The sequence below is a fragment of the Sorex araneus genome, chromosome 2 (genome assembly GCF_027595985.1).
Source record: "Sorex araneus isolate mSorAra2 chromosome 2, mSorAra2.pri, whole genome shotgun sequence".
Taxonomy (NCBI): domain Eukaryota; kingdom Metazoa; phylum Chordata; class Mammalia; order Eulipotyphla; family Soricidae; genus Sorex; species Sorex araneus.
In genome coordinates this window covers 246,270,168-246,372,827 of record NC_073303.1, presented here as the reverse complement: position 1 = coordinate 246,372,827, position 102,660 = coordinate 246,270,168, and the positions used below count along the sequence as shown (strand labels likewise).

Here is a 102,660-nt window from a genome sequence, read left to right as displayed (position 1 = left end):
TTATATTTCCAACTACATTAGCACGAAAAGTTCTCAAAAACTCAATGGTGGACACTGAATACTCACCTTGAGTATTTATGACCTTGAGTCATAAATTAAAATGATAACATTTGGCACTGACAGGAAGTTCCTACCTTCATGTTGCTTTGATTTTCACATTTTTTGGCATACCTTATCACCCAAGGTGTAAGCTCTTCCCCCTGACCTTGAGTGTTGCATGAATCTGCTTCATGTCCTGCTGTTGAAGTCAGAACTTCTTTTGTTTGGGGGGGTCACATCCGGAGATACACAGGGTCACTCTTGGCTTTACACTCAGAAATTAATCCTGGCAGTGCTTGAGGGACCATATAGGATGCTGGGAATGGAATCTGAGTCAGCCGAGTGCAAGGCAAATGCCCTCCCCTCTCTACTGTCACTCCTGCCCAGAACTGATGCTACCTTAATATGAGACTAACATCTAAGGACAGTAGAGACAAGGACCAGGAAAATCTCTCCATGGTTGGAAGCCTGTCTTATGAGCCGGGGGAGAAGGCAACAGGAATAGAGAAGGGATCACTATGTCAATGAGGGTTGTATGATCGCTTGGGATGGCAGATGTGTGCTGAAAGTAGATAAAGGACCAAACATGATGGCCTCTCAGTATCTATATTGCAAACCATAATGCCCAAAAGTCGAGAGAGTGCAAGAAGAAAACTATCTGCCATAGAAAAAAGGGAGGGATGAGAAGGGTGGGTGCATGTCTGTTAGTCACGCTCATTGATTTTCCCCAAAGGTGTCTCTGCCCCGTGGACCCACACAATGTCACAAGCACCGTAGAATTCCTCCTCCTGGGCCTCTCCGATGATCCCCGAATACAGCCCCTCCTTTTCGGTTTGTTCCTGTCCATGTACCTGGTCACCATCACCGGGAACCTGCTCATCATCCTGGCCGTCTGCTCAAGCTCCCACCTGCACACGCCCATGTACTTCTTCCTCTCCATCCTGTCCACAGCGGACATTGGCTTCACCTCCACCACGATACCAAAAATGATTTGGGACATCCACACTCAGAGCAGGACCATCTCCCATACCGGCTGCCTGGTGCAATTGTCCTTGTTTAATCTTTTTGGCTGTATGGACAGTGCCATTTTAACCGTGATGGCATATGATCGCTTTGTGGCCATCTGCCACCCCCTGCACTACCCCATCATCATGAACCCCCGCCTCTGCAGCTGGCTGCTCCTGGCATCTGCTTTTATGAGCCTGCTGGACTCCCAGGCACATTGTCTGATGATGTCACAGCTTACCTTTTGCACCCACGTGGAAATTCCTCATTTCTTCTGTTACCCCCCTCAACTTCTCAGGCTGTCCTGTGGGGACACGTTCACTGATAACCTATTAATGTATTTTTTCAGTGCGATCTTTGGTGGGGCGCCAGTCTCAGGGATCCTGTACTCTTATTCCAGAATCGTGTCCTCTGTTTTGAGAGTCTCATCCACAGGTGGTAGGTCCAAAGCCTTCTCCACCTGTGGCTCTCACCTGTCCGTTGTTTGTTTATTTTATGGGACAGGCATTGGGGTGTACCTCACCTCAGCTGTCTCCCATTCTCCCAGGAAGGGGGTAGTGACCTCTGTAGTGTATTCAATGGTGGTCCCCATGCTAAACCCCTTCATCTACAGCCTGAGAAACAAAGACATCAAGAGGGCCTTCCAGAAGCTTCTCAATAGAACAACACAATCTTAAACTTTATGTTACCTTTATCATAGAATAAAAAACGTTGTTATCGAGTTGGAGCGATAGTACAGTGGGTAGGCATTTGCCTTGCATGTGCTGACCTGGGTTCGATTCCCAGCGTCCTGTATGGTCCCCCAAACACTGCCAGGAGTGACTCCTGAGTGCATAGCCAGGATTAACTCCTGAGCATTGATGGGTGTGACCCAAAAAGAAAAAAAAAGCTGTTATAATATCAACCATCATATATCAGCAAATTGGATGCCCTGTTGACACCATTTTGTAACAGGTTCTCATATCACTTAGTTTACCTGTCTGGAAACTGGCGAGGGGGAAGCTTATTTTGTCTCTTCTTGTGTAAGAATATGAATGTTCTAGAATCATATAACCCCAATAACCCCTCATAACACATTACCCCTATAATGTTATGTATCTGTCACCTATGACCCAGAAATCACGTAGGAAAGCAGACTTGCCTCCCTTCTTTTAATTAACTGAATCCCCATGAGATACACAGTTACCAAGTTGTTCATAAGTGGGTTTCAGTCATACTGTGTTCCATCACCCTTTCCTTCACTACTGTACAGTTCCCTCCACCAATGTCCCCATTTTCCCTCCCCGAAGCCTGCATCCACGACAAGCATTTCCCGCCCCCCCCCAGTCCCAGCCCACTGCCTATCTCCCCCTATTTTTGGGCATTCTGGTTAGCAATACAGGTGCTAAAAGATTATCATGTTTGGGCCGGAGTGATAGCACAACAGGTAGGGTGTTTTACTTGCACGCAGCCGACCCGGGTTCAATCCGTGGCATCCCATATGGTCCCCCAATCACCACCAGGAGTAATCCTGAGGACAGAGCCAGGAGTAATCCCGGAGTATTGCTGGGTGTGACCAAAAAAAAATCAAAAGAAAAAATATTATTATGTTTGTCCCTTTACCTCCTTTCAGCACTCAGTTCTTGTTCAGAGTGATCATTTCCAACTATCATTGTCGTAGTGGTCCCTTCTCCATCCTAACTGCCCTCTTCCACCACCTCTTGTAGCAAGCATCCAACCATGGACCATTCCGGCTTTGGGCCCAAAATCGCCTTTTAAGAAATATAAATATGATGGGCTCGATTCCCAGCATCCCATATGGTCCCCCTGGGCGTGACTGACAAAAACAAAGAAAAAGAAATATCAATATCCGAGTGCACATTTTTGTTACCACTTTCGTGTTCAAGAAACCTCGGCTTTGATTTCATCTAAGGCTATCTCTGTGGTGGCAGATAATGTATTTCAATTTTTTTCTTTTTCTTTTTGCATCCCAGGAACCGACCCAGGGCTTCACACATGAAAGCAAATACTCTGCTGCCAAACTCCATCCACAGCCCCCAGATCTTCATTCTTAGCTTCACATAGGGAGTTTCTGGGTTCTGTTTGCCTTGACTATTCTCTGGGGTTACAACAAATGGTTCCTGTGGAACTATAGGGGGGTGGAATTAAACCTGGGGCTCTTGAGGGCAAAGCAGGAGCTGATGCCCTTTGAACTGTCTCTCAGTCCCATCTTCTCTAAAGATGACTTCATGGAGCGTGCTGAATGTAGACTATAGACTGAACACAATGGCCTCTCAACACCTTTATTGCAAACCACAACACCTAATTAGAGAGAGAGAACAAAAGGGAATACCCTGCCACAGTGGCAGGGTGGTGTGGGGAGATGGGATTGGGGGGGTGGGAGGGATGCTGGGTATATTTGTGGTAGAGATGGGCACTGGTGAAGGGATGTGTTCTCGAACTTTGTATGAGGAAACATGAGCACGAAAATGTATAAGTCTGTAACTGTACCCTCACTGTGACTCACTAATAAATAAATTTAAAAAATAAACTAAATTTGCTGCCATGGAGAACATAGGACCCATAATCTCTCCTGGTCTAGCTGGAGAAAGACCAACAAAAGGAAATAACTGGGCAGCAGTCTCAATGTGACAAATAAATTCATCCTATTAATTTAAATAAATAAATAAAGATGACTTCGTGGGCAATGCAGAAGAGAAACATGTCTATTAATATCCAAGGACAGAAACAACAGGGACCAGGGGCTGGAGCGATAGCACAGTGGATAGGGCATTTGCCTTGCATGCGGCCGACCTGGGTTAGATTCCCAGCATCACATATGCTCCCCTGAGCACCTCCAGGAGTAATTCCTGAGTGTATGCGCCAGGAGCAATCCCTGAGTGCATGAGCCAGGCATAACCCCTGTTCATCACTGGGTGTAACCAAAAAATAAAAGAGAGAGAGAGAAAATTTTAAATTTTTTTAAAAAAGACAGTCCAGGAGGACTGTTCCATAATTGGGAACTTGCCATAAGTGTGGGGGAGAGGGTGGCACAGGGCAGTTAGTATGGAGAAGGGACCAGTATGACAATAATAGTTGGAAGTGATCACTATACAAGAACTGAGTGCTGAAAGTAGGTAAACGGATATGTATCACCAGCCATAATGCCCCAAAGGATATTGATAGAGGAGGAGGAGGAGGAGGAGGAGGAGGAGGAAGAGGAGGAGGAGGAGGAGAATGGGCAGGGAGGTAGGGGAACTGGGGACTCTGGTGAAGGAATGGGTGCCTGAACATTGTATGAGTAGATCTCAATTAGAAACAACTTTATAACTTTGTATCTTGCGGTGATTTTATTAAAAATAAATATTTTTTAAAAATTGGAGACCGGGGGGCTGGAGTGATAGCACAGCGGGTAGGGCGTTTGCCTTGCACGCGGCCGACCCGGGTTCGATTCCCAGCATCCCATATGGTCCCCTGAGCACCGCCAGGGGTAATTCCTGAGTGCAGAGCCAGGAGTGACCCTTGTGCATCGCCAGGTGTGACCCAAAAAAAGCAAAAAAAAAAAAAAAATTGGAGACCGGAGGGTAAAGAGAAAGTAAAGTGAAATTTATCAGCTACACAGGTGGGGTGGGAGGCAGCGGGACTGGGGGGGTAGGGGGAGGTTTACTGTGGTTCTTGGTGGTGGAATATGTGCACTGATGACGGGATGGGTGTTCGAGCATTGTGTAACTGAGACTTAAGCCTGAAAGCTTTGTAACTTTCCACATGGTGATTCAATTAAAAAAAAAGAGAGAGAGAGACCAGAGGGGAGTGGTTTAATGCAAGAAAAAGTGCTAAATGGTTTTCTGCCGCCGCGCGAGATCGATCCCGGAGGCAACTGAACCACTTTGGACAGGAGCAGCGCCCCCAAAATGCCTCCAAACTGTGTGCTCGGAGCTACTGGCCCAGGCGCTGCCAGCGAGTGATGCAATTACCAAAAGAATTTTCCCTGGACTTCATATAGAAATCCAAAACCGCACGGCTGCTATCGCAGCCGAGCGACCTAATATCTCTTGATTGTCAGCAACGTGTAAATGTTCCTTTTTAGCAGGGCTTACCGTGGGGGGAAACTCCAAACAATAGTACTGAGTTTTTTGTTGAAGGATAAAAGATTGTAGCGATAGAATTTTAGGCAGAATTTTCCCTGGACTTTATATAGAAACCCAAAGCCGCGAGTCCGCTGCCATGGCTGCGCAACCTAATGTCATCTAATCATCAGCAATATGAAATGGTTCCTTTGTAATGGGTTGGACTTTGGGGGGACCATAATAGGGTTAAAGTTTGTAGTGACGTGTAATTTCTGGCTGTACTTTCCCTGGACTTTATACAGAAATTCAAAGCCGCGAGGCCGCTGCCATGGCCGCGCGACTTAATGTCATTTAATCATCACCAATATGAAATGGTCCCTTTTTAAAGGGTCGGACTTTGGTGGGAAATCCTAACAAGAATAGTAAGTCTTTTGCTGAAATATTGAAGGCAATCAAAGTGGTAGCCATCTCTATAGACTGAACTAAGCCATATCCCCACGCCGGCTGAGAAGAAATATCCTTCTTTCTCGGGAAGAAACACTGCGTGGCATTAACCATAGTATGATGTCCATTAAGCTGACACGGACCTGGTGGCGTGGGAATGGGATACAAGGAAATAAATTATTATGTACTTGGAACAGCGGGACGCTGGTGGAATCTCGAGCCGGGGCCAATACCAGCGTATTACTTTTGGTTCCAGAAACTGCTTGCAGACATTCTACCAGACTATCAACTAAGCCAGAGCCCCACGCCGGCTGATGACAGGAAATAACCATCTTTTTCGGTTTTTTTTCCCTTTGTCAGGCAGCGTGGTAATTACTAAACAGGCGTGAACTCGGTGGCACGGGACGAGGGGGGGAAAAAATAGAAAAGTTATGTAACAAACAGCGGGACTTAATATCTCTACATTCTCAGCAATGGAGAACTATCAAATGCTTCCTTGACAGTAGGACTGTCTTTTCTTTTTTGGGGGGAAACCCTAGCAACAATAGTGAGTTATGTGTTGAAGCATGGAATGTAACCAAGATAAAGCGTAAACGAAGTGAAACTTATCACTTACAAGGGCGGGGACAGGGGGGCGGGAGGGGGCGGGAGGTATAATGGGGTGGTTGGTGATGGAATATGGGCACTGGTGAAGGGAAGGGCATTTGAGTATTGTATAACTGATATAATCCTGAGAACTATGTAACCCTCCACATAGTGATTCAATAAAATTTAAATAAAAAAAAGAAAAAGTGCTAAATGGAGAGAACACCGAACGAAGAATATTGAATTTGATTATCAGATTTAAAAAGAGATTTTTAGACAAACAAAAATATGTCAAAGTCCATAAGCCAGAATCTCAAAATTTTGTTTCTGTTTTGGGGCCACATCTGGCAATGCTCAGAGGTTACTCCTTGGGTCTGCACTCAGGATAATTCCTATTACTCCTGGTGGTGCTCAGGGGACCCTATGGGATGCCAGGGATCAAACTCAGATCAGCTGAGGACAAGGCAAGCGTCCTCCCTACTGTACTATCACTCCAGACCTCAGAAATTAAATTAAATTAATTAAAATAATTAAATTAGAATAAATCATTTGAAAGTAAACTACATCTTATAGTTGGTCTCACCATTTCTGTTATCATAACTGAGGTAGTAGAGGATGCAAATAAAATTAGAACATTCCAGGGGAGAAAAATCATAGAAATATATATTGGAATTGGACCCCAGAAGCCAAGGGTACAGGTGAATTCTCTCTGAGAAAAAAAAAGGTCCACCAAGATCTGAAGGTTAAAAGTAGGTAAGGGATATTCTTGATAATCTTTCAGTATCTATATTGCAAACCATGATGCACAAAAGGAGAGAGAGAGAGAGAGAGAGAGAGAGATAAAGAAGAGAGAGAGAAAGAGAAGAAAAGCACCTGCCATAAAGGCATTGGGGGGGTGGGGAGTGGGGGTTTGGGGGGACCTGGGGACACTGGTGCTGGGAAATGCACACTGGTGGAGGGATGGGTGTTGGAACACTGTATGACTGAAATCCAATTATGAACAGCATTGTAAGGGTCTATCTCACAGTGATTCCATTAAAAAGTTAAAAAAAAATGAGAGCCTTCTTCCATGCCTTCTAGTTGTGTTTAATTTCCATACTTTCTTCCTCTGTTCCTATTAGGAGGCCCTCAGAGATTGGGCTAACAAGAAACAGGGCTTCTCACTATTCCTCCTGTGTGTCAATCCCTCAGGGCCATGCAGGAGAAATAAGGACTCAGCCCCACAGCCTGCAGCGTTTTTCTCAGTGAGGCTCCTACCTGAGTCCCTGTTCACCATCACCATCACCTGTGCAGGTGCCTGACTTCGCCTTCCTCCCCGTCCCAAGCACGGAGTCTCAGCTCCCATCACTCACAAGGGAGGAGAGAGCCGGGGGCCCCAGCTCCAAGCATGAGCCAGCAGAGACCCAGCAGAGGCCAGTGAGTGGTGAGGGGGAAGGGGAAGGGGAGGGGAGGCTGGTCCTGACTCATGACTCCTCACCCAGACAAGTGGGACATGGAGGCAGATCTTCCCTGATCACCCACAAGTGTTCATGGAATTGGTGATACGCATCCTAGTAATGGGGGAAAGTGCCAATAATATCACAAAGACTCCCGTTAAGACCCTCATGACAGTCATTTTGGTTTGGTTTGGTTTGGTTTGGTTTGGTTTGGTTTGGTTTGGTTTGGTTTGGTTTGGTTTGGTTTGGTTTGGTTTGGTTTGGTTTGATTTGGTTTAGTGTGGTATGGTGCTCAGGACTTACTTCCCAACTCTGCGTGCAGAAAACTCATGGCAGGTCTTAGGAGATCCTATGGGACGCCAGTGATTGAACCCAAGTTGGCCATGTGCAAGGCTGGTGCCCTCTCCACTGTGTTATCACTCCCAGCCCTCCCAGTAGACGGGCTGGCGTTGGTTTTAAATGCTCATCTGCGTCATGGCTCAGGAGATGGTGTGTTGTGCCCGAGTTTCAGATCCCCAGTAGTGGAGAGATCAGATCATGCAAAAGCAAAGGAACTTCATTGCTAGCTCGAGTCTCCTCCAAGTCGCATCCAACACAGTGAAGCCCTGACGAGGACCCCGACGCCGGACAACAAGCGGTTTATATAGGGCTCACTGTTAAGAAGCGATTTAGTACTGGTCTATTTTTAGCATCGGCCCTATTGCACCAGCAATCAGCAATTAGACAATCGTTTCCAGTAACAGAAATAGTGTCTAAGGAGGGGACAGTGACCCCTCACGACTGGCCAGACCCCACTGCCCAGCTCCTTATCTTGGCAAATGACTCAACTGGGAGTTTACCAGAAACTGCAAGTCCTGCTTCGGGGAGACAGAAATTGAGGCCTCGCTGAGACTTCCTGCTAGCTGCAGCCTGTCCTGGCGTCTGTTTCGCCCTCACAGCAGACAGCATTGTCATTTCCATTTGCTCATTTGACAAGTTGGGGACAAACCAGAGCATTACGTGTTTTCACTGAGTTAACGTGGGTTTGGGAGACGGTCTACATTTTGATGTTTTGTAGGACCAATCTTGACATGGGACCATTTAGAATTTTTTTATTTTTGCTTTTTGGGTCACACCCGGCGATGCACAGGGGTTACTCCTGGCTCTGCACTCAGAAATTACTCCTGGTGGTGCTCAGGGGACCATATGGGATGCTGGGATTTGAACCCGGATCGGCTGTATGCAAGGCAAACGCCCTCCTTGCTGTACTATCGCTCCAGCCCCCAATTTAGAATTTTTGCTTTATCCTAAGTTTGAAAATAGGGGCTGGAGTGATAGCACAGCGGGTAGGGCATTTGCCTTGCACGCGGCCGACCCAGGTTCAAATCCCAGCATCCATATGATCCCCTGAGCTCCGCCAGGAGTAATTCCTGAGTGCATGAGCCAGGAGTAACCCCTGCACATCTCCGGGTGTGACCAAAAAAGCAAAAAAAAATTGAAAATTAAAAATAGGTAAAAATTGGAACTGAACAGACACCCAGAGTTGTGTCCTGCTAGCTCCGCTTTCCCTTCTGTCACTCGGGTCCGTCTGGATGTACTGCTAAGAAAACTAAATGACTGGCGTGTATTTCAGTCCCCTGCGCTGGCAAGGTGCTGGGCTTGGAGTAAGCACAAACACGAAATCTTTATCGAAAAACTCTGTTGAGGTTCCAGAGCACTAGGACAGAGGGTGGAGTGTTTGCCTTGCACATGTTTGATCCCCAGCACCCCATAAAAGCCCCCTGAGCCCACTAGGAGTGACCCCTGAGCTTGGAGCCAAGAGGAAGTCCTGAGTACCACCAGGTGTGGTCGAAACACACACTAAGAAAATCAAAATACAAACTATTGAATTTTTATTAATTTCCATGAGTTCACAGAACACCCAGGCTTCCTCATAATGTATCTCTCCTGGGGCTGGAGTGATAGCACAACGGGTTGGGTGTTTGCCTTGCACACGGCCGACCCGGCTTTGATTTTCAGCATCCCATATGGTTCCCCGAGCACTTCCAGGAGTGATTCCTGAATACAGAGCCAGGAGCTACCCTTGTGCGTCGCCGGATGTGACCCAAAATGCAAAAAAAAAAAAAAAGTATCTGTGATTCTCTCCAATTTTTTGTGGTTTGTTTTTGAACCCTATTGAGTGTTGCTCAGGTCTTACTCCCAGCTCTGCACTCAAGAATCACTCCTGACAGTTTTCAGGGCCATGTGGACTCCAGAGATCAGATCCCGGTTGGCCACATGCATGGCGACCACCCTACCCACTGTACTCTCTCTCCAGCCCTGATTTTCTCCATTTTTCACATGTCATCTAATGCAAACCGGTCTGAATAATATCCTCCTGTCTCTCCAGCCTTCTAGAGGGACATTTAGTGTCCCTGAGAGGGGGGTTGTGTAAAGCTTCAATTTGCAGCTGAATCTGACGACAGCAGTTGATAACACAGGAAGCTGGTATCTGGAATTGGCATCTGGAAGTGGGGTTGGCACAGAGTACCGAGAAAGATCGGGTGTTTGTCTGGGGAGATAATTTTTCAGGGAGTTTGTGGCAGTGTTGAGCTAAAGGGCAGGACACGCAGGTGAGTGAGGCATTATTGATTGGTTTGGAGACAAGGTTTACACATTGGGTGACCAGAATATTATCCACGCTTACACATTGGGTGATCAGAAATGGCAGAATAGTGCTCTGCAAAATAAAGAAAACAGCAGGAGATGGGGAAGAGGAAGGTTTTTGTCCCCCAGTACAAGACTTGGGGTAGCTGAGTGCTCATTGTCCATTGTGATCTTTTGACAGCTAAGAATGATGCTTCAATGGGCTATTAAAGTCCAATAACAGTTCCAATGATAAAGGTGAGTGTGTATATTAGCCCTTCATTTTTAAGAAGATTTTATCATTTTTTTCCATTGTAAAAATTCTTTCTGTAGATTTGGAGTTCCCAGGGAAGAAGTTAGTCTATCTCTAGTTAAGTATTAAGGGTCTTCTTCCCTATCTTTTCTATTTCCTTTATTGTGTATTTACATTTTTGTCCCTGGATAAATCTTAAAGGAAATTCTCTCTGAATTGCACCAGTTCATATATTTCTTACCCATGAACTTCAATAAAATTATTTTGTGTTGGGGCTGGAGCAATAGCACAGCGGGTAGGGCCTTGTAACCGGCCCACCCGGGTTCAATTCCCAGCATCCCATATGGTCCCCTGAACACCGCCAGGGGTGACTCCTGAGTGCAGAGCCAGGAGTGACCCCTGTGCATCGCCGGGTGTGACCCAAAAAAAAAAGAAAAGAAATTATTTTGTGTTAGTTACCTACTGTGTGATAACGGTTTTTAGCTGGTGTGTAGCACAGTGGGTAGGGCATTTGCCTTGCTTGCAGGTGACCAGGGCTCGATTCCTCCGCCCCCCTTGAGAGCCCGGCAAGCTATCGAGAGTATCCCACCTGCACGGCAGAGCCTGGCAAGCTCCCTGTGGTGTATTCAATATGCCAAAAACAGCAACAACAAGTCTCACAATGGATGCGGTTACTGGTGCCCGCTCAAGCAAATCAATGAACAACAGGACGACAGTACAGTGTACAGTGCAGTGCTTAGCTGGTGTGGGTCATCTGTGCTTCAAGATGGTTTGGCCAAAATCTTTTCCCGTGTGACACAAATGCTGTTTGTGTTGGCTATTTCTGTGCTGCTCTGAATCTGGAATGCTGTTGGGGCAAAGGCAAGAGCAGCAGCAGTAGATTAGGTTTGTGAATATGTTGCGGACAAGGCAAGCGCCCTCCCCACTGTACTATCGCTCTAGCCCTCAGAAATTCCACTTCAAAGTCTGGAAATCTAGAATAAAGCATTTGAAAGTAAGCTACAGTGGCTGGAGCGATAGTACAGTGGGTTGGGTGTTTGTCTTGCGTATGGCCAACTCAGGTTCGATTCCCAACATCCCATAGGGTCCCCCGAGCACCACCAGGAGTGATTCCTGAGTACAAACCAGGAGTAACCCCTGAGCATCGCCAGGTGTGACCAAAAAAAAACAATATATATATATACACATATATATATATATATATATATCACGAAAATCCCGTTAATCACCGATTTCTTGGTCGGGCTCAGTAACCTTTCATTTTGTCCTTTCCTTGAGATCTTAGAAGGCTATCTCGACTCAGCCCTCCCAATGATGTCGCTCTGGGGGCTCTTTCAGCGTCAGGGGAATGAGATCCAGCTTGTTACTGGATTTAGCATATGAATACACCATGGGAAGCTTGCAAGGCTTTTCCATGTGAGGAGGAAACTCTCAGAAGATTGCCAGTTTCTCCCATGATAGGCGCTACTGGGAGCTTGCTTTTAAGTCTCTCGCTGGATGTTGGCCATTGATGGGATTACACACACCTGGGTTCCTCTGCCGGTACCTTCATGCGTGAGGCCTGTCCGAACGTGTGGAGAGGGGCCTCCAGCATAGCTGTAGCTAGGTTCCAGTGGTCTTCGGCTGTCAGGAGCTCTGCTCAGGGTGGGGAAGGAAGCTGGAGCCCATCCCCTCTGAGGGGTCCCTGGGGAAGACAGCCAGGCCTGCGGGCAAGAGACTCTCCTATATATATATTTATATATATATGTATATATATATATATATATGCTACATCTTCTAGTTAGTCTCACCATTTCTGTTATCATAACTAAGGTAGTTGAGGATGCAAATAAAATTAGAACATTCTAGGGAGAAAAATGATAGAAATATATTTTGGAATTGGACCTCAGAAGCAGACCCCGTAATGCAGACCGGCACAGGTGACACACTTTCTCACTCTCACTCTCTTTCCCTCTTTCTCTCTTCCATTCCCTTTGTTCGCTTTTTTCTTTTTGCCTTTTTGGGTCACACCCGGCCATGCACAGGAGTTACTCCTGGCTCTGCATTCAGGAATTACTCCTAGCAGTGCTCAGAGGACCATATGGGATGCTGGGATTCGAACCCAGGTCGGCTGCGTGTAAGGCAAACGCCCTCCCCGCTGTGCTATAGCTCCAGTCCCCCCTCCTTTGTTCACTTTGTACATCTTTCTTAATTCCCACTTTATTCTCCCCCCTTCCCTTCCCTAATGACCACTCTTTCATGAGGGAACACCCAGTAATCCAACAGACCGTTATTAACACACACTTGTCCCAGAGGATCCACAGGGCACCAAACTGGTTGATCCACAAAACCAACAAGAATTAAGTTATTTCCCCTGGTACCAGTATTAGTGTTTATTCTAAGAGCTCCAGCTTCATTCTAAGACTTCAGTCTTGAAATAACATCACATGAGACTGACACCCAAAGACAGTAGATACAAGGGCCAGGGGGATTGCCCCATAGCTGGAAGACTGCTTCATGAGCCAAGGGGAGAAGGCAGATGGAATAGAGAAGGGATCACTAAGAAAATGATGGCTGGAGGAATCATTCGGGACGGGAGATGTGTGCCGAAAGTAGATAATGAACCAAACATGATGACCTCTCAGTGTCTGTGTTGCAAGCCATAATGCCCCAAAGTAGAGAGAGTATGGGGAATATTGTCTGCCATAGAGGCAGGGGGAGGGTGGGAAATGGGGGGGTATGCCTGGGATATTGGTGGTGGGGAATGTGCACTGGTGGAGGGATGGGTGTTTGATCATTGTGAGATTGTAACCCAAACATGAAAGCTTGCAACTATCTCATGGTGATTCAATAAAATTTTAAATTAAAAAAAAAAAATACTTCAGTCTTGATCTAGATGAATAACCAGACCGGGACCATGTCAAATAAATCCCCAATACTATACTCAGGCATCTAAGACACACAATGATTTGACCTGTGTGAATCAGGACCCTGCTGTGTGAAGAAAGTCTGTCATGGGGCTGGAGAGATAGCACAGCGGGTAGGACGTTTGTCTTGCTCGCAGCTGACCCGGGTTCGAATCCCAGCATCCCTGAGCACCGCTAGGAGTAATTCCTGAGTGCAGAGCCAGGAGTGACCCTGGTGCATCGCCTGGTGTGATCCAAAAAAAAAAAAGTCTGTCACAACCAAGAAAGAGAGCTAAACATCTGGGGGATTCAACTGTAATTACTGTATTGGTGAATTGCTTAAATCCAAAATACACACAGTGCCAGGGATCTGTACGTCTACTAATCACTCCCACTTATTTTCCCCCAAGGTGTCTCTGCTCCGTGAGCCCACAAAATGTCACCTGAGCCGTGGAATTTCTCCTCCTGGGGCTCTCAGACGATCTTCAAGTCCAGCCTCTCTTTTTTGGCCTTTTCCTATTCGTGTACCTGGTTGGCATCACGGGGAACCTGCTCATCATCCTGATTGTCAGCTTTGACCCCCATCTGCACACGCCCATGTACTTCTTCCTCTCCATCCTGTCCATGGCTGACATTGGCTTTATCTCCTCCACGGTGCCAAAGATGATTTGGGACATTCACACTCAGAGCAGAGCCATCTCTCATGCCGGCTGCCAGGCACAGGTGTCTCTTTGTGTTCTTTTTGGCTGTTTGGACAGTTTGCTCCTCACAGCGATGGCATATGATCGCTTTGTGGCCATCTGTCACCCCCTGCACTACTCCGTCATCATGAACCCCCGCCTCTGTAACTTGCTAGCTATGGCGTCTGTTTGCATCAGTCTGTTGGACTCACAGTTACACAACTTGACGGTGCCACAGCTCACCTTTTGCAGCCACGTGGAAATTCCTCTCTTCTTCTGTGACTTCCCTCTACTCCTCAGCCTTGCCTGTGGAGATACATCCACCCATAACCTACTCATGTATTTTATCACTGCAATCTTTGGTGGTGTACCGGCCTCAGCAATTTTTTACTCTTACACAAGAATCGTGTCCTCTGTTTTGAAGGTCTCATCCACAGGGGGGAGGTCCAAAGCCTTCCTCACCTGTGGCTCTCACCTGTCCGTTGTTTGCTTATTTTATGGAACAGGCATTGGGGTGTACCTCAGTTCAATAATCTCCCATTCTCCCGGAAAGGGGGCAGTGACCTCAGTGATGTACACAACTGTTGTCCCCATGCTCAATCCCTTCATCTACAGCCTGAAAAACAAGGACATCAAGCAGGCCTTCCAGAAGCTTCTCAGTAAAGCAGTCTAATTTCAGCTCCTGATTTTAGTAAAGCATTAGAAATGATTGCAAAGTTAATATTGACAACTACATTTCCTCCTCCATCCCACGCATTTTACTCAAATACTTATTTTTACATTTCCCCACCTTCCGATCCCATAAGTGCCAAGTTTGCTTCCTTGAACTCTTAGTAACAGTGAGAAAGGGGCTGGAGCGATAGCACAGTGGGTGGGGCATTTGCCTTATACAAGACTGACCCAGATTAGATTCCCACCATCCCATATGCTCCCCGAGCACCGCCAAGGCTGATTACCTGAGAGCCAGGAGCAAATTCTGAGCATCGCTAGATATGCCCCCTGAGAAAAACAGTACGTTATGGATTCTAATTCATGAGTGTGGGGGCTACACAAAATTACTAGGGCCACCAGGACTACACCCAGTGTTGCTCAAGACACCTGGGACTGAACTTGACTTTTTTTTTTTGGCTATATGGATCATACTCAGAGACACTCAGGGGTTATTTCTGGCTCTACACTCAAGAATTACTCTTGGTGGTGTACAAGGGACCCTATGGGATGCCAGGGATTGAACTCAGGTGACTCGGGTGAGGCTGACACCCAAGGACAGTAGAGACAGGGCCAGGAATATTGCTCCATGGTTGGTAGCCTGCCTCATGAGTTGGGGGGGAAGACAGTTGGAATAGATTAGGGATAACTAAGTCAATGAGGGTTGGAGGGATTGCTCTGGATGGGAGATGTGTGCCGAAAGTAGATAGAGGACCATACGTGATGGCCTCTCCTTGCAGATCTGTATTGCAAACCATAATGCCCAAAAGTAGAGAGAGAATATGGGTGAAATTGTCTGCCACAGAGGCAGGAGGAGGAGTGAGATGCGTGGGCAGGGATAGTGGTGACATTGGCGGTAGAAACTGTGCACTGGTAGGGGGATGGGTGTTCGACCCTTGTATGACTGAAACTCAAACATGAAAGCTTTGTAACATTCCCACAGTGATTCAATAAAAAAATAAAATATAGCCTTTCAGCGGCTGCACGAGCTCGACCCCGGAGGCAACTGAACTAATTTGGACAAGAGCAGCTCCCGGAGAGGCCTCCAGACGGTGATGGGAGCCTCTGGCCCATGCTCTCCAGGCTTCTCCATCGTATGAGCACCGCAAAAGGGAAGTAAAAGCTTGCAGGGATGCAATTACTGGCAGAATTTTCCCTAGACTTCATACCAAAAAACCAAAACCACGAGGCCGCGATAGCTTGCAGGGATGCAATTACTGGCAGAATTTTCCCTGGACTTCATACAAAAAAACCAAAACCGCGTGGCCGCAACAGCAGCCGCACCACCTAATATCTATTAATTGTCAGCAATGTGAAACGGTTCCTTTTTAGCAGGTCTGACTGTGGGGGGAAACTCCAAATAATAATACTGAGTTTTTTTGTTGAAATATTGAAGGTAACCAAAGTAGCAGCCACTTCTCTAGACTGTGAACTAAGCCATAAACCCACGCCGGCCAAGGAGAGGAAATATCCTCCTTTCTCGGTTCTTTTCCCTTTTCTGGGAGAAACGCGGTGTGGCGTCCGCCATATTATGAAGTCTATTAAGCAGGCATGAACTTAGAGGTGTGGGAATCGGAGGGGAAAAAAAAAATATGTACTTGGAACAGCGGGACACTTGGGCAGTCTCAGGCCAATACCAGCGCATGCTCCGCCGAGATTCGACCCGGGAGGCCACACTCTTGTGTGGCCGCGTTGCTGCAGATCAACCAGAATCTGGAGGAACTACTTTTGGTTCCAGAAACTGCTTGCAGCCATGTCTCTAGACTGTGAGCTAAGCCATAGCGCCACGCCGGCCAAGGACGGGGAATATCCTTTTTTCTCGTCTGGCGGTGTGGTGTCAGCCATAATATGAGGACTATTTATTAAGCAGGCATGAACTTGGTGGCGCGGGAAGGAGGGGAAAAAATTCTATGTACTTGAAACAGTGGGACTTCATATCTCTCCAGTCTCAGCAATGGAAAACTAATTATCAAATGCTTCATTGGCAGTAGGGCTGTCTTTCTTGGGGGAAAACTCCAACAATAGTTAGTTTTGTGTTGAATTATGGAATGTGATCAAGGTAAAGAGAAAATGAAGTGAAATTTATCAATTTCGCAGGTGGGGATGGGGGTTGGGGGGCGGGGGTTGGGAGGTAGAATGAGGTCTTTGGTGGCAGAATATGGGCACTGGTTAAGGGAAGGGTGTTTGAGTATTGTGTAACTGAGACATAAGCCTGAGAACTTTGTAACTTTCCACATGGTGATTCAATAAAATAAATTAAAAATAAAATAAAATATATACAACTAGTAAAAAAATGGGGGCTCGAGAAATAGTACAGCAGCCATAAGGCACTTGTCTTGCATGTGGCTGAGTCAGGAACGAGAGCACAGCAGGTAGGGTGTTTGCCTTGCACGCAGCCAACCCAGGTTCGATTCCTCTCTCGGAGAGCCTGGACAGCTACCGAGAGAATCCCGCCCGCACGGCAGAGCCCAGCAAGCTCCCCGTGGCGTATTCGATATGCCAAAAACAGTAATAAGTCTCACAATGGAGACATTACTGGTGCCCGCTCGAGCAAATTGATGAACAACGGGATGACAGTGACAGTGATCCCACAGCATCCCTCGAGCCCACCAGGAGGGATCGCCTGAACACAGTCAGTAGTAAGACCTGTGTGGTCCCCCAACCCCCCCATAAAAGAAGGAAGGTGAAAGGAAAGGGGAGAGGAATGGAGACTGCAGGGAGAGTGGGGAAGGAAACGGAGGGGAGGGGCAGGGAGGGGAGGGGAAGAGAAGTCCCACAAGACAGAAGCGAGGTTGAGTGACCAGAGTCTCCACTACTCATGACTGCATCTAATGGGGGGGGGGGGGTGGGCCTGTGGGACTGAACCCTTAGCTGTGGGGTCTGTGTTGACTTCGAGAAACGCACCAGAACCCAGTTCACTGGGGAGACTGTCTGGTTTCTGCTGAGAAACCCCCCAAGTGGGTCAGTGCTGAGAAACCCTCCCCCACCTCCAGCTGCCCTTGGTGTGGTAATTGTGCACGTGCCAGGCCAGACCACAGACGCTGTCACACACACACACACACACACACACACACACACGATGTGTGTCTCCACATCACAGGGGGCAGTTCCAGCAGGAGAACCAGGACCCAGATGCGGCAAGAGGGCTCCCCAAGGGGCACTGGATCCTCACGGACCCCAGCAGTGCGCGTCTCGGCCCAGCCCCTGGTCCTTGGAATTCTTCCTTCCGGGTCTACAGAGAAATTAGGGATCAGAGAGCGAGCATTGTGGAGTGCAAGTCTTCGCTAACTTTCCGACACGCTGGCTTCCTCCTGGCTGAAGCTACCACAATCCAGGGCTGTTGTTCAGAAAGCCAAAGCCACCCAGCCCACCCCCCAAAGGGCTCCTGTGATTATGATGTGATATCCCTCTACACCTATAAAGTTGCTGGGGCCACCGACTCAGCAAATGGTGCATGGGGGTGAGACAGTGAAGGAGGAGGGCGGGTCGTGCCTTGCATGCACCCGACACAGGTTTTATTACCAGCACCCTGTAGGGTCCCCCGCGCGCCCCTCCCACGCACCACCTAGAGTCATTCCTGAGTACAGAGCCAGGAGTAAGCTCTGAGTGTCACCGGTTGTAGCCCAACAATAAAAATGATCATTAATAATCATAATAAAGCAGGAATCGCTGTTTTTGCCTGCGATTTTGCTGTTGTTCCCATACTAACAAATCTGGCTCAAAAGTGTTGCTGTGAGTGTGGAAATAGCTTTTTCTTTGGATTTTTCTAAGAAAACAAAAGACTATGAAGATAATGAACGATAAAAAAAAACATGACAGAATGTTATAATCTATGTGATTATTGTAGTAATCTGAAATTTATACTCAATAATTATATGTAGCACTGTAGCTCTGTCATCCATTGTTCATTGATTTGCTCGAGCGGGCACCAGTAACGTCTCCATTGTGAGACTTGTTGTTACTGTTTTTGGCAGATCGAATACGCCATGGGTAGCTTGCAAGCAGGCTCTGCTGTGCGGGTGGGATACTCTCGGTAGCTTGCCGGGCTCTCTGAGACAGAGGAATTGAACCCGGGTCGGCATGTGCAAGGCAAATGTCCTACCCACTGTGCTATAACTCCAGTCCTATAATTATATAACATATAATATAGTTATTATATAATGTATATATCTGTAAGTATATATTTATATAATGTTCATATCATGTTTATATCTAGAATTATATAAATGACATACCCATGAAATATATCAGTAATCACATGGAATTGTAAATGGGAATCCTGCCATGTATATTATGCTTTCATCTACCGAGAGTATCCCACCCGCAAAGCAGAGCCTGGCAAGCTCCCCGTGGCGTATTCAATATGCCAAGAACAGTAACAAGTCTCACAATGGAGACGTTACTGGTGCCCGCTCGAGCAAATCGATGAGCAACGGGATAACAGTGCTACAGTGCTATCCTTAGCAATTTTTATGACCTATATAAAGTATGATTATGTGAGATGCATTTTGTAATCATCACATGTAATACATGCGAGTCAACAGCTATCTATAATTACTATGTCACACACAATTATTCTATTATACAATGTCACTTCTGGTTGCTACTTGGATTATATGAATAATGTGAATAATTATGTGATCATGGGGCTGGAGCGATAACACAGCGGGGAGGGCGTTTACCTTGCACGTGGCTGACCCGGGTTCAATTCCCAGCATCCCATATGGTCCCATGAGCACAGCCAGGAGTAATTCCTGAGTGCATGAGCCAGGAGGAACCCCTGTGCATCACCGGGTGTGACCCAAAAAAAGAAAAAAATAATTATGTGAACATAACAGCTACCAAATTTCCGGAGAGAATCGGCTCCAGGCAGGATGTAGAACAGGGGAGAAACCCATTGTGGGGGGGCCCCGGGAACAGCCAGGCTGCCCCCCACTCTGCAGGCAAGAGGAAAGCCAAGCACTGGCTGCCAGGTCTGGAGCTGCACCCCCTCCCAGCGCTAAAATGCACCCAAGCCCTGCCCCGGGCCAGCCTGGGGCGCTGGACACAGGCACAACACGACGCGAGTCCATTCCCAAGGAGGTTTATTTCCCATAAAAATCCACCCCCCACCCAGCCCACGAAAGGGACGCCTCCACATCACACATCCCCTGACCGGAAGGAGCCGCTCACTGCCTCCAGGGGACCCCTTCGAGGGGTTCAGAGCCCACCCAGAGCGAGGCCCCCCGCCACACACACTCCCGCCGGCCAAGGCCCTGGCCCGCCACACCTCGCACCTCGCCCCAAACTTCCACTCCCACCCAGCTGGGCCTCCCGCCTCGTGGTGGGCTTAGAAAGCGGCCCAGAGGGGCGGCACCCAGAGACCTGGGCCCCGGGGCTCTTGGTTGACTTCATGTCAAGAACCCAATTCCGGGCGGCTGGAGGCAGGACTTGTATGAGGGTCTCAAAAAGATGCTTGACAGCGGCTGTGGCCCAGCCCGCCTGGACACAGCGGCACTTGGCCCAAGCCGTGCCACAGCCGTGGACACGGCCGCTCCCGAGGTCCGTTTATTGCAGAGGCTGCTGTGGGGGGCGAGGGGGCCTCTGGTTCCACTGTGATGTCGTGGCCCGGGCGGGCAGGTTAGGATGTGGAGACCAGAGTCCAGGCTGGAATCTCGGGGGCTCCCCGGACCAGGCTACTGGAGTGGGGGGAACTGCCTTCCCACCCCCTCCCGAAGTTCCAGCCGCCCAGGACTTACTGCATTTTGTGGGGACGGGAGGAGTCCGCAGGGCTGAGGGAACCGGGAACGGAAGGGGACTTGAGGGATGGGAGATTGGGGGGGGGGGGGCGACAGAACAAGCCGCCCACTGGGCCCTGCTACCTCCCAGCCCAGGGCTGACACCTCCCAGACGCTGGCCCCGAGCTCACACTCGGGAACCAGCAGAGACGTTAAGTGCAGCCGCCAGCCCCCTCCCCGAGGCCCCTGCTTCCTGACGGGGGCCGCAGCGTGGGGGACCGGAAGACAGTGGCTGCACCCACCCAGAAACCCAGACCAGGTGGGCACGACTGGCCCCCACCCCAGCAAGGCTGGAAGTACCCTTCTGGGTACTGAAGGTCACTGGGTACTCCGGGCCAGCAGGTAAGGCCTGACACACCCCATTCATGGCCCCCTTCGAAGTCTGAGAAACATCTGCCAAGTCCACTGCTGTCCAGGACCTCGAGGTCGCCACCCTGAGGTCACTGGTTGGGCGTCAGCGGCGCTGGCTGGGAACCCAGAGACGGCGCCTTTGGGCAGGAGCCACACACTGGGCAGTGGGCCGTTCCCGGCAGGCTCGCTGCCTTCTCCTGCCAAGCCTCCAGTCAGGGGCGCGTCTGGGAGAGTCTGGTCTCGCCAGGAAGGGTGGCTTCGCCGGCCAAGTCCGTCCTTGCCTCCTTCGAAAGGGGCCGGCTGCAGAGTTCCAACAAGCCCCGGGCATTCCTTCACCTGAACGACTGTCAAAACTACGTGTGGTGGGGGAGGAGAGGGGGAGGAGCAATAGGACAGCAAGTAGGGCATTTGCCTTGCACCCGGCCGACCTGGGTTCGATCCCCGGCATTCCCTCGGGTTTCCCCACACACACACCCCGCCCCGAGCACTGCCAGGAGTGATTCTTGAGTACAGAGGCAGGAGGAACCCCTGAGGATTGCCGGGTGTGACCCAAAAGGCCAAACCAAACACGAAAAACGCTCGGAGATTGGATAGCCCAGATTTGGCCGATCCGTCCCTCTTCAGGGCCAGCTCTCCGGGACAAGTTCGTCTCTCTGTCTCCACCACCGCCACGAGGGCACCAGGGTGGCGTCCAGGCAGCTGATGTCTGGGACACGGACAGGTTTGGAGAGGAGGGGCCTGGGCCGGTGTCGGCCCGGAGAACAGTCTCTTTTGACAAGGGGTGGGCGCTGGTTTTGGAGCCGGTCGCCGAGGTGGACAAGCAGTGACCGTGCCTTGTGCTAGGGACCCCGACAATCCCAGAGAGAGTGAGTGTGGGGAGGGGGTGCGGGGTGGGAGACGGGGGTGGGGGGGTGGGCATCCTCGCCAGATGCCCAGGGCACCATTCTGGGGGCAAAGGCACCAAGGACAGATCCAGAGCCTCCCCCGGGAAGCTGACTCTGAGCCACGTCAGGCCGCAGGGAAGAGGCGGGTCACCAAGTGGGAGCTTACGAGGTGGAGGTGGAGACCTCAGATTCTGGGGGGGGGGGCGTGGGGGAGAGGGGGCAGGAGGCAGGTGCTGGGCAGGGGTCTCCAACGACAGAGGCCCACTCTGGCCGCTCGCTCTTCTCAGCCAGGTGCCCTCTGAGGCCCGAGGATGGTGCCGGGCTGGGAGTCCAGCCCCTTTCCGGAATGTTCTACCGCTGCCATTTGAAACCCCATTTTCGAGCAGCTTAAAAAGAAAAGGATGCGGGTTTCAGAGATGGACAGAGGGTACAGGGCCCCCTGATGACCGGGACGAGGCAGGAATGAGATCTGGAGCCAGCGGGTATCTGACAAGAGGTTTCTCGGCGTCTGGAATCTTCTCTCCCGTTTTCTGTTCTCCCGTCACCTTAGGACATGCTGAGGAGGGAAAAAATGCAGGACGCGTGGTTTAGAGGTTTCCGAGGTGGGCAACCCGAGTCCCGACCCGTGGGGACTCTTGGATAATCTAGCTTGACTCTCTGGGGAGGCAGTGTACCGAGAAGGCACGAGAAGGGTCCCTGTGCTTTTTAAGGCTGCCCCCGGTTCCGGTGTGGTTCTGAGGTCCCTTGGAATCTCGGCAGAGACTTTACAAGATGTGGTCTCACACAGCTGGGAGAGGAGTTCAAAGCCCCACCTAACCATCCAACCACTATCATCCACCCACCGCCCACCACCTGCCCCTCCTATCCATTCACCCATCCCCCACCCATCCAGCCTTCTAGCCACCCGCCATCCACTCACCTGTGTACACCCATCAATCATTTCCCCATCCACCCACCTCCCCATCCACCCATTATCCATCCATTCCTCTATCCACCCACCAGTCAGCCAGCCATCTATCCATCCATCACCCACCCTCCCATGCCTCCACACGCTGTCTTCTGTATCTTAGGTTACACTGCATGTATAGTTCATCTCCTTCACAGGAGATTCTCAGGAGGGTCCTGATTACATTGTTTGCCATATTTGTGCTTTGCACTTTTTTTTTCTTTTTGGGTCACACCCAGCTATGCTCAGAGGTTACTCCTGGCTCTGCACTCAGGAATTACTCCTGGCAGTGCTTGGGGGACACTAGGGACACCAGGGATCGAACCCGGGTCGACCGCATGCAAGGCAAACGCCTTCCCCGCTGGGCTGTCACTCCAGCCCCTCTGCTTGGCACTCTAGGTGGATGGTTCCCTTTGGATATAAGCTCATCTCCAGAGGGTCTGAGTTGAGATCGGTTCTGTTTTTGGGGTTTTTTTTTAGAGGGGGTGGTGGGGTCATTTCAGAGCTTCATGCAGAAGGGCCAGAGTGATGGCACAGTGGGGAGGGCACTTGCCGTGCTCGTAGCCGACCCTGGTTCGATCCCTGGCATCCCACAGGGTCCCCAGAGCACTACCAGGAGTAACCCCTGAGCACCGCTGGGTGTAGCCCACAGACAAACTGTACTGGAGAGCTGGACTGTCTTTAGGATCTGGTGGGGGCGGGGGTAGGCGGGGAGTGGTACACCAAAGATGACTTTTTCCTTACACACCCAGGGATGCTCAGGGTTACTCCTGGCTCTGCACTCAGAGTGCAGCAGAGTTCGGGAGACCAGGAGGAATGCGGCGGATTGAGCCGGGTCAGGTGCGTGCAAGGCCAGCGCCCTCCCCGCTGTCCCATCTCAGCAGCCCACGGGAAGACTGGTTTTTGTTTGTTTCTGTATTTCTTTTTGGGTCACACCCAGCGATGCACAGGGGTTACTCCTGGCTCTGCACTCAGGAATTACCCCTGGCGGTGCTCAGGGGACCCTATGGGATGCTGGGAATCAAACCCGGGTCGGCCGCTTGCAAGGCAAACACCCTACCCGCTGTGCTATTGCTCCAGCCCCTGGTTTTTGTTTTTTGGGTTTTTTTGGGTTTTTTTTTCCAGTTTATCCGCTGGTGTGTCCTGAACCACAGCTGGGCTGGCAGGAAAGGCTGTGCACAGATGGGGACGCCTGTAGGTGAGAGCTGTCCCCTCTGACCCCCTGGGGTGAGCTCCTGGTGGGGGTCTATTTTTAGGAGGTGGTCACAGCAAGTGGTCCAAGCTAACAACAGGATGGGTGCAGGGGCGGGGTGGGATGCGTGGACTGTCACCCCAAATCCTGGAGATGTGCGGGGTGATGACCAACCACGTGGGTGCCCCCATGCCCGTGCGGCTGATTCCCCGAGAGGTGCCCATCACCCAGGGCCCTGGTGAGCACGGGGACACCGGGCATGCCGGGATCAGGACTGTGTGGGCAGGAGAACACCCGGCCCCAAGCTCGCAGCCTTCCCCACTGCGCGTTCCCACCCGCCCCTCCCGGCCAAAGCCTGGCCCCAGGGTAGCGTGTGGACGTGTGGGCGTGGCTTTTCCCCGGGGTGGGCCTGGGCAGCTGGGCCCCCTTAATGCTGAATCTGACATCCAGGTGTCTGGGGGCTGGGGGAGGCGGGGGTTGGCTCTGGGACCTTCTGACGCCCCCTCCACCCCCTGCTGGGCTCATGCAGGACGCCACCCCCACGGAGGCCCCGCCAGCAGCCGCTGCGTCCACTCGGCCCGACACCCGCCGCCCACCCGCAAAGCCACGAACCATCGGGCTCCTGCTGTGGGGCAGACGCCAGGACGGGAGGGCAGGAAGGCCGCCAGGCTCGCTCCGCTCCGCACACCCACCTCGTCTCCGCCTCTTCGGTGGCGGGCGCGGACCTGGAGAGGAGGGAAGAATCCAGGCGTGAGCCCCGGGAACCTAGCGGGGGCTGCAACGGTCTTGGGGGCTGCAGCGAGAGCACAGCGGGGAGGGCGTCTGCCTTGCAGGCGGCCGGCCCGGGTTCGACTCCCAGCATCCCGTAGGGTCCCCCGACCACCGCCAGGAGTAATTGCTGAGCGCATGAGCCAGGAGTAACCCCTGTGCATCCTGGGTGTGACCCAAAAACCCAAAAAAAGAAAAAAAAATCACTTCTGGGCTGGAGCGATAGCACAGCAGGTAGGGCGTCTGCCTTGCACACAGCCGACCCAGGTTCGATTCCCAGCATCCCACAGGGTCCCCGGAGTGCCGCCAGGAGTAATTCCTGAGTGCAGAGCCAGGAGTGACCACTGTACATTGCTAGGTGTGGCTCAAAATACAAAATGATGATGATGATGATGATGATGATGATGATGATGATGATGATGATGATAAACTGCCTTGGTGTCTAGGAAAGCAATGGGACGCCCGGCTTGGGGCGGGGCCATGGGGAGGGAGCTCCCTAATGGACACTGGCCAGAAGCTTCTTGTCCTGGCTCAATCCGTGGCTGACAGAAAATGCCATCTGGTGGGGCCAGAGTGACAGCACAGCCAGGAAATCGCTGGCCATTCACCCAGCTGATCCCTGGCAGCCCCTAAGGTCCCAAGCCCTGCCAGGAGTGATCCCTGAGTGCAGAGCCAGGAGTCAGGAGTCAGCCCTGAGCACCGCCGGATGTGGCCCAAAACACACACACACACACACACACACACACACACACACACACACACACACACACAAGACCAGGCAGAAGGGCAGGGCAGGGGCGGCTGCTTTTTTTTTTTTTTTGGCTTTTTGGGTCACACCTGGCAGTGCACAAGAGTTACTCCTCGCTCTGCATTCAGGAATTACCCCTGGCGGTGCTCAGGGGACCATATGGGATGCCGGGAATCAAACTCAGTTCAGCCGCGTGCAAGGCAGATGCCCTACTACCCTCTGTACTATCGCTCCAGCCCCCAGGGGGCGGCTGCTTTAAAGATACCAGAAGTCCTTCAGGGGCAAAGGAATGTTCTAGAACCACCGTTGAAGCCAGCCCAGGACACAGGGACGCCTCTCTTCCAGAAAGGCTGGTCCATTTAGATCTGATGAGAACTTCCCCTCTGTGTCATAAAAAGTGGATAAAAATCGGTACTTGGAGCATCCCTGGTCTGGCTTTCCTGGCACCAGACACTCTGCATGTGACATGGGGGACATGAGGGCGTTTAAGAGACGACACGGTGACCTCTAGCTCTGTCCCCTGATACAGCACCTGCTGGGGACGGGGAGCCCAGTGACAGCTCAGGGCCTTGGTCTTGCACAAGGCCAGCCTGGATTTGATTCCCAGCATCCTACAGGGACCCCACCCCCGAGCCCAAAGCTAACGGCCCTGAGCTGCCACTGCTAAGCGTCCCTGTGTGTAGATTAAAATGTCAGGCAGAGAAATACTGTCACTGTCACTGTCTTCCCGTTGCTCATCGATTTGCTCGAGCGGGCACCAGTAACGTCTCCATCTTGAGAGTTGATGTTACTGTTTTTGGCATTTCAAATACGCCACGGGGAGCTTGCCAGGCTCTGCCGTGCAGGTGAGATACTCTCACCTTGCCAGGCTCTCCGAGAGGGGCGGAGGAATCGAACTCGGGTCGGCCGTGAAATTTGCAGGACATTATAAAAAATGTAGCATGAGACTAATATCCCAGGACAGTAGAAACGAGAGCCAGGAGGGACCACTGTGACCCTAAGAGTCAGAAATGACCACTCAGGAGAAGATAAACCTGATAACCTGACCGTATCTATACTGCAAACTATAACGTCTAAAGGAGAGACAGACAAAGTGTCTGTCATAGCCACAGAGGAAGACTATGGGCGGGGGGAGCTCGGAGGGGAGCTAGGGTCACTGGTGGTAGGAATGGACACTGGTGAAGGAACAAGTGTTGAGATATTGTACGACAACCTCAATCATGAACAACTTTGCAACTGCAGCTCACGGTGATTCAATTGAAACGTGTGTGTATGTGTGTCTATACAGATAAATTCAAGGAAAATAAAAATTTTAGGGGGGCTATTTTCGTCACACCCGTGATACACAGGGGTTACTCCTGGCTCTGCACTCAGGAATTACTCCTGGCAGTGCTCAGGGAACCCAATGGGATGCCAGGATCAAACCCGGGTCGGCCACGTGCAAAGCAAACGCCCTCCCCGCCGGACTATCACCTCGGCCCCATCAATGAAAATTTCTTAAACAAACAAAATGCCAGGCATGTGAAGTTATGATCCATGCGTGTCCTACTTTTGCCTCTGGTGACACAGGATAGCCCAGGCATTAGAGAAATATCACTGTATTACTGTATCACTGTCATCCCATTGTTCATCAATTTATTCAAGCGGATGCCAGTAATGTCTCCATTCATCCCAACCCTGAGTTTTTTGGGTTTTTTTTTTTTTTTTTGCTTTTTGGGTCACACCGGCGATGCTCAGGGGTTACTCCTGGCTCTGCACTCAGAAATTACTCCTGGCGGTGCTCAGGGGACCCTATGGGATGCTGGGAATCAAACCCGGGTCGTCTGCATGCAAGGCAAACACCCTACCCGTTGTGCTATCACTCAGCCCCAAGTTTGGTTTTTTTATGTGGGTTTTTTTTTTTTGCTTTTTGGGGTCACACCTGGCGACGTACGGGGGTTACTTTGGGCTTTACACTCAGGAATTACTCCTCCAGCCCTGAGATTTTAGCAGCCTCTCCTTACTCTTTTTTCCCAACCATTGGAGGCTCTTTTCAGGGTCAGGGGAATGAGACCTGTTATTTGTTACTGTATTTGGCATATCGAATACGCCACGGGGAGCTTGCCAGGCTCTTCCACACGGGTGGGATACTCTCGGTAGCTTGCCGGGCTAATATTATGTGAAATAATATTCAACAATATTTCTCAAATAGTCGTATTAGTGTACAACATCAGAAATCCTGAAACAATTTTAGTCATTCATCCTCCATTGCATTTGCAGTGCTAAGACAATAGAATACTGTGTTTTTGTTTTTTGTTTTTGGGTCACACCCGGCGATGCACAGGGGTTACTCCTGGCTCATGCACTCAGAAATTACTCCTGGCGGTGCTCGGGGGACCATATGAGATGCTGGGAATCGAACCTGGGTCGGCCGCGTGCCAGGCAAACGCCCTACCCTCTGTGCTATATCGCTCCAGCCCCTAGAATACTGTGAAATAAATTTGCTTCTAGGCTCCAGGCTGGAAAGATGTCCAAATGCCAACTGTATAGGTATGATCAAGTTTGGCCTAGAGAGAAACAATGCAGTGATTTAGGGCATCTGCCTGGTAAACATACGGTCATGAGTTCGATTCTCCGGGGTTGCTCTATGTGCCGAGCGCACTGTTTGAGCCTAGCGACGCCGCTGTCTCTGAGATCCAGAGTCACAAGCAAAATCTGGGCCCCCCCCACTCCAGCAGCCAGGGGTGTGTAAGCACTACAAAGTGTGTGCACAATTATTCCTACAACTGAAGGCTCCGTGGGAGAGCGCGGGCCTGAGGTGCTGGTCAGCCCCCCACAGCCCCCACCAGCAAAGGCCCTGCCCGTCCGTCTCGGGGGAGAGCTACAACAGCTACTGCCAGGTCACCAGGTCCCCCTTTCTTCTTCTCCGGGACGGAGGCCACCACGTCTGGGTCCGCCAGGGTCAATCCGGGGTACACAGAAGCTGTTGCCACCCGAGGGCTTATGCCAGGTCTTCGCCGGCCCTTAGCCACCACCTGGCCTCGGCCCCTTGCTCACTCTCAGCCGGGAGGGACTCGGACCCAGGAACTCACCCGTCATCATCTTCTGCTGCCACCGCCGCTGGCTCTGGTCTCTCGAGAAGCCGGGGCGGGATGAAATCCGGCGGGGGCCGTGCGCTGTGGACAAGGAGGGGACCGGCAATGAGAGGACAGAAAGATGGCCACAGCGGGGAGGGTGCTGGCCCTGCCCGAGGCCGACCCCAGTTCCATCCCCGGCACCCCAGACGGTTCCCCAAGCCCAGCCAGGAGTGATTTCTGAGCACAGAGCCAGGAGTCGGCCCCGGAGCACCACCCACCGGGTAGTAGACCAAAAAAACAAAAGCGAAAGAAAAGAAAAATAGAACAATGAGGCAGGGGCCACTGGAAAGACGAGGATTCAGAACAGAAGCGGGTGAAGGAGAGAGAGGGGAGTGTAGAAATGGGAAAACCCGGGGCTGGAGCGATAGCACAGCAGGGAGGGCGTTTGCCTTGCACGCGCCCAACCCAGGTTCGATTCCCAGCATCCCATATGGTCCCCTGAGCACCGCCAGGAGTAATTCCTGAGTGTAGAACCAGGAGTAACCGCTGTGCATCACCGGGTGTGACCCAAAATAAAAAGAAAAAAAAAAAAAAAGAAATGGGAAAACCCATCCAGGTCCCCCGGGGTAGGGGGGGAAGGGGAAGGGGGGAGGGGGCCTACAGGGCAGCCATGAGGAATCAAGTAACACTCTCAGAAGATCATACAGAAGTTTAAGGTCCATCCACAAAGAACAGAAAAAGGAACAGAAATAATACAGCACAGCTTCCAGGAAAAAATTACTGTTGGGATTTCTGAGAGGAAAGAGAATGAGAGTAACTGTAGGCTGAAAAAAAAAAAGTCAGGGCCAGAGGCTGGAGCGACAGTACAGCAGGTAGGGCATCTGCCTCGGACCAACCCAGGTTCGGATACCCGGCATCCCCCGGAGGCCGCCCGAGCACTGCCAGGAGTAATTCCTGAGTAGCCCCTGATGCAAAAAGCCAAAGGAAATGGGAATGGAGCGATAGCACAGCGGGTAGGGCTTTTGCCTTGCACACGTCCAACCTAGGTTCGATTCCCAGACTCCCATAGGGTCCCCTGAGCACCACCAGGGGTAATTCCTGAGTGCAGAGCCAGGAGTAACCCCTGTGCATTGCCAGGTGTGACCCAAAAAGAAGGAAAAAAAAGGCCAAAGGAAAACAAAAGTTCTAGATGTGCCTGGTCCCCTCCTCGAAGCCAATGAGAATGACAGACAGGTCTGTCGAGGGGACAGAGCAACAGTACAGTGGGGAGGGCATCTGCCTTGCATGTGGTCAACACAAGTTCAATCCCCAGCACCCACAGCGTCCCCTGAGCACCACCTAGAGTGATCCCTGGGTGCAGAGCCAGAAGTAACCCCTGAGCATCGCCAGCCGGGGCCCCAAAACACAGCCAGGAGAAAATAAAGCAAAAAAGGGGCAAGGAGGGGGAGAAAAACAGAGGCAGGGCTCCCCTCCTCCTTCCAGAGCCCGGTTCTCTGGGGTGAGAGGAAGCCCCTTAGCCAATGTGGGTCACCTGCTGGACCTGGGCCCTGACTGACCACCAAGTCCACCCAGGCCAGCCGGGCACCAGGCGAGGGTGCCAACACTTTTTACCCGTGGGAAGTCCCAAGTCTTTCCTGGGTGCGCTGTGTGAGCTTGGGCAAGTGGACGCCCTCTCTGAGTCTCCTAGACTCAGCCACGCTCCCCCCTGCTCTGAAGGGGAAAGGGCGAGGGAAGAGGGGCTGGTGGAGGGCTTGTCCCGAGGGTCTCTGAGCCACAGTGCTCTCAGGCCTGTGCCGCCAGCAAGGGAAGAATGTCTGGGTCAGACGGGGGAGTGTCCGGATGAAGGGTGCTCGGGCTCGCCTGGCCCCCTCGAAGGACACATATGACTCCGTCATTTCTGCCAGGACCCTCAGGGAGCCGCTGCACGGCTCCTGTCTTTCCTGAGACCCCCTCTCTCGTGGGGAGCCGAGAGGGGGGCCCCGGGTCCGACGCAAGCCCTCAGGAGCAGAGCGGGAGTGAGGGGCAGGGACACGAGCCCCCGAGTGCCCCATCGAGGCTGGACGCTCACCTCTCCCTCCGGGCTCTCAGTCTCTCCTCGTCGAACCTGCAAGAGACAACGCTGCTGAGCCAGAGCCGCCCTCCAGCTCCCCACTCAGGAGGGGGGACGTGTCACTCGCTGTGGGCTGCGGGCCGGGAAGCAACCTGGTGTGAGTGCATGTGTGTGTGCATGTGTGTGTGCATGATGTGTGCGTGTGTGATGTATGTGCATGTGTGTGCACGTGTGACGTGTGCGTGTGTGATATATGTGCATTATATGTGTGTAGCATGTGTGTGATGTGTGTGCATGTGTGTGAACATGTGTGTACATGTGACATGTATGTATGTGATATATGTGCATGCATGTGTGCACATGCATGCATGGATTTATACCTGTGTCTGTGGTCTGTGTGTGCATGTATGCACCTGTACATGTGTCTATGCACATGTGTGTACAAGTTATGCATGTAGATGTAACATGCATGTGTATGCACCTGTACATGTATGTCTGTGTATGTGTGTGCATATGTGCCCATGTATGTGCAATGTATATGCATGTGTGTACATATGCCCCTGTACATGTCATGTGCATGTGATGTGTATGCACATGTGCATGTGTGTATTGGGTATGCATGTGTGCAGATATGCATGTACCTGCATGCACTTGTGATGCATGTGAATGTAAGTACATGTGTGTGTGCATGAGTATGCACCTGTACATGTGTCTGTCCATGTGTGTATGCAGGGCAAGTGCACACACGCACATGTGTGCTTGTGTGTGGTGGGGGAGGGCCCTGCATCTGCTTCACTAGTCTCCAGCCCACCCCGGACCGGGCAATTCCCTCCTTGGTCTCTCCTGGTGTTTGGTGCCACAGACACGACTCGGCAGACAGTTTGGGCTGGTCAATTCATCTGCATGGGACGATCATTAGAAGCTCACAGACTGGGGGGCTGGGGGAGCCCATGTCCCTCTACCAAGGATCCCCAGTTTGGGCCAAAGAGTAGATGTGTTTGGCCCCGGGTGGTCCGTGAACCACTGGGTTTGTGTCGATAAACTTTCTTGGGTGTCCAGTGAAGAGTCACCACCAGTGAAGCTGGTGGTGCTCGGCCAGCCCTGCTCTGTTCTGTCTGTCTGTCTGACCCAGACATCTGCCCGCCGAGGGGGCGCGGGGCGGGGCACTCACTGCAGCACACAGTCCGGGATCTGCACGTGCTCCATGGGGATCAGCCGCTCCAGGTCCTCCAGGCTGTGCACGTACTGGATCTTGTTGATGAACTTGACGCTGGCGAGAAGAGCAGGCCGGCCTGACCCCCAGCCCCCAGGCCCCTCGCCTCGCTCCCCCTTGGTTGTCTGTGTTTATCAGGGGGTCGCCAGATTCCAAAAAACGGCACGTTCACTCCACATTCTTTTTTTTTTTTTTAGTTATTGGGCCACACCCAGCAATGCTCTGGGGTCACTCCTGGCTCTGTGCTCAGGCATCACTCCTGGTGGTGCTTGGGGGACCATATAGGATGCCAGGGATTGAACCCAGGTCAGCGGGGCACAGGGCAAACCCCCTACCCATTGTGCTTGCTCCAGTCCTTCAACCCACAGCCTTTGGGGATGAACCGTGAGTCCGTCCCCACCCAGATTCTGGCTGTCTGGTCTCACCAAGGGTCTTTAAAACCAGACACGGGGATCCGGAGACATAGCACAGCGGGGAGGGTGCAAGCCCCGTTTTCCCAGAGGGTCCCCCAAGCCTCACCGGGAATGACCCCTGAGCACAGAGCCAAGAGGAAGCCCTGAGCGTCAACAGATGTGGCCCCAAACCAAAATACTAAGCAACAACAACAACAAAAAAATGGGGCTGGAGCGATAGCACAGGGGGGAGGGCCTTTGTCTTGCACTCAGCCAACCTGGGTTCAATTCCCAGCATCCCATAGGGTCCCCCAAGCACGCCAGGAGTAATTCCTGAGTGCAGAGCCAGGAGTGACCCCTGTGCATTGCCGGGTGTGACCCAAAAAAACAAAACACAAAAAAAAACTAAGTAAATTAAAAAAATAAAACCAGGGGCCGGAGCGATAATACAGCAGGTAGGGCACTTGCTTTGCACACGGCTGACCTGGGTTTGATCCCGGCCTCTTCCTTAGCATCCCCTGAGCACCGCCTGGTGGTGGCCCAAATACAAAACGAATCAAAGTTTTAAAGTTTAAGAAAAAGGAGGGCTGGAGTGATAGCACAGCGGGTAGGGCATTTGCCTTGCACACGGCCGACGGGGGTTCGATTCCCACCATTCCATATGGTCCCCTGGGCAAAGCCAGGAGTAATTCCTGAGTGCATAAGCCAGGAGTAACCCTTGTGCATTGCCGGGTGTGACCCAAAAAGAAAAAAAAATTAAATGTAAGGAATTTTGGGGGCTGGAGCAATATCACAGCGGGTAGGGCGTTTGCCTTGTACACGGCCGACTCGGGTTCAATTCCCAGCATCCCATATGGTCCCCTGAGCACCGCCAGGAGTAATTCCTGAGTGCAGAGCCAGGAGTAACCCCTGTGCATCGCCGGGTATGACCCAAAAAGAATAAATAAATAAATAAATAAATAAATAAATAAATAAATAAATAAATAGAAAGACAAACCACGTGAAAATAAAAAATTCCACAAAAAAAAATTAAGAAAAAGGTACCAGGGTCCCAAAGTAACACTGGGGTGTCCCAGGAACCCTGGGCAAGGCTAGTCCCAGGAACACGGAGTCCTCGGCCCGTCCTGTAGAATCACCAGCCAGCCGAGAGCCCCGAGCACTGCCTGGGAGCCCCACACAGAAGAACACGGCCGGGTCCCCCAGCATCTGCCGGGCGCGGCGACACCCGCTCACCTGATGAAGGGCCGAGACACGGCCAGCACGGTGCGAATGAACCAGGACGGGTGCACGATGATCAGGGACTTGAGGTTTTTCCGCAACCTGCGAGGGAGCAGAGGCGCGGGGCAGGGTTTGGGGGCGGCCGGGGTGGTGTGGGCGGACCCAGACACCTGTCCCGCTGCCACAGACCCCCCTTCCCCGGAGGGCAGAGGGAGGCGGAAACCACAGGGGGCCGAGGGGGCAAACCAGAGTGACTGACGGGTGTGTAGACGCCCGGCGCCAATGTGGGGTGGGGGGGTCACAGGACCAGAGACAGGAGCCAGATACGGGGACCCCTCCCCTCCCATAAACCTAGGGGAGCTGCTGCAGAGAAGGTGGGGACAGCTGGGGGGACTCTGGGGGGAGGGGTGTCTCCTGGCAGAGAAGGTTCTGGAGACAGGGAGGGGCAGGACATGGTGATGATGGAGCGGTTTATGTGACACACATTTGGGGCTTTTTTTGTGGTTTTTTGGTGGGGGAGATGGGGGTGTTGGTCCACACCTAGTGATGCTCAGGGTTACTCTGGACTTGGGACCATACTGAGTGTCTGAGATTCAAACCCGGGTCAGCCAGGTACAAGGCAAGCACCATCCCAGCTCGACTATCACTCGGACCAGTTTGGTTACGTGTGTGCGAGTGTGTGTGTGTGTGTGCGTGTGTGCGCGAGTGTGTTGGGGGGGAGGGTGGGTTTGTGTGGGTGGGTGTTTGTGTGTGTGGGTGCACGAGTGTAGGATAACATTGGTCTGGTCTGTCCCTTCTCTGCCACGAGGAGCTGAGGTTTGCTTAGTAACACCCGTCACAGTGCTGCTGAAGCTCTCCCGTTTTTTGTTTTTTTTTTTTTGCTTTTTGGGTCACACCCGGCGGTGCTCAGAGGTTACTCCTGGCTCTGCACTCACGAATCAGTTCTGGCAGTGCTCAGGGGACCCTATGGGATGCTGGGGATCGAACCCGGGTCAGCCACATGCAAGGCAAGCGCCCTCCCCGCTGTGCTATCGCTCCAGCCCCTTAGCTTCTCCTTTGTGCTCTGCGTCCCCCCTCTGTTAATCACTCATTTCCCCCAACCAGGACCTATGACTTGAAAGTCAAATTCTCCAGAGATCTCTGGACTTGTATTTGTAAGTGAAATGCTGCTTTTCTCTACCAATGTCCTTTTTGTAAAGACACGGGCAGAGAATTCATGCTTTTGTAACACCGTTTGCAGTTAATTGACTCTAAGTAATATTTGCTCCTGGGCTTGTTTACTCAACTTTAGCCTCCACTGCCCTTAGTTCCTAGCACCCCAAAACTAGGGTCCCGACGAAGGGACTGGATGGCCCCAGGTAAGCTATAAGCTACCCTGGCATCGAAACGGGACAGGCCAAGCACCACAAAACTGAAATAAGTAACGAGCTACACTCAGATGCAGAGGTGCACACGCGTGCACACGTTTATGCAGATGTGCACGCAGATGTACACAGGCACGTACATGTATATGCAGATGTGCGCGCACACAGTGCAGGCACATACACGCAGATGCACACGTGCACACACATGTATACGCAGATGTGCACGCACACGTGTACACACACACATGATGCAGGCACATGCACCCCCGATCAGGTACTCTTCCTGCGGGAGTCCAACCTGCAGTGTTTCTCTCCTGCTGTTTCTAGGGTGGCCAGAGCCATGTGGGGACAGGCCATGGGGGCCGTTTGGGGAACAGGCCACCCGCTCCCCCGGGGGCAGGGCCTGGGAAGGGTCTGACCTGGGTTCCACCCATTTTGGGAGTCCGAGAAGCTGGGGACCTTCAGGGGCCACTGAGTCCCTGGACAGAGGCAGGGCTGCCTCAATGGACGCCTGGACGCGGGATGCTCACTCGGCAACCCCCCCCATTCCTGTCCCGGGGAGACTCTAAGGGGGTGCCTGGGGTGGAAGCCCAGATCCCCTGGGGTACTCTGGAGGGCTGAGCACCGAACCTGACAACAATTCATGCCAGAACCCCCTCGGTGTGGCCACCACAGGGGTCTCCGGTCTCCTGGAGGCAGTACGGCCCCTGCTAGCGGCTGACTGCATGGAGAGGATCCCTCCCTCCTTCCCTCCCTCCCTCCCTCCCTTCTTCCCTCTCTCCCTCCCTCCCTCCCTCCCTCCCTCACACCACCCCATCACACAGGCATTCTCAGACACACTCAGACACATCCACACAGGGCGGCCACAAGCGCACGCAGACAACACGGACAAACACACACAGCGTGTGCACCGAGTGCCCGCTCACCGCCTGTCAATCATCTGGTAGCACTTCTTGAGCCAGCCGATGCCGGGCATCTTCCGCCTCGGGGTGGCGCCGTTCAGGTAGACGATCATGTAGTCCTCAGCCACCAGGAGCTCCAGGCTGCTGATGACGTACCTGGGGGGGAGGGTGCAGAGACGCAGTGAGGTGAGCTGCACCAAACACGCAAGCTCACGCGCGATGGGAGGGCGCGTGCTCAGATGTCCCGGGGGCTGGTGCCCAGGTGAGCTGCGGCACTGGGTGTGAGCACCTCAGCTGGGAGTACCCAGAGGTCATGCAGAAGCCCTGTAGGCATGCGTGAGAATATAGTGGGCACGTCTGGAGCACGCAGCGAGCATGTGTATGACATGCCATGAGCATGTATATGACATGCCGTTAGCACGTGTGGTACACACTAAAGCACTCCTGTGCCCACTGCCATCAGGTGCAGGGAGGAGGGGGAGAGAGGAGGAGGGGGAGGAAGAGGGGGAGGAGAGGGAGGGGTGGGGGTCGGAGGAGGGCAGGGGTGCGGGGAGGCGGCAGGGTCGTGACTCACAGGAAGAGGTTCTCCATGATGTAGGGGTAGTCTGGGGAGCTGCTGTCGGGCAGGAAGCAGGCGGCGAAGACGATGATGGCGTTCAGGCCTTCCCCGTAGTAGCCTGGGAGAGCAGACGGGCAGGGGGGAGTGGCCGTGGCACAGGGACGAGCCCCCCTCCCCGAGCCCCCATCAGCCCCTGCTCTTTGGGGGAGTCACACCCGACGGTATCAGGGCTGCCTCCTGGCTCTGCACGCAGGCAGCACTCCTGGCAGTGCTGGGAGACCCTAAGGGGGGTCCAGGGATCGAACCCGGGTCGGCCACGTGCAAAGCCATCGCCCTCCCCGCTGTGCTATGGCTCCCGGCCGCGGGCCCTGGTCTCCAGCCAGCGTTTCCCGGCCTGGGTCTGACGCTGTGGGGGGCCTCAGCATCGCCTCCCCCCACGTCTGCCTTGGGGAGGGGGCACCGGCCCCGCCCCCGCGCCCGCCGGGGCACGAGCGTCCCCCCACCACCCAAGCCTGCGGCGGGCCGGGCTCACCTCCGTGGGTGACCACCCGCATGTAGGGGCGGATCATGTGCAGGTCGATGCGGTGCTCCTGCTCCCCGATGATCACCGTCCGCCACAGGCGCCCGTTGGCCGCGCCCCCGTCCTCGGCCGCGCCGTCCCCGAACAGGTCCGCGCTGTCCCCGGGCATGTTCTTGGCGGCGGCCACGGGGGCGTCGTCTGGAGAGCGGGGGGAGGGGCTGAGTCGGGGCGCCGGGGGCCGCCCCCCCTCCCCCAGCCCCCCGCCCCCGGCATCGTCCTCGCCAGACCCCCACGGACACGTCCCCACCAATGGACGGCACCCGACGGGCAGTGGGAGACCTCAGGTCAAGCGTGGCCCCCCGCCCCCGGGACCTGTCGGGGTGCAGGTCGGGGTACCCGAGTGAGCCCCTTTCCGGGAGATGTCTGCCCTGGGGCTGTGGACGTGCGCGGGCTTCAGGGGCCTTCTGGGGGCTCTGTGGGGGTCTCCCAAGCCATGTTTGGGCCTCTGATGCGGCCAGTCAACAAACTCCCCCACCCCCAGCGCTGGGTACTGCCGGGCCTGGCCACACCCCGCCCTCCATTCCCGATACCCCATGCGCGGAGCCAGGAGGAGCCCCCAGCACCAGCAGGGATCGTGACCCCCAAACTAATCCCCGCCTCTCCCCCAAAAGGAATCAGATGCCGGAACCAGAACCAGAACCAGAGGACAGCGGGGCGAGGCTGACCTTGCACACGGCCAGCCCGGGCTTGACTCCCCGGGATCACAGAGGATGGACAGCTGAGCACAGAGCCAGGAGTCAGCCCCGAGCACTGCTGGGTGTGGCCCCCAAACAGACAAAAACTCAAACATGGGGGAGAGTCGTGGGCAGCCACGTTAGGAAAGCCTGGTGGCCTCCAGGCCGAGATCTCTGGGCCCCCGACGGGCTGGGGGCACACTGGGTCCCCTGCTCTGCCGAAGGGTCACGCTCCACCCACCCACATCCGGTCACTGCCAAAGAAATGGCCCAGGGGGCTGGAGCGATAGCACAGCGGGGAGGGCATTTGCCTGGCACGCGGCCGACCCGGCTTCGATTCCCAGCATCCCATAGGGTCCCCCGAGCACTGCCAGGAGTCATTCCTGAGTGGAGAGCCAGGAGTAACCCCTGTGCATCGCCGGGTGTGACCCAGAAAGCAAAAAAAAAAAAAAAGGAAAAAAAAGAAAGAAACGGCCCTGCGTTGGGGCTGATCTCAGGGAGGCCTGAGAGACGCCTGCAGCCGACCATCCCGGCTCCAAATCCCTGAAGCCAACAGCCGCACGTGCAGCCACACAGCACCTCTGAAGTTCCCAGAGCTGCCAGCCCAGGGGGAACGGGAGAATGTGACGGGAACACTGAGTGGAAGCTCTCTGAGCGCAGTGAGCAAAAACACCAACGCGGAAGGCCCCAGCTCGAAGCCACCAGCTCGGGAAGTCCTCAGGCCAGGACCTCAGCATCATCCTCTGGAGAGGTATTTGGGAGTAAACAAACAAAGTAAACTCAGGGCCGGAGCTATAGTACAGCCGGTAGGGCGTTTGCCTTGCATGGCGCTGACCCGGGTTCAATCCCCAGCATCCCACAGGGTCCCCCGAGTACTGCCAGGAGTCATTCCTGAGCACGGAGCCAGGAGGAACCCCTGAGCATCGCCGGGTGTGACCGAAAAAGCAAAAGATAATAATAATAATGATAACAAAATTTAGGGGCTGGAGTGATAGTACAGCGGGGAGGGCGTTTGCCTGGCACGCGGCCGACCCGGGTTCGATTCCCAGAATCCCATAGGGTCCCCTGAGCACCGCCAGGGGTCATTCCTGAGTGCATAAGCCAGGAGTGACCCCTGAGCATCGCCAGGTGTGACCCAAAAAGAAAAAAAAAAGCCAAATGGAGCCTGGAGTCTGGGAGCCCCCCCCCAACAGGCCCGTGCACCTCCCCCTCAGCCCCTCCACAACACACACACGCACACACACACACACACACACACACACACACCTTCCCACTCCAGGTCATTCCCGTTGCCTAGGAACTCCAGCGAGTCCGTCTCATCGGGGGTCTCGATGTCGTCCACGTTGATGTCGAGGTCGTCGGGGGTGTCCAGGAAGTCGTCGGACAGCAGGGACCCCTCGCTCTGGTCCAGGGAGAGGTTGATTTCCGGGGCCACCAGCGTCTTGCGTTTGCGGTGAGCCCCGCCGAAGTTCAGAGTGCCGGGAGGGGCTGCGGGGGGCAGAGCCCGGGAGCTGGTCACCCCAACACCCTCCCTCACCGCTGGACCTTCCCGACTGTGCCACCCCCTCCCCAGACACACCCCCCACACTTGGAGCTGTGCCATCTCCTGCCCCTGGCACCAGGCGGCTCTGGGGGTGCGGGGTGGGGGGTCAGGCCGAGGTCTCAGAGTTATGACACCCCCGGGACCAGAAAGAACCCCAGACGGCGTGTCCAGCTCCAGACGCCAACGGTCCCCCCCCACACCGAGCATCACGCAGTCCCCTGACACTACCAGGAGCGAGTCCCCAAGGTCTGAGCCACAGCGTTTGAGAACCGTCAATAGAACCTGAAAACCCCCCCAGGATGCCAAAACGATGGCTCATCTGTAATTAAATGAGCCCATCTCCTACTTTGGCATCCCTGAGTTTCTCTGGCTTGGGGGGCTCTGGGAACACTGCCTGCCCCCCCCCCCCGAGGCTTACAGAGTCCCTTCATCCATGCATGAGCCTCTTGCATTTGGCAGGGGGTGGACTACACTGAGCAGAAGGGGCAACAGAACAGAGAGGCCGAGTAACTGACTCAAGGCCACACAGCAACAGGGTCGCCCCTTCCCCTGCAGCCCCGGAACAGAACCCCCCCCCCCCACCCAGCTCACCTTCCCTGATGTCCCACCCCCAATCTCAGACTTCCGCAACTCGGCACACCCGGGAACTTACAGGCTGCGTCTCCCCCGGGGCTGCCAAGCGAGTCCATCCCCGTGTCTTCAGGGAGGGGCCTTCGGGTCCAGCCAGGAGCAGACGCGGGCATCCCCAGTCCAGCCGGAAGCGGGCAGCGGTCACAAAAAATGACAAAAGCTCGTTAGTTCAGGGGAAGCCTTGGGACCATACGTGGTGCCAGAGACTAAACTAGTCGCAAGCACCTAGAATTAATTTTTTGCTTTTGTATTTTGGGCCACACACACTGACCCTGTGATGCGAGGGGCAGGACCCCTGGCACCCGGAGCTAGCTGTGTGTGTGCACACGCGTGCGCATGTGTGTGTGTGTGTGTGTGCGTGTGTGTGTGCGTGCACACAAGGCTCAACCCTTAACAACACGTTAGTGATCTCTAATAGAAGGGCTTATTGACCCCTGGGTGAAATACAGCAATCTTCACACTCTCTCCTCTAAGGAAACTTTTTTTGTAGCATTTTCTGCAGTGAAACTTTTTTTGTAGCATTTTCGGCGGTTTTTCATCACAAGCCTTTATTCCTGGCTCTGCATTGGTGGGGGGGGGGGGTCACGCCTGCGGGGCTCGGAGTACCCTATGGGGTGGCAGGATCAAATGTGGGTCGGCACCAGGACAAAGATATTTAGAAGTGGTGACTCTGGATAAGAAGTGCGCGCTGGAAACAGGTAAAGGAACAGACATCATAACCTCTCAGTACCTGTACTGCAAGCCAGCATGCCCCAAAAGGTGTGGGGGAGAGACAGAGACAGAGAGAGAGAGAGTGAAGGAGGGGGGAGAGAGGGAGGGAAAGTGCCTGCCATAGAGAAAGGCTGGGGGAGGGTGGGGGAGGGTGGGGGAGGGAAACTGGGGACACTGGTGGTGGGAAGTGCACACTGGTGGAAGGATGGGTGTCAGGACACTGTAAGACTGAAACCGACCATGACCAGCTTTCTAACTCTGTATCTCACTGTGACTCAATAAAAAATAATAATTTTTTAAGAGCATGGGTCCTACCTGATCTAGCCACTAAAATATTATTTTTTTTGCAGCCACATGGTGGTGCTCTGGGCTGGCTCCCGGCTCTGTACTCTGGGCTGGCTCCTGGCTCTGTGCTCAGGGCTGGCTCCTGGCTCTGGGCTGGCTCCTGGCTCTGTGCTCAGGGCTGGCTCCTGGCTCTGGGCTGACTCCTGGCTCTATGCTCAGGGCTGACTCCCCGCTCTGTGCTCAAGGCTGACTCCCAGCTCTGTGCTCTGGGCTGGCTCCTGGCTCTGTGCTCAGGGCTGGCTCCCAGCTCTGTGCTCTGGGCTGACTCCCGGCTCTGTGCTCAGGGCTGACTCCCAGCTCTGTGCTCTGGGCTGGCTCCCGGCTCTGTGCTCAGGGCTGATTCCCAGCTCTGTGCTCAGGGCTGACTCCTGGTGGTGCACAGGGGGACCCTCTGGAGTGCTGGGGATGGCCCGGGTTGGCCGCGGGCGAGGCAAGAGCCCTCCCTGCGGTGCTGTCTCTGCGGCCCCCTGAAGTATTTTAAGTTCCCTCCCAGGCTTCGCTCCCCCCAACCGCCGGCCCTCTGTCCCCGCTCCCTGTCACTCCAGCACTAGCAGGAACCCTCCCCGGGCCCCAAACACGCTCCCCCTCGGCTCCACATGTGCCACACTACAAGACAGGAGAACTGATGGGACGAGAGAGTGGGGTGAGGACATGTCCAGGGCCCAGTTCACAGCAAAGGAAACTGAGGCTGGGCCAGGCAAGTCCCACACTTGGAAAAGTTCCCATCCAAGCACTAAGCAAGTCCGGCCCTGCTTAGCTTCCGAGATCAGGCACATTCAGGGTGTGTGTGTGTGTGTGTGTGTCTGTGTGTCTGTGTCTGTGTGTGTCTGTGTGTGTCTATGTGAATGTGTATCTGTGTGTCTGTGTCTGTGTCTGAGTGTCTGTGTGTCTGTGTGTTTGTCTGTGTCTGAGTGCCTGTGTGTCTGTGTGTTTGTCTGTGTCTGAGTGTCTGTGTGTCTGTGTGTCAGGGTGGGTGGGTGTGTGCATGTGTTTGTGTGTCTGTGTCTGTGTCTGTGTGTCTGTGTGTGTATCTGTGTGTCTGTGTGTCTGTGTCTGAGTGTCTGTGTGTCTGTGTATGTATCTGTATGTCTGTGTGTCTGTGTCTGAGTGTCTGTGTGTCTGTGTGTCAGGGTGGGTGGGTGGGTGGGTGTGTGAATGGGTGTGTGTGTGTGTGTGTGTGCGCGCGCGCGCGCCCGCACACGCACATAAGGCTCAACCCTTAACAACATGTTAGTGATCTCTTATAAAAGGGCTTAATGGTCCCTGAGTGAAATACAACAATCTTTACACTCTTTCCTCTAAGGAAACTTTTTTGCAGCATTTTCAGCGGTTTTTCCTAACAAATAATACAAAATAAATTATTTCGGTTCTGCTTTGGGACACGGGTTGGGGTTCAGGATGGATGGAAACATCCGAAATATGCTGGTGGGAAGATGCAATGGCGGTAGGATTGCTGTTTGAATATTAAATGTAATCAAATGTTCTGAACTACTTTATAAATTTTTTTCTTCTTTTTGGGTCACACCCGGTGATGCTCAGGGGTTACTCCTGGCTCATGCACTCAGGAATTACTCCTGGCAGTGCTCGGGAGCCCATATGGGATGCTGGGAATCGAACCCAGGTCGGCCGCATGCAAGGCAAGCGCCCTACCCGCTGTGCTTTATCATTCCAGTCCCTAAATTTTTTTTAAAAAATTAAAAATTTTTGTCGTCCGTGTGCAAGGCAAAAACACCCTACCCACTGTGCTATCGCTCCAACATTAATATAGCATTAATAATGTGCTACATAGAGATATATATTCTTGCCCCTCTCCCCACAATGCTTGAAGTTCTCTTTAAGTGGAACAAGGAACAAAATCTTTAACAACTGTCATTATCATTACTGATATATACCCCATTCCAACTGATACGTGGATATCAGTAATGTTTCTTAATTAAACTCATAGTTATTCTCTGCTGCCCCCTAGTGTCCAGCTCACAGCAGGGCACAGGCCCCAGGGGAGAGGAAGCGCCAGCCCTGACCCTTACAGACTAAGGGGGTCCCAGCACACACAGGGGCCCAATTCAGACACCCACTCCCCCTCTGCTCTGTGATTTCCACTTCCCAGGGGCCTCTGACATCGGGTTTGGCCCCGGTGGACCGTGGGGAATCAGAGCAGAAGGAAAGGGCCAGTGTTTGATCCGTTGGACTGCCTGTTCTCCCAGACTGACACGGGCACAGGACCTGAGGCCCCAAAAATAAAGATAGAAAAGAGCAGACCGGGGCTGGAGAGATAGCACAGCGGGTAGGGCGTTTGCCTTGCACGTGGCTGACCCGGGTTCAAATCCCAGCATCCCATATGGTCCCCTGAGCACAGCCAGGGGTAATTCCTGAGTGCAGAGCCAGGAGTAACCCCTGTGCATCGCCAGGTGTGACCCAAAAAGCAAAAAAAAAAAAAAAAAAAGAGCAGACCAACTCCTTTGGGAGGATTTTTCAATAGTTTTGTTTTTATTTTTTTTTTCTGATTTTTGGGTCACACCTGGAGATGCACAGGGATTACTCCTGGATCTGCACTCAGGAATTACTCCTGGCGATGCTCGGGGGACCCTATGGGATGCTGGGAATCGAACCCGGCCACATGCAAGGCAAACGCCCTCCCTGCTGTGCTATCACTCCAGCCCCTAAGAGGTTTTTTTTTTTAACCACTTTTTTTTTCCTTTTTTGGGTCCTACCCAGAGATGCTCAGGGATGTCTCCTGCTCTGCACTCAGGAATGACTCCTGGCCATGCTTGGGGGACGTGGGATGCCGAGGATCGAACCCAGGTCAGTCGCCCGCAAGGCAAATGACCTGCCCACTATGCTGTCGCTCCGACCCCTTGTGGGATATTAAAGCATAAGGACAGCAGAAACAAGGGTTGGGCAGACTGGTCCGTGGCTGGAAGCCGGTCTCAGGGCTGGGACGAGGGCAGTCGGTCAGAGAAGGGGCCAGTATGGCGGTGATGGCTGGACGGGATCACTCTGAGTGGGAGATGTGTGCTGAAAGTGGACAAAGGGCCAAACATGAGGGACTCTCGGTATCAGTATTGCAAACCATCATGCCCAAACGAGAGGCAGGCTGGAGGGGTGAAGGGTACCGTGATACTGGTGGTGGAAAATATATACGCTGGCGGAGGGAAAGGTGTTGGAACACTGTAGGACTGAAACCCAATCACCCAGAAGCTTTAACTGAATCTCATGGTGATTCAAAACTAAATTAACTTAAAAAAATTTTTTAAAGAGGGGCTGGAGCAATAGTACAGCGGGCAGAGCATTTGCCTTGCACACAGCCGACCCGGGTTAGATTCCCAGCATCCCATATGCTCCCCTGAGCACCACCAGGAGTAATTCCTGAGTGCAGAGCCAGGAGGAACCCCTGAGCATCGCCGGATGTGACCCAAAAAGAAAAAAAGGAAAGAAACAAAGAGAAAGAAATGATTATAGGTGATGGAGGAGGAAGAGGAGGGCTTCCTGGAGGAGGTAACTTGACAACAGGCGGCTGGCATCCCGGAGGGCTTCCCAGTAGGCAGTACTTCAGTGCCAAGGCCCAAAAGTGAAACGACAGGACACAGAGATTTTTAGGAAGAGACAAAAAAGCAGACCTTTGAGGGGCGTTTTTGGCAGAATGCAATGGGGGTAGGTCTATGGTACTGCGGCGGGGGGGACACTGCCCCACATTGTCCAGTGTGGACCCCCCCTACCCCCGGCCACAGCAGTCGAGGGTATGGTCCCTAAAACATGTGAGTGATCATCATCCTGGGGAAGGGAAGCATGTGGGAGAGAAGCTTCAAGTGTAAATGACCCCAAACAAACACTCCTACAAAATAGACAAAATCAGGGCTAGAGCGATAGTGCAGCAGGGAGGGCATTTGCCTTGCACACAGCCGGCCCGGGTTCGATCCCCAGCATCCCATAGGGTCCTCCAAGCACCGCCAGGGGGATTCCTGAGTGCAGTGCCAGGAGTAACCCCTGTGCATCGCCAGGTATGACCCAAAAAGCCAAAAAAAGAAACAATAGACAAAATTATGTAGCCAGAAAAGCTGGAGGCAGCACAGTGAGACAGGCATTTGCCTTGCACACAGCAGATCAGGGTTCAATACCCAGCATCCCACAGGGTCCCCTGAGGACCACCAGGAAGGATCCCCGAGCACAGAGAATCCCGGTTCCAGAACTTTGTACAAAGGAAGTGCCGAGAGCAGCCACGTTTCTTCTGGGAGGAGGAAGCAAATGCCAAAAGGGATGACAGCGAGTATTTCCCCCCTCCCCCTGCCCCGCCCAGAGGAAGGTGAGACCGTTGCAGAAAAACCACCAGAAGGTAGCCGGAGAAGCTCCAAGGATCTTTCTCTTTTGGATTTCAGGCCACACTAGCTGCGGTGCTTGTTGTGCGGGAGCAAATGAGCAGAGAGAGAGAGAGAGAGAAAGAGAGAGAGAGAGAGAGAGAGAGAGAGAGAGAGAGAGAGAGAAAGAGAGAGAGAGCGCTCAGGGTAGGAGAGTGAGTTTATTTAGAGTCTCAGCACTGAGGACCCCAAGTCGGAAGAGAAAGAGACTTGGAGCCCCCTTTGCTGAGAGGGTCTCTCTTTTATCCTCCAAAGGTGGGCTACAATCCCCGGACATTCTTATCAGTGAAACAGGGATACAGAGGGAATTGACAAAATTAAGAACAATCAATGCACCACTCCCACATGGTACGGCCCTCAGGTGCTCATAAGGAAAACGGTCAGTGTCAGTATCTCTTGCCCATGTTGGTGCGGCCTTGGGTACCATCTCCCCGGCAAGCCCATCAATCTGCCGGGCCCAGTGTGCTCCCATCAATCTGCTGGGCTTAACTCGGTTGACTGGGTCATAAAAGGATGCTTCTCCCTCCCTTCTCTTATTTCCCTTAGGGGGTCAGTTTCTCAGTCCCCATCACATTTTCTTAATTTTCACTACAGTTTTGTAATTCTCATTACATATGGCTTCTTACTTGTCATTACAGTGCTCGGGGCTGACTCCTGTCTCTGCACTCAGCAATCACACCCGGAGGGCACGGGCAGGGGGACCCCACAGGATGCAGGGATGAAACCCCAAGTCAAATGTGTGCAAAGCAAACGCCCTCCGTGCTGTGTTATTTTCTCTAGTCCCCAGAAAAAGAAAATTATTTTCTGCAGGCAATTCAAGAAACGTAGGTGATTGATGCTTGCTTAGGACAAACAACTGGCAGGAAGGCTTTATTGAGAAGTTCTCCAGGCTGGAGCCATAGCACAGCGGGGAGGGCGTTTGCCTTGCATGCAGCCAACCCGGGTTCGATTCCCAGCATCCCATAGGATCCCCCGAGCATAGTCAGGAGTAATTCCTGAGTGTATGAGCCAGTAGTAACCCCTGTGCATCGCCGGGTGTGACTTAAAAAGAAAGAGAGAGAGAGAGAGAGAGAGAGAGAGAGAGAGAGAGAAGTTCTCATCTGTGGGTTGCAGACTTGCAGGCTGGAACAGGTGTTGGGGGGCGTGGGGGGCGCTCAGGGTTAGCTCCCAGCACTGCGGGAGGCATCACCAGGAATGACCCCCAGGGCTAAACTTTGAGTAGCTCTGAGTAGCCCTGAATAACTCAGGTGGACCCCAGGAATAGCAGTTCTTGTTTAGGGTGAGACAGAAGCTCAAGGAGATGCCTGCCTGCATGCAGAGCCTTAGGGCTGAGCCCTGGCACCACAAAGCAATGATCGCACACACACACACACACACACACACACACACACACGCCGTAACAGCACAGCAGGGAGGGCACTGGCCTTGCCCATGGCAGACCCAGGTTCAGTCCCCAGCACCCACGGGGTCCCCCAAGCCCACCAGAAGTGATTCCTGAGCGCTGAGCCAGGAGTCAGCCCTGAGCACCACCAGATGAGGCCGTCCCAAAAAAAACTTAGACCCCCTAGCACCTCGAGGTAAGCCACCTCCACAAAATAAAAAGTCAAGAAGCAAAACACATCATAGGAGAAATTCTCGTTTAACCAAGAGGACAAACATTCCCTCACTCCTGCTCAAAAGGATTACAAGGCAGACAAAGGAAAGCGGCAAGCTTAACATTGGAGGTGCTGGGGGCAGAGAGACAGGACGGAGGGTAAGGCGTCTGTCTGTCTGCCTTGCGCGTGACCGTTCAATTCCTGGCATCCCACAGTGTCCCCGAGCAATTTGTCAAGAGTGATTCCTGAGGCTGGAGCGACAGCACAGCGGGGAGGGCGTTTGCTTTGCACACGGCCGACCCAGGTTCGATTCCCAGCATCCCATAGGGTCCCCCGAGCACTGCCAGGAGTCATTCCTGAGTGCAGAGCCAGGAGTGACCCCTGTGCATCGCCGGGTGTGACCCAAGAAAAAAAAGCCAGAAAATAAAAAAGAGTGATTCCTGAGTGCAGAGCCAGGAGTCAGCCCTGAGCACTGGGAAGGCCCAAATTAAAAAATAGAAGAAAAAAAAATCCGGAGATGCTGTTTATGTAAGCCTGGAAACTTAAGTCTTTTCCTGATCATGCCTGCAAAGGATACAAAGAGAATAAATAAAATGAAGCTCCTGCAGCCTGCACTGCAGTCATCAAGAACCAAAGACGCACCCCCCAGCCCCCCCCACACACACCCCAGCCGTCATGGGGGGGTCCTGAGCTTCTGAGCAGAGCACTGGGGTGCTGGGAACTCCTGAGGGCCAGGTGTCTGGGGACACACACAAGCTTCCCACTGCCCTTCACGTCCGCTCCGCCCCCAAGTCCCCCACCATCACCCCTCCCCCTCCCCGCGGTCCCGCCCAGCCCTGAGCAGTAGGCGTGGTCAGCACCATGGACAGCGGCCTGCGCCCCTTAAGGGACTGGCCCTCCCGGGGCACCGGACTAAGCGGTCAGGCCCCAGTTTAGGTCCGGTTCTGTCCAGCTCCCCGGATTCGGGGAGCACTCAGAGTTCAGGGGGTTGGGAGGCAGAGATGGGGGCGCTGAGCCCATGGGGCTGAGACCTCGGGGAGGGGGGCTGGAGGAGCTCAGAGCTCTGCATGCTGGAGTCCCCAGAATCCCCCTCAAGGGGTCCCCCATGCACGGCCTGGAGTGCACCCCAAGGCACGAAGCCGGGAACGACCTCCAGCACCACCACTGTGACCCCAGCACTGAAATGATTAAAGAACTATAGGGGAGAGGCAGCTTAAGGAAGGAGCTCAGGGGTCGGGGTGCAGCCCCCAGCTCCTGCACTGCAGGGTTTAGACCCACAGCGCCCCCAGCACTGCAGGGTTTAGACCCACAGACCCTCCAACACTACCCACGGTGACCCCCAAGCACCAAGCCAAGACCAGTTGTCAGCATCGCCAGGTGTGACTCAGAAACTCAAGACTAAAGAATACAATGAAAATGAGGGGCTGGAGCAATAGCACAGCGGGTAGGGTGTTTGCCTTGCACGCGGCAGACCTGGGTTCGATTCCCAGACTCCCATAGGGTTCCCCGAGCACCGCCAGGAATAATTTCTGAGTGCATGAGCCAGGAGTAACCCCTGTGCATCGCCGGGTATGACCCAAAAAGAAAATATATATAAATATAAGTTCAAAAGGCAAACAGGGATGGAGCCCATATATACAGGGCGAGAGATGGAGTGAGATGGAAAGAGAGATGCAGGGTGGGGGGAGGGGGCGAAGAATTCAATGACAAAGCTGAGAGAGGGAAATGTTGACAGTCGGCAGGGGACTGAGGACAGCGGGAGGGCACCTGCCTTGCAGTGGCCATCCCATATAGACCCCAGACCCCGAGCCAGGAGCCAGCCCTGAGCACTGCCGGGTGTGGCCCAAGTGGGGGGGGAGGGGGAAGCAAAACAAAACAAAGCTTCCAGCTCATCACTCCGTGGGCAGGGAGATAATCCGGGGGGCGGGAGGCCACCGCCAGACTCGAGGACCCCTCCCCCCACGCGGAATGAATGGAGAAACGGTGGCAGCGCGCCAAGGAGGACCAGGACGCCCGCCTGCTCCAGCAGGGCCGCAGGAAGCGAAGAAAGGACACCGGAATTGGCGGCCGCGGGCTGGGGGGTGGGGGGCGCCCTGGCAGCAGCGGCCCCTCCCCCAGGGACGTGAGCGTGGATCAGAGCCCACCCCCACCCCCCAGAAGAGGACAGAGGACAGTGTCAGGCGACAAAGCCGGGTCTGCCACCCAGGCAACAAGGCGCCCGTTTCTAGGGGCAGGAAAGAATTGAAGCCTCAAGCCCGGGCAGCCCCCCCTGCCCCCCAGAAGGACACACAGGGGGAAGCTTGTCCTGCAGGAGGAGGGAGGGGGCTGCACACCCCCCTCCCAGCGTCTGCAGCTGGGCGGAAAACTGACTTGCGATTCACTGCGCAGCTGGGAGAAACTGACTTGAAATTTACATGCGCAGCTGCTGCCCGGATGCCACCTTTGTCTCCGCCAAGCGAGGAGGAGGAGGAGGAGGAGGAGGAGGAGGAGGAGGAGGAGGAGGAGGAGGAGGAGGAGGAGGAGGAGGAGGAGGAGGAGGAGGAGGAGGAGGAGGAGGAGGAGGAGGAGGAGGAGGAGGAGGAGGAGGAGGAGGAGGAGGAGGAGGAGGAGGAGGAGGAGGAGGAGGAGGAGGAGGAGGAGGAGGAGGAGGAGGGGCACGGACAAAGCCCACCTCGGCTCCCATGGCTCCCAGCTAAGCGATGGGGCCGGGGAGGGGGGGCGCGGGGAATGAGAGTCCTCCTAGGAGCTCCGATCTTGGCCATGGGGAGAAACACACACACACACACACACACACACACACACACATCCTGAGCTCCTGCAATTCTGAGAGGGGCAATGGGGGGCAGAGAAGAGCTCAGAGGAGAGGGTTTGTGCCTTGCACGCAGCTGACCCGGGTTCCATCCGCAGCACACCTGTATGGCCCCATCAGGAGGGATTCCAGGGTGCAGAGTCGGGAATAAGCCCTGAGCACCAGGTGGGGGGAGGGGTGTGTGTGTGTGTGTGTGTGTGTGTGTGAGAGAGAGAGAGAGAGAGAGAGAGAGAGAGAGAGAGAGAGAGAGGGAAAGAGAAGAGAGAGAGGGAGGAAAGAGAGACGACAGAGCTCACGCGGGCCCTGCCACTTAGAACCAGTGCAGAGGGCTAGAGCGAGGGGCGAGGGCCCAGGCAGGCTCTGCGCACAGTATTCCCGGGTCCGGAGGGAGGACCCTCCCCGCACTGTGCCGGGAGCACGCACCCCACCAGGAGTGATCCCTGAGCACAGCACCAGAGTCAGCCCTGAGCCCCGCAGGACGTGGCCCCAACACAAAACGCACCAACAGTTCCCAGCTGCGCCGGGGAGTCCCGGGCTAGCCACAGAAGTGCGTTTTCCGTCCTCAAGGGTCTGGGCTTGTTCCTGCAAAGGGGGCACTCACTCGGAAGTTTCCCGGACCCCTGCACCCCCGCAGGGGCTGGGCCGGAAGTGCTGGATGGGGGTGACCAGAGCGTGAGGGGGTGGTGCCATCGCAATAGGACATTAAGGAGGGCACTTACTTGCCTTACAGGCCAGGTCCGATCACCAGCAGCCTACAGAGTCCCCTGAACCCCGACCGGAGTGATCCCTGGGCACTGAGCCAGGAGTAAAGCCTGAGCACCGCCAGATATGGCCAAAAGGCAACCAACCATGCAGCGGGCACAGTTCAAAGAGCTTGGGCTTGGGGCTGGCGCAATATCACAGCGGGGAGGGCGTTTGCCTTGCACGCAGCCGACCCAGGTTCGATTCCTAGCATCCCGTATGGTCCCCTGAGCACCACCAGGGGTCATTCCTGAGTGCATGAGCCAGGAGTAACCCCTGTGCAACGCCGGGTGTGACCCAAAAAGCAAAACAAAACAAAAAAAAGGGCTGGGGCTTTGCCTGTCTCCCCACCCTTCCCCCAAGCTCCACCAGGAGTGAGAAGTGGCGCGCACCCTTGGCCCCGCCCAGGCCTTGCCTGAGCTTGATGCGCCGCACAGAACCCAGAAGTGGTCCCAAGCCCCACACCAGACCACCCACCAGATGCTCTTGGAGCCCTCAGAGGCGTCCAGGTTCCCGCGGGAGGCTTGGGTGGGCTTGGGGGGAGTAGTGAGCGTGTGGCGAGGAAGGCGCTGGGGCCGTTGGGGCCGTCCTGGCTGTGCCCCGCCCCCCACACACACCCCCAGTACCTGGGGAGACCTTCATCCTGCCACTCATCCTTCACATCCACGTTTTCCATGCGGAGCGTTGCCTCGGTGGTCCCCATGGGGGCTGGGCTGGGAGGTGCCGCGGTGACACAGGCAGGACCTGGAGGGGATCACCACACAAGGCTGTCAGCCACCCACGGCCTTTGTCCGCTGGAAGCCCCTCACCCCTCATCAGCTGTCCTGGGGGGCCCCTTTTAAGGGAGGAGAAAGCAGGTGGGCTCCAGGTGCAGGGAGAAGGCTGGGCTCCCCCCCTCCACCCCCCCCCGGAAGTCACTGGGAATCAACGTCTCCCACAGGCCGCTTATGCTCAAGTGTGAATGACTGATAGGCTTCAGTTTTCACGCTGACCAAGATTCGATGCTGGGCAACCCCACAGGGTCCCCAAGCACTTCCGGGAGAGATGTCTGAGCACTGAACCGGGAGTTATTCCTGTACACCGCAAGGCGTGTCCCAAAACACAATTAAAATTTTTTTTACGTTTCCATGGCTTGCTAAGTTTCCATGGTTTTTTAAGCTCCCCTGGTTTCCATGGCCTGTGAGGCAAGCGCCCTCCCCACTGTACAAACAGGAAACAGGCAAAAATCCCGGCAGCACAAGGTCCCCGAGCACCGAGTCGGGAGTGCCGCCTCAGCACCACCAGGTGTGGCCCCCAAAGCCCAAGACTGAGAAATTCCTTGTAAAGACTCAGAGCAGGGGCTGTCAGCTATGCATGGGGGTGGGGGGCCACCAGGTCAGGGGTCTGCCAGCCTGAGGGGGTGGGCCCAGGGGTGGCACCTGCCAGGTAGGATGTGGCCCTAAACTACACGCAGTGGAGATAAACTCTGATTTCTACGCACAGGTTTGTCCGGGCAGCTCAGGCCTGGGGTCCCCTGTGACAACCCCAGGCCACACACAACTGACTTGACCCCGTCAGCCCCCGCAGCTCAGCCCCCCACCTCCCCCCAGGATATAAAGGCCTTGGGGAGGGGTCCACCTCTGTCCCCTGCAGGGCTAGGGGCGCAGATCTAACTTTGTCCCCTCTTCAGGGCTGGGGGGGATGGGTCTACCTCTGTTCCCTGCAGGGCTAGGGGGCGTCTACTGCTGCCCAGGGAGGGTGGCTTGAGTCTGCCCTGCGGATCGGCAGCCAAAACAGGGTGGGGGGCGCTGGAGGAGAGGGGACGGAGCACCCGGGCGCACAGGCACAGAGCCACTTGCCGGCTGCAGGCTGCCGGCCCTAACCCCAAGACTTTCCCCTTGGTACCATCCTGACGTCACCACTGTCCAGTCCTGACGTCATCACTGTGCCCTGACGCCATCATTCATTCCCGGGGCGCAGTGGGGGTGGGGCGGGGGTGCGGCGGGGGTGCGGCCGGGGTGCGGCGGGGGGAGGGCCGAGGCTCCGGAAATTTGTTTCCTGGGCAGAAGCAGGACACATCTCTGCCCAGGCTCTCCCTCTCCCGCACTAAGATGCCCTGGGACTCCCCACACACACCCAGCAACCCAGAGCGGTCCCTGCGGGCCTCACTGCGGGGGTCCTGGGCTCGCGCGACCCCCCCCCGGGGGCCAGGCACCCGAGCCGCGTCCGTCCCCCGGTCCCCACTCCCCGCCCCGGGTTATAAATAGGCGCGGGCGCGCAGAGGCGGGGCGTGTCCCCCGGTCTCCCGGGAAGCGCCCGCACGCAGGCGGCGAGCAGGAGCTGGGGCCGGCTGGAGAGGGGCTCGGGAGGAGGCCCGTGGAGGGGGCGGGGGGCTGCCATCGGGCCCCGATCGGTGCGAGGCGGGGGTGGGGGGGCGCGCCCGGCCGCGGTGGCTCACCTAAGGCGGCGACTCGGCTGGCGTCCGCGGCCTACGGCGGTCACGCGCGCCCCGAGCGCCGCATCCCGAGCCCGGAGCGCGCGCGGCGGCGGCCGGGGGTGCGCGCGGGGGCGCCGCGCGCCTGGGGCAAGGTCACCCCTGCCAGGCGGGGCTGCCGGGGTGCGGGCTGCGGGTGCGGGCTGCGGGGCCGAGCCTCAGCGCTGGGCGCCGCCCGCACTCGCTGTCATCCCCGCGCAGCCCCGCGGGGTGGCGGCCGCCGCGGCGCTCGGGGACCCGCTCGCTCCTCCCGGCGCTCGGGGCGCGGCTTCCCGGGGACGCGGGATTGCGCCGGCCTCGGCGGCTTTTGTGCGAGCGGGGCGGGTGGGTGGGGCCAGGGCGGCCCCGCGCGCGGCCCCCAGCCCGCACCGCGTCCTCCCCATTGGCTGCAGGACACGCGCCTCCGCCAGCGGAAATGACTCCCCGATGGCGCAGCACTGATGGGGGTGCGGGGGGAGGGGGGGTGCAGGGCACAAACAGATCAATAATCGGCCGCTGCGGCATCTTTGCTGAGCTGAGGTGCCCGCCCCCCACAGACGCCTCGGGAGCCCCCAATTTGGCTGGATTGAGCCGCGCCCCCGGCTCCCGAGCCCCCGGGGTCGCGGGGCCAGAGTGTCCCCTTGCAGTTGTGCGGGTGGCGGGGGGGCACGAGGCAGAAAGGCAGAGAGGGTGGAAGATCCCGCCTCGGAAACGGGGCTCTCTGGAAAGGGGGAGTCGCACCCGAAGCCCCTCGACCGTCCCTTACTCCCTAGCTCGGGGAGTCCGGCCGAGGCCCACCTGCTGCGGGCACCCCACGGGGGCGTCCGTGCAGCTGAGACTAGGGTGATCGCTGCGTGTTCTGGGGTCTGGCCGGGCGCGGTCCGCTCTCAGCCTGGTGAGTCTCTCCGGATGGTTCTTGGTTTTGTTTTCTCCCCTTTCAGCGGAGGGGAGGGGGGTTCTCGCTCGCCTGCACCCCCCACCCCCCACCTCCCGCTCTGTGGTTCCCCTGAATGGGCGCTTACTGGGGAACGCAGCCTTGCCGGCACCCAACCTCCTGCCCAGTGCCAACCTAAATCTGAGGTCCCCCATGGAACAAGAGAGTGCAGGATCTCTGTCACCCCACCCCATGTGTGTGCAGCCCCCCCCCCACCGGCGCAAAATAAACTAAAGTGAGCACAAAAGGAAGCACAGGCCAATGAAGGTACAGTGGACTGCAGGGAATTAAGCGGATAGCAAGGCCTGGAGGAATAGTTCAGGGGCTTAAAACTCATGCCTTTGCATTCGTGTGGGCATGAGTTCGAATCCCCAGCACCCGATATATGAATTGTGTGGATGCGTGTGAAGCCTCAGCATCCCACATCTGGGGGTGTGGTCCTGAGTTGGAATCCCCAGCAAGCCACATGCGCCAGTGTGGGCATCCTTTCCCGTCCCTCCTGTCGGCGACACGCAGAGCAAATGCCTTCCCTGCTGGACTTGAATGTGCTTTCTCTGATGAAGGTCCTGGCTTGAGCCCTTCAGCACCACCAGGGGTGACTCCTGAGCACTGTCATGTGTGGCCCCCAAATCCTAAGAAATAAAAGGGGGGCATCATGCAAAGCATCAGTGATCTTGATATCATCCCGAGTCCTAAATCCACCTGTGGGTCACCTTATCGGAACAGGGAAGATTCTCCCCGCCAGCTTCAGCCCTGCCAAGACTATGAATTTGGGCCAGTGATCTCCGCCTGTGGGGGAAAGAAGTAGGCATTTTGGAGGAAGCCTGGGTGGCTTATGGTGACAACAGTCACAGAGATCTAGCACAGAGTAGGGATGGGTGTCTGCAACTCTCTCCCATCTACCCAGCCAAGTGTTGGGTTCTTTCCCCCATCTGTGACTGCTTCATGTTCATTTCAACCACAGGACCTTTGGCCATGCTGTAAAGCCTTCCCCCCCTCCACACACACACACACACACAGTTTATTCTTCAGGACTCAGTTCAGCAGATCTGTCCTCTTTGTCTCTTCGGGCAGGGCCCAAAGCCCCTCTCAGCAGCTCCCAGCCAGTCAGGCCTCCGGGAATTTGGAGGCCAGGGGAATTTGGAGGGGAGCTATGGAGGCCATGACTCGCCAGGTGAGAAAGCACAGACAGACCAGGCAGGGCTCCGGCCAGAAGTGCCCCTGTCTCGGCCCAGCGGCCAGCTGGGTAGCCCTACCCCGACACCAGTATCCCATGTACCCCCACCCCATACTCAATGGCATGTGTCCCAGTGGTCACGTGCCCCCACCCCAATACCCTGTGTGCCCCTCACTGTAGTGACCACATGCCCCACCCCAACAAATGGCACCACCCAAGCAATCGTGTGTGCCTCGCCCCGTGTCTCTCTGGCGTCTCCCCAGCTCTGTCCACGCTGGCCCACCCTGTCCCTCCTTTCTGTGACTGAATGTTGCAGGTAGAGGTGGCCCCAGGCAAAGGGGCAGTAGATTGGCTGTGCAGAGTCTTGGGGTCCCTCCTTGTGTGCTTGCTTGCTTTGGGCTTGGGGCCACCCTTCACCATGCGGTCCCCCAGAACTACCGGGAGTGACCCTGAGCACTGAGCTGACCTTCTCCTCCCCCACCAGCCTCACTGTGCTCAGCTGTGCGGTTGCCCCCCCCCCCACCCCATGGACTGGGGCTCCAGCACCCGCTACTTCCCCCGATCCTCCAGCTTTTTTCCCCATCCATTTCTTTTTGGGGGGGTTCACATCCGGTGATGCTCAGGGGTTACTCCTGGTTCTGCACTCAAAAATTACTCCTGGGGGCTGGAGCAATATTACAGCGGGTAGGGCCTTTGTCATGCACGTGGCCAACCCAGGTTCGATTCCCAGCATCCCATAGGGTCCCCTGAGCAATGCCAGGAGTAATTCCTGAGTGCAGAGCCAGGAGTAACCCCTGTGCATTGCCGGGTGTGACACACACAAAAAAATTACTCCTGGCGGTACTCTGGGGACCCTATGGAATGCTGGGAATTGTACCCGGGTCGGCTGCATGCAAAGCAAATGCCCTCCCCGCTGTGCTATCACTCCGGCCCCTCCCACCCATTTTTTTGCTGCTTCTCTGGCCTGTTGGAGATCCAAGAACAGGGTGCCATCCCGGGTGGCGGGACCCGAGGCACAGGATGGATTAGGGGGGCACAGTGGTACAAGGCATGAAGCTGGATCCTTTCCTTTGGTGGGTATCAGCCCTCCTGAGGTCCGCACCCCTCCCAGCCATGGGCGTTCTGGCCAGTTCCCCCCACAGTGGGGAGCGTGCAGAGAACTAAAGATTTGGACCTGGCACAGCCTGGCAGCCTGCCTGGGGGAGGAGGCACCTGGGGACTAACATGCGGTACCTGACCGGTCGTTGATCCAAGCCTGTCCCTGGCCTGGCCCCGGGAGTGTCTGAACAGTGACTGGGATTTCGCTGCTGGACCAGACCAGAAATTCAGCAGGGAGGGCGCTGGCTTTGCACGTGGCCGACACGAGTTCGATCCCCAGCACCCCACAGGGTCCCCGAAGCCCCAGCAGGAGTCACTCCTGAGCTTAAAGCCAGGAATTCCTGAGCCCCACTGGGTATGTCGCATAAACCCCTCCCCAAATTTTTTTAATTAATAAAAAATTAGGCGCCCGAGTGGGAGTACAGCCTGTAGAGGGTATTTTTGCCTTGCACATGGCCAGCCCAGTTCAACTCCTTCGGGCCCCCCGAGCCCCACCATTCAGGAGTGACTCCTGAATGCAGAGCCAGGAGAAACCCCTGAGCACCACCAGTGTGGCTCGAAAAATGAAGGAAGACTGCTTCCATGGAGCAGGGGGCTCGGTTCGGTGTTTGCCCACGCCAATACAGTTGGCAGTATAGGGGAGAGGGTGGTCTGGGTGAGTCTGGCAGGGGGGCCCTATTGGAGTCAGTGGGAACTCCAACCCATAGGCGGGTGGCACCAGGATAGGATGCGTGACCTGGTGACGCAGTGTAGACACTTTCACCCGAGGGCTATGGGGTCCTCAAGCTCATTCCGAGCGCCCCCCCCCCGGGTCCTTCAGGCTGGTCCCGGGCATTCCTCTGGGTCCTCCGGGCGGGTTTGGAGCGCCCCCTGGTCCTCTAAGCTGCTCCCAGACAGCCCGGCAGCTGTATCTTGGGGCACAAGGGAGGGGGAACAATGTGGTCTTGAGTAGGGACTGGAGCAGTGAAGTGTGGCAAGGGATATCACGGAGGGGTACTTCTCACAGGGTCCAGCAGGGTCACAGCCATTGATGCTCCCCCTCATAGGGGGCAGGGATGGGGCACAGCGTTCCCCAGGCTCTGCCCTGGAGCGGCAGCGGGGCGGGAACCTTGTGGCGCTGAGCTGAGCGCTGTCCGCGGTGCTGAAACAGATGCAGCGCCTCTGAGATGCCAAGGCCGGCCACGGCGGATTTGCAACCTGCTTTTGTCCATTCCTGCACGTGCCCTTAGAGTGTCACATGGGCTATGGCACAGACGTGCAGCCTGGAAACTTGCGGGTTGTTTGACTGTTTGAGGCTCCGTGACATCGGTTACATTTACAAAGTGTAAATGAAGGGGCTGGAGGGATACTACAGCAGGGAGGGCATTTGCCTTGCATGCGGCCGACCTGGGTTCGATTCCCAGCATCCCTTATGGTCCCCTGAGCACCGCCAGGAGTAGTTCCTGAGTGCAGAGCCAGGAGTAACCCCCAAGCATCACTGGATGTGTCCCAAAAAGCAAAATTTTAAAAAGTGTAAATAAATTCCAAAGGGAAACCCCCATCGTGCTCCCATCCACCCATTCCCATCCACCCTCCCAAACAGTCGCTTCTGGGGCCAAGGGGTGCTGTTCTGTTGGGCTGCCTAGACCTGTCGTTTGTGCCTGCTGAGGATTTATGAAGCCAGGCAAGGTGGGAGCCGCCATGGAGATGTATCGGGCTGCTGTGGCTTTAGGGCATTGTGGTACCCCTGGAATCAGGGTGGGCTGAAGCAACCGAGGTGCTCAGGACAGACCCCCATAATAAAAAAGGTCCAGACCCACATGATGGAGAGTGATGAAAGCTGGAAAACTGCCAGGGGAGCCCAAGCAATAGTCCAGAGGGGAAGGTGCTTGCCTTTGCACAAGACCCACCCGGGTTCGATCCCCAGCATCCCCTAGGGCCCCCCCTAGCACTTCCAGAAGTGATTTCTGAGTACAGAGTCAGGATGTCAGCCCTGAGCATCACCAGGTGCAGCTCTTGCAACCAAACAAAAGAATGCAAATCCTTATTTCCTCAAGAAATTGTTTCTGATTTGCCTTTGTGTGTGATTATTTTGTTTTTAATCTGTTACTGGAATTTTTGTTTTCCTGATGATGTGATTGTCTCCCATTTCTGGAGTACGGAGTGACTTTCCTTTGGGGAGGGGCCTTTTTTGGGTGACACCCGATGATGCTCAGGGGTGACTCCCAGCTCTGCACTCAGGAATCACTCCTGGCTGTGCTCGGAAGACCCTGCAGGATGCCTGGGATTGAGCCCAGGTCGGCCGCATGCAAGGCAAACACCCTCCCCGCCAGGCTATCGCTCCGGCCCCCTGAAGTGACTTTCACAGACCAGAGCTGCCTCGCACCTGGAAGACTGGAGAGTCTTCCAGGCAGGACCCGCCCCAAAACAGGTCCCGAGGAACCTGTGCTCAGCTGGTGGCACTGCTGTGCAAGCGTCCCCATGTGCCCACAGCTCCGGGGATGGGAAGCATGACAGGCCCAGCTCTGGGGGAGCCGGGGGAGGCGCTGCTGTGTGGATCAGGCCATGGGCGTGCTGGGGACCCATTCAGCCTTGCAGGGAGAAATCCCTGGAGAGACATGGCAGAAGCCGAGAGAACACACAGACCTCTGCATGGAGCAGGCAGCCTCGGTTCTGGAGTTGGCCAGAGCTGGGTGAGGCCACGTGGGTAATGATCGTGTGGACCTGAGCCAGCACCGGGCAGGAGACCGGCACATGCCAGCCCCACCAGATTGCTCCTGGCAGTGACACTCAGTCAGGAGGACCCAGGTGGAGCAGTGCCATCCACTAATTCATGCGTTCTGCTGCCCTGGGCACCCTGGGCCTTCCCAAGTACCTGCGTAAGAATTCAGAAATCCTGTCCTGCTTCATGGAAGTTGGCAATGCCCAGGAAGATCGGGCAGCACAAAGGCATTACTGTGCATGTAACTGATCATCTGGCTCCCCGCTCCACTTAGCGCCCCCCAAATTCCACCAGGAATGATCCTTGAGCACAGAGCCAGGATTAAGACCTGAGTACTGCACAGGGCCCGAGTGATAGTCCAGTGGGTTGGGCATTTGCTTTGTCCACAGCCAACTTGGGTGTGATCCCCAACATTCCGTGTGGTCTGCCTGTGCACTGCCAGGAGTTAATTCTGGAGTATAGAGCCAGGAGTAACCTCCGAACATCGCTGGATGCGACCAAAGGAGAAAAAAAAAAAAAAACAGACCTGAGCACTGCATGTGCACCCCGTGGAAAAAATTAAAATTAAGAAAGATGGGTTGAAGGGGCTGGAGTGATAGCACAGCGGGTAGGGTGTTTGCCTTGCACACGGCCGACCCGGGTTCTATTCCCAGCATCCCATATGGTCCCCTGAGCACCGCCAGGAGTAATTCCTGAGTGCATGAGCCAGGAGTTACCTGTGCATTGCTGGGTGTGACCTCCTCAAAAAAAAGAAAGATGGGTTGGAGCAATAATACAGCAGAGAGGGTGTTTGTCTCGCACACTGCTGAACTGAGTTTGGTCCCTGAAATTCCATAGAGTCCCCTGAGCACTGCCAGGAGTAATTCCTGAGTACAGAACCGAGAATAACACCTGAGCATTTCTGGGTGTGGTCCCAAAACCAAAAATTAAACAAGGTTAAAAAAATTAAGACAGAGGATGGGGGGATGGAGTGATAGCATGGCGGGTAGGGCGTTTGCCTTGCACCCGGCTGACCCAGGTTCAATTCCCAGCATCCCATATGGTCCCCTGAGCACCGCCAGGGGTAATTCCTGAGTGCAGAGCCAGGAGTAACCCCTGTGCATCGCCAGGTGTGACCCTAAAAGAAAAAAAAAATTAAGACAATAAGGTGACCTAAAAAAAGCTGTCTGTAAGGCCATCGATGTAAGCCTGTCTGTTTGTTTTGCTTGTTACAAATTATTTAAATTTAGGAGTCTGGGAGATGGCTCAAAAAGGTGGGATGCACCCTTTGTATGGGGGGGTCCCAGGACAACACCCCCCAATGCAGGGTTCACCACTCAGCACTGCCTAGAACTGCAAAAATATTTCATTAACTTATTATTATTTAATTTTCAGTGCTGTTTGCATGCTTGCAAGGCCTCTGTGGTAGCACCGACTTACATTCCCTCTCCTTGACAATTAATGTCTTTTAAGCTTGAAATGATTGTAAATTTACAGACATTTAGATGTAATGATACAGAGGGAGTTTGGATGTGGCACCGTGTGCTGGGGTGGGGGGAGCACTTGCTTTGAATATGTGAGTCCCTGGGTTCCAGCCTCAGCCCAAGAAAAGGAAGGAAGGGAGGGCGGGAGAGTGGGAAAGAGGGAGGGAAGGAAGAAAAAGAGGGAAGGAAAGAGAGGGAGAGGGTAGGGAGGGAGGGAGGGAGAGAGAGAAAGAGGAAGAAAGGAGGGACGGAAGGTGGGAGGAAGGGGAAGAAAGGAAGAGGGAAGGAAGGAAGGAAGGAAGGAAGGAAGGAAGGAAGGAAGGAAGGAAGGAAGGAAGGAAGGTGGAAAAGAAGAAAGGAAGGAAAGAAGGGAGAAAGGGAGGGTGGGTAGGCTTGTCTTGTTTTGTTTTGTTTTGGGTCACACCCAGCAGTGCTCAGGGCTTACTCCTGACTCTGCAGTGAGGAATCACTCCTGACAGTGCTCAGAGGACCATAATGGGATGCTGGGGATTGATCCTGGGTTAGCCACAGGCAAGGCAAGCTACTTACCTCCAGTCCTATCTCTCCAGTCCCTGGAAGGTGCTTTTATAGGCACTGCTCTCACTGGTTCACATAAATTGATTTTCTGTATGTTTTTTTTCCTACATTAAAACAAAATTTTAAATACACCCTCAGGGGGCCGGAGCGATAGTACAGCGGGTAGGGCATTTACCTTGCAGGTGGCCGACCTAGGTTCGATCCCTGGCATCCCATATGGTTCCCCCAAGCACCGCCAGGAGTAATTCCTGAGTGCAGAGCCAGGAGTAACCCCTGAACATTACTGGGTGTGACCCAAAAAGCAAAAAAAATAAAAAATAAAAACACCCTCAGGGAAAAACAGAAAAAAGGCGGGGCTCAGGAGTAGGGCGTGTTCTGGGGCGGGGCGGAGCGCAAGCGGAGCCTGGATTGGCTGAGAGTGCCGAAAAAGCAGGGCCTTCATGGGGGCGGGTTCCTGGAGGCGGGGCGGAATTTGCGCGGAGCTGGATTGGCTGAGGGTGACAGAGAAGGCAGGGTTTGTTTGGGGGCAGGTTCTGGAGGAGGGGCGGAATTCGAGTGAAACCTGGATTGGCTGAGGGTGACAGAGAAGGCGGAGCTTGTGGGGAAGCGGGTTCTGGAGGCGGGGCGGAATTCGAGCGGAACCTGGATTGGCTGAGGGTGACAGAGAAGGCGGAGCTTGAGGGGGGGTTCTGGAGGCGGGCGGAGCTCCTGCGGAGCCTGGATTGGCTGAGGACGACAGAGAAGGAGGGTCTTGTGGGGGGCGTGGCGGAAGGCGGGCGAGGACGCCAAGATGGCGGCGAGCGAGCGTCTGGGCTGCGCGCAGGGCGCCGGCCCGCACCTCAGGTAGCTGCCCGCGCCGCCGCCGCCCTTCCCGGGGGGAGCCGCGGGTCGGCGTCTCTCGGCCGGGACCCGCGAGCTCCGCGGCCGTGTCCGCGAGGGACGTCCGTCTGGGCGAAGGAGGAGGGCGCGAGGCGGGAGCGGCGGGTGCAGAGCCGGGCGCTGGGGCCCGGCCGCCGAGGGGACCCCCGGGGTCACCTCTCAGGGCCGGGTCGGTCGCGGCGATGGCGGAGAGCGGGGGACTCGGGAGGCATAGGGGGGAGCACAGGGAAGAGGCGGGGGAGGGACTCGTGAGCCCCTCCCCACCCCCAGGTGCAGCCCCGCTGGACTCCGGGACGACTCCGGGCTGCATCAGCCCCCGAGACCGCGTTCAAGCAGGCGGGCAGGGCCGGGGTGGCAATGGGGCACAGACATGCACGCACGCATGCACACGCACGTACACACGCACGCACACACCTGCACATGCATGCACACACGCACACGAACGTATACACACGGGCGCGCACGCATACACACGCGCACTCGAGTGTACGCACGCGGGCATACACGCATGTACGCACATGCACGCGCACACCTGCATATGTATGCACACACTCACGAGCACACATACACATGTGCACATACACACAGACACGTGAAAACATACCAATGCATGCATGCACGCAGGCTCACTCGTATGTACACACACGTGCACATGCACGCACTCATGTACATACATGGACAACACCATGTTTCTACCTAATTAATGCCCTGAGACAGACAGACACACACACACACACACACACACACCATCACCGTAGTCATTGTCATTAATTTTCATTGCTCTGTGCCTGGTTTTTCTTCTCACCCCTGGCAACCTCCTGGGCCAGCTCCTGTCTGAAACCGTGAAGCACTGAAAACCACAGGGAGGGAGGGAGGAGGGAAAGAGAGAGAGAGAGAGAGAGAGAGAGAGAGAGAGAGAGAGAGAGAGAGAGGAGAGAGGTGGGGGAGGGGGAGAGATGGAGAGGGAGGAAAGAAAGGGGGGGAGAGAGAGCGGGGACTAGGTGGCAGTGGGACATGTGTGCCCCATTGCCACCCCTCCTGCCCGTTTCTCTGGGCAGCCTGTGTCACAGGCACAAGGTGTGACCCTCCGTGGCTGGGGGCAGGGGGTGTCTAGCCTTGATTTCATCATCTCGGCTCTCCCTGGTTCTGGGGCTAGTGGGGGACGGGGACAGAGAACCCAGCTCCTGACTCCCGCCCTGAGACTCTGCCCCCCTCGCCCCTCTCTCTCCCTCCCTCTCTCTGTCCCTCTGTCTCTGTCTCTGTCTCTGTCTCTGTCCTCCGCCCCTCTCTCATCTCTCCTGTCTGTGATCAGGGACTGAGAGTCCTGGGCAGAGGGAAGGAGGAGGCCGGGGGCCCCACACCCTCCTGGCTATGCCCTGGCTCCAGCCCCCACGTACCTGTGTCCCAACCCTGGGAGGGTCCCCTCCCACCCACCCCCATATGAATGGGCAGTTTGGAACACGTGCACACATTCACACAGTCAACGCACCCACAGCCAGACACGGGCTCTAGAACAGGCCCTGTCCTGGGAACACATGCCCTGCCCCGCACACCACACACCGTCACACACACACACACACACACACACACACACAGATGTACACCACACAGACACACTTCACACACACACACAGATGTACACCACACAGACACACTTCACACACACACATACACACAGACGTACACCACACAGACACACTTCACACACACATAGATGCATACAGATGCATACCACACAGACACACTTCACACACTCACACAGATGTACACCACACAGACACCACACACACAGATGTACACCACACAGACACATTTCACATACATACACAGATGCACACCACACAGACACACTTCACACACACACAGGCACATTTCCCACACACACCCCACTTACCCCCACACTCACACGCCCCCTCAGGTGCCGGCCCAGGAACACGCGAAATCGGGCTGACAGTGCAGTGTTAGTAGCTGAGCCCAGGCTGTTCGTGGGGGGCTTGGGTGGGGGGTGGGGGATTTCCATGTGGTGGTGAGAGGGCTCTGGTGCAGGGCATTGCCCAGGTCCCCCTGGTGCCCCTGCTCGGGGGCCACAGAGCCAGACCCAGGGTCAGCCTGAGGCAGCTATGCCATGGCTCAGGGTCCAGGGTTCAGTTTGGGGTGACTTGCTGGGGGGCCGGGTTTGGCGGCAGGGAGCGCCCCCGGGTGCTCTGAGTCCTCGACCATTTTCTTTCCGCTTCCAGCTTGGAGACTCGGGCCTTCCCCGTGCCCCTGGAATGACTGGGACCTTCCGCGGCCACCCACCCCATCCCGCAGCACCCGCCCCCCACACCGGGACAGCTCGGCACCGCCCAGGTACTGGGCCTGCCCCGCCGCGGGAGGACTTGGGGTCAGGACGCGCTGGGCCCGACCTGGGGACCCCCGGGGGGTCCCAGACACCCCAGAGCCACCCCGAATTGACACGAGGACAGTCGCCCCAGCCCCTCTTGCTGCCCCAGGGTCTCCTGCCCACTGACCCCCCCACACACCTGCTCCCTGGCCCCCACCCCCGCCCCCTGCCCATCATAGCCCTCCTTGTCCCCGCCCCACGCCCCCACCCCCGCCATCCAGACTTGCCCCCCCCCCAGGTCCAGCCCCCGCCCCCGCGGTCCAGACCCCACACCGCAGTCCGGCCCTTCCCTGGCCTCTGCTTCATCCCCGATGTCCCACACACAGCCAGCCAGTCCCCAGACCCCACCTGTCGCGACCTGTCGCCGCCCTCCACCGTGTCCCCAGGCCCCTCATCCCCGTCTCCCGCCCAGCAGGGTCATGGACATGCGCATGGACATGCGCGTCTGTAACCAGGGCAGCGGCACCTCCCGCTGCCCCGTGTCCCAGGGCCGGGTGGGCTTTGCCAGGGGCACTGGAGCAGCCTGGCTGGGGCCGGCCGGGGAACCCCAGAATCGCCGTTATGAGCCTCCAGGGAGGAGGGTGGGCACTGCAGCTTCTTGGCTTCGTGTATTCCTGCTGGAGCCCCAGGGGTCCCGAAGGGCACCCGCCTCCAGTGTCTCCGCCTGCACCCCAACCTCCTCCGCCACCCCCCTCCACCTCGTGTGTGGGTCACCGGGTACACAGGTGCTTCGAACCCGGTCCCTGAAGCCAACGCACCCCCTTCTCCTCTGCTCCTCCCCCAGGACCCAGGACCCAGCTGCCTGAGCCGAGACCCAGCCCTACCCACTGCCACCGCAGCCCCTAGATGCCGCCCCCACCAGCCCCGAAGGCCCCGGGCGCGAGTCCATGGAGCGACTCTTCCGGCAGCTTCTCCAGGAGGGCCCCGGCCCCCAGCCAGCTGCCCGGCTGGGACGGCGGGGCCAGGCCCTTCCTGGGCCACTTCTGTGAGCTCTGCAAGGTCAGCTGTGCCGGCCCACAGGTCAGCGCCCACCCTGCCCCCACCGTCATGGGCTGGGTCGGGGTCGGGGTCAGGGCTGACATGAGTCCTGGTGGTCTTCGGCGGCCGTCCTGGCATCGGAGCAGGAGCAAGAGCGATGGCCGAGTGGCAAGGCGCTGACCGGGAGCACACCCTACTCACACCCGCCCTGGGGAGCCTCTGCCGCAGGCCGTGGGCCCTGGGGGCCGGGGGCAGACCAGTGACACGTGTGTCTGTGACTGTGACTGCCCAGGGACTTGGGATGGGCCAGTGCACATGTCTGTGACCCACATGTACTGTGTATGTGTACATGTGTGTGCTGGTGGGCATTTGCATGCACAGGTGTGTCTGCACACACACATACCTTCACATGGGTGTGTGCACCTTTGTGTGTGTCCCTGCATGTGAGCAATTTCAACACCCGTGTTTGTGCATGTGTCTCTATGTCTCGTGTGCCTGCTACGTATGTGTGTTGGTGCGTGCATGTCTGTGGTGTTTGCTGTGTGCCCGCGTACATGTGTGCACACATGTGTCTGGTGTTTCTGTGCATACATATGTCTGCACACATTTCTAAGCATGTGTTTCTTGTACTGTACACATATACCCATGTACATGTCATGTGAGCATATGTGTGCAAACACATGTGTGCATGGTGTTCCCATGTGTGTATTTGTGTGTATGCACACATTTGCAGGTGTATAATGGTGTGTCCTGTGTGAGCACACATGTGTTTGGTGTGTCCTCATGCATACACGTGTACCCATGTGTGCCTGTATGTCGTGTGAATGCCCACTCTGCAGGTATGTGTCCTGTGTGTGCCGTGTACTTCTGTGAGCAGACGTGTGTGTGTGTGTGTGTGTGTGTGTGTGTGAGAGAGAGAGAGAGAGAGAGAGAGAGAGAGAGAGATTGAGTGAAGGATTCTCAGCCCCACTTACAGAAAACCTCAGCATGAGTGATTCCCTGACAGGAGTGAGAGTCACCCAAAAACAATGATTAGAAATGTGAACAGGAGAGAGAGGGAGGGAGAGAGAAAGGGAGAGGGAAAGAGGGGAAAAGGGGAGAGAGGAAGAGGGAGGGAGAGAAGAGAGGCTGAGAGGGAGAGGGAGGGAGGGAGAGGGAGGAAGGAAAAAAGGAGAGGACGGAGTGTGCACTCCCCCCCCCCACACACACACACACACACCGGCCCAGGTTCCACGTGGTCCCCAGGACAAACCATCCCTCTCCCCCAGTCAGTCGTGTTGACTGGCAGGGACCATGGCTGTAAGGGCTGGACCACATGCTTTAGTCCCGTGCTGTGAGTCCCAGTGGTGTGACCAGAACGCAGAAGAAAAGGAGAGGGAAGGGAAGGAAGGAAGGAGGGGAGGGAGGAGGGCGGGATTGAGGGGGCCGAGGCAGGTGGCAACGTGTGAGCTGGTTCAGTCCCGAAGATGGGGCGTGGCTGAGCTCTGGCCCTGCCCCCTACCCCGCAGTGCCCCGCCCCCCCAGTGGCCTGAAGCGGAGAGACCGGCCCCCTCCCACCCCTGCTGTCTCCCTGCAGACTTACCGGGAGCACCTGGAGGGGCAGAAGCACCGGCGGAAGGAGGCGGCCCGGCCGTGCGAGGGCGAGGGCGACCCCCAGGACCCTCTGCACTGCAGCCTCTGCTCAGTGTCCTGCACCGGGCCGGCCGCCTACGCCGCTCACCTCCGAGGCGCCCGGCACCAGAAGGTGGGGCGCCAGGGGCTGGGGGGCGGAGCTCGGGGCCGCGCGGCACGCCCCCCCACCCTGCCAGGCATGCCCCCAGCGCGGCACGCCCCCCCCCAGGCATGCCCCCAGCGCGGCACGCCCTCCCCCCCAACAGAACCAGGCGAGACCCCAGCTCCATTGCGCCCCCGACCGTGACCCCACACTGCACGGCCTCCCCAACACTGCCAGGCGTGTCCCGGGGCCAGAGCACCACATCCTGGCGCTGCCTCAGACAGCCCCACGTTGCTGAGCCAGGTAGCTCCTGGTAGCACTGCTGGGGAGACTCAAACTCACCCTAAAAACAAACAAACAAAAACGGGGACTGGAGCTATAGCACAGCGGGTAGGGTGTTTGCCTTGCACGCGGCCGACCTGGGTTCAATTCCCAGCATCCCATATGGACCCGGGTTCGATTCCCAGCATCCCATATGGTCCCCTGAGCACCGCCAGGAGTAATTCCTGAGTGCAGAGACAGGAGTAACCCCTGTGCATCGCCAGGTGTGACCCAAAAAGCAAAACAAAACAAAATGATGTTTGGGGGCTGGAGAGATACTTTTTTTGGGGGGAGAGTCTTGCACGCCCTGATTCCATCCCTGGCCCGCCAAGGGTCACCCCTGTGCAGAGTCCCAGGTCCCCCCACCCCAGTGCCTCAGGTGAGAGAGCACAGCAGGGAGGGCTCCCGGCTTCAGTCTCTGACACCCCGAGGGTCCCTGGAGCCCCACCAAATATGGCCCCCCAGAATCAAAGAGCCCCAGAACGTGGACCCACCCATGCCTGCAGCACTTGGCCATGCCTCGGCCTCAGACCCAGCCAGCTCTCTGCTGCTCAGGGGTCGCTCCCAGAAGTCTTGGAGGTACCACATGCACCCCCCGTATGCAGCTTCCCAGCCAAAGGAGCAGGGAGGTAGGGTGGGTAAGAGCCAGTGGGGCTGTCAGGGCCATGAGAGGGCTCCCTGGGGCACAGGGTGGGAGTGAAAATGGCAGGGGGTCTCTTGCACACAGCAGACCAGGATTCAATTCCCAGCATCCCATATGGTCCCCTGAGCACCACCAGGAGTAACCCCTGAGCATTGCCAGGTGTGACCGAAAAAGCAGGAAAAAAAAGGAAAAAATGGCAGGGTAGTTCCTGGGACTGGGGGAGGGGGCAGAGATTGGACATAGCAGGGGGTCCCTGGGGCAGAGGGGAGGGGCAGACAGCAGGGGTCTGCCTGGGGCTCCAGGGGCGTTGAACACTTTAGGGGGCACTGGGGTACGGCCAGACACGGTGTGGGAGTTTCTGGACAGTAGGGGGGACCCTGTGACTTTAAGCTCCAGTGACCTGTCACTCGGACACAGACATCCTGTGATAGGGCCCAGCATCCAGGGGGTGTGGTGGGGGCTGGCTCTGGGGGTCACCACCTTGCGTCCCCCACCCCGTTCCCACCTGCATTCCCGTCTCCGAGGAAGCCCCGAGATGCCAAGACGGGGTGGGGTCTGCCTCTGTTCCAGGTGCTCAGGCTGCATGGCAAACTGGGGAGACCCGTGCCCCCCACGGCCCAGGCCCTCCCTGCCGCGGCCCCCGCCAGCCCTGGCAGCCGCTCCCCGAGCCGGTCTCCGTCGCCCAAGAGGACAGTGGCCTCGAAAGTCATGCTTGTGGGTACGTCCACCTGTGTGGGTGGCCGGGGGCGGGGGGCTGTCGAGGAACTGAGCAGGCCCCGAGAGCAGTGGGGGCCCCTCCCTGGGCCCATCTTCCCTGCCAGGGCAGCTGATGTCAAGCTGCGGCACAGGGGAGAACTGGTGGGTCTCGGGCTTCCCGGGTCCCAGTCTGGCTCACCCTCCACCGCCTCTTTCGGGGGATTTGGGGACCTGGGATACGGCTCGGGGGGCGGAGCACATGCCTTGCTGGTGCCACACCGAATACCATGCCAGGCCCCGCACATCACCCCTGGGCCGGCATCCTTGTGCCCCAAATCGCTGACACCAGGCTGGCTGGCGTCTGCCCAGATCAGCAAGTGGAAAATCCGAGGTGGCCATCGGGGCATCGGGATCCTGCCGGCGGACTCCCAGTAAGCAACAGACATGTGACTCCAGTCCGCCCTCCCAGCTCCCAAGCTTCAGACCGTACCTTACCCAGGCAGAAAAAGGGGGTCCGGCATTCCTGTGCCAGCTGCACCCCTCCCTGGTTGGCCTGGTTCCAGCCTAGGGTCTCTCTCTTCTGGGCACACGAGGTGCAGCTGGCACGGTGGGGTGCGGATCCCCTTGGCCCAGCAGCGGACACTTGCCTGCGTGGAGACAGCTCGCGGTTCCTCCTTCAGGGCCCCCCGAGGCGCATCCGTGCAGCAGCAGACCCGCTGAGGCCAGAGCAGTGGGGCCCGGAGAATGGGCCCCCCGCGGAAGCCCCGCGGAAGCTTCTGGAAGCAGCTGTGACTCGCCCCCTGTGGGCCCCGAGTACGTGGAAGAGGTACGTGCTGACGTGTCCCACCCCAAGGCAGATCCCGGGGAGCCAGGTGAATCAGGGGGCTGCCCATCACAGCAGACAGCGGGGAGGGCGGGAGAGGGGGAGGACGAGCCCCAGAAAGCCGGGAGCGCACGGGAGCGACGGGACAGTCAGCAGGGAGGGCGCTGGCCTTGCATTTGGCTGACCAGGGTTTGTCCCCGGCAGCCCATAGGGTCCCCCCCCAGCCCAGCCAGGAGTAATCCCTGAGCGTAGAACAAGGTGTCAGCCCTGAGCACAGCTGGATGTGACCCAAATCCCACCCCCAAAAAAAGAGCATCACAGACTGGGGCGTGGCTAGGGTGGGAGGGGCTAATTATGGGCGTGGCTTTGTGTGGGTGGAGTTTCATGGGAGGGGCTAGGTCGGTGGTTGTGGCTTTATGTAGGCGGGTTGTTATGGGTGTGGCTTTGTGGGCAGGTTATTGTGAGCGGGGCGTTATGTGTGGGTCTGGCTATTGTGGGAAGGGCTATGTGTGGGCGGGGTCACGCGGGATGGCTATATGTGGGCTGGTTTGTAGGCCGCTTTTGGGCGTGGCTGTGGGTCGTTGTGGGCGTGGTCTCTTGTGAGGGCTCGCTTTCCGTGGGCGTGGCCCCGTGTGGGCGTGGCCTTCGGAAATTCCGAAGCAGCGCGTAGCCCACCTTCCGCGCGTCCCAGGTGTGCAACGACGACGGCAAAGTGATCCGCTTCCACTGCAAGCTGTGCGTCTGCAGTTTCAACGACCGCAACGCCAGGGACATGCACGTGCGGGGCCGCCGCCATCGGCTGCAGTACAAGGTGCGCCCGGCTGGGCCGGCCCGGGGCGCGGCTTCGCGGCGGGGCTGATGCGTGCGCGGGGGTCGCCGGACTGCCAGACGCTCCGGGTCCGCGTCCTGTAGCATCACCCCGCGCCTGCCGCCGGCGAAGGACCCGGAGCGAGGCCGACACCTCGGACGGACGGACACTTCTGTCCCTCCTTTCCCAGCGCGAGCGAGTCCCACGGCGGTCGGCCGGACGCGCTCAGCAGGGGGCGGGGCGACAGGGGTGTGCGCCCAGTGCGGATGGCCCCGAGGACGGGTGCGGGCTGCACCCTCCCGCCCCCGGGGGACGGGGGCTGGCTGCGTCCAGGCCTTTGCACCACTCTGAGCGGCCCGGCCTGGCCGTGGCTCATCAGCGCGCGGCCGCACTGCTGCATCTCCTGCGGGCTCTGGGTCGCGCAGGGCTGGGCCGGCCCCGCGCCTCCCGGAGCTGTTGGGATCCGGGCCCACACCTGCCCGTGTTCTCTGCGCCCGGCCCAGACTCCTCCGCCACCAATGCTCACTGAGCTTTGGGGAGCTCCCCTGGGTCCCCGGAGCAAGCTGGCCCTCTCACGGCCTCTCTCCGTCTGCAGAAAAAGGTGGACCCGGAGCTGCCGCTGGCGCTGAAGCCGAGCAACCGCGCGCGGCGCCTCCTGGAGGAGAAGCTAAAGACGCAGCGGCAGCTCACCAAGAGGCGCCTGGAGGGCATGCGGCGCTGGTACAACGAGATGAGGTGCGGGGAACCCCCCCAGCCCTCGCGGCCGCTAACCACCCGCAACTTGGCCATCCTCCACCCGTCAGAGCAAACGCCAGGGCCTCCAAGTGGGCTGCAAAGCGCCCAGCGCAGCAGCCACGTAGGGAGGTGGAGGGGTGGGAGGCGTGGGGTGGGCATGGGCACACACCCATGGGGTCCTGTGGGGTGCCTGAAGGGAGCGGACTCAGCGGAACATTGTCTGTGGCATGCAACTGCGTGTGTCTGACGGCAGTAGGTATGCGTGTGTGGAGCATAGGGCACATGCCCATGTATGTGTATTGTGCTGTGAATGCATGTGTGTGGTATGTACAGATGTGTACATATTTGTGGAGTGTAGAGCCTGTACAGAGCTTGCTGCAGTGTGTGCCGAGTGTTTCCCAAATGTGCGTGTGTCACGTGTGCATGTGTGTGGAGTCTGGGGCATGTATGTGTGCCTGTGGGTGGAGCATGTGTTGCTTGTGTTGGGCACCTGTTGACAGGTGGACGTGACAGCCCTGTCCCCGCAGGCTCTATGATGCCTGCAAGAGGCGGATGGAGCAGCAGTCGCAGACTCCGGAGGAGCAGGCTACCTGCTCGCTGCCCGCCCGGCCCCTGCCCTTCGCGGGCAGCCTGGGGGAGCTGGCCACCAAGGCCACGGCAGCCAGGGTGCGTCTGTCTTGACCTCACCCTGACCTTTTCTTGTTAAAAAGTCTCAATTGAGGGATGCTCAGGGGCTGGGCTGAGAGACCCCTTCCCCCTCCCTGCTGTTCACTAGCCCCCTCCCCAGACCTGTAGATGGGGGAGGGGTGACGGACACCCAGGGTTGTCCACCCAGGGGTCCCAGGAGCCTCTGGCTCTAGAACCGTGACTCAGTTACCCCAGTTTTCCTTTTACCGCTGGGCGGCGGGTCCCCCATCTCTGCAGCCGCGCCCCACCCGCCTCTTCCGCAGCACCCGAGGCGACCTGAGTCCCACGATGACCGGCATGTGATGTGCAAGCACGCGGCCATCTACCCCACCGAGGCGGAGCTGCTGGCCGTGCAGCGGGCAGTGGCACACGCCGAGCGTGCGCTCAAGCTGGTGTCGGACGCGCTGGCCCGGGAGCCCAAGGGCGCCGACGGCAGGTAGAGGGGCTTTCAGGAGACTTGCAGGAGCCACAGCTAACGCCAGGGAGAGGGCGGCCAAGCCACAGGACAGCGGGGAGGGTGCTGGCCTGGCACACGGCAGACATGGGTTCCGTCCCCGGCATTCCATAGGGTTCCCTGAACTCCACCAGGAGTGACTCCTGAGCACAGAGCCAGGAGTAACCTCTGAGTACCTCCAGATGTGACCAAAAAACTTTTTAAAACTCAGGGGAGGGAGCAGCAGGCTGCCTTTGAGTGGCCCCCCACGGCCAGCTTCCCACACTCGGCACTGCCGGTGTGACAACCCCCATCCGGGAAAAAGCACACATACACTTAATATATAAACCTGGACCAGGAAGAGACTATAACAGGGAGGACACCTGCCTACCCGGGTTCTACCCCAAGCCCTGCCAGGAGAGGTTCCTGAGCACAGCTGGGTGTGCCTGGAGACCGAAAGAAAGATAAAGGGCCCGGAGGGGGCTCGCCTCATGCAACAGACCCAGCTTGGATCCCCGGAACTCTGTGCAGACCCCTGAAACCTGCCAGGAGTGATCCCTGAGCACAGAGCCAGGTGTCAGCCCTGAGCACCGCCAGGCGGGCTTGTGTCACCCAAAGCAGAAACTCCACCTCCATAAATCCCGGCCCCAGGGAACCCCTCTCTCTGTCTCTAGCTCTGGTCAGGACACATGACGCGCGTGAAGTGTCCTGGGTCTCGGCTCCTTGCAACAGCAGCCTCTCGGGGCTGGAGCAATAGCGGGGAGGGCGTTTGCCTTGCATGTGGCCGACCCGAGTTCAATTCCCAACATCCCATAGGGTCCCCCGAGCACTGCCAGGAGTAATTCCCGAATGCAGAGCTAGGAGTAATCCCTGTGCATCGCTGGGTGTGACCCCCCCCAAAAAAAGCAGCCTCTCTTTGCCCTCCTGTATCCCCAAAAAGGGTGCATGCCCTGAGGCAGGACCCTAAGTGTGGGGACAGGGCCCGAGGATGGGATTCCACTGCAGACAGATGCCTTGCAGTTGGGAGGTGCCTCTGCACTGTGTGGTCCCTGAGCTCTCCCCAGGTGGGACCCCGCCCCCGCATTCACATACAGGAAGCAAAGCACATTGAACCCCAAAGCTTCAGCTCCGGCTTCCCCCCTGGACCTCACAGCCATCTGGGGGAGCAATTCTGTCCCTCCCTGCTGGGTGTCCTGGCCAGCCCCCTGCCTGGGGGTCCTGGGTGCCCCCTGCCTGACTGTGATGCTGGGCTCAGTTTTGTTGGGTTTTTTTTGGGGGGGAGGGGTCAGGGCTGACTCTTGGCTCTGTGCTCAAGGATCATTCCTGGCAGGGTGCAGGGGACCCCATGGAATGCTGGGGTTGGACCCTCGGTCCGCCACGTGCAAGGCAAGAGCCCTCCTCGCTGTCCTGCCTGTCCAGCCGGGCTCAAGACTCCAGCAGGCAGGAAATGTGCCTCCGTGGCCTCACCAAGGGCTTTTTCTACAGTTCCTGCCTTAGCAGTGCTGGGTTGTTGGGCTTTTTTTGGGGGGGGAGGGGGAAGTTGTTTGTTTTTTATTTTTTGGCCACATCTGGCAGTGCTCAGGGCTGACTGCTGGCTCTGTGCTCAGGGATCACTTCTGACCCTATGGGATGCCAGGGATCAAGTCCAGATCGGCCAGCGCCCTCCTGGCTGCCCTATCACTCCGGCCTCACCATCACATCTCGAATTACTAATTTATTTCGGTTGAGGTTGCACTCATCCATGCAGAAGATGGATTCCACATCTCCTGCATACAGCACCCCCTGAGCTGTCTGTTCATTCTCAAATCCACCGGCAGGGGTTTTAGGAGGATCTGTTCAAACATCCTCACCGCTCCCACACCCGCTGCTCAGTGCGGGCGGGGTTCGCTTCGGTGCTTGTCCCCCATCTCTCCCCTGACGCTCTCCTTACCACGCTGGCGATCTTTTTAGTTGGGGGAGGGGCACCCGCACTGTTGGGCTGGAAACCCCTTGCATTGCTGCGGGCATCAGCTCCGGGTGAAGCACCAAGATCCACATATGGAGGTGGGCGGCTAGGGCGCAGCCCCGGCCAAGGGAGTGGGGTGTAGGGGTGGGGGGAGCAGGGTCTGGGCGTTTCCCACAAGGAGGGGAGGGGGCCCTTCGTGGGAAAGCTGACGGGGCCGGACCGCCACCCTCCCACCCCAACCCCAGCCTCGGTCTTTATGGCCCCTGCCTAGCGCCCCCTCCTCCACGACTTTCCCACAAGCCCGCCGCTTTCTCTCGGCAGCAGTCCGGAGACCTCCTCTCGGATCCTCAAAGGCGTGATGCGGGTGGGCCTGCTGGCCAAGGGCCTCCTCCTGCGGGGCGACCGCCAGGTGCAGCTGATCGTGCTGTGCTCGCAGAAGCCCACGCGCGCCTTGCTGCGGAGGGTGGCGCAGCAGCTGCCCCAGGAGCTGCCGGTGAGGACGAGGGGGCGGGGCAACAAGGGCAGTGGGCGTGTCTTTGATGGGCGGGGCAACAAGGGCGGCGGACGGGTCCGCGAGGGGCGGGGCAACAACGGCAGGGGGCGTGTCTACGAAGGGCAAGGAAGTGGGCGGGGCAGCAGAGGGACCGTGGGGGGGTAATGAGGAGGGATAGTGGGCGTGTCAGTGGGAGGCGGGGCAACAAGAGGCAATGGGTTGGGCAATCAGAGACAGATTGACAAGGGGTGGGCTCATGGGCGTGGCAGTGAGGGTTTGATAATCCGGGGGCAAGGGTCATGGCAATGAGGGGCTGGGCAGTAGGTGTGTTGTCTAGGGTCGTGGTCATAGGCGTGGCAGCAAGGGCAGGGCAGAGGACATGGTCGTGAGGGGCGAGGCAGTGGGCGTGATGAGGTGGGGCAGGGTCAGGGTCGTACCTGAATAAGGCACTGGGGGCAGTTGGGTGGGGCAGGAGGGGAGACACACCTGCTTGTTTCTTTTTTTTTTTTTTGGCTTTTTGGGTGATAAAGTCGGGGTCCCCAGGGACACCTCAGCCTGGAGGGAGCATAGGACAGAAAGGAGCAGATTGGGGGTGCCAGCTGGCTGCCCCAGACTTTAGGCTGGGGCTAAGCCCTCCAGGTGGTCACTTTCTGGGCCCACCCGGGACTCCGGGGGCAGGACAGAGGGTCCCAGGAGGCCCCAGGGGCAGCATCTGAACCCGTCCATCCTGTGGAGTGTGCAGGGTCACTGGGTGGCATGGAGGGGCCACCCTGGAGCAGAGCCCCATGAGTCTTGGGGCTCTAGCCCGAAGAGACGGGGTCCTGGGGGTCCAGCCCGCTAGAGACCCCACCCAGCCTCATTTGCCTGCCTGTCCTTATCTGGGGGCACACAAGCAAGGCCTTATGCAAATCCAGGGCGCCGGGGGGGGGGGGGGGGGGGAAACTGCGGGGTGGCCCCTTCCCACAGTGGGTGCCTAGGCGGTCAAGGGAAGGGCCGTGAGCCAGGGGTCTCATCTTCCCGGACCCCCGAGAACCAGGGGCTGGCAGGAGAGGCGCCTGGGCCCCGCCCAGAAAAAGAGGGACCACCACGGGTATCTCCATGCAGTGAGATGGGGGCACCGGAGGGGACGCGGCTGTGCCCGCAGGCAGCCCCTCTCCTGTGCAACCCCTGGGGGCACACAGGGCGTCAGGGTCCTGCCTATCCTGTGCCCACTGACCCTGCGGGTGCCCACCTCGTCACAGGCCGTGACAGACGACAGGTACGAGGTGTCCCCGGACCCCGAGACCGACATCGTGATCTCGTCGTGTGAGGAGCCCAGGGTGCACGTGGTCGTGTCTGTCACGTCGCCCCTGATGCGGGAGGAGCCGGGCGCCCACACAGGTACAGCTCCGGCCCCCGCCCAGAGGGCCCCCTCACGCCCCAGCATGGCCGCCCGACCCCGCGTCCCTTTCTCCGCAAGGCTCCTGGGGGACGCTGGGACAGGTAGGGGCCTGCAGGGTGAGGTCAGAGGGCCCTAGAGAAGTCTGGATGGAACTAGCCACGGAACCTTCTAGAACTGCCCCCTCAGGCTTTCTATTCTATTTTTTTCCTTTTTGTTTTGTTTGGGGGCCCCACCCGGTGATGCCCAGGGGCAACTCCTGGTGGGCTTAGGAGACCCTGTGGGGTGTGGGTGGGGCATGCAGGCCAGCCCACCCCGCTGTGCTGCCCCTCTGGCCCCAGCTCCAGGCATTTGTGTGTGTGTCTCTGTATGTCTGTGTCTCTGTGTGTCTCTGTGTTTCTGTGTGTCTGTGTGCTCAAGGTGTTCTTAGCCCTCCCACCAATTGTATACCACCAGAAAGGTGGTGTTTCTCTTTTTTTTTTTTTTTTTTTGCTTTTTGGGTCACACCCAGCGATGCTCAGGGGTTACTCTTGGCTTTGCACTCAGGAATTACTCCTGGCGGTGCTTGGGGGACCATATGGGATGCCGGGGATCGAACCCGGGTCAGCCGCGTGCAAGGCGAATGCCCTACCCGCTGTGCTATCGCTCCGGCCCCGCCCCAGGTGTTTCTCTTTAAATTAATTCAGTTCCCAGTTTCTAAAGGAGCACCTTAAGGTGCAGGAGACAGCGCAGCGGGTTAGGGGCTGCCTGACACAGGCTGACCTGGGTTTGGTAGAAAGGAAGGTGGGGAGGGAGGGAGAGAAGGAAGGAAGGAAGGAAGGAAGGAAGGAAGGAAGGAAGGAAGGAAGGAAGGAAGGAAGGAAGGAAGGAAGGAAGGAAGGAAGGAAGGAAGGAAGGAAGGAAGGAAGGAAGGAAGGAAGGAAGGAAGGGAAGGAGGGAGGGAGGGAGGAAGGAAGGGAAGGAGGGAGGGAGGGAGGAAGGAAGGAAGGAAGGAAGGAAGGAAGGAAGGAAGGAAGGAAGGAAGGAAGGAAGGAAGGAAGGAAGGAAGGAAGGAAGGAAGGAAGGAAGGAAGGAAGGAAGGAAGGAAGGAAGGAAGGGAGGAAGGGAGGGAGGATGGGAGGAAGGGAGGGAGGGAGACAGGGAGGGCCGCCCGGTTGGTGGCGCCAGCCCAGGGAGCCCCAGGTGACTGAGCGGGAGGGACTTTGAGTGGGGGCCCAAGGAGCAGCCCCTCGCACACAGCTGCGTTCTCCTTTGCCTTCTAGAAGGATCCGAGGCTCCCGGGCAGGAGCCAGACGTCCTGAGCCCCGAGCGGTGCCTGCAGTCCCTGGCCGCGCTGCGTCACGCCAAGTGGTTCCAGGTGCGCCGCAGGGCGGCGGGTGGGGTCAGCGAGGGGCGGGCGCGGGGCGGCCACTCTGCAGCTGTGTGGAGGGGCCTGAGCCGGTACCCCCCCCACACACGGTGCGTTTCCCGCCCCAGGCGCGCGCCAGCAGCCTGCAGCCCTGTGTCATCGTCATCCGGCTCCTCCGAGACCTGTGCCAGCGCGTGCCCACCTGGGGGGCCCTGCCTGACTGGGTGAGGGGCCCCCGGGCAGCCAGTGAGCCCCAACCTCTCAGTTCCCTCCCAGGTGCAGCCGCCCAGCACCGCCTCCCGGAAGGGGGTCCGGCCCGCTAGAGACCCCACCCAGCCTCGTTTGCCTGCCTGTCCTTATCTGGGGGCAACAAGCAAGGCCTCATGCAAATCCGGGGCGCCCGGGGAAAACTGCGGAGGGGGGGGCCCTTCCCGCCACGGCACCCTGGGGCCCTCCTTCGGGAAGAGATGGGAGAATCCAGCTCCCCCGCCATGTTCCAGCCTCCAAGGGCGGCGCCAGGGGGGTCTCTGAGGACCCCCCACTCCCACCCCCACGGGGGTCCCCTGACACCCCCATTCTGTGGATCCCGGCCGTGCATGATTCTGAAGCTGTTCCATCCAGTTTACGTGCCTCCCAGCCCAGTGCTCCCTTGCCCTTGCGGGCACCAGAGCATCCTGAGATTTGAAGGTCCCTTGGAGCCTCTGCGGCTAGTCCCTGACCACCCCCCACCAAGCCCAACCGGGGTCCAGAGCAGTGTGCCCCCAATCCTGGCCAGCACAGATGGACCAGCGTCAGGTCCACCCCCAGGCCGAGGACCCGCATTCCCTTAAGCTGTTTCCCTGGAAACGAAGGCGACACCCCCCTTCCTGAAAGCCAACGGGGTTTCACACACCGCCCCTGTGATGGGTGGGGAAACTGAGGCAGGGGAGTCCAGAAGCCTCAGGGCAGGGGCCCGAATGCTGCACACAAGGTCGAGCAAGGGAGGTGGGTGCGTTGGGGAGGGGTGCCCTGCCTCAGCGGACCCCCGAAGCTGCCCCTTGCCCTGTGCCAGGCCCTGGAGCTGCTGGTGGAGAAGGCCCTGAGCAGCGCCGCGGGGCCGCTGAGCCCGGGGGATGCCGTGCGGAGGGTCCTGGAGTGCGTGGCCTCGGGGACTCTCCTGAGAGGTCAGTCCCGCACCCCCCCCAGCACGGAGCACCCGTGCCCAGTAGGGTGTCCCAGCTTCGGACACCCAGACATCCACGGGGAGGGTGGGGGGCCCGGCCGGTGGGCCCCTCGCAGAGAACGTGTCCGGAGGCGGATGCAGGGAAGAGTGCGGTCCAGCGGTGTCCCCTGCGTGGGCCCATCCCCGCCTCCCCTGGCTTTGGGGGACCCGCGCGAGGCCCCACAGTGAGGAGGAGGCGGTCACTTCCGTAGGGCAGTACCGGAAGGGGAGGACCCTAGGCTTGGAGGGGGGGTCAGCAGGATATGTCCCCACGTCACCTGCACGCTGGCGCACGACGCTAAGGCAAACACATGCACGCGTGCATGCGCCAACACGCGGATCCATGTGCCTGCACGCGGGGACATGCCCGAGCCCCAGTGCATACGCGTGCAGATACATGCACGCGCACGAGGAGACAGGTGCGCGCACACACATGTGCACCTGCGCGCAGAGCCAGGGGCACAGGCAGGGCGAGGGCGCGCCAGGGGAGCCGGCAGGAACCCTCGTGCCAAGTGCGCTGTCCTTGTGGGTGCCCCCCAAGACGGGCCGGGCCTGCAGGACCCCTGCGAGAAGGAGCAGATGGACGCCCTGGGCTCCATGAGCCTGCAGGAGCGGGAAGACGTCACGTCCAGCGCCCAGGTAGGCGCTTCCCCCTCTCGACCCCCAAGGGTCCCCCCAACCCCAGTGCACGCCCAGGAGGGGGGGTCCCGCGGCCTGGGGTGGGCTCTGGGTGCCCCTGCTCGGTGATTCTCAGGGGTCCCCCGGGCCTCCGCCTGTGTTCATCTTTCTGGGGGAGTGGCTGGTGCTCCCGGGAGCAGAACCAGGAGACCGGAGGGGAGACCCCTGGGGCGGGCAGGGGGCCTGCAGGGGCCCTGACGGCTCTGCCCGCAGCACGCCCTGCGGATGCTGGCCTTCCGGCAGATCCACAAGATCCTGGACATGGACCCGCTGCCGCCCCCCAGGAGCAGGCTCGGGGCGCGCTTCCGGAAGCGGCTGCGGGAGGCGGCCGAGGGCGAGGCCCAGAGGCAGCTGCAGCCCCCCGAGGGCGCACCGGGGTGTCCGTGAGCGGCCCGCGGGGCTTGTGGGGGGATCTCCCGCAGGAACTGACCGGAAGCCCCACGCAGCAGGGCGGCAACACCCCCTTCCTCCTTCCGCTTTAGGCCCTGGGCAGAGTCTAAGCAGCGCCCCTGCCCCCCCCCACTCCATCCCGGCTCGCCCGCCGGCTGTCTTGCTGCCCCCTCCCCATCTGGATACTGGGGTCCTTGTGCGGGGGGGGGGGGGCGGGGGGAAACGGGCAGGCGCGCAGGCCACGAGGAGCAGGGCCCAGGGCGCGCCCCGACCCCCTGACCCAGCTACTGCAAACCCCAACGCAGCCTCTCCAGATTGGCAGACTGGCCCGGGGGCGCGCGCGGGTCCGAGCTGGGACAGGAGCGGGAACCCCGGGGTGGGGAACGTCATCTGTCACCTCCATCCCAGCGACCCTCCCACCCCCAAACCACTGAGTGCCTTCCACAGTTCAGGAGGGAGCTGCTCCCGCCTGTCCACGGGGCGGGGACTGGGGTTGCCCCCTCCAATCCTCACTGACCCAGGCCAGCCTCTGGGCACGGGGTTCCCAGGGCTGTGCCTGGTGCCGGGCACTGGTGGACCTGGGGGGGGGACCCCGGCCGCCCTTCCCCCACCTTACTCAGCCCCAGACTCATTTCCTTGGCCGACTGCCCCAAGGTGTGGAAGGAGGCCACGCAGGCGCCCCGCAGCCAAGCTGCGTGGGCCCCAGGCAGAGAATAAAGCGCTGCTCGTCTGTCGTGTGCCTGTGCTCTTTCCCCCGACCCCCAGGCCAGCCCCAGTTTGGGGTCCTGCCGCTGCACATGTACACACTCCTGGTTCACACGTGCAGACCCCTGTGAGGGGCCCCACCCTGGCCTGGCCCAAGACACAGGCAACGGGAGCAACAGAGACTTTCACTGGGAAGGTGAAGGTCTGGAGGGCTTCCTGGAGGAGAGGGCAACAAAGCCAGAGGTGGGGGAGAAACTCTTGGGCTGCAGCCTCCCGGCATCCCAGAGGAAGTTTCTACGGGGGAGGGGTGGGGGGCCACAAGCAGAGCTCAGAGCTATTCCCGGCTACCATTTGGGGGGGCAGAGAGGACCCAGCAAGGGCCCCGCATGCCTGCCAGCCTCACGGGCAGTACCCCCCTTCTCGGAGTCAGGCCAGCTGCTGCTTTTTTAAGGAAGGGACACACCCGGCAATGCTCAGGGGTTACTCCTGGCTCTGCACTCAGGAGTTATGCCTGGCGGTGCTGGGGGGACCCTATGGGACGTGGAGGATTGAACCCGGGTCGGCCACATACCAGGCAAACACCCTCCCAGCTGTACTGTTGCTCCAGCCCCTAAAATATTTTTTGATAGGGGTCACAGCCAGCTGTGCACCGGGGCCAAGTGGTGCCAGGGAGGGATCTTGGGGTCACACGTGCCAGGCAAGAGCCAACACCCCAGCTCTCAGATCACTTATTTTTTTTTTTTTTTTTGCTTTTTGGGTCACACCTGGCAGTGCTCAGGAGTTGCTCCTGGCTCTGCACTCAGGAATTACTCCTGGCAGTGCTCGGGGGACTCTATGGGATGCTGGGAATCGAACCCAGGTCAGCGTGAGGGTCAGAGACCCAGGACGGTGGCTGAGGCACATATGTACAGCCCAGTTGTATCCCCAGTACCTCAGGTTCCTCAGGCACAGGAGGGGTCTCTCCACACCAAAGGATTGACCTAGGCAATTCCTGGCACCCCAGGGCCCTGAAGTGCGCCATCGGCCCAGTTGGCCAAGAATTGCTGGTAGGGGTCCCCAGGGCTGCTGAGCACCGCTTCAGAGACACCCCCCAACCCTGCAATGAAAATGAAAGTGCACACACACACACACACACACACACACACAAAAGGGCTGGAGCGATAGCACAGCGGGGAGGGTGTTTGCCTTGCACGCAGCTCACCTGGGATCGATCCCCAGCATCCCATAGGGTCCCCCAAGCACCACCAGGAGTCATTCCTGAGTGCATGAGCCAGGAGTAACCCCTAAGCATCGCCAGGTGTGACCCAAAAACCAAGAAAAAAAAAAAAGGAAAGGAAAGAAAATCAAAAAGTGGACCCAGAGCGAAAGTCCAGCAGAGAGGGCGCTGGCCTTGCATACAGCCAAAACAGGCTTGATCCTCGGCATCCCATCCGGTCCTCTGAGCACTGGCAGGAGTGATCCCTGAGCACAGGGCGTGGAGTCAGCCAAACAAAACCAAGCTGCACTAGCCACACACCAGCTTGGCGCCCCCCCCACTCCCGTTCTCAGACATTCAACACCCGCCCTGGGCTCCCGCTCACCCCTGGGCCAGCAGCTCCTGTGGCGGGGGGGGGAGGTGGGGGGGGCGCGGTGGACACCGGGGCCATATCCTAGCAGCTGGCACGTGCCCCCTCCCGTGGGCTGAGCCGCAAGCTGCTGCGCCTGCGGCGGGGGTGCGGGGGGCTTGGCTGCCAGCCTGACACGGGAACAGATCGGCCCTGGGTGTCGCCTCCCCCGACTCCGGGGAACGAGGGGCCGGTGAGCATCGCCCACCCAGCAGAGCTGAGAGGAGAGCGCAGTCATGGGAGGTGCCGTTGGGGGCCGGAGCCAGAGCCCGGACCACGTGAGGAACCCCCAAGACAGAGGCGGGAGCAGCTGGAAATTTAAAAAAAAAAAAAAAAAAAAGCCATAAGGACCCGTGTGAGCCCATCCAGACCCTGAAGGCACAGCGCGCAGGGGCGCTCAGTGGGAGAACAGTGCCACGTGGGTCCTTGGGTCCCAGCCCCAGCATGGCTGAGTGAATAAATACTGGGGGAGAGGGGGCGGGGAAATGGGCCGGAGGGATAGGACAGCAGGAAGGGCGTTTGCCTTATGCATGATCAACCCAGGTTCGAACCCCCAGCTTCCTGTGGAGTCAGCAGGCAGCACTGCCAGGAGGCCGTCCTGAGCACCGCCAGATAAAGCCCCCCAAACAAAAATAATAAGAATAATAGAATGGGATTTCCCCAACACCACCACCGGTGCACCAGCAAACCCTTCCAGACTCGGAGAATACCCTTGAGATGCTCAAACACTGAACTTCTGTGTGTGTGTGTGTTTGCACTCGAGACTATGTGAGGTTGTTTGTTTGTTTTTTGAGGGGGGGGTCACACTTAGCGATGCTCTAGGCTTTTCCCTGGCTCTGAGCTCAGTAATCACTCCTGGAGGCACTTGGGGGTGCGGGGTGGGGGGCTACTGTGGGATGTAGGGAATCGAACCCTGGTCAAGTGCATGTGAAGCAAACGCCCTCCTCGCTGTACTATCGCTCCAGCCTTAACGTCTCAAATGCTGCAGTCAGGGGACAGGGGTGGGACAGGCACTCGGGGCCACATTGGAGTCTGTTCTCATACCTTCCTCTCGCCCACTTCACCTCTCTCTGCTCACTGTCCTTGGAAGCCTCGGCCCACACCTGGTAAAGGGAGAAAGGCAGAGCAGGGAGTTTGAGCCACATGGGGGCTGGGGGGTCCAGCTGGGGTCCAGTTGCCCCCACAGAAATAAGAAGCTGGGGGGGTAGGAGTGACAAGATAGTGGGGAGGGCGCTGGCCTTGCATGTGGCTGACCTGGGTTTGATCTCCGGCATCCCGTAGGGTCCCCGGAGCACTGCCAGGAGTAATTCCTGAGCATCGCTGGGTGTGGCCCCCAAACAAAAACAAAGAAAAGACACAAGAAGGCACAGACGGGCAGCAGGACTGGAGAGAGACCCACCGGCAGCGACCCAGCCGCCACCGCCTGTGCAGGTCACTACCTCCCCATCAGTGGCCGGCTGGGGCACTCGGGCACGTGGCTGGCACGAGGGCTCGGCACCAGCGGGCTGTGAGGCCAGCCAACCCAGCCGGCATCTTTCCTCGAAAGAGCAGCCTGTTCCCCGTGGGCGCCCCGGCCGCCGGCTCTCAGGAAGGAGCTAAATTTAAAGGTTACACTAATTGCTAATTGGGACAAGTGATAGGATGGCCCCAGGCGGCCACTTCCAGTGAGGCTCTGCACAGCAGAGGGCCTGCACGCTCAGCCGAGCCCACCTGCCAGGCCCTGCTCCCGTCTGCCAACCCCCCCAAACCCTGGGCACATTCCGCTTATGCATACCCCGCAGGGCGTGTGCGGGCATGAGAACTGCAGAGACCTGGCCGTGCCCAGCACCACCACCCCCTCCCATGACCAGGGCAAGCCTCCAGCCTCTGTCTTCTCATCTGTGCAAGGGAACAACAGGTCCTCGGTGCTATTTATGAACACCCCACATCCCTGACAGCCCAGTGGTAAGACAAGCCCTGAGCACCTGCTCTGTGCTAGGAACGGAGGCCAAAGCAGTGAGCAAAATTGTGCCTAGCCCCTTGGGGAGCTGGTCTAAAAAGGATGCAGCCAAGAAGACTAGATAAACAAGGAAAATATTCTATCAAACGGTATATGGAATGCACACGCGGACGTGCGCGCGCGCGCACACACACACACATGCGCGTGCAACCCTCACGTGCACACACACACAGGCACGCGCACACACGTACTACACACATGTGCACACACGCAGGCATACAAGCGCACACACACGTGTGCACACACACATGCACACATGCACAAACCCTCGTGCACACACGCAGGCACACACACACTCGCATGCACATCCACGTGCGCACACACACACACTGTGGGGAGCAGAAGTGAAATGCAAGGTCCAGCATAGTCTGGTGGTTGTGGATTCATGGACGCAGCTGGGGATGCAAAGAGTAGACCAATATGGGGCTGGACCGATAGCACAGCGGGTAGGGCGTTTGCCTTGCACGAGGTCGACCCGGGTTCAAATCCCAGCATCCCATATGGTCCCCTGAGCACCGCCAGGAGTGATTCCTGAGTGCATGAGCCAGGAGTGACCCCTGTGCATTGCTGGGTGTGACCCAAAAAGGAAAAAAAAAAAAGTAGACCAATAATCCTACCTGTAGCTTGGTCCTAATAAAGACTACATTTCCCAGCTTCCCCTGCGGGCCGGTTTGACCACGTGGCTACTTCCACCCAATAGGGTGAAAGAATCCTTAAAGGGAAGAGCCGCCCTCTTCGGGACCCACTTCCTGCTGCCAATAGGCTGGAATGCAGATGGGACTGCTGGAGCTCAGGCAGCCACTTTGGATGAAGAGGTGCAAATTCCAGTGCTATGAAAGGCCGAACAATGAGATGGCAGGAGCCTCAGTCCATGATACGGCCTCCCTCAGAAGGGATCATTTCTGATTCAGACCTCTAGTATTTAGGGACTTCCATCCTGTGCAGCCCAATCCTACCTGATGCATCCAATAAAATGCCCGTGCTCTCTCTCTCTCTCTCCTCTCTCTCTCTCTCTCTCTCTCTCTCTCTCTCTCTCTCTCTCTCTCTCTCTCTCTCTCTCTCTCTCTCTCTCTCTCTCTCTCTCTCTCTCTCTCACACACACACACACACACACAGACACCTTGATTTGTTGCTTGCAATGATCTCCATTCCTATTAGGAAAAAGGGAATAAGAGTTGCGCCCTGGGGGCCGGAGCGATAGCACAGCGGGTAGGGCGTTTGCCTTGCACGCGGCCGACCTGGGTTCGATCCCCGGCATCCCATATGGTCCCCCAAGCACTGCCAGGAGCAATTCCTGAGTGCAAAGCCAGGAGTAACCCCTGAGCATCGCTGGGTGTGACCCAAAAAGCAAAAAAAAAAAAAAAAAAAAAGAGTTGCGCCCTGTCTCAAAGAAGATTCAGACCTACCAAGGAAGGTCACGGACTTCTGGGCTGTCACTTCTGGAACGCTGGCAAGAGACAGAGACTTTGCCTCCGTTTCTTAACCCTTGTGGGAATCACAATTCTGGACTTGTGGAAAGAGACACCCAGAAGACCCTGCTCCCCGCTGGGCTGTGGGTGATCGGACGTGCCATTCCACACATTGAGTCTGCTCATTTTCCGACCCCAATTTTGGCCCCCCACTGCTACTGCTAAGGCTCTTCAAGTCGCAAGGACGGATACCATCTTGGGGAGATGATGCGCACAGGTAAGCCAGCCACAGGGTGAAATGGGGTGGCATAGTACATACAGCACACGTGCCTTGCACGTGGCTGACCTGAGCTTGATCCCCGGCACCCCCTAGGGCCCCAGCCCATCAGGAGTGATCCCTGAACTCAAACCCCTGCCCACACCTGGGCGTGCCACCCCATCCTCCAGAGAGAGGGACCTGGGGAATCCAGGCAGCTGGCACAAGCCCTGAGTCCAGGAGCCTTCATCAGTCCAAGCCACACTTTTGGATCTTCTAAAAGTCTTCATCCAGAGCAATAGTCCAGTGGGGAGGGCACTTGCCTTGTGCACAGTCAACCCAGGTTCAATCCCTGGTACCCCACAGGCTCCCCTGAGCACCACCAGAAGTGACTCCTGAGTGCAGAGCCAGGACTAAGCCCCAAGCATCACCAGATGTGACCCAAAAAGCCAAAAATAAATAAATAAATAAATAAATAAATAAAAAGTCTTCCTCCTTCTGGAAGACTTGGTAGAGTATGAGACCCAGGAATTAGGGGGCTGGAAGTGCATGTATTACGCAGAAACTAAGAATCGTGGTTTTAAAGAGTGAGGAAGCCGGGGAGAGACAGCACAGCAGGGAGGGCACTTGCCTTCCCCACTTGTATGTGTCCGATGCGGGTTTGATCCCTGGCATCCCATAGGGTCCCCCAAGCCCCTCCAGGGCTGATTCCTGACCACAGAACTAGGAATAAGCCCTGAGCACTGATGGCGCAGCCAGAGCACTGAAAACAAAGGAGGGAAGGAAGGAAGGAAAGAAGGAAGGAAGGAAGGAAGGAAGGAAGGAAGGAAGGAAGGAAGGAAGGAAGGAAGGAAGGAAGGAAGGAAGGAAGGAAGGAAGGAAGGAAGAGAGGGGGCCGAGGAGAGAGGGAAAAGGGGAGAGGAGAGAGAGGAGGCTAGAGAGGAAGTTGAACCCTTTGAATTTCTTCCTGTGCAGCTGGACAAAGTCTCCCTGAGCTGTCAAACTCCCTGAAACTTGTAGGGGTACCGGGGTGCTCTCTCTCGCGTGCTCGCGTGCAGCCCCCCTCACCCAGGTGCCTGGCGCCAAGAGAGTGAGCACACTGCTGTATTTTCTCTGGCGTTGACCCCAACCTCCTCCTGTGTGTGCGTGGTGATGGTTGGGGGGGGGGTGCTGACAGTTGGCTGATGGTGGGGCCGTTCCCTGGAGGCCCCTGCTTTGCAGGAATCCTCTTGGGGGTGTGGTTCAGTGGTAGAAGTACTGGCCTTGCCCATGCGAAGCCCAGGGTTTGAGCCGCAGCAACACACACACACACTTGATTTCATTTTATTTATGTATTTGTGTGGGGGCCACACTCAGCGGTGCTCAGGGGTTACTTACGCCAGATCTGCTCTCAGCCATCACTCCTAGTGGTGCTCAGGGGCCCTGAGCGGGGTGCCGGGGATCGAACCGGGGTCAGCTGCATGCAAAGCAAATGCCCTCCTCCATGGACCATCTCTCCGGAGCGTTTCCAACCCTTGCTGGCCCCGCCCCCGCACGCAGTCCCTGACCCGATGCCAGGCCCCGAGGGGCAGCTACCAAACCATCCGGTCCACGGACCAATGAGAGAGCCGGGAAGGGACAGGACTGTCCCCTGCACAGCGGGGAGGGCGCTTGCCCTGCACGTGGGCGACCCGTAGGATCCCCGATGGAGCACCCGCCAGGAGTGATTCCTGAGTGCAGAGCCAGGATAGCCCCTGAGCATTGCCGGTGTGACCCAAAAAGCCAAGAAAAGAAAGAAAAAAGCAGTGGGTGGGTGGGCGGTGAGTGTGTGTGTGTGTGGGGGGGGGTCCTCCACACAGCATGTCCTGCCAGCCGGCACTCACCGGGCAGAGGGGGGGGCTAGCGGGTCCACCTGGGTTATTTCTTCGTCGCCCCCATTTTCTCTCACTGCTGCCTCTGACGGCGGTTGGCACGGCCGCGTGCTGGCTTTGCAGCCGGCGCCGAGGGGTCGTCTGGAGTGACAGGTCCTGCCTGGCGCGTCGCCGTCCGCCCACCGAGGCCCCTGCAGTCACGGCTCGCTCGGAGACTTGCTTACCCCCGCGGCCGGGCAGCTCCGTCCTGCTGCTGCCGGCACGGCATGGGGGAGACGGTGCGGGGAGCTGGGGTACAGGGCGTCCCCCTCACCCCGCTCCCGGAGCCGGGGTGCCGGGGTGCCGGGCGGCGCGGGAGGCGCGCGGGGGAGCGCGGGGGTGCGGCGGGGAGGGGCGGGCGGCGGCGCGCGCCCCGCAGACCGCAGTGCGGCGGGCGCTAGGACCCGCGGGGGCCTCCCGGGCCGCCCAGCCTGCAGCTCCCCCCACCCAGCCCTCCACCCCAACCCCCCCAAAATGAGGAAACGGAGCAACTTGCTCCAAGTTGTACCTCCGGGGCCGCCTCGGGGTGCGCAGCCGGCGCGCGGGAGGCCTCCTCGGGGCGGGCGCGGGGCGCGGCCCGGGGGCGCCCCCTAAGCAGGTGAGCTTGGCTCTAGTGGGGGTTGGGGAAGAGACGGGGGTGGGGGAGGAAACTAGGGGGAGGGCACCCCCAAGGACCCCTGGACTGGGCTTGAGAGGGGGTGGCGGCGTGTGCGCGCGGGTGCAGGTGCGCGGCCTGGGGCAGGGGGGCTGGAGGGCGATCGGCAGCGGGGGTGGGGCGTGGGGTCTTTTTCTGGGTGCGGTGAGCGCGTCTGCAGCCCCCCACCCGCTCCGTGCGCATCGCGCGTCCACGTGGAGGCGAGTGAGGCAGACATGCGCGTGCCCGGCTCGGCGGGGGAGTGGGGGGGGGCACAGGTGTCCCAGAGTGGGGGGTCCCAGGTGCGCGGTTCCCCAGGGTCCAGCCCCGTGCGTGTGCGCCCCTGTGTCTAGGTGGCCGTGTTGTGCGCGCCTGGGGCCACCCGCGACCGCGCCCCGTGTGTTTCTGTGTGTGATCGTGTGTACCTGGAGCGGTATGTGTGTGAGTACACGTGGGGGTGGAGGGGGGCCAGAGACTCACCCCACCTCCCCCCAGGCCACAGCACTGGGGCCCACGGGAAGCCCCATCCATCCTTACCTGCCGCCCCGCCAGGGTCTCTGTGCCGGGTGGGGGATCAGAGGCCAGGGTGCCCCGGCCACGCTGCCCCACCCCAGGGTCAGAGATCCTAGGGGTGACCTTGAATCATCCCAGCCCGGCCCTGCCCCTGCCCCCTTCCCAGGAAAGAGGAAGAAGCCGAATGGGCAGCGCCCACGTCCCCACCCACTGTACCAACCGCTGGGCCCTGAGCCCAGCCCTCACACTCTGGCCACTTACTCCAAGTGCCTCAGTTTCCTTAGAGGGACCATGGCCGGGCAAGGGGCCTTGAAGGCACCTGGCACGGACGCCGCGCAGAGGGTAAAGACCACCCTGGCCAGGGGACTCGGGCCCTGCGAGAGCCAGTGATCGACCCCCTCCCCTGACTCTCAGCCTGCCCCTCTCCAGGTGAGCCCCCGTTTCCTCCGCGCCTGGCACCCCCCGCCCATCACAGCCAGGATGCCCACGGTGAGTACCCGGAGCGGAAGGCCACCCCCCCCCTGTTGGGCTTCCCCTGGGGACAGGCCGAACTGTGGCCCTATGGCCTGTCCTTGCCCCAGCGTGGTCACACGCTGGTGTCCGTCTTGCGTCCACCTGCCCTCTCACACGCGTCCCTCTGTCCCTCTGTGTCCGTGTGTGTCTGTCCCGGGCCTGCTCCTGCCCGCCCCGTGGGTGCGCGCCCCGTTAGCGGCGCTGGGCGCCCGGCACCCAATGCATCACCAAGTGTGAGCACACGCGCCCGAAGCCCGGGGAGCTGGCCTTCCGCAAGGGGGACGTGGTCACCATCCTGGAGGCCTGCGAGGTGCGTGGGGACCCTGGGGGCGAGCGGGAGTCTCCCGGGAGTGGGGGGGCTGGGTGGAGACGCCCCCCACCCGCACCCCCTCGGTTACCCCCGAGCCTCCCCCCACTCCCTTCCGGACAGAGCAAGAGCTGGTACCGCGCCAAGCACCACGAGAGCGGCCAGGAGGGGCTGCTGGCGGCGGGCGCGCTGCGCGAGCGCGAGGCCCTCTCGGCCGACCCCAAGCTCAGCCTCATGCCGTGAGTGGTGGCGGATCCCTCCGCAGGGCTGGGGGTCTCCTGGGGGGTGCCCTCCCCGCGGCCGGCCCACCCAGCCCGCCCTGGCCCCGCTGCTGCAGCTGGTTCCACGGGAAGATCTCGGGCCAGGAGGCGGTGCAGCTGCTGCAGCCCCCCGAGGACGGGCTCTTCCTGGTGCGGGAGTCGGCGCGGCACCCCGGCGACTACGTGCTCTGCGTCAGCTTCAGCCGCGACGTCATCCACTACCGCGTGCTGTGCCGCGACGGCCACCTGACCATCGACGAGACCGTCACCTTCAGTAACCTCATGGACATGGTGGAGGTGCGCGGCGGGGGGGCCCCCAGCCCCGCACCCCCATACCCTGTTCCAGCTTCGTGGATGGACATTGCGCAGGTGCCCTGGGGGACCCCAGCCCCTCACTGCCATCCCCCAGCTTCAGCCTCATGGAAACGGTGGAGGTGTGCGTGGGGGGAGGGGACCCCAGCCGCACACCCCACCTCCATCCCCCGCTTCAGCCTCATGGACATGGATGGTGGAGGTGCTGGGGGGGACCCCAGCCCTGCACCCCTATCCCCCCTCTGTTTTAATGGACATGGGGGAGGTGCACGGGGCGGGGGGCAGGGGACCCCAGTCACACCTCTCCTGCCTCCGACTCCCCTGCACCCAAGCCTCTTGAGTCTCAGTTATGGGATGGACTTGGGGAGCGGTAGAGCCCCCCCAGTGCAGCTCCAGTGGCGACACCCCTAAAGGTGTCCCGGGGGTGCAGGAGAGTGGCGGTGTGAGTTCTCCACGTTCCACCTCCATAAATGGGGGTGACTCCTCTAGGGATCCCCAGGAACCTCCACATTGACGCAGATCCAGACAGCACCCCCGCCCCCCGCCGTCTTGCCGTCTCCATGCCTTCATCCTCTCCCGTCTCCATGGAAACCAGCCTGGTGCTTCCCGGGCTTCGAGCCTTCTCCCACTGGCCCCCGCCCCCACACCCCCTCCAGACCCCCTCTCGAAGGGCAGAGCACCCCAGGAGGGAGCTGCCGGTCACCTGCGCCCCCACCCTGCCCGCAGCATTACAGCCGGGACCAGGGCGCCATCTGCACCAAGCTCGCGAGACCCAAGAGGATGCCGGGGACCAAGTCAGCCGAGGAGGAGCTGGCCAAGGGTACGACACACTGCCGGCACGCCCGGGACCTGGTGCCCCCAGCCTGGCACGAACCAGGGCCAGTCACCCCACCATCTCCCTGACCACCCAGACCCCATTCTGAGGAGGCCCCACCTGCTGTCCCTCTTGTCCCCCGCCCAGGCCCCTAGAGCTGGTAACCTGGGTCTGCTTGTTTGGATTTGGGGATTTGGGGTCACACCTGGCAATGCTCAGGGTTGCTCCTGGCCCCACGCTCCTGGGGATCCCTGCTGCTGAGGGGTATCAGATGTGGTGCTGGGAATCGAACCCAGCATGCAAATACCTTCTTGCTGTCCAGCCCGGACCTGCTTGACTCTGACCCGGCCCCTGCTGGCCCCTGGCTCCAAGACCCGGCTCTGGCCATACCCTGCTCCAGCCTCCCATCATCCCGCCCACCTCCTCCTTCCCGCCCCCCTGAGTGGAGACTCCCATTTCCTCTCTTTCCTCGGGGCCATCGGTCCTTCTGTTCCTGTCCCTTGAAATGCTTTTCCCGCCCCCAGTGCTGAGGCCCCGAGCAAAGGTGCCTTCCCATGGCCTCCCCTTTTGAGCCTGTCTCCAGGGGAGAACGGTTGGGGGTGAGGAGGGCAGGAATCACTGGGCTCCGTGGTACCCCCAAGGGTAACCCCACTCAGAGGGGCTCGGGGAGGAAGAGGAAGAAGCCCACTGAAGCCTCTAGAGGAGAGAGGAGGGGAGAACACGGGGGTGCTTGATTCCGAAGGAACCAACCAGGGAGGCCAGCGCATGAGTGATGCCTCAGAATCCTGAAGATTCCAGAACATTCCGGAAGCTGTACCCACATCCATGTCTGTTACCTTGTTTGCTCTGATGTGGGCCCGATGTAGAAAGGCTCTGAAGGGAAGCCCCACAGCATTTGGGGGGCACTAGGTCTCCAGCTATCAGAAGCTGGGGGCTGGGGAAACAGCTCAAAGCCCTAAGTGCAGGCTTCGCATGCGGGAGCCCCGATTCAATCCCCTGCACCACAAGGTCCCCCAAACACTATGGGGAGTGACCTCCCGAGTGCTACACTCAGCCTTCTGGGGTGTCCCTGGAAGGCCAGGTGGGGGTCCTGGTCACCAAGGTGATCCCGGTTTGCTCCGCCCACAGCAGATGGTTACTTTACGCATCACTGTACCCCCAGGAGTGGGTTCCGGGGGCATATTGAGAAACAGCAGTGGTCCAAAGTAGGGCCAGAGCTTGGGGACCCCTTTCCCCCTCTGACGGGCGTCACCCCACAGCCGGCTGGTTACTGAACCTGCAGCATTTGACTCTGGGAGCACAGATCGGAGAAGGGGAGTTTGGAGGTGAGTGGGGTGCAGGGGTGGAGGGAGATGGGGCGACTTCCTGGGGCGTTAGAGTCACCAGAATTAAGAGTCACTGGCTGTCAGGGACAGCGAGAGACAGAGAGAGTAGTACTTCCCTTGCATGCTGCCAACCCGGGTTTGATCCCTGGCACCCCTTAGGGTCCCTGAGCACAGAGCCAGGAGTAAGCCCTGAGCATTGCTGGTTGTGGCTCCAAAAGAATGGAAAAAAGAGAAAAACAGACCCACTTGCCGTAAGGCTGGAGACTGAACCTCAGGTGGCCCCTCTTGGAAAAGATGGTTTAAGAAGTTGGGGTGCTATAGATATAATACAGCGGGGAGGGCGCTTGCCTTGCCTGCAGCGGATGCAGGGCCAATCCCCGGCACCCTATAGGATCCCCCGAACCCACGAGGAGTGATTCCTGAGTGCAGACCAGGAGTCACCCCTGAGCTCTGCCGGGTGTGCCCCCCCAAAAAGGAGGGAGGATAGCTGGACCTGAATTCGATCCCTGGCACCCCATAGGCCCCCTGAGCCTGCCAGGAATGATCTCTGGTGCAGAGCCAGGAGGCAACCCTGAGCACCACAAAAAAAAAAAGGAATAATGGAAATAATGGGAGGGCCTGGCAGACTGCCCAGACTGAGCCTGTGCTTTGCATGCAGGGGACGCAGGGACCACATCCGGGATTGAGCCCTGACCCCCAAGCACAGCAGGGTCCTCTCACCTAGCACCACAGACCACAGGGAAATGCACAGGTGTGGCCGCTGCTGCCCAGACAGCAGTTTCCGGCCCCTGGGGTGTGGATCGTGTGTAACTTTCCAGGGGTTCTCCAACAACTCTTTAAAAGCCTTAGCACAGGGCAGGGAGGGAGAACGGGCAAAAGGCTGGAGCACACACTTTGCATGTGGGGACAGCACACGCACAGTCCCCTCCCGAGCAGTTCTGGGAGCCCCTACCCGGAGGAGCCCAATAAAAAGCAAAAAAAAAAAAAAAAATCAGCGTGGGCCCTTGTCCGAATCTCCACCACCGGGTTCTGGGTCTGGTCGTGGAGGAGGCGGTTTAGGGCTCGGCAGAGGTCTGCCAGGGGCGGGCTCTGGCGCGTCCGTCCTTGTCTGTCTCCTGGTCTCTGCCCACAGCCGTCCTGCAGGGCGAGTACTTGGGCCAGAAGGTGGCAGTGAAGAACATCAAGTGCGACGTGACCGCCCAGGCCTTCCTGGACGAGACAGCGGTCATGACGTGAGTCCCTGAGCCCCAAGGGACTTGTCAGAGCGCCCTGGGGCCGCGGGGGTGGAGGGGTGTGTCTGTGTGTCCTGGTCACATCCTCACCCCACCCCTGCCTGCCTCCAGGAAAATGCAGCATAAGAACCTGGTGCGTCTCCTGGGTGTGATTCTGCACCAGGGGCTCTACATCGTGATGGAGCACGTGAGCAAGGTGGGGGCGGGGCCCTGCGGTGGGCGGGGCCTTGTGCGGGCGGGGCTTGCGGGGCGGGGCCTGCGTGGGTGGAAATGCGGCCTGCGAGTTATAGGGTGAAGTGGGCCTGCATGAGTGAGGTGGGGCCTGACTGAGTCTGCGTGTACCTGAGGTGGGGGCGGGGCTTGCATGGGTGAAATCAGGTGGGTGGGGGCTGGAGCTGCGTAGGTGTGGACAGAGCGTGCGTGGGGCAGAGCAGAGTGGGCCTGAGTGGGTGGGGAAGGGCCTGCGTGGGTCTGAAGTGAACTGGGGCCGCATGGGTGGGGGGTGTGCCTTGTATACTTGGGGCGGGGCCTGTGTGGGTGGAGGCAGGGCTTGTGTAGGTGGGGCGAGGCTTGTGTGAGGTGGGGTTTAAATGGGCCTGAGGAGGGTGGGTGGGATGGGATCTGTGTGGGTCTGCAGTGGAGTGAGGCCACGTGGGTGGGGGCAGGGCTTAAAAATGTGGGACGGGGCCTATGTGGATGAAGGCGTGGCTTGCGTGAGTGGGGCGGGGCCTACATGAGCAAGGTGATATGACCTAGCGGTTGGGGGCGGGGTCTGAGTGGCTGGGGCGGAGCCTGAGTGTTGGGGTGTGGCTTGCATGGTGGGGGCGGGGTCTAAGTGTTGGGGCGGGGCCTGCGTGTTGGGGGCGGGGCCTGCATGATCAGAGGTTCTAATGGGGGAATGGGCAGGGCCTGGCTGTGAGGTCCCGCTGTGTGTGGGGGGTGATAGGGACGCGGGGGGCTTCACTGTAAGGTGGGCAGGCACATGTGCATCTGTCCAAGTGTGTGCCATCATAGTTGGTGCCAATCTCGCGTGCCGGCCTCCTTGGAGGACCCGCTGTGTGGGGCTGGCCGTGAGTGGGCGTGGTCCGTGTGGGGATGCGAGGTGTTGGAGGTTGGCTGGGCATCCTTGAGCCCCTCCCACCAACACCCACAGGGTAACCTGGTGAATTTCCTGCGCACGCGGGGCCGCGCCCTGGTGAACACCCCCCAGCTTTTGCAGTTCTCCCTGTGAGTGCGGGTCCTGGGGGCCGGGGAGGGTGTGGGAGGGGCTCCCCGGGCCAGAGGGGAACGGTGCCTGGTGCCCGGTGCCCGCCCTCCGCAGACACGTGGCCGAGGGCATGGAGTACCTGGAGAGCAAGAAACTGGTGCACCGGGACCTGGCAGCCCGCAACATCCTGATTTCCGAGGACCTAGTGGCCAAGGTCAGCGACTTCGGTCTGGCCAAAGCCGAGCGTAAGGGGCTGGACTCCAGCCGCCTGCCAGTCAAGTGGACGGCCCCGGAGGCGCTCAAACACGGGGTGAGCTCTGGGGAGCGGGGGGTCCTGATCCCGGCTGCTGAGTGGTCCCAAGCAGGCTCTAGCCCCGACTGTTCCTCCTGGCGCCCCGGGGACCATTTCCTGGGTGGTCCCGTCTGACCCTTGGTTTCCCCACTCTCCAGCCTCCGACTTGGCTCATCTGGGGGTGGGGGGTGGGGGTGGGGCGAGGACCTCAGAACTCAATTGGGAGGAGTCCAGAGTGTGCGGGTCGGGTCGACTCAGAGGTGCTTCCTGGAGGAGGCGAGGGGCAGCCGCAACGCCCCTGTCCTCACCGCCGGGATCTCGGCCCCACAGAAGTTCTCCAGCAAGTCGGATGTCTGGAGTTTCGGGGTGCTGCTGTGGGAGGTCTTCTCGTACGGCCGAGCCCCTTACCCTAAGATGGTGAGTCGCGGGGGGGGGGGAACCGGGGTCCCCGCGCGGGCCTGGGGGCCGCGGCCCTGACGTCGGGGTGGGGCGGCGTCCCCTGTGCTCACAGTCGCTGAAGGAGGTGTCGGAGGCTGTGGAGAAGGGGTACCGCATGGAGCCCCCCGAGGGCTGCCCGGCGGCCGTGCACGCGCTCATGGGCAGCTGCTGGGAGGCCGAGCCCGCGCGCCGGCCGCCCTTCCGCAAGCTGGTGGAGAAGCTGGTCCGCGAGCTCCGCAGCGCGGGCGCCCCGGGCCCCGCCGTCGGGGGGCAGGACCCTGAGGACGCCCCCTCGCCCCGCGGCCAGGAGCCCTGACGCCTCTGACCGGGGACCAGAGACCAAGGGGTGGGCGGGCAGGGTCGAGCGAGCCCCTGGAGACCCCCCAGGCCCAGGGACACGGAGGGATGGAGCCTGATAAAGATGGTTTGTGAGAACTGGGGGTGTGAGTCTCTCTGCGACCCCCCACGCCCCCCGTCCATGCTGGTGGTGGGGGAGAGTGGGGTCCCCTTCGCGCAGTCTGGGGTGCTGCCGGCAGGTGGCGCTGTGTCCCTGTGGCACCACCAGATGCTGCCCTCGCTCCCCCTCCCACACACACATTCGCGGCCTCACTCAGGGGTCCTCGTGGGAGCACTGTGGGTCCTGAGTCCAGGCTGAGAAACGCTGAGACCCCGCCCTGACCCTGGGGGTGCTGGGGGAGGCCTCGTGTCCACCTGGACAGCCCCACGTCCTGACCACTGATGGGGAGGCCGGTCCCAGGCCCCCTCCTGCCACTGCTCAGGGGACCTGGAGCTCCCTGCACCCCTCAGCCATCCCTGAGGCTGGGGAGGGGGCGTGGGCGGTGTGGTTGTGGCTCTGTCAGGACCCCTGAGTGGGGTAGGGGCCTGACCCCAGGAAGCCCCATTCACAGGCCCACCTCACCCCACCCCCAGCTTTCCCTGTGCCCTGGCGGGGTGGGGGTGGGGGGGGGAAATCCGTGAGCTCACTGGGGCTGACACCAGGGTGCAAGTCAAAGGAGGTGATGGTGTTGGTGTCAGGGACATTATCCCCTCCCTGCCCCCCCATGCCCCGCTCCAGGCCCTGCCCCCCCAATGCCCGAGCCTCTCCATTCTCTCCCTGCTTTCTCTCTCCTTCACTCCTGCCCCTCGCCTGCCGTCTTGAGGGTGCCCCGTGTGAGGTTCCCCCACCCCCTCACCCCAGAACCCGGAACCAGGAGCACTCTCAAGCCTGTTTCGCATTATTTCCCACCTGCCCTGGCGTCCGAGGTTCTGGGGCCAGGCCCTCTGCAGGATGCCATGCCCACCCCCTTCCCTATGGGCTCTGGGGGTCAGCCCCGCCTCCTGTGGGCTGCTCCCAGCATCCCCCCCTGCACACCCGCCGCCACCCCCACCAGCCCCCTTCAGGGGGAGCCCAGCCCCCTGTCCCCAAACTCTTAACCTCGTATCCTGCCAATGTCCCTTCCTCAGGGCCCTGGGCACAGCTCAGAGGCTACAAGTGCCTGCAGGCACGAGGCCTAGATCACTCCCTGGCACTGCCCACGTGCCCATCTGGGCATTTCAGTAGCCTGGGACCACCAGCCCCAGCAAGGGAGAGCTGGCAGGGCTGAGCTCAGACTTCTCATGCAGGACTCCTGGGTTCCAGCCCTGTCAACGCAGTGTCCCCCAACACCTCCAGGAACAGACCCTGAGCACTCTCTCCCAAATGGGTGACATGCCCCTCAGGGGGGCGTGCGGGTGCCCAGGGGGCAGTGATCGCCTCAGGGGAGGGGGTTGTCTTGTTTGCTTCTGTGAAACAGTACCTGGCGTACAGTAAGTGCTCAATAAACATTGACTCAGTGATTGGACTCCTAGTCATACCTCAAAACCCAGCTAAGATGCTACACCTGCTTCCTGTCCAGGGGCTGAACCTCCACCTCTCAGGAGCTCAGTTTCCTGTTAATATTGGGGAATGCGAGCATCTCCTTGGGTAAAACAGGGATGAACACAGGCCAGCCAGAAGATGTGTTCTTAATGTATATATGTATGGCTTTGGGGCCACACCCAACAAAGCTCAGGGCTTGCTCCTGGCTCTGCACTCAGGAAGCACTCCTGGCGGTGCTCAGGGGACCTTATAGGGTGCTGGAGATTAAGCCCCGGTTGGCCCTGTGCAAGGCAAGTGCTGTATCTGCTGTACTCTCTCTCCCAGAGAGATGGTTCAGTGGGTAGGGCACTTGTCTTGCATGCGACCAACCCAGATTCAATCCCAGCATCCCACATTGTTCCCCTAAGCACCGCCAGGAGTAATAACTGAGTGCAGAGTCAGGAGTCAACTCCTGAGCTTTGGTGGTGTGCGCCAAAAACCAGGAAAATAAAAAACACTCCAGGGGTGAGAACCATAGTGTGGGAGGAGCCACCACAGGGGCGGGACGTGGAGTGGGTGGGGCCAGTGTAGGGCAGGGCCACCGTTTGGGTGGAGTCATTGCAGCAGGGCGGGGCTCTAGGGGTGGAGAGAGAGAGAGGAGAGGGGAGAGGAAGACAGAGAGGGGCCTGTCTACAGCCATGGGGAAGGGTGGGGGCACTGGGCCTTGTGAGTCAGGCAAAACCCCACCACCACCCGCTGGCCTGACTTGCTGTCCTGTCCCTCCGGGAGGGGCCAAGGGCAGTCAGCCGCTAGGGAGGGGGGTGGTGAGGACGACTCCGAGAGCAGCAGTGCCACAGCAACCGCTTCTCGTACCAGCTGCACCCGCGGGACGGGGCCTCGAGGCCTCCCACTACACTCCCCAAAGCTGCACCAGCCTGAGGCTCGGGCGCAGGTACGGACAAGACCAGCCCGCCAGGGTTGGGACAGGTGCCGAAGGCCGAGGAGAAATCAGGGAAGGTCTCCTGGAGGAGGAGTTTGGGAGTGGGGTAGTCAGACTTAAGGAGTTTGTGTAGACTGGAAGCAGAGAAGCCTCTTTTCAGGCGCCCCTGCAAATGGTGCATGTGGCCAGATGGGGGAGGGAGTGTCCAGTGAGCAGGGAGGAGGCGTGGCAGTGCGGCCAGACTGCAGGTTTCATTCCAGAACCACCAGAGCATCTGGAGTTTGGGGTAGGGGGGACGCTGTTCCCAGAGCCAAGGTTCCCAGAGGCTGTCCCTGGCTCCTCCCCCTACTGGGTCCTGGAGAGCTTCCTGCTGGAGGAGGCATCCCTGTGGCTGTGAGGCGCATACCCAGGGCTGGACAGCCAGTCCGCCCTTGTCAGCCTGTCCCCATTGGCTCTCAGAGCCTCCGCCTCTGTCCAGGCCAAGGTCACAGGTGGCCAGCTGTCTACAAGCGGGACTTGTAACCACAGGATGGAAGAAAGATTACAGGGAGCACATAACTAGGGAGCATGCGCAGTGACCAGGTTCAATTCTCAGCCCCACTGGCCCTGAGCACTGAGCTGGGGAGGGTCTCCCGAGCACTGCTGGATGCAGCCCTGAAACCTTAGAACTCCATCCATTGCAGGAGCTGCCCCTGTCCAGTTCATGCAGAGCTGGAGAGGGACTGGGCACCGTGTGCGTGTAGCCATCGTGTGGGCAGAGCCATTGCAAGAGGGGGGCGTGCATCATGGGTGGAGCCACCATGTAGGCGGGGCCATTGCAGGATGGGGTGTGGCAGCACGTGGGTGGGGCCACTGTGTAGGTGGAGCCATGTGGTAGGGGCGCATCGAGTGGGTGGAGACATCGTGTGGGCGGGGCCATTGCAGTAGGGGGCGTGGTATCATGAGTCACTGCAGGGCCAGGAGTGGCATGTGAGTGGAGCCATGACTGGGGGCCTCCAGGGGGGTGTTTGGGGAAGCGGGAGTGTGGCTGGTGCCTGGTACTGATTACAGGGCACACTTCTTACTGGGCTGGAGGATGGGGGTGGGAGGCCCAGACTTGGGGAGCAGTGGGGAAGGGTGGGGAAGGCGCGGCCAGATCCCTGCCCCTTCCCTCCAGCCCTGCTGAACTGGGTAGGGGTAGCAGCCGGTCTACCCAGCCCTGCCCCGGGCACCACCCTCCTCCGGCTTCAACAGCCAGAGCGCCACAAAGAGTGGGTCAACAGCACAGCCAGCACATGCCTCGTGTGTGTGAGGGCCTGGGTTCGGTTCCCTGGCACCTCAACATTATTTTTTAATAAGTTGAGTGGACCCAGAGATGGAGAGAGCCACATGGTGGTCGGTAGAAGGACCTGGATCCAGCCGTGCCTGAAGCCAGTTACCCCTAGAGTTCAGGTCCCGAAGTTCATGGACTCTCGACTGCGTGGGAGAGCTGGCCTTGAATCCGACAGTAGAAAATCCTCCCCTGAAGAACTGGGGCTCGGGCCTCCCGGGCGGCAGGGTTCCAAGTGATAAGCCGGGGTGTGGGGGCAGCTGAGCAAGGCGGGTGTTGGGCCAGGAGATGAGTGTCCACGCGCATGGGAGCTAGAACTTCCGGCTCTTGCTCAGGCGGTTGTTCCGCCAGATGTTCTGTTTCCGCAGCAGCCGCCAGTACTCCCGGGTCTCGGGGTCCAGCTCCTCCAGCGTCTTGGGGGGCCCCAAGTTCATCTGGAACAGCCTGTTGGCGAAGGGAGCGTGGGGGCGGGGTCAGGGGTTCCCCACGGCACCGCCAGTCCTGCCCATGTCAGAGCAGGCACTGGCCGCCCGCTTCCATGGGCATGCACTAGCCCCCCCCTCCTGGGCGCTCTGGGCCAGCTCTCTGCCTGCTCCCCCTCCTGCTGCCTCCACCTGGGGACCCCCACCCACTGGGCTCTCCACCCAGGCATACACTCCGGGGGAGACACCCCCATAAACACGCTCACCTCCCGGGGTGGCCCAATCCCCTCATCCCGGTTACCCCCACCAGCCTTCACTCCCCGCTGGCTTCTCCCACCCCTACCCCCTACCCCCAGGAACTGTTCTGTTTACTTAGTTTCCACGTTTTTTCTATTTTTTTTTTCTGCTTTTGGGTCACACCCGAAGATGCTCAGGGGTTCCTCCTGGCTCTGCACTGAGAAATTACTCCTGGCGGGGCTCAGGGTGCCATATGGGATGCTGGAGATCAAACCCAGGTCAGCCGTGTGCAAGGCAAACACCCTACCTGCTTACTATCACTCCAGCCCCTCTAAGTTTTTTAAATGGGGGGGGGCACACAGGCAGTGCCTAGAGGCTACTCCTGGTCTAGTGCTCGGGTGTTGCTCCCTGCAGTGCTCAGGGGGTGCTCCCTGCATTGCTGGGGCCCCCGCAGCGTATGTGCTGGGGGAGTGAGGAGGGACCCAGACCTCCAGTGGGTGCAGTGTGTGTGTCCTCGTGTCCCCACCCCCCTGGGGGCTTCTGCCCATTGTCCCAGCTCTGTCCCCAGAGGACAGCCGCTGGTGGGAGAGGCCGCCCGAGGAGGTGGAGTGCCATGTGACTGAGTAAGGGGGAGCCCTCCGCTCTCCATGGGGAGCCCCACTGGCCACTCACCACTCGGGGTACTCGGAGTCGGGTTTCAGGGCCACGTCCTCGCCCCCCTTATAGATGTTGACGCCCATGGCGTGTGTGGTCAGCCGGGCTGGGTCCGTGCACACGTCCGGGTCCTTCAGGGCCTCACTGGGCACTCCACCTTTGCCGCCCTTGCCCCCCTTTATGACTGAGGGAGAGAGTGGGGGAGACCGTCAGTCGAGACCAGCTGGACCTCCCTGCCCCTCCCAGCCAGCACAGGGCCCTGCCTGACCATCTACAGCACGACGCAAAATGACTTTTTTTTTTGGTTTTGGAGAGCTCACAGCCGGCAAGTGTTCAGGGGTCGCTCTGGACAGTGCTGGGTGTGAGTGTGAGTGTGTGTGTGTGTGTGTGTGTGTGTGTGTACATGTGCGTGCGCACGCATGCATGCTACTGGGGTCACACCCTGACTTCGGGCAAACTTTACATTTTTGGGGGGAAAGGGGGGTTGTGTCACACCCAGATATGCTCAGGAATCACTCCTGGCTCTTCACTCAGGAATCATTCCTGGTGGGCTCTGGGATCCCGGGGATCAAACCAGGTTGGCCACGTGCAAGCGCCTTGCCCGCTGTACCATGGCTCCAGTCCTAAAACCTACATCTCTTTTTGCTGTTGTGATTTGGGGACCACAGCCAGCAATGCTCAGGGCTCACTCCCTGGGAGGGCTCAGGGGAACTTAGGGGATACCAGGAACGGAACTCGGGTCAACTGCGTGTAAGTGCCCTACCCGCTGAACTATTGCTCTGGCCCCAAAATCTGCATTTCAAGACCCCTTGCAATATGGACTCCTCAAAACGACCCTCACGACATCCACAATTTAGTGGATGCTGGACTCAATCATGAGCACAGGGGCCAGAGTGACAGCACAGCGGGGAAGGCGCTTGACTTGCACCCAATGAACTGTGAGCTCTGACAGTGACCAGGTCCTGCCTGCCTTTACATGTGTTATGCTTGTTTGTCTGGGGGTCAGGGGCTACTCAGGCAGGGTCGTGGATGAGTCTCCTACATGCAAACGCACGCTCAGCCTCGGAGGCCTCCCTCCAGTCCTGATTCCTGCTTCTCCCGGGGCTGCTGTATGCCTTCAAAGCCCGCTGTTGGCTGGCCCCCTCCTTTCCGCAAAGGAGACTTTCCTCCGCTTCGCAGTTCCAACATTCACCCTGGAATTTCCGGTGGGGACCGGACCAAGGAGGTAGGAACTGGATCGGAACGCAAGTTTAGACTGCCTCCCACACAGGGCGCTCCAGCTGACACACATACCAAAATATTTCTTTTCTTTTTTTTTTTTTTTTGCGGGAGTGGGGGAGGAAAGGGTGGTGTTTTGGGGTCACAGCCGGCGTTACTCAGGGTTACTCCTGGTTCTGCACTCAGGGATCACTCCTGGCGGGTATCGGGAGACCGTATGAGCTTCAGGGGATGGAACCCGGTGCACAGCAAGAGCCTACCCACCCCACAAGCACCAGACTGATCTATGCGCATGCGCGGAGTGCCATAGGCAACGCCCCCCTCCTCCCGTCGGGGCCGAAGCCACCACTGCGTCTGCGCAGATTGCGCCCGTCCACGCCTGCGCACTGACTCCCCCCCGCAACAGCGCCTGCGCACTGCCACTATCACCAACGTCCCCGCCGCCCGCATCTTGGCTCCTCTAAACCCAGCTCACCCGGTCTCTTGGCATAACCACGCACGATACATCTGCCTGGATCGGCGGGCTCCGGGAGTTCCCTGGGCCTCCAGCCGACCCAGAGTCGGGCAACTCCAAAGAGGCGTCTAGCCGCCATGACGTATGCCTGGGGCTTGCACGTGCACGTTTCCGGAGATGTCAGCGCCGAAGGGGTGCTTGGGAGTTGTAGGCGCCCAGCGACTTCTGGGAAGTGTAGTCTCCGGGAACTCGTGCATTCCTTGGGGTTTCCCAGGGGGTAAACTTTCACAGGCTGTTTCCTTGACTTCCCATCTTCATATTCTTATTATTTACTTTATTATTTTCTTTATTTTGGGGCTCAGTATTATTCTTGGCGGGGCTCAGAGGACCTTGCGGCACAGAATCGAACTTAGATCAGTCAAGCTCTGTACCTTCCCTCTGGTTCCGTCTTACTGTATTTGGGGATCACACCCAGCGATGCTCAGGACTTACTCCTGGCCCTGCACTCAGTTCAGGACTTACTCTTGGCGGTGCTCGGTGGACCCGATGGGATGCCCGGGATCAAACCCAGGTTAGCCGCGTGCAAGTCAAACATCCTCCCCACTGTATCACTCCGGGTCCCTATTTGCTTTAAAGATCACGTCCTCTAGCGGCCTGTATGGAGCTCATATTTGTATGTATAAGGCCCTGAGTTCCATCCTGGCACCAATTCCAACGTTCCTAACTCCATTTGATGAGCAGTTACAACCGGAAAAACAAAGCAAACATTTCATGGGCTGGAGCGATAGTACAGCGGGTAAGGGCGTTCGCCTTACACGCGGCTGACCTGGGTTCGATTCCCAGGGCCCCATATGGTCCCCTGAGCACCACCAGGAGTAATTCCTGAGCATTGCCGGGTGT

General features: G+C 58.0%; 5 protein-coding genes and 1 pseudogene across 16 annotated transcripts; 4 read left to right on the top strand and 2 right to left on the bottom strand.

Moving 5' to 3' along the window:
* Positions 1-719: 719 nt before the first annotated feature.
* On the top strand, positions 720-1,721 carry LOC101544277 (olfactory receptor 18-like). The gene has a single exon (XM_004615017.3). It carries the CDS (start codon positions 720-722, stop codon positions 1,719-1,721), a length of 1,002 nt encoding a protein of 333 aa, XP_004615074.3.
* Positions 1,722-12,268: 10,547 nt separating this feature from the next.
* LOC101544018 (putative gustatory receptor clone PTE01) lies at positions 12,269-14,650 on the top strand (annotated as a pseudogene).
* Positions 14,651-19,752: 5,102 nt separating this feature from the next.
* On the bottom strand, positions 19,753-52,855 carry ATCAY (ATCAY kinesin light chain interacting caytaxin). Its single transcript, XM_055128682.1, has 13 exons — positions 52,523-52,855; positions 50,712-50,829; positions 39,555-39,613; positions 38,626-38,847; positions 36,638-36,823; positions 36,121-36,223; positions 35,571-35,702; positions 33,296-33,382; positions 31,629-31,727; positions 30,476-30,511; positions 28,423-28,506; positions 24,448-24,560; positions 19,753-22,253 (listed from the first exon to the last, which is right to left on the bottom strand). Exons 2-13 carry the CDS (start codon positions 50,786-50,788, stop codon positions 22,108-22,110), a joined length of 1,344 nt encoding a protein of 447 aa, XP_054984657.1. The 5' UTR covers positions 50,789-50,829; positions 52,523-52,855; the 3' UTR covers positions 19,753-22,107.
* Positions 52,856-53,035: 180 nt separating this feature from the next.
* ZFR2 (zinc finger RNA binding protein 2) lies at positions 53,036-79,710 on the top strand. Of its 6 annotated transcripts, none has more exons than XM_055128679.1 (17): positions 53,036-53,432; positions 63,564-63,675; positions 64,501-64,729; positions 66,264-66,431; positions 67,936-68,083; positions 68,742-68,887; positions 69,576-69,695; positions 70,288-70,427; positions 70,955-71,093; positions 71,378-71,550; positions 73,814-73,985; positions 75,227-75,365; positions 76,626-76,720; positions 76,840-76,957; positions 77,763-77,874; positions 78,454-78,551; positions 78,804-79,710. In XM_055128679.1, exons 3-17 carry the CDS (start codon positions 64,556-64,558, stop codon positions 79,070-79,072), a joined length of 2,211 nt encoding a protein of 736 aa, XP_054984654.1. In that variant the 5' UTR covers positions 53,036-53,432; positions 63,564-63,675; positions 64,501-64,555; the 3' UTR covers positions 79,073-79,710. The 6 variants fall into 6 exon arrangements, with proteins under 6 accessions (XP_054984654.1, XP_054984653.1, XP_054984652.1 ...); XM_055128678.1 differs by having other exon boundaries at positions 64,494-64,729; XM_055128677.1 differs by lacking the exon at positions 53,036-53,432 and adding an exon at positions 61,135-61,290.
* A 6,959-nt stretch (positions 79,711-86,669) lies between these two features.
* Positions 86,670-96,530, top strand: MATK (megakaryocyte-associated tyrosine kinase). 7 transcript variants are annotated; one of them, XM_055127333.1, is made up of 14 exons: positions 87,234-87,440; positions 87,830-87,909; positions 88,419-88,478; positions 88,699-88,812; positions 88,933-89,048; positions 89,147-89,366; positions 90,108-90,201; positions 91,455-91,520; positions 92,653-92,752; positions 92,864-92,948; positions 93,906-93,979; positions 94,074-94,269; positions 94,582-94,668; positions 94,763-96,530. In XM_055127333.1, the coding sequence occupies exons 3-14, from the start codon at positions 88,470-88,472 to the stop codon at positions 95,003-95,005; spliced, it is 1,404 nt and encodes a 467-aa protein (XP_054983308.1). In that variant the 5' UTR covers positions 87,234-87,440; positions 87,830-87,909; positions 88,419-88,469; the 3' UTR covers positions 95,006-96,530. The 7 variants fall into 7 exon arrangements, with proteins under 7 accessions (XP_054983310.1, XP_054983309.1, XP_054983306.1 ...); XM_055127332.1 differs by having other exon boundaries at positions 87,830-87,917; XM_055127335.1 differs by lacking the exons at positions 87,234-87,440; positions 87,830-87,909 and adding an exon at positions 86,670-86,741.
* Positions 96,531-98,745: 2,215 nt separating this feature from the next.
* MRPL54 (mitochondrial ribosomal protein L54) lies at positions 98,746-101,940 on the bottom strand. Its single transcript, XM_004615014.2, has 3 exons — positions 101,782-101,940; positions 100,107-100,272; positions 98,746-99,219 (listed from the first exon to the last, which is right to left on the bottom strand). The coding sequence occupies exons 1-3, from the start codon at positions 101,897-101,899 to the stop codon at positions 99,087-99,089; spliced, it is 417 nt and encodes a 138-aa protein (XP_004615071.2). The 5' UTR covers positions 101,900-101,940; the 3' UTR covers positions 98,746-99,086.
* Between the last annotated feature and the right edge of the window lie 720 nt (positions 101,941-102,660).

Excerpts from the sequence above, each read along its gene's own strand:
- MRPL54 (XM_004615014.2), bottom strand. The coding sequence starts at position 101,899 with ATGGCGGCTAGACGCCTCTTTGGAGTTGCCCGACTCTGGGTCGGCTGG. Across the intron at positions 100,273-101,781 it reads TGGTTATGCCAAGAGACCGG|TCATAAAGGGGGGCAAGGGC; the intron begins GTGAGCTGGGTT and ends TCTCTCCCTCAG. Across the intron at positions 99,220-100,106 it reads GACTCCGAGTACCCCGAGTG|GCTGTTCCAGATGAACTTGG; the intron begins GTGAGTGGCCAG and ends CTTCGCCAACAG.
- LOC101544277 (XM_004615017.3), top strand. The coding sequence starts at position 720 with ATGAGAAGGGTGGGTGCATGTCTGTTAGTCACGCTCATTGATTTTCCC.
- ZFR2 (XM_055128679.1), top strand. The coding sequence starts at position 64,556 with ATGCCGCCCCCACCAGCCCCGAAGGCCCCGGGCGCGAGTCCATGGAGC. Across the intron at positions 71,551-73,813 it reads CCCAAGGGCGCCGACGGCAG|CAGTCCGGAGACCTCCTCTC; the intron begins GTAGAGGGGCTT and ends TTCTCTCGGCAG. Across the intron at positions 75,366-76,625 it reads GGAGCCGGGCGCCCACACAG|AAGGATCCGAGGCTCCCGGG; the intron begins GTACAGCTCCGG and ends TTTGCCTTCTAG.
- ATCAY (XM_055128682.1), bottom strand. The coding sequence starts at position 50,788 with ATGGGGACCACCGAGGCAACGCTCCGCATGGAAAACGTGGATGTGAAG. Across the intron at positions 30,512-31,628 it reads ATCCCGGACTGTGTGCTGCA|GTTCGACGAGGAGAGACTGA; the intron begins GTGAGTGCCCCG and ends TGTCTCTTGCAG. Across the intron at positions 22,254-24,447 it reads CCCACAGCAGGAGCCCGATG|CATGTCCTAAGGTGACGGGA; the intron begins GTTCGTGGCTTT and ends TTCCCTCCTCAG.
- MATK (XM_055127330.1), top strand. The coding sequence starts at position 88,281 with ATGGCCGGGCAAGGGGCCTTGAAGGCACCTGGCACGGACGCCGCGCAG. Across the intron at positions 90,202-91,454 it reads CGAGGAGGAGCTGGCCAAGG|CCGGCTGGTTACTGAACCTG; the intron begins GTACGACACACT and ends GTCACCCCACAG. Across the intron at positions 94,669-94,762 it reads GAGCCCCTTACCCTAAGATG|TCGCTGAAGGAGGTGTCGGA; the intron begins GTGAGTCGCGGG and ends CTGTGCTCACAG.